The 122207-nt window shown below is 48.3% G+C and overlaps 1 protein-coding gene and 1 long non-coding RNA gene across 3 annotated transcripts; both read right to left on the bottom strand.

Moving 5' to 3' along the window:
* Window positions 1–23111: 23111 nt before the first annotated feature.
* LOC149369545 (uncharacterized) lies at window positions 23112–120759 on the bottom strand. The gene is made up of 9 exons (XM_089558875.1): window positions 120628–120759; window positions 119611–119812; window positions 116359–116462; window positions 106975–107177; window positions 75511–75679; window positions 71515–71796; window positions 59001–59145; window positions 43205–43474; window positions 23112–23345 (listed from the first exon to the last, which is right to left on the bottom strand). The coding sequence occupies exons 1-9, from the start codon at window positions 120748–120750 to the stop codon at window positions 23119–23121; spliced, it is 1725 nt and encodes a 574-aa protein (XP_089415001.1). The 5' UTR covers window positions 120751–120759; the 3' UTR covers window positions 23112–23118.
* On the bottom strand, window positions 96886–103179 carry LOC149369546 (uncharacterized). Of its 2 annotated transcripts, none has more exons than XR_016285401.1 (3): window positions 102922–103179; window positions 101938–102141; window positions 96886–97867 (listed from the first exon to the last, which is right to left on the bottom strand). It is a non-coding gene; the product is annotated as an uncharacterized LOC149369546 (long non-coding RNA). The 2 variants fall into 2 exon arrangements; XR_016285400.1 differs by having other exon boundaries at window positions 96887–97867; window positions 101938–102118; window positions 102922–103171.
* Window positions 120760–122207: the final 1448 nt, after the last annotated feature.

The raw sequence follows: 122207 nt of genomic DNA, 5'->3' as shown, positions 1-122207 counted from the left end.
TGCAATGAATCCCTAAATTTCTGTGTGCTAGCTTTAAATTTGTTTTATGACGTAATAGTATTTCGTTCATCCATCTAACCGTCTGTGCTATGCATACTTTTCCACAGGTCATTGGCAACTAATACACCAGGCTTTCTGTGCACCCTACAACGGGCTCTGATGCTTTATCATCCATGCCTTTTTCGCCTGATTTTTATGCACACGTCTGAAAAGGCTTTTTAGTTTGTTAATGGCAGTAAATGCCACATTCACGCAAGCTTTTTGACCAATTCTTTTTAGGCGGTGTGAAACCCTATGAATATACAGGGTTTCCACTACGTCCCTCCTTTCTTTCCTTTTCTTTGGCCTGTATTCTCCGTCAGGCCGAGCCTGCTGCAGCTGCTTTTTTGTCTGCTTGGCGGCAGATACCACCAAGTGCAAGGGGTGGCCCGAGCTGCAAAAGCAGTCTCTCTGGCTCAGAAAGCTCACTTCCATTTTGTGAACGCACCACTTCCTTAAAACATTTGTGAGGCGCAAGTTAACAATAGCTCCTTTTACAAGCTTTCTCACAGCCGATTGAAACGGCACGAACGCCTTCTCCCATCTATGTACATATGGCCAACAAGTATGCCCTCTCGCAAGCTCAAGTCTCAGGTCCAAAAATCTCAAACACCATACAAGAAGAAGATCATGAATGACTGTAAGTGGCTGCAAAGCTTGAGCAAAAACACCCACCCCTTCTATCACTGCTTTTTGGGAATTCGGACCTTGGCAGTCATGAAAAACACGGTAGCCGTCTGCATACCCATACCTGAACACTTCTTTAGCATTTGTACCGGCAAGGCTTATTTAAAGGACCTGTCTTTTGGGGCCAAGTATAAATGACTGTACAGTAAATAATGCATACACCTGTTTTTGTAAATATACTTTTTCCTCCCAAGGGACGTAAGTCGATTTCAGGTACACAGTTGGATGTTTTAAGAACCCATGAATAGACAATCGGCATGCATTTTGAAAAGCGACAGCATCGCATGCGTCTATGCATTCTTCAACATGCACAATTATTTCGTTCCGAGCAATAGGATAGTATAAACCTTTCACATCAACTGAGCACTCCAAAAAGTCACTGCTGGAGTTGTCTCTTAAAAGCCTGACTATGTCTTCCGTATATTTTAGCGCAAAAGGGTCGTCATTGGTACGTAGTTTTAGTTTTTCTTGCAAGAACTTAGCAGGCGTTTTTTATAATGCGCGCCACCGGCAAAAATTATTATCCTTAAGGGGAGCCCAGCGTTCTTACTGTGGAAAACACGTCAAATATTTACGCGTTTCAAGAAGCCGTCAAGCTCTTGTTTTTTGCAAAACTCTTCAGCATTTCACTTTGCCGTCCCAGCAACTGATGTTTGGGGCTCGTCAAAAACTAAACTGGTGGCTTTTAACGCCTTAGCCTTGTAGAGATCCTTAGGTATTACAGCAAAGCCTCCTCTTTTTCAGAGGTAAGAAACGCCCCATTGCGCCATTGCTTTTGTGTCGTATTCTTAAGATGGATGGCAAACTTCGGCCCAAGGCTTGACACCTCGCGGACCGGCTGAGCAGAACCATGACTCTACAAGTGTGAATCCTGTTTTCATGGTTGTGTCTGGTCATATCTTTCCTCTTCTCATTGAAGCCGGCGCGCAGCACTGAAAAAGCTGAGGTCAAGATGAACTCCTTCGTCCTGTCAATTAGGCGGGAGAAATCCCGCCCCTGGCGCCAATCAGTGAGTAGACGCAGGCGAAGGCAGTCCCAGTAAAGTGGGGCTTGATTATGCAACGCTAACTTCAGAATGCTCAAAAATCTTCGGCCATGGCTCTCAGAACAAACATGCCCTCCAAATAGAACTAAGACTTCTAGAACTAAAAGCTTCTTTCCGATGCAGAACGACATGGTCCGTGCTCAGCAGACAGCGTTGACGATGAGAGAAATAAGAGTTCGGAAGTCGAGATTTATGCATTGAAAAGAAGCCGCAGTACAAGGAATGAAATTTTTCAGGACAGCTGCTCCGGCATGTTGGTTGTTGTTTTTTGATGGAAGAGCGTAAAACGACGAGATAGGAAAGGAGACGGGTGCTGACTTACAACTCAGTTTATTTCGAAGAAACAAGGCTTCTTATGCCATTAGCACAAAAAGATGACTCACACCCATATCGCTCATCCACTCTAGAATGACGAAAAATGTTTTGTAATCTTGCGGGTCAATCACGGCATCGCATGTGAGGTCCCTTCTTTGTTAACGCTACCGGACAGGACGTGTCCTGTCCCGGCGCCTCGTTTTGCGGTTTTTCGTCAGAAATGAATAAGCAGCATGTAAAAAGGAAAAACTGAAATCTGTAAAACGGAAAGTTGTAAAACGCACCACTCAAGACCAAGTGGAGAACACATCTTTATGTTCAAGCAGCGGACAGCCGAACACAGTCCTACCAGTTAAGCGTTACAAATTAGGTGAAAGCATATCAAACTGTCTCGTAGTGGTGACTGAAGTCCGTGGAACAAGAAAACAGCGAGAATGGCTGCTAAACGAAACACTTTATTTGGGCTGACTTGCGCCCGCAGCGAACTGAATCACTCGGCGGCTGTGTAGCAACAAGCGTGGTCAGCGGTCGTCGAAAGAATACCCGCCGCTCTCGGCCGTGCTCTTTTTAAAGCCGATAGCGAACTTTCGAAATGGAGCTTGGAAAGTTACTAAAGCACTCTCTAACAACGCAGAGCAGGCTCCGCTTGGATGCGATCAATCGAGATAAATCTAGGCGCGTCCAGCATCCCAAAGAAAGCGATAAAGTGGCGTGCCTGCAGCTTTGAAGAATAAACACTTCAAACATTCGCGGCATTACTCCCCTCTCAAAGAAGCATCGGCCCGATGGTTTAGTACATAATGCGGCCACAAAGAACTAAAACGGATTCTGTAACAATAAACACCAACGTGTTTTAGCGCTCATAATAGGGCTTCAGACGGAGGACATGGACAACTTTTGTTCATACGCGAAGTCGCTGGGACGCAGTCATTTCGACAGGGACGACTTCATAGTCCAGTTCACCTAGCCGACGAAAAACCTTACTAGGGCCGAAATAGCGACGCAAAAGTTTTTTACTCAACCAGCGGCGGCGAAAGGGCGTCCAAACCCAGACTCGGTCTCCAGGCTTGTATTCCGCTTAGCGTCTTCGTAGGTTGTAGCATCTGGCGTAGGTCCGCTGCTGGTCTTTGATCTGTAATCTGGCAAGTCTTCGGGATACGTTTGCGCGTTCAAGGGAGGCGGCGGCGTCGTCATTATCTTCTTCGTTAACACTGGGCAGCATGGCATCTAGCGCGGTCGTGGCCTCTCTGATATGGACGAGTCTACAAGGCGTCATCCGGGTGGTCTCCTCGACTGCGGTGTTGCATGCGAAGACGATGTAAGGTAGGATAACGTCCCACGTCTTGTGTTCGGCATCGACATACATGACGAGTATACTGTCGATGGTTTTGTTCATGCGCTCGGTCAGTCCGTTGGTCTGCGGATGGTATGGAGTTGTCCTCCGGTGGCTGGTTTGGCTGGAACGCAGGATAGCTTGCGTCAGTTCCGCCGTGAATGCTCTTCCTCTGTCTGTGATGAGCCCATCGGGGCCCCGTGTCCCACAAGAATGCGCTCAACGAAAAATTTGGCGTCTTCTGCAGCTGCTCTGTTCGGTCGGGCTTTTGCTTCGGCGTAGCAGGTCAGGTAGTCAGTTGCTATAATGATGCACTTATTTCCAGATGTTTCTGAACGAACCAGCGCAAAAAACACAACGGACAAGAAAAAGGCGGAACACGACGGGACACGAAGTGTTGCTCAAATTTATTTCCAGATGTTGACTTTAAGAAAGGGCCAAGCAAGTCTAAGCCGATCTGCTGAAAGGGCTTTGAGGGGGGTTCAATGGGATTTAGATACCCTGCTGGTCCGCTTGAGGGGTCTTTCGTCGCGGAATATCTCGGCAGGATTTTACATAATGTGCGGCATCCGCAGACAGTCGTGGCCAGTAATACTTGTCTTGAATAAGGGGGAGGGTGCGAGAAAACCCGATATGTCCTGTGGTCGACTCGTCGTGTGAAGCCTGAAGAACTCCGCGCAGACATGTAGGGACAACAAGGAGGTGGGCTGTCTTGTTCACTGCAATGTTCTTCTTCACGAGGACATCATTCTGTAAATAGAACGAAGAACATCCTCTCTTGAACGAGGAGGGGGGCGAAGAAACCTTGCCTTCCAATTACTCGATGAGGCATTTTAGGTCGGGGTCCGAGCGTTGCTGTTGTGCCAAAGAGCTGGAGCTGATGGGTCCCGGAAATGTGTCCTCATCGTCGTCCGGCGGCGGAGCATCTACAGGGGCTTGTGAAAGGTAGTCGGCGTCAGAGGGCTTGCGTCCGGACTTGCAAACGACGGTGACGCCAAACTTCTGGAGGCGCAGGCTTCATCGAGCGAGGCGGCCGGGATGGTCCTTCAAACTGGCAAGCGAGCACAGCGCGTGGTGATCGCTGACCACCTTGAATGGTCGTCCGTACAGGTAGGGGCGGAATTTTGACACAGCCCAATAGCCCAGATGATGGCAAGGCACTCCTCGGTTGTCTAATAATTAGCCTCGGCTTTGAACAGGGAACGGCTGGCCTATGCGATGACCTTCTCCACTCCGTTAGTTTTCTGAACGAGGATAGCGCCTATGCCCACACTACTTTCGTCGGTATGAATTTCAGTCTCGTCGTATCATCGAAGTGTGCGAGCATCGGTGGGGACTGTAAACGACGGTGAAGTTCCTTGAAGGCTTCCACTTGCGGCGCCTCCTATTTGAATGGCACGTCTGACTGTCAGGTGGGTCAGTGGCATGGTGATGCGTGAATAGTTCTTGACGAAACGTCGGTAAGGCCGATTCACACGACGGACCGTTCGTCCGCGGCCCGCGCACTACGTGTTCATACGTCAGCACTTTGAGAGGCGCGCTGGATGCATGGATGGATGGCGGCCGACAGCGCGCCCCTCAAAGTGCTGACGTATGCACACGTAGTGCGCGGGCCGCGGGCGAACGGTCCGTCGTGTGAATCGGCCTTATACGCGCACAGTCCGAGGAATCAGCGCACAGCTCTCTTATCGGCCAGTGGCGGAAACATTGCGATAGCAGCTGTTTTCTGGATTTCTGGGCGTACTCGCTCGGTGCTAACGATGTGTCCTAGAAACAGCAGCACTTCATAGGCAAAGTGGTACTTCTCTGCTTTCACGGTTAGGCCGTACGATTAGGCCGAGGCCGATGTTAGGCCGAGGAGCCGATTAAGTTAGGCCAGAGGAGCCTATTTAGGTACTCCTCAATGTTCGAGGCGAAGACAATGGCGTCATCTAAATATCGTCCTGATGGAGTAATGAGGTGGCCCGTGCGGTGCGAATTGGCGTGCCGTCCTAAGCGGTCGGTACTTTCTTCAGCTGCGCAGCGAATGGTCCATTCATCACCGAATAATCGGCTCCTTTGTCAACTACAGCGGTGACTTTCCAGCCGTCAATAAACACTTCTAAGTCGGATGTACTGGCTCTGGAGCTGCACGTCGTCCTCGGCGTCGGGTGATGGCTTCGTCGGGTATGTCACTCGCGGATGGTGCATGTGGTCGAAGCTTTTCTTGATGGGGGCCTCGTTTTGAAGATGGTTCGCGCCGTGTTTGAGGTTGTCGTTGTATGCGGCGTCGGAGTAGTAGGTGCGGCGTCTTCATACGGCGTGGTCGCTGGAGAATCTTCGTAGTTTCCCCTACGGGGGCTGGGGGACCCTTTCTCGGACATTCGGGGTGTAGGTGCGTCCTAGAGATGCAAAATGTGCGGTGGACGGCGACGGGGAGCGGGAGAGACAGCTTGACGACGCGTACTCCCCTCTGCGCAGGTAGTCATCGATTTCCCATGGTCGCTGGCCGGGGAGCGATCGTGGGTCGTCGATGGTGAACCCTCGCAGGCCGATGCGTCTGTACGGGCAGTGGCGGAGTCGTGCCCGGCGTGGCCACATTGGAAACACAATGGGCGATTGTCGGGAGTCCTCCAATCGTCGCATTTCATAATGTTGATGCGTCACTCGTAATGTGGGCGTGCGAGAGTTAGGGGCCGTCGTTTTTGTAGAGCTTGTGCGCGTTGATGATTGAAAGGGGTGGTCTCGTCGTGCCGGACGACTGCGTAGTGCTGCGGCGTAGGGCATGGCTGTAGCTTCCGTTGGTGCAATTGGTGACAAGGAGCCAAGTGAATGATGTACTTCTTCACAGGTAATGTCCGTGAGCGATGTCACCTGAGTCTCCTGCGTCGATTGTGTTGGGGATGGGAGCAGTCGGCGGAGTGCTTCGCTAATAATTTCGCATATCAGGTCTGGAAGGTTATCCCCGCTTGCAGGGGTAACTTCTGGTGGGCTTGCCGACTGCACTTCAGGTGGTCGGTTGTAATGACGGGTCCGGGCGTCAAGGGCCTCTTATATGGTAGAAGTTTCAGCTACAAACTCAGCGACGGTTTTTGGAGGATCCCGGATCAGGACGGCGAAGAGTTGGTCCTTCCGCCACGCATCAGGAACGAGAGCTTTTCTTCCTTCATGTTGCAGCTGGCGCGCCTGAAAAGCCGTTTCAAGTCTTCTAAATAGGCCTTCACGGTCTCGTTTGGGCGTTGAATTCTTGATTGCAGCAGGACCTCCACTCTTTCCTTACGTACGACGCTACTAAACGTAACCAGGAGCTGCTTCTTGAAGGTCGCCCAGGTCGTGAGGGAAGATTCGTGGTTTTCAAAACACGTTCAAGAATTGGCAAGGTCCTCCTATGCAAAATAAACTTTTCGAAGCTTAGCGCTGTCCTCCCCGGCGTTCAACGGTGCCACACGGTCGTACATGTCCAGCCAGTCTTCTACATCTTCGTGTAGTTCTCCATGAAAAGTCGGTGGTTTACGGGACTGGCGAAGCACGACGGTTGTGGCTGTGCACCAGGTTCCATCGCCAGGGGCATAGCTGGGTAGCACCAGATGTCACGTAATGGTGACTGGAGTACGGTGAACAGGAGAACGGCGAGAATGGCTACTAAACGAGATTCTTCGTTAAGGCGGAAGCCTGTAATGCCTCATCGTTGTAAGCAGGAATTGTCGACAGATATGTCGCGCTTTTCAATTGGTCAAAGCGGTCGTGACGTCACAGTGCGCGAATTTTAATTGGGGCCAATTGTACTTTGGCTAGTAACCACGTAACCAGTTGAAAGAATCGGATAGTGATGCTCCAAGTAAGTGGGATGGAGTTTAGTTAATTGCTTAATTAACCGATTAGTATAATTAACATCTCTAGTCAGACAAGATGAATGAATAAAAAAGAGTAGGAAACTGGTCGAGTTAGGGAATCGAACCATGGTCTCCGAAGTGCGAGACGAGCACGCTAACCACTCCTCCATGCCAGCTTTTTTTTTTTCTTTATTGCCTGACTTTGGCTCATGACATTGCACATCAAAAATACACATAGCGCTATATACATACGACACTGTCGTGGTCAGCCAGCACGAGAGTGGCTTCGTCAGCTTAAAATTCCCGCAACATACACAACGGCTCTAGTCTGGAGAGCCACTCGGGAGGCTCCGCAGCTGCTTTTTGGATTGCAAGAAACCAGTCCATGCTTTCCCGAAAATAAATTCGGGCCGGTCGTGCGTCTTTGTCACAATGGTAGCCTGCCATTCTGGAGCGCCATATACAGTGGAGGCCCAAGAGCATTATGAGATCAAAAGGTGCCCCATCCTCATTATCAGTGCTTAAATAGCGAATTCCGTGCGCGTCAAGTGGTAGCTCTTTTTTATGGTCCTTTGTAAAACGTCCCAAAAATAAACCCCTTCCCAGCAGTGCAAAAAAACATGGTCTATTGTTTCAGGCTGTTTACAAATTAAGCAGTTCGATCCCCACGGTAAAAAGAAATCCTTTCCCTCTAGAAACTTTTTAACTGGTAACGTCCCGGTATGTAACTTAAAAAAGAAAGTCTTTACTCCTGGTGGCACCTGCATTTTCTTCACCCTTTTTAAAACATCCCCTCCCGGGCCTCCACTGTACAAGGCCCTGTACATGGGCTCTGGGAAAACAATATCACAAAGATCATTGTACAACTTTTTCCTTTTGCTTTTCCACAAATAATCGGTGGAAAAACGTGCCGAAAGAAACCGAACGCTTGCTACAATCTCTTTGTAGTAACCAAAAGTTCCACCAGAGAGCTCTTCTGTGGATACCACAAACTCCGGCAGCAATCGCCGCAGCTTCACTTGGCACACGGTGCGCAAGAACGGGTCTGTGACGTCGCGAAAAAACAAAAACCGGTTCACCAGCTGCCTTAAAAAGAGGTGCCCTAGCCCTAGCCCCCCATCTTTTACCCTCCGGAACAGGTTCGTTCTGCTACAACGTTCCCATTCGGACGCCCATATGAAAACTGCAAAAATTCTGTGTAGCTTCTGAACGTTCACACGCGAGCAATGCAAAACCTGCATCACATACCAGAGTTTGCTAATAAAAAAAAGATTGCAGACTGTAGCTCTGGCGAAAATTGAAAGGCTGGTGCCTTTCCATTTCCCAGCTCGGTCACGTGCGTCTTTAGTTTGCTCTTTCCAATAGTCCTCGCTATCGCGATAAGCATCGAGCGGAACGCCCAAATACTTGCCCGGGGTCGTCGCCCATGGTACGTTGGCGAAATGGTCCGGGTGGGATGGCCACCATCCATGCCAGAGGCCAAGGCACTTGGAGCAGTTAACCCCGCTGCCTGTGACTTCGCTGAACGCGCGTACACACCCGACAGCTTCACTTATGCTCCCCTGATCAACCGTAAATACTGCAACGTCATCTGCATAGGCCAGCAGCTTAACTTCAGCTGCTTGTAACCTAAAGCCATTAATACTATTGTTTTCTATGATTTTCATGCACAGAGTTTCGATGTAAATACAAAACAAGAGAGGGCTGAGGGGGCAGCCCTGACGCACCGAACGCTGCACGCTAATGGGGGCCCCCAAACTCTTGTTAACAATCAGTCTCGTCGTGCAGTTTCGATACGCCAGGGCTACACCCTTACTGATAACTGAACCGACGTTCACATGGTCTAAAACGGTAAACAAAATTTCATGAGAAACACAATCAAATGCCTTTTCAAGGTCAATCTGAAGCATCGCTACTCGCCCATTGATGTCGTCACAGCTTTCAAGCACACTGCGCGCTTTGTGAATGTTGGAAAAAATTGAGCGCCCTTTGATTCCACATGTCTGGTGGGGTCCAACAATATCCGATATCACTGTCTGCAGTCTACGCGCCAATACCTTCATAAACATTTTGTAGTCCACATTAGTGAGTGCTATGGGTCGGTACGCTGTAACCAATTGTAATTTCTCTATATCATCCGTTTTAGGTATGAGCACTGTATGGGAGATCCCAAAAGACGGAGGCAATAAGTTTATTTTATAGGCTTCATTGAAAATTGTACACAGCACTGGGGCAATTTCGTGCTTAAATTCTCTATAAAATGCCGCACTGAATCCATCTGGTCCTGGTGATTTTTGCCTACCTTGCCTACAGGACGTGTTGTTCTTAATACGGTGTTTCTTCACGGAGACGTGAGAGCGAGGCCCTACAGGGTGGAAGATTTTCGGGACGCCCTGGCCAACGCTGGTGCGCTCCCCGACGTCGTGGCGTTGGGGGCGTATCAGATTAACCACGTGTGGGCGGTGACGATGAGCACCTCAGAAAGCTGCGCCTGCATTGGATGCTGCATGGTGTGGCGGACGAAGACATCCGGACTGCTTTCGCGGCGTTCGGCAACGTGACGGAGGTGACGCGGGAGCGTTGGCGTGTCCAAGGCTTGAAGGAGAAAGGCTCGACCACCGGGACCGTGCTACTGAAGTTGAAGCCGGGAATTAAGGTGGATGATTTGCCACACCAGGTCCGAGTAGCCGGTGAGCTGGCCCTAGTTGTTGTCCCTGGGCGACCGATGCAGTGCCTACGTTGCCACGGCACGGGTCACGTTCGCCGAGACTGCAAGGTGCCCAGGTGTTCCCTGTGCAGGCGCTACGGACACGTGGACGCGGACTGCGTCCGTACCTACGCGTCAGCTACCGGGGTCGGAAAGGCGAACGACACTGCGGAACTCATGGACATCGCCGAGGCGGAGGAAGCAGCCACTGGTACGGACGAGGCGGGCAAGTCGGCTTCCACACTTGCGACGTCAGGGACTCCCAGTGTCGACACCAAAGCGGCCGACGAACCAGAGAGCCAACAGCCGACGGGAGGCTCCCTCGGCGTCTCTAACGAGACGCCAGAGAACGGAGCGTGCCCATCAGAGCCCGTAGTCGTCGAGGGAAAGGACCTGAACGAGGACCACCACGAGAATTCCGGCGCCCGCACAACAAGCGTCACGCCCCCCCTTAACACCCCGGCGAAGCGTTCCCATGACCAGGCCAGCCCTGAAGGGGACAAAGTGGTAGCACCCGGCGTCGAGGAGCCCCCTGCAAAGACGACTCAAGCCCGGCGTTCGTCGTTGCGGCCACGCCCAAACCATGCGGCTGACAAACGGTACTCCTCCGCAGGCAAGGTACTACTCGAGCAGACTGATGTTCTTGCGCCGGATGATACCGGCGGCCACAGGGGCGTCTAGCGGCGCGCTAGACGTGGAAGGTAAGCACCATGCTGTTGGTTCCTTCCTCTTGCGTAAAAATGGCTCCCGCCTCCGCCTTTAGAGTCGCTACATTGAATGTGAGGGGCCTGGCGGCAAGGAAAAAACAAGGTCAGGTGTACCGACTTATTACGGAGCGCGAGATAGATGTATTGGCCGTGCAGGAGACGAAAGTGGACGGCAACGAAGGAACCGACAGCATGGTGCGACGTTTCACGACTAGATTTTATGCTGTCGTCAGTCAAGCAGTGGGAACATCGGCTGGATGCGTGCTTTTGTAAAGAAGATGCCGGGGCTAGAGGTGCAGGCTTATTTTTCGTGTGTGTATGGCCGGTGTATTGTGCTTGATTTTTGTCTGAACGGCAATGAGTGGCGCATTGTTACTGTGTACGCGCCGAATTGGGCTGAGGAAAGGGTTGCCTTTTTCCAAAGCCTCCAAGAGCGCCTTTGTACGGAGAGGCGGCTCATTGTATTAGGTGACTTCAATTGTGTTCTTAATGCGCGCGATAGGTCAAGCATCCGGGGGTTTCGAGACAGGAGCACTGAAGTGTTGATGCGAGTGATCGAGAACGGAAACCTTGAGCATGTGGCTGAACTTATTGAGGGTGCGCGGACAGTGCAGTTCACTCATTTCCAGGGCTCAAGCCATGCACGGCTGGACCGCATTTACGCATCAGTCGACCTTGCCCCTGTTTGCAACCATTATGAAGTTGTGGGAGTCTCCTTCTCAGACCACTGTTTAGTTGAGTGCTGCCTGGGAAGTGTGAACCGAAGCAAGGCATTTTCGTGGGAAATGTGGAAGCTAAACAACACGCTTCTTCAAGACATTGAGGAAAGGGAGAGAGTGCCAGAACCCTGGAGACGCGCCCTCCGGGTCCGACCCCTTCCCCGCAACATGCCCAGAGAAGACCATAGCGGTCGTCGCCAGGCGCGCGCGGAAGCGTTGGCGCGATACTATGGTAACCAAGAACACGTGTATTACGTGGACGTTACCGGCCCACACCACGGGGGGTGGTACACGGCCGCAGTCGTACACAACACAAACACAGTTAACGGGCTGACTTTCAAAGCCTACAACGCAACACACGCGGAGGAGATTGCCATTGCTCTGGCTCTCACGAATCCCAAGTCAAAACACATCATCACCGACTCGCGAGGGGCCTGTCGGAACTACGAGTTGGGCTGGGCTCCCCCGCTTGCCTGGCGCATATTGGAATATAGCTGCCGATGCGAAGATCCAACTCCACGCAACCTGATTTGGGCCCCCGGTCACCAGGGCCTACAGGGAAACGAACAGGCCGATCAGGCCGCCCGCGCACTCTCTCCCCGGGCTATCTCCCTGTCCTTGGAAGCCTACTCCCAATCAGACAATCTGGCCCTTTCATTCAAACACATCACCGATTACTACAAGGAGGAGCACCGGCGCTACCCGGCCCCTTGTAAGGGACTGGATCGCGCTGACGAGCGCCTCCTCATCAAAATTCTTACTAACACTGTACTGTGCCCGGCGGTACTTAAACATTTCAACGAATCCTTTGATGGCACGTGCCAGTTCTGTGGGGAGGTGGCTGACACCTTCCACATGGTTTGGGCGTGTCAATCCAACCCATCTATCCCCCCCAACCCCAACCCCACCAGAGAGGACTGGGAGGCGGCCCTGCTCGGCTGTCAGGACCTAAAGACCCAAAAGGCCTTGGTTCACCGGACGCGGGCGGCGTTGCTTGCCAATGGGGCCCCGGAATAGGGGCTCCACCTAGTATTGTTAGGGGAAAGGGCCAATAGGGCCTACCCCAATCACCTCTCTGTAAATATTTATTGCACTATAAATGTTTTCCACCACCACCACCAAGACGAAATCTACTACAGAGCAGTAAAGGATGAAATAGGTAAAATAAACCCGCGCAAGAACCTGAAGATTTGGCAACAGTGGGAGCTAAGTAAAGAATCTTTAAAAATCAAAGCAATAGAAAGGGCGACATGTATCAGTTATAAGGAAAAACAAGACGAAGCTGGAATCCTCCATGCCAGCTCGATGGTTTGGAATGAACAAATGCGCGTCTAGTGAATACAGTTTCTTCGTTCACTCCCATCTTCCCCCCTTCCTTTACAGCGAGGTTCAGGTGTCCACCGAGATATGCGAGATAGATACATTTTCTTTCCTCCAAAACCAGTTTACGGACCAGCAAGGCGTAGAGCCGAACGGGCGATAGCGTTCTGTGGACTCGTGGCAGCGTTGCAGGACGCTGTCGCGTTCCACTCCTAGAGGCGAAGCTTAACATAACCACACACCAGTGAGGCAAGCACCAACACCGCGCTTAAGGCTTTCGCCTCACTGCACTATAGGTCAACAGAGTGACCCCCTGAATTTTCTGGGCTGACTTGCGCGCGCAAAGAACTGAATCACGGTGGCGTAGCAACAAGCGTGCTCGGCGGTCGTCGAACAGAATGCCCGCCGCTCTCAGCCGTGGTCTTTTAAAGCCGATAGCGAACTTTCGAGAGAATGCTTGGAAGGTTACTAGAACACCCTGGACCAACGGAGAGTCGGCTCCTCCTGGATGCGATCAATGGTGATAAATCTAGGCGCGTCCTGCATCACAAACAAAGCGATAAAGCGGCGTGCGGGCAGCTTTGAAGAAAGAACCCTACAAACATTCGCGGCAACATAACCTCTTCAATCGTTGCGGATTTCAATATACGGGGCGATTTGTTTTAAATTTTAGAAATTGTGTCGCACTGATATATCCCTCACAAATTTAAAATAAAAATGTCGAGATTTAAAGAATTAATTTAGTATTTTATGCCAGCCATCACTAGGTGCAGCCTTTTACCCGCCGCAGTGGCTCAGGGGTTTTCGTGTTTGGCTGCGGAGCCCGAAATTGCAGGATTAAGTCCTACCTGCGGCGGCTGCTGTTCAAATGAGGCAAAAGAGCAAATCTGAGAGCCCAAGTTAGGCTTTGAAATGCTTAACTCTAAATAGACACATACATACTGCAGCCATTGAGCCTACGGCCATGAAGTACGCCACGCAAATTATAAGATCGCGTCAGCGCGTCGCTGTAATTTTTGCTCGTGACTATTAGAGGAAAAGGTACGCCATTTCAAACAGCGCTGCTTTTTACTCGAACTCTGACTGCTCGAATTGGTTGTGCGATAGCTAGCTTCGCGGTAATAACCGCAAAAAAGTCAGCAAAGCGGTAGTTGTTTGACCGGGCTTGATTGCATGTGTTTCCTCACAGCCGACGCTAACCATACTGCCAGCCTCCCGTGTTTTAAGCGTGAAATGGTTTCAGCTCCCGTTGTCTGCGCGCTGCTGGTGAGATTGGCACTGGAGGCGGAGGAGGAGACGGAGGCGAACCTAACGAAATTTGCCAAAGCTTTCAGTCCTCCTTGTGCTACGAGAAGCGCTGCCGCCTAGGAAGCGAATGCGTCAACAACAGCGTCTTCATGGTCCCGTAGTGGTAAGAGCCAGCACTTGGCTCGAAGGATCCTGTGCCCTGCAGTTCGCCCTGCAGCTCGAGAGGCGCACGCTTCCTGGTGGAACTTCATAAGCGAGGCGACAGCGCAGCGTTTGCCGGATACCATTTCTGACACCATGTTCTGCGCTGCCGACCGGTGAGGCGTTGGCTACTGTTCCTCCAGCATGGGAAGCGTGAACAAGAAGGCTTATCGCTGCCCATAGACAGTATAGTACACATTCGGAGGAGCCACCGTCTTGCTTCCAGCGCCATCTAGTGAAAACGAAGCCAAACACATGGTGGCCACCATTACAGCATTTTCGTTATTGTCGGGAAAATCAGACTCGGGTCGAGAACTCTAGCTTGGACTAGGAGGAAAACGGCGCATAAAACGTGGACAAGAGTGAGACAAACACGACAGGACAAGCGCCACACAGCGCTGACAGGACAATCACTGGTCCTGTCGCGTTTGTCTCACTTTTGTCAACGTTTTTGCGCCGTTTTCCTCCTGAATCAGATTCTGGTTATAGGGCGTCTGCTCCTAGTCGTCCTGTCTTGTGGTTGGTGCTGGAGGCGAGGCGGTGGGAAAGCGGCTGGTCGGATCTGGTTAAGTCGAGCTGCGGTCGAGCAGGGCAGTGTAGTCTAGGTGCCTTCACCCGACGACCAAGGGGACTAGAAGGCGTCGATGCTGCAGACACCAGGATGATGATGTTAACCCGCACCTCCATCAAGTGATACGAGGTGGCCAGCCAAGGAACAGAGCGACATGATGAAAAATGAAATAGGCTTTCAATGGCTGCGGGCTTAGCGCGATGACTCCGTCCCCCGTCACTGCCCGCTTCTTCGTCGTCTTCTTTGTAGGAACATGAGGAAGTTTGCAGAGAGTAAGGAGGCCACAGCTGGCACAGAAGAGGGTTTATGGAATATTATGGGAGAGGCACTTGTCCTGCAGTGAACGTAGTTCAGCTCATCATGAAGACCACCTCGCTCGAATTTATTTCTTCCGCGCATTTTCGGCGTCGCGCTGTTCACTATTCAAGCGGGATAAACGTACTTCTGCAGCCTCCTCTTCTTCCAAGTCGAAAAGCAGAACGACTAAACTTTAGGTCGTTCAACCTCTGTGTGTAGTTACCGCCCCCTATACTGAGAAGGCTTGAGCAATTCCTCCTCCATACAGCTGACGCAACAACTGTGGTCGGTGTCGCCATAGGAGAGATCAGGCGCTTTTCGCGGCCGCGGCTTGAGTTGGAACCCAGCTTGGAAATGGTGGCTGTAGCGGATCATTATCGCGTGATCTGTGACGTCGTTTCATGGCGTCATTTTCATTTCATTTTAATACCTTAAAGACCCACTGGGGGTATTACATAAGGGGTGGGTACATACAGTCAAATGAACAAGTGTTATGTTGAAAAATAGTTGGTAACAGCTTCGGCGAATGTGGATGGGCATGAGATGGTAGCGATGTCATTGGAGAGGTCGTTCCAGTCTACAGAAACACGGTGAAATAAAGAAGCGGCACAGGTAACAGTACGGGCACGGGGGCGAAACACTTGGAAAGGATGACGAATGTGGTGGGATATGCCGGCTGGCGGGGCAATGTAGGGAGCGCAGCGCAGAGAACTATGAAAAAATTTATGGTATAGGCAGAGGCTAGAAATACGACAACAAGAAAGCAAGCCGTTGCTCTGAAGAAGCGGTTATCGCGGCTTACAGTTTTATCGTGTTATCGCGTGGGGCTGAATATGAACAGACACATTCGTTTTCTCAAAAGACCGTCGTTTTCTCAGTCAAACAAGTGTTCCTGAACCTCATTTCTTCGTGCAGGCTGAACGCGAGAGGACATTAGACCGATGCCCCTAGAAAGAAAATTATCGGACACTGACTGGACATTGATTGGACAGGGTGGACAGGGCAGCTCAACAAGTACGATAATGTCAGGCCACCGCTGTGTGCCTTTGTGCTAGGCAAATAGCCCTAGCGGCTCCAAACCCAGTGTTTCAGTTTTCCAAGAGAGTAAGCGTCGAAACAAGTGGATGCGGGCTATTCCTCGCGAAGCATACCTGCCAGCACAATCTTCAAAGGTGAATACACTGATGACCAGCTGGTATCTTAGAGACCTCGCGATTTACCCCTATCTGCTGTCGTTAATTGAACCCACGTAAGCCAACAAAACTTTTTTCTGTACCAAATGCATATGCGAAATGTAATGAGAATTTATAAGGTCATGAGCAATAAGGAAGAAGCTTGGACTTGTTGGTTCTGGCCTAAACCAATCTTGTGGCGGTACATACGACGAGGACACAGAGCAAATAAACGCCCAGGCAGCACAGAACAGAATAGGCTTAGGCAGGTTTGTTGCCTTTGACAATAACATTTACCTGCAAAAGTCGGGTGTTTGCATTGCATCGTGTATTGCACCTATTTCAGGCGATCTGTTTTTAGCTTACTGTGACAAGACTCTTTTTGAAAGGCTAGATGAACTCAGGATTTAAAAAAAATTTGGTGCGTTGATGATTTTGTAATTGTTTTAGGTAGACCCGTTTTACTGAGTCGAATGTATCACGCATTTTAGACTCTTTTAATGCGTGCTTTTGGCTCCTAAAGTTTACTCATGAATTGCCCGCGCAGGACAGCATTAGGTTTTTAGATCTGCGGCTGCGTTTCAACCATGATCATACCCGCTGGATGGATGAGCCTAGAGCCAACAAGCCTCCTTTGCTTTACAGCTCTGCTCAATCAAAGCCTGTAAAGAGGGGCATTGTTCTTTCCTTCTTGTCGAGCGTTATCTGCAAGTCATGCGAGCACGCTGTGGAAGAAAGTTTACAAAAGCAGGTAGAATGTTTGGATCCGGCGACTTATCCCAAGCATGTCATTGTCTCAGTCGCCGAAGGCTTGTATCGCAGAAGACAAGTTGTGTCACACTTGAGTGACGAACAGAGAGCGGAGGAGAGAAGGATAAGGGAAGAAGAAAGAGAGAAAGAAAAGGTAGCCGTGATTCCCTACCTGCATAAGGTCTCGCACAATCTAAGGAAGGTAGGGCAACGTTCTGCAGTAAATGTACGTAGTATTTACGGAACCTAAAAAGCTTTTGAGTGTGTGCAAAAAAAGCTGCCCTACCCGAACACGGAAACCACAGGGCAGAATTAAGTACAGACATGCGTAGGTGCCTTTCACGATGGGTTTACAAAATTCCCCTTTCATGTGGTCGGCTGTACAGCCGGCCAAATCTTTAGCTTTCGTGCGCGACGGCCGCTTTTTCTGCGCTCCTGCTTTTTACGACGAAGCAAACTTTCGGAAAGCTCCTTATGAAGCACGGGCTTAGTGAGCCTGTGCTTAGAGTTGATATTTTCGCAAGTCTGCTCCGTCACAAGGGGCAGGAGCACGGAAAACGCTGCCATCGCACACGCCAGCTAAAGATTTGGCCGGCTGTACATAGGGCAAACGGGTCGGTGTTTGAATGTGCGCCTCTTAGAGCACAACAATAATGCTGGAAACATCACCAAAAACGGGCATCTGGCGGCCCATTGCGAAAAATGTGACGCAGTACCACCTTGCCATCCGCTATTTCATAAGACAGTCATTTTGTATCGCCACCATAACGAATTGACTAGAGAAATAAAGGAAGCATGTGAGATAGCACGAGCAGGAGACCAATGCGTCAGCAGACGGTCTGTGGCATTATAGAAGAAACAGTTCGATTTCATGGCATGACGGCATGGGGCATTTTTGTTATGTTTATTCTTCTTTCTATCATCTCTATCAGTAGTGTATATATGCTCCTGATCTGCAATAAATCCGCTGTGTTGAAAGTTAGAGCTTCTCCCGTCTCGTCTTTGTCCTGCGTTCTTCCCGTGCTGTGATTACTGGGACACCCACCGCACTAACTTCTCAGAACTTTATTATGAAGAAAGACATCCATATATACCACGGCACTGCCATGATATCACCACACAAATGTGATATCATCGAGCCCGAAACAAAGCAAATTCTTTCTAGAGGCCCGTGTACTGTGCGATGTCAGTGCACGTTAAAGAACACAATAAACCAAACCTTTTTGGGAAAGATTAACAGAAAGGGGCCCTAAAGCGGTATTTCCTAATAGATCTATCGTTTCCGCTTGAATTATTTCACGCTTGCGCTTATCGTTGTTTTTTTTTTAACGCTTATCCTCGTTTTTGTTTTTTTAAAGCATAAATTGGCAATCGCCTTTTTGAACAGTTTAGAATCTGCAGAACTGAAGGGTAGCAAAGGATTGTTGCTACGCGGTTCTTATGTCCACTATGTTCAACCTGCAAGTTTTACCTCTGAGCTACCATCCAACATTCCTGGGTGTTACCTTGGTCTTTGAACAAGGTCATACACGCTGGCATTTGAAAACCGTAGCAAAAATGCTCTGCTGCTCTCAAATGCTTAGTAAAGTTTTTCGGATCCGTGCAATCAAGGCTCCGTGCAAGTAAATCAAAGGCCTAACAAATATCCATATACGCGGCCTCACAGACATTTTGCATTAAAAAAGACATTGCAAATATCTCTTGTGACAACGACAGTCCTGCGTCGGCTATAATAGTATGATCTAGGAATGCGAAGAACAGAAGGATTTTCAAAAGCCGATGTACAACATGCGCGAAAACATAAAATGTCCTATCAGGACTATGTATCAAAAAATATTGTTTAGAAATGTACAAAACAGTTTATATAAATCTGACTCTTTTTTTCTCGAACCACACCGTTACCCTTAAGGCCCAGCGGTTATCTTGCCTTCGCATTACATGCCATCCTCAAGCCCATTGCTGCCTCTTGACTTCGACTATGATTTCATTAACCCACGTTTGTTCCCTCACCCACTCCGCTGGCTTCCGATCTCTTAACGCTACACCTATCATTTTTGGAGGGATAGCTTCACTCTGCTAGGTAAAGCGGGGTATCGCCATGTGTTCAAAACGCACAGCCTGCCAACCAGATAATGAGCAAAGTACCCCACCTTGACAGCTGGTAGTTAAATTAATGTCTGGTAGGCTGGGAACAGTAACGCGGCCCTCTGTCACAAAATTTTGAGCATTTTTGTAAAAAGAAACCAAAAACAGAGCCGCGCAGATGCATCTCGCCAGCGCGGGTCGTAAAACGGGGAGACGGAAACCCTGGAGAGCGCCTAGCCTTCTGTGTGCTGCTCCCCTTTCCACCATCGCCCGCCTGCACGGCGCCAAGGACTTGCGCCAGCCCATGACGTCGAACCTCTAGGAATGTCGGAGACGTTTCTGCTCGATACTGACGGAGAGAGCGTAGCCTTGCGTGTGCTAAGAGATGCCCTCCCCCTCTTCACTCGCGCGCCGGCGGCGGCGCCCGACCAGAAAGATCTGGAAGCAACTCCAAGCCAGTCACAGAGCCTGACCGATGGGGACGGGCGCCCAGCGCGAGAAAGAGGAGGAGATTGTACGGCCAGTACTGTGTGTACGTGCGCGCCTCGGTTGGCGCAAAGAATAAACACACGTGGAGCAAGCCTATACAAGAAGGGCGGTGCCTGCTGTCTGTGAGCCCGAGCCGCCGTTTAAGCTTCCGGGAAGCGCGACCGCTCGACTTCCGGGACAACTCCACTCGCCCAGAAACGGACCGACGAGGCAGCGCGCGCCGGTCTGCGGTACGACACCGTCGGATAACCTACTGTCGTTGGACTGCCGCAGTGCCTGGTGAACAAAGTGTTCTTTGTTTGCTTGCTTCTCTCTTGTTTTACTGCACTTTAGTTGCAATAATTCACTTGTGTTGTAATCTGTAATCTTCCTCGAGTGTAACTTTGCACGAGTTGCATTGTTTGTTAATCACTTTGTATGTCCTGGTACGAGTGATCCTGAAATCCGATGTATTGTCTCTTTACTGTACGAAGTTTGCTTTGTTTGCGAACCTTTTGCTCCGACCCATTCTCTGGCTTGCGACCGGCGAAAGCTGGGCACCAAACGGCCAAAGCTCTTGCCACTTGGTGGCAGGTCTCCGCTGAGCTTGCCACGCTGAGTCAAGGGCATTCCTTTGAGTCAGAGACCGCTAACCCTACACGCTCTAAGGGTGTCTGGGAACGCACGCTGAAGTGCGCGAAGTAATGGTAGCCTCCCAAGTCCCACTGCTGGGAGCACCTGCAAGTGCAGGGCAGTGATGCATCGCTTAACTGCTGCACCACCACTATGCTTGGAACGGTATAACGATTCCCAAAGTTCAGTATGAATTCAAAATAGAGAATGTCTTTTTGCATATATGGGAATTAACTCATAACGATATTGCTTCATACCCTTAGGTAGGAACTTAACTCATTTTCTTTGCATAGCTCGCTGCGTTGCCTTAACTTAAGCTCAACCCTCTTCGTTAGCCTCTACATTTCTGCCCCGTAGGTGAGTTCCGTTAAGATACAGCTGTTATATACTTTTCTCTTGAGTAACCTGCCATTCATGATCTGAGAAAACCTGCCACATACGCTCCACCCCATTCTTATTCTTCTAGTTATTTCCCTCTCTTGATCTAGATCAGCGGTCACTACCTGCCCTAAGTAGAGATTCCCTCAGTAGTTCCAGCCCCTCGCTACAAACTGCGAACTGCTATTCTCTTGCTAGATTGTTGAACATTACTTTGGTTTTCTGCATGATAATTTTTACACTCCCCTTTCTGCTCTGCCTGCCTAACTCATTGACCATGATTTGCAATTCGCGTACTGAGTGAGTCGCAAGGCAATGCCATCAGGGAATTGCTGATCACTTCAGTATTCTTCATTAACTCTTATCCCCAACTGTTCGCAATTTAGGCCGCGTAAATGCCTCCTGTGAACAGGCGGTGAATGGTATTGGGGAGGTTGTGTCTCCCTGAATGACATTCTTCCTTACTGGCATTTTATTGCTGACTTTATGAAGGACAATGTTAGCCGTGCAGTCTTTATAGGTATTCCAATATTTTCGCATAACACCCTTCTACACCTGCATGGCAGCTGAGGTTTCCACTGAGTCAAATGCTTTCTTGTTATCAATGAAGGCTATATATAGGGGTTCTTTGTATTCTGCACATTTCTCCATTACCAGAATGACAAAGAATAGGTTGGGGCAACCGAAAAGGAAATAAAAATAATAAGCCCCTGCCTGCACCACGTACATACAACAGGCTTAACCCAATTGGAAAATAAAAGAACAGGCCCTATAGGCAAATTGTAATTTCACCACCCGTGGGTGGAAAAGAAAAATAAAAGGGAAAAGCTACTATAGCGACCCACAACCGGGGGAGCGGGCCCGGGGAGACTTTCCTGATCTCCCCTGGGAAGTAGCGGAGGGGATGGGCAAATGGACGGGAAGAGTGGTTGTAGGGAATAGGTTGGGACAAAGGGTGGGAATGGGGACAGCGAGGTTTTTGTTCATATCCTTCGATTCTCTCGACTCCATTGCTGGCCTGCCTGCCCAGGGCAGGGAGAGCATCGAGATTGCCCAATGGTGCGGCCCCACTCACAGGATGCCCGACCACCCACCATACGCAACGGGTTCCGACCGTCGGAGACAGGAAAACCTAACACGGGGTCCGTAGCTACCTGGGGCTCCTCCACGACACTAAGAGGCTTTTCCAACCTGCCGGCTACTCCCCGTCGAGTGCTTTTCGCGGTTTTTCAGACTCTGGAAGTATGTGTGATGGGTCCGGCCAGTAGAGGCCCAGTTCGTCACCGGCCCTCGGCCTCGGAACTGACACACTCCGTGGGGCCCCATCTGTGCTTCCTACCATCCATCCATGCACTTATTTCCTCCCCTAGCTTGTTCTTCTCCTACTGAGGAGAGAGTGTTCAAGGCCGGGCGACCGGGCCACTAACCAAGAACGTGGCTTAGGGTGATATGGCCCGGGCCTACTTCACCGGTACTCCACAACAACGACGGTTGTTGCCAGACTCTTACGAGGTCGTACTAGGCCCCCATCCCCCGGCGTCCCGCAAGGCCGTTAAGCCTGCGGCCGGCCATGAGGCCGCTTTCCCGAGGCGCCGTGTCCTCAGAGCCTGGCCACTATAATCCCCCGCGCGGACTTGGTTTCTCCGTAACCAGAAACCGACGCGTCGATAGCCAGACTTGCACGCCCCCGTGTGCAGTGTGAATGTAATCTGTAGTCGTTCCCTTCATTTCATAGCTTCGAAGCTCAAATGTGCCATCGAGCTGCAGTCGCCTCCCTCGCTGACGTACGCAGTTGCCTGCGATCTACACATTTGTGTCACGAATGGAAGCCCCCATGCAAAGCCTCGGAATTTATAGTTTTTAGGGCCGCTCATCTGCGAGGCAGTATTTACTTGCTAGCAGCAGTGAGTAAAATTGGAGGGGACACTTAAGCTCCGCCTTAAGGGCATGACGCGATGGCGTAATGTGTTAAGCCCCATATGTGCAGAAAGCCATTCTCTGCAGGTCCTCATATATCCTCCTGGTGCAGTGGTGCAGCGGTTAAATGATGCGCCATAGCACTGCGATGGCATGGGCTCACAGAGGTGGGCCTTGTGTAGCACAGGTTACTCTTCCCGAGTGTCAAATCACAACTAATTGAGCTGCCACCTGCCACAGTGGGCAGTTTACTCGCTATCCGGTGACCATGCCGTGATATGACACACCGAGGTCACGTGACCCACGTCGCCCACTGGCCTCCTCGGTTTCTCTCTGGGCACCGCTGGCCAGTGCCATGCCCGTGACTTTCCGCTCACCACACAACGTCGACAGGCCGGAGTACCGGGTCTTTAACACTACATATCGCGTTCAAGAAATTCATCGCAATCATTCATCGATCTTGCTTCGCTGCAATTACTGGTCGGCTGCACAAATTTCCGCTAACTTTTTGACACAAGTGAAGAAGTTTAGAAGAAATGAAATTATGTGTTTAGTTTTCTGTCATAATGTTTTAAATTCATAACTTTTATGAAGCGACAAAAATAATGTTGACAAATATAACATTAGCCAGTTTCTTCTCAGATAACGCATATGCAACGCAGTTTTATTTTTCTGTAGTCAGCTCCTGCGCTATTACTTTAAAGTGGTCACTGACTACTCTCGAGCAGCTCGTCTTCCTGTTTCGAGAAAAGGCGCACGCGGGCACCAGTCCTCTTCTCGAAGACCGGCTGGTCCGAGCTTCGTTGACTCCGTCACAGTCTGTTGGGCTCCAATGAGGGCGCGGGCCAGCGCTGCTCGGTTAATTTTACCGGTGTCGGTCTTTGGCAACGAGTCCATGAAGAAAACACCCCCGTAGAGATGCTTATGAATGGCGAGGTTTCCTGCAGGTACAGAAAGAAAAAACATAAATCTAGACTACGTGATGTCTCGATATGCTCATAACATCAAACTTACATGTCAGTGGACCATTAGTGATCATTACAGGACTCTTATTACTAGCGCAATAGCGTCAAGGGTCTTGAGGACCCTGTGTCCGCTTTGGCGTGTCGAGTAAAGCAGGTTGTCCATCTGCCACGGCGGGAAGGTTCCCACGGGGTTACGAGCAACCTGCTTCCTATGCAAAGTGGAAGAATAGAGGCAATGAAGCCGCCATCTGCCCACCTGCCCCTGCAGGTGGCTACTTCAAACACATCCAATGATGGGGCTTGTGAGACCCATGTCGCAGTTCCCAAGCTCATGCAAGCCTCAAGAGCGGCCGGACTTCCAGGATGACGATGAGGAAGGCACCAGCAGGCTAGGTCTCAAGAAGCAGAAGTACGTTCCTACCGAGAGAGGCATAAGGCGCATGCGCAGAGCCGGAGGGCGAAGCAGCGTTTTAATACGTTAGCATGAGAGGTTCCATTATCGTGGAAAACCGGCGTCTGTCCTTCCGTTCTTCCGTGCCACGTAAAAGCAGGCTACAAACCTGCCAGGGTGGGCAGGTGGCAATAAATAATTTATATAAATTCAAGGCAATTGCCACCCGCCAACCGTGGCATTGCGCATCAGCTCATTGGTCGAGATATTGCCTCCTGAAGAACCATCTGCGCAACAATGAGCCTTACGGCAGCTCGGGAAAAGCAATCTTGGACTCTCAAGCCCAACGGGTGGCTCTGTTTGAAATTGCCACCTGCCGGTGCAGTGGCGTATAGCTTAACCACTTCACCACAGCGCTTGGAGTGGTACGAATACTCCCCATGGTCAATGACTGCAAAGTAGAGAATGACCATCTCAGCATACGCTGAAGGGAGACTGATAACAAGTGCAGAAAAACTCCAGAAATTGAACTTTCACTTCTATTTTGTCGCATTTGAAGTAAAAAGAGTCTGAAATGGTCCAAAACATCTCTTGCAGCTCGGCGCGCTTCATTAAGGTCATCTCGATAGCGGGGCAGTGACGGCCACTTTAGTCTTATCACTCTACAAATTACAAGCGCCACAAAGAACTCCTTGAGATGCAATCTTGCTATCTATGTCAATTGCGCAGGCTGCAGACTCCGAATGCGCAGCGAAAGCACTCGTCTATTTTTAGGGTCCAGAGGTGACGGCACATGCTCGCACCACCAAAACTTCCAGCGCGCGTGAACAGCGGACCGCCGATACGCACCTGCCTGAGCCAAGGAGGCGATCTGTCACTACCACTTGATTCAAACAGCCAATCACCGTGCCACTTTTGCTGTGTGACATCAGCACTTACTTGCACTTTTTCACAGAGCAATGCGCCAATTTCCGTCATCGGAAGCTGCGATGAGTTCTCCTCTGATCGACGTTGCATCTGTTTGTCCTGTTCTGATCGTCGTTGCAGGTAGAAAACTAAGAAAATATGCGGAGTAACTTTCCGGTTAAACGGCGAAGGCGTTAATTAACGCGAAGCACAACATACATGTAACTGGAACACGCGTTCCACCTACAGACAGCTCGCGAGTTAGTCTAATCGATGCCTTCATTGCTTGGCGTCGCCTACTGCAAACTCAAATAAGCCCAAATAGGAGTATAAATAGCTTGTGTCCGCTTTTAAACTCCTTATTGAAAATTGCGCAATCGACTTTAAGTAGTAAAAATGAGGAAATCCTCCTTTTTTACCGCTGTCGCGAAATGGAGGAGTAAAATAAAGTATTCACATGATTTTACTTTTTTTCCAAGCAGAAGTATATCGGCTTCAATACTCCTTCAGACCCTTTATGCACTCCTTAGTGTCTGCCCGCCGCCTAGTGGCAGCTGCCGGTTCGCTGCACTTGCAGGTGACGACGCCTGCTCGCTCGTCGCTGCCTGCTCGCTTCTGCTTTTTCTGCTTCAAGCCCGTTTGTCATGTTACAAGACACCGGATCGTCGCAGCCTTGCGCAGCAGTGTGCTCTGCACAGACAGTTCCTGTGAAGTCTTCAGTGTGTTCGGAGAACGCTTGGTGTTGCATCGCCTACGACGGCAGTCCGCGAGAGGCTTAGCCAGCCTAGCTCAGTCAAACCAACATGGCGGTGTGTGACGCGTCGACCTGCCCGCAGCCGCCAGCTTGCCGCCCGCTCCTTTTCACGCGCTTGTCGGGACATAAGAGACTGGACATCATCGACCTTAGCAGCAAGATGCTGCAATGAACGTCTCACTCAAGCCAGCAATATGTGCAGAAGCAGCGGCTGGTCGTCCATTGTCTACGCAGCATACAAGTGTTGGCTGCTGCCGTTTCGCCGCGCCGACATGGCGGTGTGTGTGTGACGCATCAGTTTTCTCGACACCGACGGCCCCTCGTTCTTTCGCTGTATTACAGCAAGAATACAAAAGACCGGATTATCATCGTCGTGTATAGCGGTAAGCAGTATTAAACTCTCCTTTGATGCCACATACGCGCATGCACTTAACGCCGCTCCATTTTCAGTGTGCGAAGGCTTGCTGTGAACCCCGGGTGCACGGGGACGAAAGGCTTCATCGTCGTCCGGAGGAGCCAGCTGACACAGAGGTCATTACGTAAGCATCTAGAAATTTGTTGTTGCATGCGGCTGAAAAAGAGTGTGGCACTGCAGTCGTGGCTGTTTACGTTAATATGTACGACTGGAAGTAGGGTCGATTCTTCTAGGGACCAAATTTTCTCCATGCGTTCACGCCCCATGAATATGGAAAAGCTGTACAGGCAATGAGCAGGTGAAAATGCACAGCCTTGGGGTCCGGAAATTTTTGTCACGTTATTACGAACAGTGCTGAGAACAAAACATTGCCTGCCCTAATGTGTTGCTTCCTTTCCTGTGTTTTAAGAGGGCCTTGTTATGCAAAGAATGCAAGCGATTCTTTTCTTTTCAGTCATAGCACAGGACATGGCGAAGCCTTAGCGCTCAAGCAGATTGCCTAAATTGTTACATTTTCCGAGTTAGTGGCGTCTTACCGTAGCAGCGATTGTCGACAGCGCACATGAGGTGGCAACCATACTGAGCGTTGCCTTTCTGGATCGTTAGGCGTCTAGTTCCAAAATGTAGTATCTTGTAAGCTCTTCGCATTTGAAAAATGTGAAAAGAAGTTTCCTCTTCGTGTGCAGTTTCCGAACACATTCCATTATGTGAAACTCGTGGAGGCAAGCGTTCCGGTTCGGACTGCTGATTCCAGGAAGGTAGCGAAAGAAAAAAAAAATAAAGCATACGCTAGAATGCAAGATCCCTTGCTCGAGCTGGACGTAGTACATTGGCGAAACCAAGCACTTCCCCGAAAAATTGAAGCAGCACAAAGCGGATGTCAAACAAATGAATAAGGAACGAAGCGCGGGTTGACAAGACTGACTTCAAGGGAGCTCTTGTGCTGGACACTGAGCCGCACTCGCGCAGGACGCTCTTACTTGAGTCACGGCGCATTCAGCAGACGCAAGGAAATGTTATACTCTCCCTAGAAACCCTATCCTCCTCTTGCAATAACTGTCTACGAGCAGTGACCCGGCGGATGACTAATCCAGGACAGCAGCTTGGGCATGTTGGTTATTCATTTGTGATGGAACAGCGCAAAACACCGGGACAAGAGACAAGCGCTGACTTACAACTGGTTTTTATTTCGAAGAAACACTGCCTCTTATACCTTCTTCCCCCTCAAAAAAACACAACAAATGCGTCACAACCATATCGTTCAAGCGTCCAAAAAAACATAAGATAAATAATCACAGATTTATAATCACATTTTTAACATTTCAAATTCTTTCTTAGTCAAAGCAACAGACGGCGTGCTGACACAATCGTCGCGCAGACTCGCTATCGAAGCTGCCTCGATTATTTCCCTGACTAACTGGTCTTTGTGATTAGCCAAAGCTTTGCATTTCTGGAAAACAGGTGCACAACTTGTTGAAGGGCAATCTCTGCAATGAATTCCCAGGTTCCGGCAAGCTTGCTCGAAATTAGTTTTGTGTTCTAGTAGCCTTTCGTTCATGCACCTACCAGTCTGCCCTATGTATTGTTTACCACATGCCACTGGCAACGAATAAACAAGGCCTTCGGTGCACTCCACAAAGGGTGTTCGATGCTTTATCGTGCATCCCTGCTTCTTTTTGGTCGGGTCGGAATTGACTCGTCTGCACAGACTTTTGAGTTTGTTAGGAGCAGTCATCACTACATTCACGCCAGCTCTTCGACCTATGCTCTTCAGGCGATGAGAAACGTTGTGAATATACGGTATTGCTACTACCGGCCTCCTTTCTTTTTGTTTCTTTGCCTCATCTTGCTGCTCGGGCCTAGCCTGCATCAGGTGCTTTTTCATCTGCTTGGCAACAGAAACCAAAAGGTGCGAGGGGTAACCCGAGTTGCCAAGCCGTTCAGCCTGGCGAAGAAAGCTCACTTCCATTTTGTGAGCACATCATTTCCTCAAGGCATTTGTGAGGGACAAGTTCACAATAGCCCTCTTGGTCAACTTAGAGTGAGCTGATTGGAAGGGCATTGGCGCTTTCTCCCCTCTGGGCTCATAGGCCCAGCAGGCATGCCCTTTAGCGAACTCAAGTCTCAGGTCTAAAAACCTTAGTGACCCTTGAGCAGGAAGCTCGTGCGTGACAATAAGTGGCTGCAAACCCTGTGCAAAGCGACCCACCTCCTCCATTACTGTTTCTAACGTATTCGCGCGTTGGCCATCACAAAGAACCAGGTAGTCATCAACGTACCTAAATACCTTTTTTACGCTTGTAACAGCGAGGGTTTCGTTCAGGAACCTGTCTTTTCGCGCCAAGTACAAATCACTGAGTAGAGGCGCTATGCACGAGCCAATGCAAACACCGCGTTTCTGAAGATACACTTTTTCTTCCCAGACGACGTAAGTCGACCTGAGGTACACTGATAATAGTTCCAGGAACCCTCTAATAGACATTCCACCGGCGTTTTGGAATGCAACAGCACCATGCGTATCTATGCATTCTTCTACAGACACCATTAGCTCGTCATGCGGTATGGAATAGTACAGATCTTTTACATCAACTGAGCATGCGGCGAAGTCACTGCTAGAATTGTCATTTAAAAAACTGGCTATATCGTCCGAAGATTTCACCTGAAATCGTGCATAGCGCCTCTACTCAGTGATTTGTACTTGGCGCGAAAAGACAGGTTCCTGAACGAAACCCTCGCTGTTACAAGCGTAAAAAAGGTATTTAGGTACGTTGATGACTACCTGGTTCTTTGTGATGGCCAACGCGCGAATACGTTAGAAACAGTAATGGAGGAGGTGGGTCGCTTTGCACAGGGTTTGCAGCCACTTATTGTCACGCACGAGCTTCCTGCTCAAGGGTCGCTAAGGTTTTTAGACCTGAGACTTGAGTTCGCTAAAGGGCATGCCTGCTGGGCCTATGAGCCCAGAGGGGAGAAAGCGCCAATGCCCTTCCAATCAGCTCACTCTAAGTTGACCAAGAGGGCTATTGTGAACTTGTCCCTCACAAATGCCTTGAGGAAATCATGTGCTCACAAAATGGAAGTGAGCTTTCTTCGCCAGGCTGAACGGCTTGGCAACTCGGGTTACCCCTCGCACCTTTTGGTTTCTGTTGCCAAGCAGATGAAAAAGCACCTGATGCAGGCTAGGCCCGAGCAGCAAGATGAGGCAAAGAAACAAAAAGAAAGGAGGCCGGTAGTAGCAATACCGTATATTCACAACGTTTCTCATCGCCTGAAGAGCATAGGTCGAAGAGCTGGCGTGAATGTAGTGATGACTGCTCCTAACAAACTCAAAAGTCTGTGCAGACGAGTCAATTCCGACCCGACCAAAAAGAAGCAGGGATGCACGATAAAGCATCGAACACCCTTTGTGGAGTGCACCGAAGGCCTTGTTTATTCGTTGCCAGTGGCATGTGGTAAACAATACATAGGGCAGACTGGTAGGTGCATGAACGAAAGGCTACTAGAACACAAAACTAATTTCGAGCAAGCTTGCCGGAACCTGGGAATTCATTGCAGAGATTGCCCTTCAACAAGTTGTGCACCTGTTTTCCAGAAATGCAAAGCTTTGGCTAATCACAAAGGCCAGTTAGTCAGGGAAATAATCGAGGCAGCTTCGATAGCGAGTCTGCGCGACGATTGTGTCAGCACGCCGTCTGTTGCTTTGACTAAGAAAGAATTTGAAATGTTAAAAATGTGATTATAAATCTCTGTGATTATTTATCTTATGTTTTTTTGGACGCTTGAACGATATGGTTGTGACGCATTTGTTGTGTTTTTTTGAGGGGGAAGAAGGTATAAGAAGCAGTGTTTCTTCGAAATAAAAACCAGTTGTAAGTCAGCGCTTGTCTCTTGTCCCGGTGTTTTGCGCTGTTCCGTCACGGATGACTAATCGAAGGCTTAAAAAACGCGTTGTGACTCGCTCGCAGTCACACCTGGTAAGAACCAAGAAGGTTCCGTCGTGTTTTCTTTTCGCTTTTTTTTGGTTGGCGTTCTTTCCTGCTTAAATTCCTCTCCCAGCCAGATAGACCTGTGTAGAATGTTTTCTTTTGAATCCTGGCAACGAATGTGAGGGCAAAGCATAACAGAAGACAGGTGGCGGCGGAAGGGTGGGTCTGGTGGTAGCTTTCTATTCCTAACAGTGCCTGCTATGACAGAAGCCAACAGCCACAGAATCCAAGGAGCACGGTTTTTTTTTAAATTTATTTATTTATTTTGTGGTGTTGATCAATTTAGAATAGTACTGAATATGTTATCGCTTAAAGCTAATTGGTTAGAAAAGCAGAAGAAAAAGCAACCACACGCCGCCGGTGGGATCGGTTTCTTCTGCTTTTCTAACCAATTAGCTTTAAGCGATAACATATTCAGTACTATTCTAAATTGATCAACACCACAAAATAAATAAATAAATTAAAAAAAACCGTGCTCCTTGGTTTTTGTGGCTGTTGGCTTCTGTCATATTTATAACGAGCCCCTCATTCCCCTTCCCCTCTTTGCTTAATTGCTTAGCGAGGGCCTCGGTTCTGGCAGCCTTGACGCCATAGGAAGCATAAGAGGGTTCTCACGCAGCTTCCACCCTCTCCGTTCGATGACGTTCTACGTCACACCTGCGGTAACTCAGGACGTTCTACGTCCGCCGCTTATGAACGTGGGTGGCGCTGATGAACACTCTCAAAGGTTAGGTTACTTGCAAACATAAATACCCCCGAAGGCAGAAAATTTGACAGCCGTCGCCGTAGCTCAGAGGTAGAGCACCGGACGCGTAATTCGGAGGTCGTGGGTTCGGATCCCACCGGCGGCGTGTGGTTGTTTTTTCTTCTGCTTTCCTAACCAATTAGCTTTAAGCGATAACATATTCAGTACTATTCTAAATTGATCAACACCACAAAATAAATAAATAAATTAAAAAAAACCCCGTGCTCCTTGGTTTCTGTGGCTGTTGGCTTCTGTCATATTTATAACGAGCCCCTCATTCCCCTTCCCCTGTTTGCTTAAGTGCCTGCTATGTTAGTCACCCTTGCCCTGCCTTTGACCTGTACCACGCTTTGCGCTTTGTATCAAGCGGCCGTGCCTGTACACAGAATGACGACGCCCTCAAAATGCACGGCTGCGGGTTCTCCCATCAAGGAAATAGCGCTTTGCATACACGCAGTGGAAGCTCACATGCAGGCTTTTGTTTGCATGTTCTGATTTCAATAATTGGTCCTGATATGGTGCCTGGAACGTGTGGGGAACCTTCTGACAAGTGAAAAAGAAAATTATATCGCAATGCTTCTTGCAGTGCCGGAACGCAAAGGCTGCGCGAATGCGCAAGTGCCTCATTAAGACCATTTTATTTTTTTAGTTTTATTCTTTACGGGAAAAATGTTCCCCATCGACGCTGCTTCCCATTCGCCGTATTGCCTTAACGTTTACGAAAGCGGCTCTCTGGAATTTTTGATTCCCTGAAAAACGCGTTTAGCCGCTGTCATGCGACAGGGTACAGATATGTATTATAGCTAGTTGATTACCTACTATGTTCTACTAGCTAATCTTTTGTCACGAGAAACGTTTAAACTTCAACAACACCTACTTTATTGAAAAGTGCACTCTGAACTGCGTTGGGAACTTGACTTCTACACTTGAAGCACATCATACTTCAAGCTTAGAGGTGAAATTTCTCTGATGCACTTTTTTTTCTAATCTTTCTTTCAGAAGGAGCCTCCTTTGACGTCGTGCCTTTTAACCAGCGATAGCATGACATGCCCGTATGTTGACAGCAAAGCATTTCAAGGTTCCCTCCTTGCTTTCAAGTGTGGCATCTCTATTTTTATTCCTTGGGATATTTCAACTCTGCACCCAAAGACAGCGCGGGTTAAGGCACTCTTCTTCTTTTCTACAGGGGCCAAGACATTGGTTCTCTGTAACCATCGAAAGCAAGCTGCCGAACACTTGGTTCAAATGTTTTGTACACAATAAAATATTGTTTGAAATAAATCACTGCAATTTCTTCGACGCATTTATCCTGGGAAGGCTTTAAAATGAGCCTTCCATAGGAATACTTCATTTCAAATGGGCTTCCTCATCAAGTGAAATAATAAACTCGTCTGGGCATCATGAATGTTACCTTATAGTAAGGGAAATTGCTAAAAAAATTTCCTGTCAAAACTACTTAACAGGAACAGGCACGTACTCCTGAAATGTACTATAAAAGTAGCTGCAAAGGAGTATATAATACTTCTGTTAATTGCCATGCTAACTCCTTTGTGATCGCAAATTTACTCCTAAATAATCTCCCGTCTAGAGAGCGGTAACACTTCACTCCTTCCAGCACTCCGAAAGTATCCCTTCAAACAGAGGAGTAGACGATATACTCCTCTTCTGAGGAGTATCAAAACCCCTTTTCGGGAGTGCGCTACGCGATGAGCCATTTACTCCTTTTTGGGAGTTTTTCGGTTTGCAGTGCAGTTTGCGTGTTTTCGACACTGTGGCCTCTAATCAGCGGGCGCGTTAAAGCGTGAATGAACTGCCTCAAAAGCGCCCTTAGCAAAAAGTGTACATTTCAGTTAGTGACATTGATTGGCTATAGATACTCTGCAATTTCAGTGGTCAAATATGATTCTGTTCTACGACACGGAGTTGCAGTGTTTACATGACCTTACATCTGCTCGCATTTTCATGCAGTGTTATCTGTGATTTATGTTGGGAGCAAATAGTGTTGTGCTGAATTCACCCTCAGCTGCTGAAGGACTAACGATAACAACCATGGGGCTTGGATGATGCACCATATGGAATAAATTAGTGTTGATTGTTTCGCAGTGTTACCGAGAATTTATATCGCAAAATGTGCGGTCAGTGTACAGGCGCATAAAAATATGGTGTTTTCCGCAATAAACTCACTTGGTAGTAGGCGCTCTTTCTTCCCAACTTGCATTTTCTGTGCTCGTGTCTTTACGTCGTTCAGATATGTAATTTGTTCCTGACTCCTAGCAGAATTCCACCACTGAATCGCCGTTTATCAACACTGAGCTGTGCAAAATTTGAGGCAGTTTCTGGCGCAATACCTCGTGCGCATTCTACTACTCTTCTAATTTACAGCATGTGAGCAAAGCAAATTTTTGTTCGCTGCTGCATATGACTGATTCGTCACAAGGAGCAAAACAACACTCACTCATTACTTGTAAGCGCTGCTAGACGGACCCGATTTTATTTTATCAAGTTCCAAGACATGAGACTCATTGCATGTCAGTCTTGGTTAACGTGGACAGCCAGCTGAATGAAATTCGTAAAGTACAGCTGTATTTTAATTTTTTACTGCGCTGTTTAGACTACAGGCAGGAAACGTTGCAATACTTATAGAGCATTTTGGAATATATCAAGTGGTTCAAGGAAGGAGAATCAGTACTTTTAAAAATAAGCTTTTTGAGGTATGACGGCGGCTTCTGAAACACAATAGTACCTGTGTTGGTCAACTCTAGAAAAAAAGGTGAATAATGATAACTAGTTAGGGCTTAACAGGTTTCTGATAATCAACTTTTTAATTGTTGCAGTTACACACCTGGTTGTCATCAGAGATGTGTATCCGGTCGTTAGTGATAGTGGTTATCAATGTTTAGAATTTCGAAAGCACAACTACCATTAGCGTTGTGGCTCGAAAAAATTTGGTTATTTCGACTAGATACATGCACTGCAGTGGCTGTTTGCCTGCATGTTTTTCGAGAGCGCATGCATTTTGGTAATCGCTCCGAGGGTAATCGAGTTTTCTAAACTATAAAACTTACATGCATATGAACAACGAGCTGCTTCAAAGCTCTACTTGTTGTCAGGTGTCTACCTGTAACAGCTAAAAAAGTTATTTATCCGACTTCCTTATCAGTTAACTGGCTCACTAGTTAAAACAGGGCAGAAAGCTGAGCTACTTGGTATACATTCATGATCAAAAATCCAGGCGCTAACAAACAACGACACAGAGGGGACACAGCGCTTCCCCTAGTTGACACTATTAACTGTTTTGTGTTGTCCACCTAACAAGGTTTTATTGGGCCGCAAAAGCCATCTTCATATCTCAAAAAGCCTATTTGCAAAAATTCTGGTCGACCTACGGTAAACCCACGGTATATGGAGCTTGACCGAAGGTATTTGTTTTCCCTGCATGCCACTTCTTCTGGTCAAAAGTATTTACAGATTAAAGCAAAGAGCACAGCCATGATATGCGAACTGAATAATGCTAAGAAACCATATCATCGACAGTAGCACGTAATTATAGTGCTCCTAAAACAAAAACCGTTATTCAGGCAGTTTTACAATGAAAGGCAAGGTTATATTTAGACAAAGAGAAGGGGCAACACTCTTTCCACAAAGACAAGTAACACTATCGCAATGAAAAGACTGGTAATAAGTTTAAAATATTACGCGTTAAAAATGCTTCACTTTGAAATTCTGACAAACATACGTGTACAGAAAGAAAACAACCACCACTACGAGTTGCATCCCAAGAATGACAAGAACTTTACCATACAAATTTGGATCACCTTTACTATTGTCGGTTATCAACACTGTTTAAAAAAGGGCGCTCTCGAGAATTTTTTAATTCTTTGTTTTCATGAACCATTGCCTACGTAGTGGAGAGATTTAGACCAAGGTTGGAGCTGGAAGGAAATGTTTGTGTCAGAAAGGCGCCTCTCTGTTCAGAAACACATCGGCATATCCTGTTTTAACAACCAAACAAACCTTACAATATTTTTGATCAAACTAAAAAACAACATAAAACGAAACCATGGTACTAAAGCGTGTCGTTGCAATTTCAAGTCGACCAGTTTTCGTTGGAGTTCACTGCATTGTGCTTAAGTTTCATATACACGTCAGGAGAATAATACCCACCTTGTTTTCCTTAGTAAGCAGGTATAAAGAGGCTTCGGCGTAAACAAATGAAAAATAGCTGACGGTTTAGTATTTTAAGCATGATATATTGTGCGAGAGCATGGTGGGCAGCAGAAATTGTTGGCGGCCAGCGCAATTTTTGGGATGGGCCTAACCCAGGTCGGTTCGAAGCGTGGGTCAACTCAATACTGAAATTTTCTGGAGCTCGCCAAACCTCTCGTCGGGGTGTCCTAGGTCGACTGCGAGTGTAGGTCAACTCAACTTTCAAGTTTTTGGGGGCGGGCCACTCAAATTTCGGAGGTGGGTCGACTTCATTTTTAAGGTGGACCAATTCTATTTTGAGACTAGGTCAAGCCCGTTTTCCACCCGAGCACACCCTAAGTCAACGGCAGCCAAATGTTGTCAAGATCATTCCAAGAGCAAATTTTGGGTGGTCCTTGCCATATTTCGGCATGGGCCATGTTGGGGACGCAGCATGCATACTCTCAGAAACCCACCATTCTATTTTCGGCGGTTTCCGCTAAGGTCCCTTCGAAGTCACATTTCAGTATATGCCATAATCGCATCTCCAACACTGAGGGACATTGTCAAGTCTCTTCACAGCTGTTTTAGAATGCAGCTCTTAGGTGCCCGCTTCTGCGTTTCGCGGCGTCGCCGTCGCCGTTTTGTCTGTTGTAACCAGCAGTGGGCACCCTTTAAGCAGCGAAAGCAATGGTGCAGGAGCTTGGACAGGGGAAAGTAAAAGCGCAACCTCCTCCCCTCCTTAGCAACCGGCGCGGCAGTGGAGGGCGCAGCTGTGCATAGCGACCGTGACGTCACACAGCAGTGGAAGAACGAGCGCTCTCGCTTCGGCGGTGGCAGATACACCAAGGTGGATGTAGAATGGTGGCGAAGGCTGGGCCCATGGCTGGGCCCAAAAAAGGTTTAGCGCGACTGCAGCACAGCCAGTTTGGGCGGCCGAAACACTTATATAATGAAATTCAAAAGGACAAATAAAAATGCTTCAAAACAACAAAAAGAAATGAATATTTTAATGCCACGTTTTATAAAATAGGTAAACTATTTCTGCATAACATTACGCCGAATTTTGTAGTTTTTTACAACGCTCTTGTTGCGCCCTCGGTTGATGAGTGTGCGGTGCATTTGCAGCGCGACTTTGCAGGCCTTGTTTCGGTCCCCGGCCACAGTGGCTGCGGGAGCCATGGATGGCGTGAGCTTACGAAGCGATTTCTTATCTCCAGCTGCCTGCTATGGCGCGCCTTGGAAAGCGTGCAAATTAAGCTCGCCGGTCTCGAAATGGCCCCTTTAAGCAGTCTTTGTCGTTCTTCCACGTCGATTTTCTGTCACCGTTTGGCAAGGTCTGCACCCCGCTGCACTGCTCCAGCATTTCCTTCGGTGTACGGCCTGTGCGAAACCTTTTCCCGAGGCTTCGCGCTCATCGTTGCAAGCGCTTAGCTCTGCATTTCAAGATGAGGTTGCGGCATGTGAAGAAGCCTTGGTCCGTGGCACATTGTGACCTCGTGGGTTGTACCGTGGGTGTCTTACCAAGACTACACCGTTTCCCTCTGGACTTTCGCAGGTGAGCTCTTGCCGTTGTCGTCTGCTCTGGATAGCTTTTGTCGGGCTTTCCGCGCCTATCGTAGCTGTAACCGTTTCATACGCACTTGGCTTCATGTTATCGGGATATTTTAGTAAATTGCAGGGCACGCACTAGTGGTCATAAGATGTGCAAGAGACACAAATCATTTGTCTTATTTATCGCTAGTTTCGTGCAGCCAACTGTCACCAACGTGAAATTGATACCGGGCTCTCATGAGCAACCACGTGCCCTCTACTTGCCGCATGGTCAAGTTAAAACCAACTGCGCTGCCTAACAGCTCTGAGCATGACATTAATGAGTTTAGCAGCACCGTGAAGCCAATTTGAGGATCCCCTCGCAACTGACAGTATCGAAACTCAACCATGTGTATGTGCGCCGCATTGACTGTGCCTAACTGAATTCGGCCAGCAGTAGTTATTGCAGTTCTACATATACATGACCGCCAATGAAGTTTTAAACTCATTTCGCTGCATCGCTCTCGTCACTCTTTGAGCATAGAAATGCAGCTAGCCGCCTAGTGTCAGGCGAGCGTAACCGCACGCGGACGCGCTGAGGCTTGGCGCGAGCATTTTCTGCCATATTTATAACGTACCGCATTTAGGTGAAACGAATCATGGCGTATTGACGTTTGGAGTATATTGTATTCATTTGGGTGCAGTTGTATAACGTGGACGCTGCATCATGTCCAGGTGCAAAACGTGGGTGCAGTTCTACCGCAACCTGAGCCTGGAGAAGACGCCGTGCCAGCTGCGAGACCTGAGGGTTTCTTCCATGCACTTCGACCTGTTTCTGTATCTGCGGCCAGGATGGCTGCGTCTCGATACTGTGCCTACTCGAGGAAGGAGTGACTGTATTGAATGTCCTTGCACTTCACTTTAAACTGCACTTCATGTATATTTTAGTTCGATTAGAATTGCTTAAAATTACTTCGGTTAGCGACAAGAAGGACGTCTCGAGGTTGTTCGGTGTCAGAACGCCGGCTTCATGTCTCTGCAGATTTGTTATATTTTGTGTCATAATTAGGAAGGCGCCGCCCCCTTTGTGTCACGGCGATGGAATCGGAGGCCGCTGTGCCTTCTGTGGATCCCGCTGGGTCGCCAACAGCCGCCCAGAGGAAGCGCCTGTACGCCCCGAGTGACTCCAGCAGCCAGGACACCGTTGTGTATGGTGATGACTACTCGGCTCCTCGAAGTGATGACTCCTCGACCGACGATGGGTTCGTACCCGTCGTTAGTAAGACGGCCAAGCGCAGACTGCGCAGACAAAATGAGTCGACGTCAACGACGTCCTCAAGTAAGGATACGATCATCAGGGCGCGAAGTGCCGAGGTACTACATACAGCCTTGTTCGTGCCACTGGAGTCTACGGACAACTTGAATCTACTAAACAGGCAAGCCATCTCTGTGTTTCTTGAGAGTCTCGTACCAGGAGGGATTAAAAACGTTAGAATAAACCCCCACAAGAACATCATTGCCATTGATGTCATGAAGCGAAGCGAGCTAGACAGTTTGGCTGCCATCACCAAACTTGGCAATTTCAGTGTACGCCCTCTTATGCTACAAGACAGCGGAACCATGGCTGGCGTAATTTACAACGTCGACATCGCCATCCCTGACGCCGACTTGCCCATCTTAATCAAGCCGGCAACCAACAGCATTTCCATAATGCAAGTTCAGCGCCTTGGAAGGTCTACATGCGTCAAGCTTACGTTCAAGGGTGACTGCATTCCATCATACGTGAAGGTTGGACACTTTCGTCACCCAGTTCGTCCATTCATACCTAAGCCGCTACAGTGTAGGAAATGTATGAGGATTGGCCATGTGAGCGGCGTCTGTCACAACTCCATCGTGTGCCCAAGATGCTCTGAGCCCTACAGCGGCGACAGTTGCCGCGCGACTGCTTTGAAGTGCGTCAACTGTCGTGGCCCTCATTACTCTTCCTCGAAGGACTGCCCTCGCCTAAAGACCGAGAGGGCGGTACTGAAGCAAATGGTGCGTGACCATTCCACCCACAGAGAAGCCGCTGCTAAGGTGCGACGACGTCGTTCGCGCCGCCGCCGAAGGTTATTGAAGGAAACAAATACCTTCGAAGAGAAGACCCCAAGTGGCACTGCAGTTTGTCCGCCCCCACCGACAACAAATCAGAAAAGCCCGGCGACCGGTGACTCACGACCTGCTGTCTCTGATACCACGTGGCCACCACTACCAAAGCCTAGAGCGCGCACTGCGTCAAGTACGTTGCCGCACCGTATGTCTGCGTCACCTACGACGGATCTGGGCAAAAGGCATGATTCCGACCTTGGCCAAGATATGCAAGTGATTCCAATCCTCACGTCACTGATGAATGTCATGCGTGATCTGCTGTCCAGCTTACGCACGCCAGTAGCGCACGACGCACTGCAAGTACTGGACGCGCTACTGCCAGTTCTTGCAGCTCTACAATAGAAGACACCATGGCTCCCCCGGAACTATCTTTTCCGAAGAAAGTCAAACAAGCTTTTATTTCTCAGTGGAATGCCCGCGGGCTCCAGTCACGGATTTCAGACACCACCGCTTCCCATTCTGGGGATCTGTGATCCCAATCTGCCCAACATTTTACGATTATCCCCGCCCTTTCACAGAGCCCAAGATCCTCGGCCCGTGGCCACAACAGCCGACTACCATCAAGGCTCATAAGACTATGTTTTGTCTTTCCAAGAGACTGCCTTGCTTGCTAGATTGTGACTGTCTCTCGTTCCTTCTCTCTTCTCTTCCCTTTTTATCCCCTCATTCCCTTCCCCAGTGCAGGGTAGCCAACCGGAAACCTTTCTGGTTAACATCTCTGCCTTTCCCCCTCTCTATATATCTCTCTCTCTCTCTCTCTAGCGTTGAGCAGATTTGTTGATGCTAAAACTTGTTTTAATATTGTCATGGAGGTGTAAATATAGCTGCTATATTCTTTCAGTTGAAGAAATGAAATGTGAAGAGTAATCCCTGTGTGCTGCATGGTCTATGTGTTGATGCGCCTATTATGTCATGTTTGCCTCAATGGAAGCTTTCGTAGCATTGTTTTCTATACTTTTCAATTTCCTACCTGGCAACGTTCGTGGAACTTCAGGGCTTTTTCCTATCCGCACTATGACCATTGAGATAAATAGCCAGCTTAAAAAACTACTGCTTGAGCTGCCTGTGACGCTCATTTTTTGTTGGTGTGCTTTATCACTGTATTTTGTTTTGGTTGCTGTAATAAACCATAAATATGAAAACCATACTTGCTGTACACTGTATTGCAAACTGCGCACTTGAGCTTGTGCTTTGTGCATCCTACCTTGATATACTCAAAAATACTAGCACCAGTATTTCCACGAAGGTTTCCACTACGAATCATGCATGCTTAGCCATGGCGTGTGAAAGTGTTGCGGACTTTCTATGCTACCTTCTTTGCCAGTCACTTTCATTGGGTTCCCAATTGCACATTAACAAGGCAATAACTAGCAGGAACTCGAGCACATTTGACTGGCAAAGGTTGGTGCGCACTGAAAGGCAACCTTCAAGTGATACCGGCTCGAAAATGTGGGTTATATAAAAAGACCACTTTATAATTCGCGCCAAAAGCATACGTATGCGTGACGTCATTCAACGTCACTCATACGTAGTTGCCCCCCGAAATGGGGGCGCTGGGGTGCCCAATGAGCCGCCATTTTTTGGACCAATGGGCGTCTATGGAGCCTTCGCTATCATGGTATATCTACTTGGGTACACCACCGCTCCTTCGACAGACATCTCATAGCAGTCGATTGAGCGAGACGCATGGCTCCGAAGCGGCCCACTGATTCCGCGCCGATTAGTTCGGTGAAGCCGCAGTGGGGTGACCACAAGTCTTTCGCCAAGAACACTTTAGAATTTCCAAACTCTATTCGGTATTTTTTTAGGGAAGGAAATGCGCAGTATCTGTCTCCCACTGCTGCGAAGCCAATAGAGGGGGGGGGGGGGGGGTTTGGAAAGCAGAGGGTAAAATTTGTAAATTGATTTTTCAGGAAAGGAAATGCGCAGTATCTGCCTCACAGACCTCGGTGGACACCTTAACCAGAGGGAAGGCGCATAACTGCCCTCGTGTCACAGTGCACACCTCAATAGGGCTTTAAACAGCGTGGCGGTAGTGCCAGATGTGCGCTGCTTCCTTTGGCAATTGACAACGTTGTGGCAGAAACGCTGCCACCTGCCAGGGTGGCAGGGTGGGTGGGGACTTTAATGTAGATATGAAGAAAAGCGGGAATTTCTTACCGCTTATGCGGGAGAACAACCCATTCTTCTATCTCGTAACGGCTCCCACAGCTGTGACAACCTAGCGAAATACTTCCATAGACCTCGCCTTTGAGAACCAGGCATTGGTGCAGCAAGTCGAGCATATATCTATCTATTTCTCCATCCACAAAGCTTCCTGCATGACAAACAAGAACTATTAGGGGAGTGTTTCTCGAAGAAGGAATATGTGTGAAAATTAAAAAAATTGTCTGTAATTGTATATACATGTCTTGCTCGAATACTTTGCCTCAGTCTATCGAAAAGCTGTAACAGCGGATGAGGTGCGCTGAAATTTCGCATTAGGAAGTAACGCAATCGTCGGCAATTTTTTACAGCCGCTGCAAGAGGAGTCATGTGACCCGCGAGTAGGCTTCACTTATCCGAAGGCTTTCCACACAAACGATCAACAATTATAGGAAGCATCCATTCGTTGAAGATAAAGATGCGCCGTAAGCTCAGAGAAATGTCTGCCATGAAAAACAGGCACACTATTCCCACGCAAAGACACTCCATACGCTCCTGTCGGTGATCGAAGGCTCGCAATATGCAGCGCTGGTGGTCAACAGAGAAAGAAAGACAATCCAAGCTGCATGTACACACACTATTGTCGTCACTTCGAGCCACCAAGACACTCCTTTCAACCCAGTCTGCACTGGTGTTCACTGCGGCACAGTGAATAGGCCTAATGTCGGCGTCGCTCCGCCGGTAAATTCTCGGAAGCGAAAAGACGAAAAAAAGCGCAAAAAAATCAGGAATAAGGAATAGACCGTAGGTTCCCTAAAATGGGAAAAAAGGTGCCTAGAGAAAGTAATGAAAGATGGAAGGCGGAAGAAGTATTGCGCATCGAGATGAACACAATCGTCGGGGTAACTAGAGACGGCAACCCGCAGACAGCTCAAGCCGAGCAGCCAAAATAACGGCTAATCTTGCAGCAGCGGGCAGGTACGTTGACAGCCACAGGTAGAAAAAAATATTTCTTGCCTCCGAGGTTCTCCATTCCTCTGAGGCACGGGGAGAAGCTGCACCTTATCCTTCAACCGGGGCACTACGGCGGAGACACCATCACCATCATCGCGCAGAATGCCCGGCGGGAGCGAGCCGCCACCGAGGCAGCCTCGACGGAGGGAAGGGAACGCAGCTAACCTAGCCCAGATTTTCGTCTTGCTTGCTGTTATAGCCCTTCTATCCAGCTGTCTTCTTCATCGCGCCTTCCTTGTCAATGTAAGTGGAAAATAGACTCTTCTTGCCTACACAGGAACTAGCAGAGTGTCTCCGAGCTCTGCAGTGGGTCCACTTCTAGGATTTATAAGCAACAATTCCTTCGCTTTCAAGACCTCCTCATTCCCGAATAAGCCAGCAGTGTAACAAGCTTTTAGGTCATCCACATCATCATCAGCCTGACTACGCCCACTGCAAGACAAACGATTCTTCAATATCTCTGCAATTAACCCTGTCTTGTGCCAGCCGCGGCTGCCTTATCCACGCAGGCTTTTTAATCTCATCCACCCACCTAACACTCTGCTGCCCCTGCTACGCTTGCCTTTTTTTGTATCCAGTCTGGTATCCTTAACAACTATCGGCATCGAAAGGTATTCCTTTCTGTTCAGGAGGGCTATTTTCGCTGGCAGAATGATGTGATCTTAAAAGCATGAAGACTTGTTGCGAACAAGACAGAAGGAAAAAAATTGCCGACGATTACGTTACTTCCTAACGCGAAATTTTAGCGCAGCTCATCAGCTGTTTCAACTTTTCGGTACATTGAGGCAAAGATTTCGAGCAAGACGTATGTAGAACTACAGACAACTTGTTATTTTTCCCACATATTCCTTCTTCAGAAAAGACTCCACTAACAGTTCTTGATTGTCATGAAGGAAGCTTTGTGTTCGGACAAATAGACGGATATATGCTCAACTTGCTGCACCAATGTCTGGATCTCAAATACAAGGTCTTGCATCCTATATATAGAAAGGGCTGCTCGGTGGAATTAGTCGGCAGGTATGGAAAGTGAGCCGGAGAGACAGAAATAAGCCAAGCATCGTCGTCGGAACGAAACCAAGGGGAGGCAGCGAGCCGAGGAGACGTAGGAAGAACGAGCAATCAAACAAAAACAAGAACAAACAAGAACCAACACACAAAAAAGAAAGAAAACAATAAGAAAAAACTTCGGCCTCAAAGCACTCTGTCGGAGCCATTGAGACGGCTGCTTGCTACTTGACCGGCCATCGGGCCGTCTTTGTGGCAATTGAGAAACAAGATGAAGACTTTGAAAATAACTGCGTTACAGTTTAAAATGTCTACTCTTTAATGTAACCATAACATAATGATAGGTAACAACAGAACCTAAACACTGAGACGTACCAAGCTAAACGATACACATGTAACCGTAGAGATAAACAAGCTAAACAATAAGATTAACCGTATCTCTCGCTACGCACATCCATGCATAACCAAGGTTTTCGCTCAAGACCCCATGGCTGACAACGCCGAGGCCGGATTTTCTTGGTAACCGGGTTTTTAACAGTTCTGACCCCTCTGAACCGCCATATCACGTCCGTAGTACTGGCCACTACAAGGGCGCTCTGAACACTCACGTTGAACAGTTTCCTTGATGCTTTGGGCTACCCGATAGCGGTCGTGGCCGCTTCCTTCTTCTGTGAGGACGACGGCCGCAGCGGGAGCCTCGCCAAACTCGCTGTGTGGTAGGCCGACCACGCACACCTCGGCGATTACGGCCCCGTGTTCGCGCAGCAGCAACTCCTCCAGCTCGGCAGGAACCACTTGGTTGGCCATGCACTTTATCATCTGCTTCAGTCGGTCGACGATGTAGAACCGCCCGTCCTCGTCGTAGTATCCAGCATCGCCTGTAAAGAGTCATTCGGAGCAGGAGGAGAAAATTTTTGCTGTGGTTTAGCACTGGTTAAACCTGCAGTGTTGCGATAGCTACAGCTGGCCGAGTGGAACTCGCCGCGTCGAATCGCATATCAGACTTTCCCCGCCCTCTTTACAACGGGAGGATCCCTTGAACAGCCCAGGATATCGTGCAATCTGCCATAGACCACCACTCATTTAGCAAACACAGGCCAGCGTTGCTCTCCAATTAAATCGGAACTCCTGCAGCTGAAACCCCTCCCCAGTGACCCCCCGATTGAACTGCACATGTACAGGAATCCAGTGCCCATTGTGCCTCAGGTGAAGATTCTCGGCCTTCACATTAACAAAACACTCGATGCAACCGCCACCCTTCATCTCTTGCAGAGACAGACCAAACGGGTCGGTGCACTTATCAGGCGGGTGGCAGCGCGCAATCATGGGCTGTCTGAACGCGAGACCCTCAATATGACAAATGCACTAATCATTAGCCGCATTGCATACCACCTTCCATACACATACTCACTCAGCGGCAAAGACAACAGGCAGACATCCTAATACGCACGGTTGTCACCTCCGCCCTACGTCTTCCACGGACTGTTAGTACGAAATGTCTCCTGGCCACTGGTGCCCCCAATACAGTGATCGAATTAATAGAGGCTCAACGCACCAGCCAAGTAGTCCGCCTGAGTCGCACGAAAACAGGACAATGCCTACTGCGACAGCTACGTCTCAATCCACCAATTCCCACCCCAACAAGTCCTACACCTTACATGATATCTCTGCGCACGCAGGATCACATATATCAGAAGCCCCTACCGCGCAATATGAGTGGTAGTCTCCATCACGGTAGGCGCCAGGCACAAGCGAGCTATTACACCAAAACATACAGCAACCGCTTCGATATCCTTTATGTCGACGCGGCACTAAATTCTAAAGCAGGATATTTCACGGCAGTCGCAGCCTATGAACACGGCACAGTGAGGGCCGCCGCTACTATGCAAACTAATTCGCCTGCACAGGCGGAAGGAGCCGCCATTGCACTTGCTCTGGCCCACTCCACCATTGACAATAACATAACCGAAATTTGCACAGATTCCCAGGCCGCGTACCGCCACTACCTAAAGGGCGTGGCGACGCCGGCAACACACCGTATTTTTACCACGGCTACCTCTCTCGACGGACGCGCGCGTTCTCACGGGGAGTCAGACGTGCTGCTCGTCGGCTCCGGCGATTTTCAGCCGGAGCAGCGGAAGTTTTCGCCTGACCCTAGCAAGATCATCCCCAACGTGCACCGAAAGCTGTCGGGAACATCTGGACACCAGTTTTTTCCAAGGTGGGCCCGGTTAAACCCCTTTTTCCGGCAACACATGGCCCGATCGGGCCGGTGGCGCGGCTAGGCCTAACGGCCGAACCGGTACCCGGCACATCGGGGCCTCTGGCCACTGACGCCAGTATGGCTGCTACGCAAATCTCCTGCCGAGGCTACGACCCCGAAAACATGCACTGGACAACGGTTAACCCAGCGGCAACCGAAGGCCCAGTTTCGGCAACGGTTACCCCAGCGGCAACCGGAGGCCCAGATTCGGCAAGATTTCGCAGCGCCGCGTTGAACGCCGCAGTGCTGCGCCAAGCGCAAGACCCAGCCTTAAAGCCGGCGTCCGTAGACGCGGCCGGCGTTCACGCCGCAAACCAGCAGTCACCCGCCCCGCGCGCGGCGGGCCGCAGTCGGCGACTGCTCACGAAGTGGAAACCGCCTGTTATTCCCAAGCCTGCTCCAGACGACTACGTCGTCGTCATCAAGCCCCAAACCCGCGTCTCGTTGTACGAGACTTTCCAGGAGACCGGCTACGGCCGGGCGTTCACGGCTCTCCTGGGCACGCAACCCGCAACAGACCTTACCATAATACCGTTAAGAGAACAAAACCTCATTATTGTTCAGACTGCGAAACCTGAGCTAGCCGACCGTATCATCGGCGAATTTGAACTTAATGGACCCGACGGGAGGGTCCCCCTTGTGGGGCACCTGCGCCAAGATGGCAAGGACGTCTGCTACGGCGTCATTACCGTCCGTAACTCTGAAACTACGGACTCGCTCCGTACTAGGCTCCAATGGCGCTACGGCCCCATCGTGGAAGTGCGAAAATTTGGGACATCCAACAAAGCGAGACTGACTTTCGCCGGAACAGAGAAGCCACGTTTCGTGCACTACGACTCAGAGCTTGTACAAGTTAGGCCTTACCAGCGAACCATTCCAGCCTGCCGACATTGCGGTGTGCTCGGCCACCGCGTGGACGCCTGCCCCGGCCAGAGGCTGGACCGGTGTGGCCTGTGCGGACAGCAGGCTCTACTCGTTGAGGGGGTGCGGGCCCCTCACCATTGCAACCCAAAGTGTTCAGTGTGCGGCGGGGCCCATGCCACGGGGGGCCCTGCGTGTACGGCTAAATATCGCGCTATCCAGCCCCCGCATGCCGAGCGCGGGCGTAAATCGAAGCGGAACCGACGCAAGCGTGGCAAGCGTCGCCCGGACAAGCTGAAGGCCAAGGCTGCCGCCCAAGCCATGGACCAGCCTGTGAATTCCTCTACCGGGAGCCAGGGGAAACCTCCAGCTGCGCCACCGCCGCCTCAAGCCGGTGCAGCGAAGCCCCTCGGACCTCCCCAGAACGGCGGCTCCAAGACGTGGGCAAACGTTGTCAAGCAACACTCCCAGGTGAGCGGCGCGGGCAGGGCAGCTTCTCCCTTCCCTCCCCCTTCCCAATCCCAGCCACGGCCAGTCTCTGCCGAACAAAAAGAAATATCTGCTCTCCGCGAGCAGGTTGCAAATTTTCAAAAGCGCCTCGCAATAGCGGACGCCCGCCAAAATTCCCCCAACCCCACCTCTGCCTCACCCGCAGCAGAGGCAATGGAAAGCGACGCAACCCCTTCAGGACAGGCTGCGCATGCCCTCACAGCACTCGAGGCGAGAGTGAGCGCGCTCGAAACTTAAGTTAACAACAGAATATCCGCATTGGAAACGCAAATCAATGCCACACTTACGGCGGCACTCAACAAAATTAGCCACCTTGCGGCATCTATCCCAAACCTCATAACCGCTCAGTTCGCTCAACTCACCCGCGCTCCCAAGCGCGCTGGCCCGCTCAAAACCTTCGCAGGCCGGCAGCTCAAAGCGTCTAGGCGTCGAATCGCCGGAGAAGAAGAAGAGGTCCCCTGTGCCATCCCCAGTATAGAGAACGCTCCTCTCTTTGGAGCCACTGGCTCTCAAGCCTCCTCTCTCCAAACTCACAACTCTACCCTTGATCATGGCGGGCGCCCCTAGAAATAGGAAGAATCCGCGAAGCAATTCGATCCCTATTCAAATTGTACAGTGGAACTGTCGCGGATTCAAGGCACGCACAAAGCGAGCCGATCTACGCCTTTTCCTTACAACTTTCCCAGAATTACCTGCTGTGGTGGCCCTTCAGGAGCCAGGAAATGGCGCTACCCTTGCCAGTTACACGGTGTACCAGCAGGATGCGCAGAGCTGCCTCTGCGTACATAAAAATTACACGGCCTCCCAGGTTGACCTGGATCTTAGCGCTAATTTCTCCTATGTAATGGTGACGATCCTTCCGCTACGCAAACAGGACCCCCCATTGCACATACTTAACATTTACTGTCCCCCAAAGCTACCAAATGTTACATTCGCAGATATCTTCAGCCGGGCTTTCAAGGTCGCGAATCGGGATCCCCTCATAATCGTTGGGGACTTTAATGCTCCCAGCACCTTATGGGGGTACACACGTGAAGAGAAACGCGGACGCAAGTTGGCGGAGCTTGTTTCCACACTGGGCCTTACTCTTCACACGGATCCCGCGCAACCCACTCGTATAGGTAACTCCGTTACACGCGATACGTGTCCGGACCTCACCTTTACGAAAAATATTCGCTATGCAGATTGGAGGAACACCGAGGAATCCCTCGGTAGCGACCACTGCATGATTACCACTACAATCCATGCCAAGCCACTCACAAGACCACAGGCCAATGCAAAACTACCCGACTGGACCAAATGTAGGAGCAGCTACACCAATCGTCAATCGATAATGGACCAATGATACTCAACGTGGTCCCAACACCTAGTATCCCACTTGAAATCAGTCGAGCAAAATGTTCAACTCTCAGAGGCGAGCCCGGCGGTGGATAACCACCTCCTCCACCTCTGGGAGGCACGACACAGCCTAGTCCGCCGCTGGCGTCGTCAAAAACACAATCGGAAACTCAAAATTCGCATGGCGGATATCACCCAACAGGCGGCACAATACGCGGCCCAACCCGCCGACTCCAATTGGGTGTACCGATGCAACACTGAAGCTCGGCAAATGTCGAGTCGGAGTACGTGGCGCCTCTTCCGCACCCTTATTGATCCGGCACAAACCCGTACTGAGACACAAAAACAGCTTCAAAGGGCTATACATAACTTCACTGGAGACACGGCCAAACTGGCCGATGCGCTCCGCGACAAATATTTGAGTATACACCAGGATCCCCGTGGTCAGGCTTACTCGTATGCAGGTTCCGAGAACGCTGATTTGGATCAACCGTTCCAGCTCCATGACCTAAAAGCGGCCCTGGCTATAATGAAGCGAGGTACAGCACCAGGCCGGGACAAGGTGACGGTAAAGCTTATTGCCAACCTCCCAGATCCCGCCTACGAAACTCTCCTCGATTACTTCAACACTATCTGGATTGGAGGCACACCACTCCCCATAGATTGGAAAACGGCACTAGTAACTTTCATTCCCAAGCGAGGTAAAGCCATTAACACCGACAACCTCCGGCCCATCTCCCTCACTTCGTGTGTGGGGAAGCTGATGGAGAATATGGTCCGCGACAGATTGTCGGCTTTCCTGGAACAGCAAAACATTTTCGCAGACACCATGTACGGTTTCCGCCCGCACCGGTCCGCACAAGATGTCCTGTTGCAACTTCACAAGGAGATTCTCGACCCCGTCGAGCACCCCAGCAATGATAAAGTAGTCGTCGCACTTGACCTGCGGGGGGCTTTCGACAATGTGACCCACGAGATCATCCTATCCCACTTGTCGCAAACAGACTGTGGGCGCAATACTTTCAATTATATCAAACAATTCCTTACAGATCGCCAATCCTATATCCGGCTGCAAGACACAGAATATGGCCCATATCAACTTGGCACACGAGGGACCCCACAGGGAGCTGTCCTCTCGCCATTACTATTTAATCTCGCCATGATGAAGCTCCCTACCCAGTTGGCAGAGGTCGCTGGTGTGCAGCACGCTCTGTATGCGGACGACATCACCCTCTGGGCAACACAACAATCGGTTGAAGACATCGAGACCAACCTGCAACAAGCGACAGCTATTGTGGACGAATACGCTCGTCGCTGTGGTCTTGAATGCTCCCCGAGCAAATCTGAATTTGTGCACATACGCCCCAACTCAAAGTGCACAACCAAAATTGCCCTTTCCCTACTTAGCGGACCGATACCTGAACACGAGGAGATCCGGGTACTGGGGCTTTTCATTCATCATAGGCGCAAGATAGACACTACCCTAAACAAGCTACGTAAGGTGGGGGACCAGGTGGGTCGGATGCTCCGCCGGGTGTCCAATAAAAGGGGGGGACTACGATGCAAAGATGCCCTGCGGCTGGCCAATGCATTCGTGACCAGCCGGATTTTATATTCGGCTCCCTACCTCCACCTACGCAAATGCGATGAGAATGCCTTAGAAGTAGTTCTCCGCAAAATTTATAAGAGAGCGCTCGACCTCCCCATAACGACGTCCAACAAGCGTATCCTCGGTCTGGGGATGACCAACACCTTTGGGGAGTTACGAGAAGCTCATCTTAACAATCAATACTTGCGCCTAAGCAAAACACCTGCGGGGAGCCGCCTTCTGACCCGCTTACACATATCCTACGCAACACATACAGAAGAACGGGTCCGCATCCCTGAAGCCTGGCGCTTTGCACTCCAGGTGCGACCCCTTCCGAAGAACATGACTGCAGACACCCATGATGGTCGCCGTCTCGCGCGGGCGGAGGCTATTTCTCAACAATATGGCCATAAGCCAGGTGTCTTCTATGTGGATGCGGCCGGCCCACACCATGGGGGTTGGTACACGGCGGCCGTCATCCACCAAAACACTACAGTTCAGGGCCTTACTTTCCGTGCCCCAAACATTACATTTGCGGACAGAGATCGCCATTGCACTGGCCGCCGCAGATCCAGAGTCCCGAGACATTATTACGGACTCCAGGGGCGCCTGCCGCAATATTGAGCAAGGGTATATTCCAGACCGTGCTTTCAAATTCTCCACGCATGCGAATACACAGGGTTTCCGACCCATCGTACCATCGTGTGGGCACCGGCTTATGCGGGTCTTGAGGGGAACGAGGCAGCCGACGCTGCCGCCCGCGCGCTTACTCACCGGGCGTCGCCTCATCCGCAGCCTGATCCGGAATTCAATTTCAATCCGACCATCACCTTTAAAGAGATCACCTCTCTTTATCAAAATTTTCATGGTCTCTATCCCCCTCCCTGTAAAGGCCTCACCAGGGTGGAGGAGCGCTGGCTTCTCCGCCTCTATACCAATACTGTACTGTGCCCGGCAGTACTTAAGCACTTCAATTCTTCTTTCTCGGGCGCGTGCCCACACTGTGCTGAGGAGTTTTCGGACACCTACCACATGGTGTGGGCATGCCCTTCCAATCCTGCCTACCCACCCCACCTCCACCCCACTCGAGAGGACTGGGAAGCTGCCCTGCGCGGCTGCTCCGAACTCCATGCCCAACAGGCATTGGTAGCTAGAGCCCGGGCCGCTGCGGAAGCTATAGGGATCCCGGACTAGGGATCCCTCCTAGTGTTTGTAAGGGGCGGGCCCTTCCGGCTCGCCCCATCGACCTCTCACTGTAAATAGGAATAAAAGTTTTCCTCCTCCTCCTCCTCCTCCTCTCTCGACCGAACGGTTACCCTGTCGTGGGTCCCTGGGCATGCCTCGATCCCCGGTAATTAGCGCGTTCATGCGCTGGCCCGAAAACTCTCCTCCTGGAGCCCGGATGATCAGGCACACAACCCCGCAGAAGACTCGGTCCTCTTTACATATCACCAAATCACCACATTTTACAAATTCAGCCGCATGACACTTCCACCACCCCACAGTACCTTGTCGCCCTTACCCAGCGCCACATAGCGACAATTACAGACAGGCTGTTTTATTTCACCCCGCCGTCTCTCATGCTTTCACCCCGCCTTTACTCCTGATTGTAACACCTGTGGAGTGCCCAGATCTACACTTTTCCACTACCTTTGGGAATGTCCTTCCCTAAAGACAGTACCCCCCATCCCCAATCCCACTCATTCTTCCTGGGAGGCTTCTTTACGGACCGCTCAGCCCGCCGGCCAGAAATGGCTTGTGGATCGGGCTTTACATGAAGCACAAGCCCGTGGACTCCTGGACCAGTAGGGGACCACCCTGGAAGATTTTTTTTTTGTGTGTAATAAAGTTGTTTCCATCCATCCCCGCTGCGTTTCGCTGGGCGTTCCTTCGCTGTCCTCGTCCCTGTACGTGGATTGACAGCGTACTGTCCTTTCCTCAAATCATTTTCTGTATTACGGCCCCTCTTTCTATTTCTTCTTCCACTCCCACTTCCTCCCTTCCTCTAAAGACGAATGACGGGTTTCCACCGAGATATGCAAGAGAGTAACTACGTAATTTCCTTTCCTCAAATACGATTTTCATTTTCTTCATCACGGCCCTCCTTTGTCGTTTGTCTTTCACGCCCACTTCCTCTTTTTCTGCACAGTGCGCTTCAGGTGTCCACCGTGGCGGTTGCTAGGCAACGGTTCAAGGTCGGTACGACCATGCCGAGGTGCAACCACGCCGAAAGTGCTACCATGCTGAAGAGGCGAAGGAAGGAAGGGAAAACTTTATTTACACTAATGGTTTTTCCTGCGGTTTGCGGGCATCTTCAGAGACGTCTTGGTTCTACCCCCAGGAGCCTTCTCTCTCGAAGCGGCTGGAGTACTATCGCTACAAAACTTTACCAAAAAATTGCCGACGTTTACGTCACTTCCAAATGCGAAATTTGATCGCAGCTCACCACCTCTTTTTTTTTTAAATGATCCTTAAAATGATCGCAGTTTAAAACATTGTCAATGTAATGACAGTGAACACAATGAACGCCGAAGGCCCATGGCTTCAGCGCCGCGTTTCTGGCACAACGCTGTCAATACCTGCAGCCCACATCTCTCTCTCACCACTCCACGTACCTACAAGCGCGATTCAAGCGTCCATTTACCCAGGGAGCCAATTATGCGCACTTCCTTTCCTGAAAATGATCGGAGAGTAAAGCGTTCTCGACGCGAACGCCTATGAACACAACCAATGCCGACGGCCTATCGCTTGGTAAATTGGTAAATTGGTTTTTGAGGAAAGGAACTGACGCAGTATCTGTCTCACATATCTCGGCGGACCCCTGAACCGTGCCGTAAGGGAAGGGATAAAGGAGGGACTGAGAGAAGTAAGAGAGAAAGAGGTGCCGTAGTGGAGGTCTCCGGAATAATATCGTCCACCTGATAACGTGCACTGATATCGTAGAGCACGCTGGCGCCTCTTGCGTTTCGCCTCCATCAAAACGCGGCCCCCGCGGTTGGTTTCGCTTCAGCCAAGCGTTTCGGGCAAAACGTTTTCAGTGCCGACGCAGGCAGCGCACATCTGTGACTTCCGGCAGGCACGTAGCTTAAGGCACGATTGAGCTGTGCACTGTTACAAAAGGGCAGTTATGCTCCTTCCTTCCGGTCCAGGTGCCCACTGAGATGTGTGAGACAAGTTACCAATTTTACCTTTTGCTTTCCAAGCTCCCTCTTTATTGGCTTAGCAGCTTAAAGTTAACAACAAGGTCCACTGCTGGTTACAGGGGAGAACGTTGACAGCGACGCCACGAAACGCAGAAACGGGCGCCTAGGAGCTGCGCTCTAAAAAAAGTGGTGTTCATTGAGCTTATGGGTAGAGTCCTTATTCCAGGCCTGCTATAGCCAGAAGTGCCTTGCGGATCTGGTAAAAGGGAGCCCGTTATTCCTCCAGGATTTTGCTGCCCATCAGCGCCTCCCACCACTCAAAAGGCGTGTTTTCTGCCCGTAGCTTGTTAGGATTGGCACAATATCCCCACGAAATATGGAACACTGTGGGCTGCAGCCCTTACAAAAATTTACGATCAGCTTCTAATAAACAGTCAATGATCTAAGACATCACACTCATCAGGTATTTCTGGTGACTTCTGAGTTAGGCTGAGTTTCTCGTGCATTGATAATGAAAACGTGCCACATATTTTCTGATCAAGACATGCTGTGTGTTTTCCCGTTGAGAATCTCACTAATTTCTTTAGCATACATGTTGAATTCATGATGGATTTCTTAATGGTTTATGATGCATTGGCATCTGTGTGATGGCCAATAAAAGCAGGAAAGTTGTGAATTCCATTTTTTTACCAGCTCTTTGCCATCACACATCTAAACATGCACTAGACAAATCTATGCGCTACTTTTGTTGAAACATGAAACAGCCCTGGACCATAATCTGAAAATCATAGTGCCAAAAAGCTTCCATCGTCCGTCTAAAAGGAGCAAGTAACAAGATGTAAAGTAGGGCATTAAAATCTCGGGAAGTGGCACTGAATTGCGTTTACTTATGACCTGTATTGCCCTCCTGCTTGATCTTCAATGACTGCAGTATGTTTTAAATAAAAAACTAAATAAAAATAAATAAATAAGCCACACCGCTACACTCACCTGGTATGTACTTCACAGCAGGCTCATGCTTGTGTATATGTACAGCCAATGAGACGCCCCTAACAAGTTTTAGTGAGGAGCTGTTAATAAGTTAAGCTTTCTATGAAAGTCTTGGCGTCATATACGCAATATCCGGCAGGTACAAATGAAGAGACAACAGGAAAGTTCTGTTAGTTGATGTGCATCACTGCTGCACGAGAGATTTAAAAAAGCGTATGGAACGGTGCTTGAAAAACGTACTGTTCTGATGTCTATACGCATCAGAAAAACTATCTTTATTTTATCATGGAAGTTCATAGATAAACACACATTATACTGTCACACATGTCTCTGGGCGTGCCCGGCCCAGAGACATGTGTGACAGTATAATGTTGGCTGTATGAGATGTTGTTTTCGGACGGTGTCCATCCGCATCTGCTGCCAAGAGACGACGTCTGGTGTCTTATTTCCTATCAGGTCGGAGAAGGGCGTGCGCTCAAGACGCTGAAACCCGAGACGTTCGTTATACATGGAGGGTAGCGGCGTAAAAGCGGGCACGGTGGGTGGCCCCGCTCGGTTGATGATGTAGAGCACGTGGCGTCTCCTTTCCCTGCAGTCCTTCGTGGGCCAGATTCCAGGTGATTTGATGGAGGTTGTTGCATGTAGTGCCCATGAGTAGGGTGCAGGAAGTTGCTTCAAGCGTGTTCTGAGTGAGTGACCACATGTACACTACGGCCTTTTGTTTTGTAATGACTAATGGTGATGGCCATGGTGGTGGTCTCCGCGGCCGCTGCGGTTTCGGCTGTTACAGAGGCAGTGAAGAGAGTGGAGAAGCGGTGGTGTTCTGTCGCCACTGCGTATACTTATCACGATTCGGGTATCCTGCGGCGCCAACATAATCCACGTACGTGGAATTCGCTAGGCATCGATCGGCATAGGCAGGATACTCGTGCTGGTCGTCTCTCTGTGTAAATGTCTTTAAGCGTATGTTCCGGTATCGGAGCCACGCTGGTATTTTTTATGCGTAGCATATTTCAATCACTCAGTTCAGCCCTTGGGCGCTGCCGGGCAGCCACCAAACCACGTGCCGTGACGTCACGAAAGCCGGAGGAAAAACCGTCGGTAAAGATGATGGCGATTCTTGGTGAGAATTGCAAACACAGTAAACAGGAAGAAAAGGGAAACATAAAAAATAAAAAAATAAAATAAACAGAAAATATAACAAAAAATGAAAACAAAATAAAATAAAATAAAATAAAAGTAACTAATAAACAAAAATAATAAATATACCGCGCAATATGCAACGCATTCTTGGCTTAACCAAGCTAAGCCTGGGCATCATTTTTTTTCTATGGAGGATTAGCATACAGCACTCATGTCTGCCACTGTGCCCACTCAGCGTAGGAAAGCTTGTCCGGCTTGGGCAGCCGTGTTTGGGATGCAAGGATGGTTTCTGTTAGTTCTGAAACGATGTTTAAGCTTCCTGCAGGGAGCTCCGACGTGGTTTCCAAAATGGTTATTCAATTTCTGATATCATTACGACATGCACGTGGTGAGTGACAGAAAATTAATCACAAGGGCCACATAAGTTGTGCTTTTGCATCGGCCCGACATCGTGAATTTTTAATGCGTTTTTGCTTCAACTTTTCCAATAACTAGGTGCTTTTAGGAAGGTTCGGGGCCGTCTGTACATCGTCTTTTGCGGTGGTGAAACTCACTGCTCTTCTGCCATTTTTAGCGTGTGAAAGGGTAGAACTGAGAATGATACTCTGGGAAATAACTCCGTGGAGACCCATACAGTGTTCTGCAACTTTATTGCAGCAGCTTTAAACAACTGTACCGCCTGAACTGGATGCTCGTAGTCGGTGAAACCGCGAATAAGTTTGCGTACTGAGGTAACTTTAGACTCGTACCAGGTTTCACACCAGAACTTACGTGGTTCGGCCTCACATGATGTCAAACCATTCGAGACTGACAGAGCGAAGCCAGGGACAGGAGTGTTTCATAGAGATCATTGTGCAGCTAATCCAGACGTCAGCACCAAGTATTCCCCATAGCGGCCGGAGGAAAGCCGACTAGAGTGTCGTATGGTTGTCATGGCAAATTTATCGAGCAGAAACTATTTCCGAGTGGGATTCGAACCCCTGCCGAAGAAAACAGAGCAACTTAGGTTGTCGTTGCAACAGACCATTTTTCCACCTCTGCTGTCTCTGGCGCTGCTTGCATGCACAGGAATAATTCATTTTTAGCCGCTAGTTCCCCTTCAATCTTCAGACAGATCTTAAGTATTTAAAACCGAAATTAGTAGGAGTTTCGTCTCCTGGCTAAAGCCGCCAACGCCGAGTTTGAGCCAAAGGGCAATGGTGGCGTCATCAGTTGCCACTGAAGACCGTTTACAGAGCGCAGTTTCCCCGTTTAAGAGCAGCTGTCTCCATAGGCGCGCTCGGAACGCGGCGCTTTTACGGGTTTAGTAATTCCCTGCGTTCACGCCTCGACGCAGCAGTTGAAATATCGTGGGTGGCTGCTGAATGTGTTCCTTCTACGCAGAATGCGTGCTGTGTTGTGGATTGCAAAAATAGCGACAGAGAATTAAAGGTGCGGAATGCGATCGTTTGCGAGCTTCACGAAACTGAACATCACAAGGATGTACAGAGGGCAAAACGCTTGTTTATAACACATTCCTGGCGTTTTTCGGGCTGAACACGCGGTATCTGCAGATGACATTAGGCTACAAATGGGCTGGATGTAAGCATGTGCAGTTACACTTATAGGATTTCGTTGTCATATTTTTTTTACTTCCTGATTGCAGCGGCTTTGAGAGGCGCGGAACAGACAGTTCGCTCGTTCTAGTTATGCGTTTTGCCCTCTATATTGCGCCTGTTCGCGCCCGTTCGCCATGAACCCTCTCTGAGCGGGCGAACGCGCCAAACATGTAGGCCAGCGTTAGATAGCGAATATAGAAAAAAAAAAGATGCCCAGGCTTAGCTTGGTTAAGCCAAGAATGCGTTGCATAATGCGCGGTCTTTTTGCGCGAGGTATTGCTTGGCGGCACCTGCTGCGATTCAAGGAAATTATAACGCATTATAGCGACATCCACCGCCTTTTCCCGGCCCCTGCAAAGGGGCTGAGTAAGACGGAGGAGCGAACTTTAAGGCGCTTGCAGACAGGTACTCTACTCTGTCCTGCAATCTTAAAGCATTACGATCCTAACACGGATGGGCGATGCCCACACTGTGGGGAGACCTGTGATATCTTCCACATGGTGTGGGCATGTACTCAAAATCCCCACCTCCCCCCTTCCCCTACCCCTTCCAGAGAGGCATGGGAGACTGCCCTTCTCAACTGCTCCTCGCTTGAGCCCCAAAGGGCTCTGGTGAAACGGGCTAGAGACGGGGCATTGTCATGCGGTGTCCCGGACTAGGGACGCCGACCATGTAGCGTGGCCACTCTGTGGCTCCCAAACTCTATTTCAGAAATTAAAAGTTTTCACCACCACCACCACCACCGGCACCCGATTTTCTCTGCACCTTTTCCTCCGTGGCGTATGGATGGATGGATGGATGGATAGGAGCGCCCCCTTTGAAACGGGGCGGTGGCAACCGCCACCATGCTCAGCTGTCTTTTTTTCTTTTTTTTTTCTTTTTTACGGGGTTGGGTAACGTCACGTCATCACGTGACGTGACGTCACCAAACCACGTGACGTCCCGTCACGTGGTATGGTGGCTGCCCGGCCGCGCCCAAGGGCTAAACTGAGTGATTGCAATATGCTACGCATAAAAATGATCATGGAAAACCAGCGAGGGTAAGTTCACAGAATAGCCGCATGAACAAGTGTTCTGCAAATGTAACCGTTATTTCGTGCTTCCAGTTGCTGTGCAGTTGCGTCTGCGCCTGGCGCGGGCGGAAGCCCTGGCCCGCCACTATAGATCGAAACTTGGCGTATACCACAGGGATGCCTCCGGCCCCCACCATGGGGGATGGTACACGGCCGCAGTCGTCCACCAATCCAAAAGTAGTGAACTGCCTTACTTTCCGAGCCCGTGACATAACACACGCGGAGGAGGTAGCCATTGTGGTGCCTGCATCTGATCCCACTTCAAAAATAATTATTTACGACTCGCGAGGGGCCTTTCGGAACGTCGAGCAGGGCTGGGTGCCGTATCTAGCCTACCGCGCGTTCTCCAAAACAGCGTTTACACCGGGGACCCAGTTCACCGGCGAATTGTTTGGGCTCCTGCTCACATGGGCCTTGAGGGAAATGAGGCAGCTGACGCCGCTGCCTGCGCGCTCTCTCACCGGACATTCCCCTCCGACCCCGACGACCAGGAACTCGAATTCCCTCCAGCTTATTCCTTCATAAACACTGTTTTACTTTATCAATCCGGTCACGGCCTTTATCCCCGCCCGTGTAAGGTCTATCAAAGGCGGAGGAGCGGCTTCTGCTTCACCTGTATGCTAATACTTTGCTGTGCCCGGTAGCTCTCAAACACCTCTCGGGAAGTTGTCCGCACTGTGCGGAGAAGTCTTCGGACATCTACCACATGGTCTGGGCCTGCCCCTCCAACTCTGCTATCCCCCTTCACTCCAATCCAACCCGGGAGGACTGGGAAGCGACCCTGCTCGGCTGCTCTGACCTGCAGGCCCAACAGGCCCTGGTCGCGCGAGCCCGGGCGGAGGCCGACGCCACTGGGGTCCTGAACTAGGGACCTCCACCTAGTGCTTGTGAGGGCTAGCCCCGTCTGGGCCAGCTTATGCTTAACCTCCTGAAGTGAATCTGTATGTAAACGTTTTCCACCACCACCATCCCCTGTTGTGCTGTGCGCCGTTGGGAGCGTTGGTTTGGTTTCCAATAAACATGTGTATTTTATGCTGACTGTGGATGTGTCAGTCGTCGAGCGGGACTGTGGTTTGCTAACCACGTTCCCTAGAAGTCAAGGCCTTCAGCCATGCAAACGAAATAAAGATTTATATTAAGTGCAAGCTTAGCAGTTTCCGTCTCGCGGTCAGTGAACAATTAGTATTAAAAAATGCGATAGTTGGAAGTCAAAGCACGACGGCGCGAAAAACGTTCCTCGTATACGTCATAGTTAAAATGCTAGCAGATCTCTTACGATGCTACCAAAAACAGAAAACTATAAAAACGTATAAAAAATGCCTTGCCGCAACAGCACACCAGCAGTAGTGTGCAATGTGTAACAGCCTCAAAACGAAGATATAAATATATTCAACGTGTATAAAAAGTTGCTGTGTTGACTCACAATGGCATAATAGTTTAGTACATGATGAAAATTTGTGGGCGTAGACAAAGAAAAGTTAGAGAAGAAGCCACAGGACAAGGCGCTTGTCCTGTGGTTTCTTCTCTGTCTTTTGTTTGTTCGCGCCCACAAATTTTCATCATGAACAACCTACAACTAGCCCAGCTTTCCCTTCTGTTGATAGTTTAGTAGTTTTGCAACAATATTATGATCGCTAAAACCAGGTTTTCTTGTAGAGTAAACCATGTTGTCATGATTTTAGAAGAGCAAGTGAAGATCATTTGGGCTACTCGAACCAAGTCTAGTCGGTGTTACACTGGACTGAAACAGCGAGTCAGTATTAAAAGTTTAACTCAGGAATAATAGCTAAAAGGTAATTCAGTTTACTGTAGGGATGTTACGGCTACCCGGAATAATGACGTGTGTCTGATCTTTGCACAAAAACGAATTGTCAATTCGTTGCCATGTAGTGCATACCTGACATGGACCAGCCTTCTTTGTCGATGAGCTGAGCGGTTTCTTTGGGTCTCTTGTAGTAACTTGTCACCATGGATGCACTGCGGTAGCAGATTTCTCCGATTTCGTGTGGACCAAGCTTCTCGCGAGTGACGACATCCACCACCTAGAAATGCGCGAAAGAAACATCAAACTGTCTGGCGTTGAAAGGAGAGGTTTTTCCTGTTTTAAATTCTGTTTGCTAAAAACTGCTGAGGTTTGGAACTGGAAAGCTGTAGGGTTGTATTGTGATGCAGTATTCACACACTTACGGTACAATTTTTTGGCATATTTACATTGATGCTGCCTTTTAAATTTGATGATGCCTTTTAAATAAAACACTTTTAAATACAGTTTTTTTCCGCGTGCAATCGAATATTGGAATTGTTTAACCGGTTCTACTCCCTCTCTTCCTTTAGAGCTGTTTTTAGCGGCTATTGAATAGTTTTTCCGTTTTTCTTGTTTTCACTCGTACTGTTTCGGATGTTTGCCATTGTTGTGCTCCATGTTTTCCTACATTGTTGTTCACACCCACTCCTGCAATAGCTCAATAAGGCTGAAGTATGTATAAATAAATAAATAAATAAATAAATAAATAAATAAATAAATAAATAAATAAATCAGACACTATCGCTAAGCAAAGTTGCCGAATTGATTTTACGTACTGCTTAACGGTAAGGCAATAGGCCGCAGAGCGCTAGCTGAGGTAGGGAAGGGGGGGGAGCCTTCTGGGTTGTGCTGGCAGTAACTAGCGAGGAATACGCTAAATAGGTAAGAATAGGTGAAGCCTTTTTCCTGCATTGAAGATAACAAAGCTAACAATGATGTTGACCATTTATATTGGTTAGAATAAAGCTGTTCCACTGACTCCAGTACTGAATGTCAAGAGACGGATCGGGCCACCAAGTCCATCCCTAACAAAGAAAGCATTGGCTTCATTTTGTGCAACAGTAAGGAAAACGGAAAGTAACCGGAAGATACTAACAAATCATAGAAGAAATTAAAAGATCTTACCTTATATTGATCGAATCACGCAATGACACTGATTATGCAAGAAACACTCAGTTTAGTGCACATTATCTAGTAGCAATAAAGTAGAAAAAATTATATGATAGGAAGAAACTGACCTTTTTGGTGCATCCCCTACGTGACAGAATGTCAGTATATATTATGCGGATGCTGCTTAATGGAATGTATTTTTTAAAGCCCCTGCTATATTTCGCGACTTTTGCAATGCGTTGTTCGATTTAAAGAAACTATTTGTTTAAATCTAGCACTCTATGGTGTCGACCAATAGAACAGGGCAATAACAGCAACCTTCATAATGTGGACAGGCGTTTCAGTTCGCTTGTACGCTGTCGTGCTAAACAACATTATGGCCACGTATATTGTTACCACCACCACCTTCATTAAAGCTGGGGGTAGAACTAGGGCTCCAACATCAGCTAAGTGTCCAGATTGCCGACCTTCGCTGTCAAAACCCCCCAAAAAAGTTTTCTTTCCTAGTCGTTGGCTGAGCGAGAGTCTCATGAGTGTCGTTTTCTTCCTCGGAGGTACCGCGCTACTTCTTGTTCGTGACTGGTACATTGTTTTAATGAAGAAGCATTGCACGACTCGTGATAGATTAAAATCAGTACATTACACTTGCATTGCCCGACGCAACGCTTCGTACTTTCGGCAGTTACGAGATGTGCATCAGGTCGCCTGTGCCTGTGTCGTGTATTTTCTCCCGCTGTGTCCTCGTTTCTTCGCGCATTTTAAACCATGAATACCCACCAACTCGCCCAGTTCTCCGTCCTTATGTGCTTCAGCTTCATTGGATGTACCGTCGTGGCATCGCCTGAGCGGTAGTACATGCTCACTCATCTTGAATACCAACAACGGTGTGCATAAAAAAGGGCTATTTCACTAGTCATACTAGTAATGAAATTCTTAAGAATCTTTCGAAGGCACCCTTCAATTGAATCTAAATACTGCATTAAGTCATTTCGGCACTGGGAGCTGTCAAAACAGCACGCGGTTGTGAAACAAAAACGGTTTTCATAAAGTAAGTTGTCGGGTTTCCAAAGCCTCTCTCAAGCCCTGAATGTGCCTTTGTGAAGCTTACAGCCTATGTTTAATGATCAGATGGGAAAAATTTACCGAACGAGGTAAGGGGTATCATTATATGGTACTTACACTTTCTGCTGTAAAGTAGCACTTGTACTTAAGAACATGAGTTTCTATAGTTTCCGATGCAGTCTTCCTGCAAAACTGAAATACTTGAACAGCTATGTGCAGTATGGCCTACCCTAATTTCTAATAAGGTAGGTACTTGTGCAAAGAAGACAGGGCACATCGAAGAAACACGTAAGACCTGTACGCACAGCCTTTGTCAAAAGTTTGGAGCCCAGGCGGTTTGCTTCTGAAGCACACTGTCTGGTTCTTAATGCATCTCCAGCGCTCCAAATTTGCTGAAGGTAAAAAGATTTCTGATCCTGCCTCCTCCAATTGGTAGGACTACCATGAATGTTACAGGAGTCCCACTGCGAGGCTTCGAAGAAAACCCCCTGGGCTCTAAACTTTTGACAAAGACTACATGCGCTCATGCCGTGCGTGTCGTATGCCTATGTGTACACACGTATGTCTTTCTTCGTTGTTTCTTGTTTTCTCCGAGCGAGTATTTACCTTATTGGAAATTAATCACAAAATTATTGTTCTAATTGCGTGCAAGAAATTTGCAAACGTAACTATTTATAAAATTGACCACAGCGGCTCTTGAAGCCTTACAGGCAATGGGTAAGATTTTGGTTTAGTCAGTAATGAATCGCACTTGTGTTATCAGTAAAGTTATCGAAACATTTGCGCCAAACATGCAGCAGCATTCATAGAATAAAAGTTTCATTCCAGTCGGAGAAAACGATGGGAGCCAAGCAGGTAATCTGGAAAGAGGCGACCCAAGAAAGTAGTTGCGATCGACTAGTTAGAACTTCATCTCTTCGAGAGCTGTACTGGTAACGAAGACAAACAGGAAACGTTAGGAGCAATTGCGCTTAACTGTTCTTGTTTTGTCTTCGGCAACTTTGTTCATGCCATTGAAGCACGGCAGCTTTTCTAGAATTAGGCTTCAGGATTACCTGCAAATTAGTCAAAAAGTGTTTTTTCACGCACTCATCCGCGACGCTAGAGGTCCATAGGGGAAGCAAGAAATGTTTTGAGAGACAACAGCCAAGAACAATTCTTTGTTACGTGTACCTGGTATTTCACCAATATCATCTGGAGCGTCAGCTTGATATCCATAACACTTATATGTAACGACAAACAGCAAAGTATTTCATAAGTCTATGATTACTGATGATGCTCTCGTAGTTAGCTACTCAGGCGAATAACAGCGAATTAGCAGGATTTACATAAAATAAAAGCCTAAAGGCAGGCTTCGAAAATATAAATAAACCCGCAGTAACTGCTCAACTGCACGGCTAAGCAGAAACAATTCCCGAGAGTAAAAAGCTGTGGTGCACAGCTTTCTGGCCAAGAACTTAGCTTTGCCGATAGAGTTCAAGATGAAGATTGAGCGACTGCCTCAGAACGCTTGCGGGGGTAATGAGTACAGGTGCAGACTGAAGTAAACGGAGGGCGCTGCACAAGAAAGAACTGTTCGTGTCAGCGCCGCCTAGCCGAACCATAGGAAAGCTCAAAACCGCCATGCGCATGTGCACGCCCTCAACCAGCGCAACCCTCCCACTGCTCCACTTGCATCGCACTGGGCAGGCGTCAGTGTTGCACTAATTGGGATAATGGTCGGATGGTTGCGCTTTTAGTAGCGAGCGGGCGTTTCGGAATGGGCAAAGCGCTGCCATGATGCCGCAGAGCCGGCGGCGGCGGCGCTACCATTATACCGCTTCATCTGAAACAGCTGTAGGCGCGTTTCCAGCGCAAATAGCCCACGTGCTTCTCACTCTACACTCTTCTGCTGGGACGCATTTAAGTCTCGCTTTCGACGTGCTGAAAACTCTCGATATACCGCCGCAGTTTCGGGTTCGTTCAATACAGTTACAACTGATTTCGGTCTTGCTCCTACGAGTCAGTGATGCACCGGCAATGCTTACGCCCTGTGTGTCTGTCCGGCAACGCAAAGCTCCTGCGCTCGAACCTGGCCTAGTTGCTCAGCTTAAAATGAGAGGAAACCGCCGAACCTGGCCCTTTTTGTTGCGCGATCCATCGTCGCAAGGAAAGTGACTGCTCCGAAAGGTGCTGGGTGCTGCTGCTCGCTTGCTACGCGTATATTGTAAAACAGACCGATATATAAATGTAACCGGCAGCAGTAAAGTAAAATAGCTCGCACACAGGAGCTGTATCGCTGGCTTCTGCCTGTTGCGGCTCGTTTTCTCATTAGTGGGCGTATACGGGTGCGCATACTCCAAATATCGCATGTGGAACACGAAGCAGCGACAAATCGCTGCCGCAGCCTTCGCGTGACGAAGTGAGACAGCTGTTCCTTGTAGACACCCTAAGATCCGAAGGTACACGCTGGGTGACAACTTTTGCTCCGCACATGACAGCGCGATAGGCAGCGCGCTGTATTGATGGCGATAAGCTAAGGCGGTAAGAGCAAGTGCAGTACACAGTCAGTGAGCTTCACGAAGCACAGACAGGGTGTACGCCTTGGTGCTGCGTCGGCGCCTCGCAGGGGCGAGTCGAATCATCAGTGACAACTGTAGTAAATTAACAGGAAACTGCGGCATTACGTGAAGTGTTTCGAGCGCAGATGAGTCCCAGAGGCAAAAAAAGTTCGAAAAACGCGGGTTATTAACGCCGTAAAAGCGCTTCCAACTCTCTCGGACAAAGCGGCCTAATAGTAGAGCCGTCCACGCGGGCGCTACCGCTTTCAGGAAGCGGTGTGTGCATTCCAGAATGCCCGCTCGCTACAAGTGTGCGACCATCCGATCAAGATTATCATCAGCGCGACATAGATGCTGGTTGATTGCGAGGCAAGCAGAGCAATGAGAGGTTCGCGCCGCTAGGGTGCCTGCACATGCGTGTGGCGATTTTGAATTTTTGCCTGGCTCGGCTAGGCGGCGATGGCTCGCGCATTGAATCAAGGGGCTTTACCCCTGTCACACGGGCATTTCGAAGGCCCTCGAATCAATAGTGTATCGACTCGAAGGGGATCGAGCGCTGCTACACGGCCAGGTTGAATGGCCATCGAGTCGACGGAGCAGCCCGGAACTCTATCGAGATTTCGAGGGCCTTCGAGCGTTGCCCAAGGTTGCTAGCATTGCTTCGAACGACAACAAACATGGCGGCGCCCTTCAAAGCCGGACCCCTCGCTTCGGACTGAATTCTCGTTGTTGCTGCCTTTTTCTGTCCGTTCACTCGTCATAAATGGGGCACCAGTCTTTTGCTTCGTCTCATCTTGCCTACCAGAAAACGTATAAGGGATAAATTTGCTTTATTTTTTATTTAGATTGACGATTCTGCCGCTGCTAGGCCTAAGAGAGTAGGTTTGTTGACAGTAATGGTTCCCGTTTTGACAACCAGATGGCGCCACTAGAGGCTGAGTTTATTTTTGCGTCTCTGCTAGCATACGCTGAACTAAATGTGGGAATGCGCCTTCGTTTAGCGTACGTAAGCGTGCATACGCTCGTGGTACGCAGACAGCATAAATTTATGCTCTTTTCTCACTGTATCTGTGTACGCCGCGAGCGGCGACGTGGTGCGCACAGCGAGAAGCAGCAGCGGCGCGGCCGTTCCAACTCGCCCGTGCGTCAACAGATGAGAAAAGGTCCTAGTTTTTGCGGCGAACGAATCCGCTTCGCTTGCCGGATTTTCGAACAAGTGTGAACACTCCTTATGACTGCAAAAAAGTGTATTTCTACATTTAGTTAAGTTTCGTCAATATATTTTTGTTATTTGCGCGAAACCGAACGTAGCGATTGTGGCGCCACACGAGCTTGGCGTAAGACGCGAGAACGATTTCAATGGCCATTGAGATTTGCCGTGTAGCAGCTCCACAACTCCCTCGAGTTCGACGGCGATCGAAAATCTCGATGGCCCTCGACTCGATGGCCATTGAAACTGGCCGTGTGACAGGGCTATAAAAACTTTCCGGCTGTTCTCCTCTCCTAGCGCGCCGCCGCATAATGGGGCCTCCCTTTGGCCGAGACGCTGCACTCACGTGTTAGCGCGCGCTTTGGAGCAGACCGCGGCACCATTGTCGGGGGTAGAAATCGCGTTTCGTTTTCATTTAGTGCGACACAGTTTTTGCGGAAAACGCTTGTCCAACTTTGACGTCGTCTGCGGGCTGCGGCGACGCCGAGCTTCTGTTGCGCTTACGTGTGCAGCAACCGAGGAGTCAGCGGGAAAAGGGTTTTGTCATTCCGTCCGGTTAAAGAAATCAGGCTCGCAGATTGGTTTCGCTGCATAGGATCGGCCAGGAAAATATAGATGATGAGCTGGATCCGCGTCTCTTTACGATTTGAGTGGCCGTTCTTCAGTTGTCAATCGGCTTTTTTTTCGAAGGATTTGGTGTAAAGTGCGAGCGACTGCCGTCTTTCTTCGCAGTCAATGCCGTATGCCATGGTTGTAGATGAATTCATTTGTTCGCGGGTGACGAAAGCCGCGCTTCTCGCTGTCTAAGCCTCGCCGTTCACGCTGCTGTCTCTGCTATAGGATCTGCAGGTGTAGCTTTGGTGTCGCGAGCATTACGTGGGATATTGGTTTGGTTTAGTCGAACTCGTTCATGGGCTCGATGTTGTTTGAGCTCCGCCGTTTACGATGCTCGCGGTGCAGTCTAGCTGTCATGTTGCGCGAATCGCTGGACATAATTGTTTGGTTGCAGTTGGACTCCTTCGCTCACGAACTCGTTAACAAAGCGGTGGTTCTCGCTGTTGAAGACCCCCCGCTGTCCATGCTGCTCATGGTGTAGGTATAGCATTCATGTTGCACGCATTGGTGATTGTATTTTTTCTGGCAGGGCTCATACCAAAATCGGCCGTAACTGTGCCTAGCCGCAGTAGCCTATGAATTGAAGAAGAATTGAGGATTCTTAAGCGCTGGTTTTTTTACGATGTATCACTTGAATACTAGGTATCTGCGTGGCTAAGACTGGTGAATGCAAGCGAGGACCTCCGTCAAACATAGTTGCATACATTTGTTTGTTTTCAGCTCCTGCGTCAAGCAACTTCCTAAACGAACGTTTTGCTTCGAACCGGACTGAGTAAATTCGAGTTTTGCTTTTTCAGCGCTTGAATTTTTTTCTTCGGGCTGTTTTACGAGGGACGGCAGTGTCCTCTTGTAAGCCATTACTGCGTATACTGATCCAAGATGACTAACACTGAAACAAACAACATTCTAGTGAGTCATGCAGCAATCTATCTGCGCGCGAAGCAGCTGCTAAAAGCCTTTTTTGATTGCTGTTACACAACACAAGCAATTAACCCCACGTCAAAATTGTTCTGGTCACAATCGGGTTACAGTGTGCAACTAGAGCATCGTATTAACCTATCCACAAACAAACAGTAAGGGACTACTCTCAGTCGGGTCCTTTTAACGTTAGCCTGCGAGGTGTCCGAGGTGTATAGAGACTCCGAAATAATCGCTAAGCTTTCCTGCTCAAAAAAAAAATAAATCTGAGAAGAGTAGGCGCCTACGCGCAGCTGATTATACGAGCAAACGAGCCTTTGAGTGCAGAATATATTATGACAGCATTACATTGCCATCCGTCCATATAAAGGAGGAGGTAGGAGATATTACTTTTAGTTAATTGGGGGGTTTTAGTTTTTCTAAGTGTTTTCTTGTCGGCGTGCTCCATTCACTTCCATCCGCACCTGTACATTGCTAGCACTAGACCAAATATCCGAAGTTCTCTTGGAGAGTACCTCGTCCTGTTGTGAACGCACATTGGCTGTGATAATTCAGTTCTAGAGCCGTTTACGAACTGTATAATCAGCGGTAAAAAATGTAATTGGACCACCTGCGTTCTGCGACTGCCATTAGGAGAGAAAATCAATAAACTGTACAGCGACGCAGTTCATTTAGGGGTGAATATTGTCACGTAGTGGTGACTGCAGTCCGGAAAGCAGGAAGACGGGGAAAATGGCTACTAAGCATAAGTCTTTATTTGGGCTGACTTGCACCCGCAAAGTACTGACTGAGTTGGCGGCGGCGTAGCAACAGGTGAGCTTGGCGGTCGTCGAAAAGACTGGCCGTCGCTCTCTGGGGTGCTCAATTTCAAGCTGATAGTAAACTTTCGAGATAGAGCGTGTAGAGCTACTAAAATATTCTGGAATAAAGTGCGAACAATCGAGATAAATCTGGTCGTATCTCGCATCAAAAACCAAGCGGTAAACCGGCGTGCCGGCAGCTTTTGAAGAATGAGCAAACAATCATTACAAAGATTCGCGGCATTATTTCCCTCTCAAAGGAGCATCGACCCGATGCTCTAAAACACAAGGAGACTAGAAACAAATAAACCGGATTGTGCAAGAAGAAACACAGAGTGTGGAAACACAGCGTCCTTTAGCTTGCATAATAGGGCTTTAGACGGACGACATGGAAAACTTCTGGACGTACGCGGCTTCGCAGGGATGCAGTCATTTCGTTAAGGACGAATTCATATAGTCCAGTTCACCTAGCCGACGAAGAATCTAATATTGGCCGAAATCGAGGTGCAAAAGCTTTTCACTCAATCCGCTGCGGCGAAAGGGCGTCCAAACCAAGACTCAGTCTTCTGTGTTATATTCCTAGATGCGTATTCGTAGTTTGTAGCGTCTGGCGTTGATTCGCTTCTCGTGTTTGATCCTTAATCGGGCAAGCCTTCGGGCTGCTCCTGCGTGTAGAAGATAGGCGGCGACATCGGCGTTAACTTCGTTGGTAACGTTGGACAGCATGGCGTCTTGCATGGTCGTGGCCTCCCTGCCATGGACGAGACTAAGATACGTCATCTGGGTGGTCTCCTGCACTGCGGTATTGTAGGTGAAGACGACGTAATACAGGATGCTGTTCCAGGTCTTGTGCTCGGCATCGACATACATGGCGAGAATATTGGCGATGGCTTTGTTCAGGCGCTCGGTGAGTCCTTTGTTCTGCAGTTAGTATGTAGTTGTCCTCCGATGGCTGGTTTGGCTGCAACGCTGGATGGCTTCCGTCAGTTCGACAGTGAATGCTGTTCCTCGGTAATAAGTACATCGATGGCGCCGTGTCGCGGAAGAATGCACTCCCCGAAAACTTTGGTGACTTGTGCTGCAGTTCCTTTCGGTAGGGCTTTTACAATGGCATAGCGGGTCAGGTAGTCGGTGGCTATCATGATCCACTTATTTTCAGACCTTGACTTCGGGATAGGGTCAAGCACGTCCATGCCGATCTGCTGAAAGGGCCCTGAGGGGGGTTCAATAGCGTTCATATATCCTGCTGGTCGGGTAGGAGGGGCTTTTTGTCGTTAACAATCTCGGCAGGCTTTCACATAATGTGCAGCATTGGCAGACACTCGTGACCAGTAATACTTGTCCGGAATGGGGTGGATGGTGCGAGAACACCCGAGATGTACAGCTGTCGGCTCCTCGTGTGAAGCTTGAAGAACACCGCCAAGACTTGCAGGTACAAAAAGGAGGTAGACTGTTTGGTTCGCTGCGAAATGCTTCTTCACGAGGACAACATTCTGCAAAAAGAATGAAGACAATCCTAGCTTGAACGATGCGGTGGGTGAAAAAACCTTGCATTCCTAGTACTCGATGAGGCGTTCTAAGTCGGGGCCGAGCACTGCTGCTGTGAAAAAGAGGTGGAGCTGATTTGTCCAGGAAGGAGTCCTCATGGTCGCCCTGAGGCGGTTCATATACAGAGGCTCGTGACAGGCAGTCGGCGTCAGAGTGCTCGCGTCCAGACTTGTAAACGACGGTGGCGTCAAACTCCTGGAGGCGCAGGCTCCACCGAGCGAGGCGACCGGAGGTATCCTTCAAACTTGCAAGCCAGCATTGTGCGTGGTGATCGCTGTCCAGCCTGTACGAGGACAGCGCCTAGGCACACGGTGCTTCCGTCGGTGTTACTTTCAGTCTCGGCGTTTTCATCAAAGTGCGCGAAGAGCGGTGAGGACTGTAAACGACCCTAAAGTTCCATGAAGGTTTCTGCTTGCGGCGCTCCCAATTCAAATGACACATCTACCTTTCTCAGGTGGGTCAGAGCCTCGGCGATGCGCGAAAAGTTCTTGAAAAATCGTCGGTAATACGTACACAGTCCGCAGAATCTGCACACAGCTTTCTTATCGGCCGGCTGTGGAGATAATGCGATATCAGCTGTTTTCTGTGGATCTGCGTGTACTCCCGCCTTGCTAACGATCTAGCCTAGAAACAGCAGCTCTTCATAGAGCTGCTGTGTCGTTGTGTCGAACAAAGCGGCAACTCTCCGGCCATCAATAAAGTCGGATGTCCTGACTCAGGCGTTGCACGTCGTCCTCGGCGTCGGGTTACGGCTTCGTTGGGTATGTGAATCGTGGGTGGGGCGTGTGGTCGAAACTTTTCTTGATGACAGCGTCGTTTTGAAGGCGCTTCGCGTAGTGGACGAGGTTGTCATTGTATGCGGCGTCTTCAAACGGCATGGTCGCTTGAGATCTTCGTCGTTTCCTCGGCAAGCAACCTGACCTCCACAGGTTGCTTTGTTTAGTTGCCCCTACGGGGACTAGGGGACAGTCCTCGGACAGGCGTAGCTGCGGCCCGGTGATGCAAAACGTGTGATGGACGGCGACAGGGAGCCGGAAAGGCGGCTTGATGGCAGGTACTCCCCTCTGCGCAGGTAGTCGTCGTTTTTACGTGGTTGCTGGCCGAGGGGCGGTCGTGGGGTGTTGATGGCTAAATACCTCAGGTCGATACGTCTGTGCGGGCAGTGGCGTAGTATGTGCGCGGCATTGCCACAATGGAAATACAGTGGGTGGTTGTCGGGAGCGATCGACTCGTCCCATTTCTTAGAGCTGTTCCGTCGATCGTAAGGTGGGCGTGCGTGAGCTAGGGGCCGTTGTTATTTTAGAGCTGGTGCAGTAGAAAAGGGCTTGGGGGTCTTGACAGTGCGGAGGACTGCGTAGTGCGGCGGCGTGGGTCATGGCTTCAGCTTCTGTTCGTGTTATAGGTGACGGGGAGCCAAGTGCATGCTGTACTTCTCAACGGTTGACGTCCGTGAGCGACGCCGCCTGATTCTGCGGCATCTGCTGTGTTGGAGATGGCAGCAGCCGGCGAATTTCTTCGCGAAAAATTTCGCGTATCAGATATCGCAGGCATCTTTTGGGCGAACCCACGAAGTTGCCGATTGTAGTGACGGGTCCACGCATCAAGGGTCTTTTCGATCGTAGAAGCTTCAACAACGAACTCAGCGGCGGTTTTTGGATGATCGCGGGTCTGGTGGGCGAACAGTTGCTCCTTTACGGCATGTATCAGACAAGCGTTTTTTGTTCAGTCATGTTAAGGTTGGAGCGCCTGAAAAGTCGTTTCATTTCTTCCACATACGCAGTCATATTCTCGTTTTGGTGTTCAATTCGTGACTGCAGCACTACCTCCGCTCTTTCCGTACAACGCTATTGAACGCACCAATTAGCTGTTTACTGTAGGTCGCCCAGGTCATGAGGCAAGATTCGTGGTTTTACAACCACGTTCTGGCTGGGCCGTCCAATCCAAAATAAACGTTCCGAAGCTTGGCGCTGTCGTCCCCAGCGTTCAACGCTGCCACATGGTCCTACATGTCTAGCCAGTCTTCTACATATTCGTGTGGTTCTGCATAGAAAATCGGTGGCTCGCGGGGCTGGAGAAGCAAGATGGGCGTTGGCTATTCACTAGGTTCCTTGGTGGAAGGTCTAGCAGAATAGCAGGTCAGCACCTCCACCAGATGTCACGTAGTTCTGACTACAGTCCGGAGAGCAGGAAGAGAGCGAAAATGACTTCTAAACAAAACTCTTTACTTGGGATGACTTTCGCCCGCAAAGAACTCAATGAGTCGGCAGCAGTGTATCAGCAAACGTGCTCGGTGCTCGTCCAACATATTGCCCGCCGCGCTCGGGCATGCTGAATTTCAAGTTGATCGCGAACTTTCGAAATAAAGCTGCAGTTACCAGAACAATCTGGAACAACCTAGAAGCGGCTCAGCCTGAATGCGATCACTCGAGATTACTCTTGTCGATTCTTGCATCAGAAAGAAAGTGATAAAGTGGCGCGGCGGCAGCCTTGAAGAATGAACAAATAAACACTGCAAAGATTCAAGGCAATATCGCGAACCTCCACCTCACAATCAGTGAGCAACAGCTTCTCGTCTTGTCCTGTCTCCCGAAGTAACACACCAGGGCTTGAAGGAAACTGACCTCTGATTTCTTGTTAAGATTTCTGTACGAAAGACGGACCTTGAAGCGCTCTTTTTCACCGATTCCAAAGACAGTGTTCATGCTTTCAACGAGGGGTAAAATATATTGTTCGAATGCACAACTTGTTTCAACAAACACAACAAGAAACATTTTTCGTGTTTTCAGTATACCACAGTAACGAACCTTGACCTCAACCATCGTCCCTGGCACTCCGATATCGATGCTGTTCTGCGGCTTGGTTCCTATCGGCGGACTGGTAATGACGCCACAAGACTCAGTCATGGCGTACTCGTTCAGCAGGTTCTCGATTCCGACGAAGGCCTTGCGAGCCGCCTTTGCCAAGGACAAAGTGAGCACGGTTCCACCCACAGCAATACCGCGTATGCTGCGTAGACCTCGGCCTGTGCGCTGCATCTCACGCACCACAGCTTGCAGATGAGACGCGAAAAATATAGTTGCCGTCACCTGCGCGAAACATAGACACAGAGGACCACAAATTGATGAAGTTTCAGTCACTAATCGAACGTGGTGCCTCGTGACGACACTTTTTTTTCAGTATGGTATTTATTGGAGTGAAGTATTGTTCTACGCGCATGAAGAAAGCAACACCAAAGGAGGTGTGCGTCATTGCTTTTAAACAAGTACAAAGAGAGTTTCACCTAAGATTTTTCACGATTTTTAAATACAGCTATTTGAGCCAGTAGTCTCTTTTTTCGTCATTTCTTTGTCAGCGGTGTAGTACATCAAAATACACCTAAGACTTGCAACTAGCAGGCTGGTTATCTAATATTGAACAGTTAAATATAAAAGTGTTACTGTTAGGCTCTTTATTTCTTGAGAAACGTGTAGCCGTCTGTAAGTAATATTCATATCAGTTTTTAGAATTTGTGGTACACAGTTCTCGTGGTACAGATTGGTTTGGTTGAAGGAGTTTGACATCCCAAAGCGACTCAGGCTTTGAAGGACGCCTGAGTGGAGGGATCCGAAAATTTTTATCCCCTGGGGTTCCTTAATGTGCACTGACCTCGGACAGCATGCGTGCCACTAGAATTTCTCCTCGATTGAAATTCGACCGCCGCGGCCGAGATTGAAAGTGAGTCTTTCGGGTGAGCAGCCGACCACCATAACCAATGAGCCACCGCGGCTGCTGGTTGTGGTATAGAATCCCTTGCTTTGGAGACGGCGAGCGGATTATATAGGCCAACTCTTTCTGCGAAATAAAATTATAGAACCGTGCTGGTTTGACACAAAAATAGTCGCCTTGTGCACCTCTGCGCTCAGACACGTCGAGATCACAGCGTCAGGCGTACCACATTGTTCTCAAGATGAAATGCCGCTTCAGTGAGCAAGACGTGTTGGAAGCCAGCACACATACACTGTCGGCTTTTATTAAAGGTGCAGATCCCTTTGTGGGCACCTGTTGACTGCTAAAGGCAATTCACTTTGCGGTTTTCACAGAACTAACTCCTCATAATAAACTTTCACTTTCGACTTTTCTCATCTGCTTGATTGATGATGCGCTGCATCATTGTGCAGCCGGCTGCGGTTGCCTTATTAGAGCAGCATGGAACGATGGCATAAGAAATGGCGAGCTCACTGTGCTTTCTGTAAATCTGCACTATTGTAAGCCTTATATTCATACCAATAACTCCGGAACCACGTTTTTACGCCTACTATGGAGCCGATCTTAGTCGGCATTAAACCACATGGTATTCTGTACAACAAGCGCCCGTAGTAAAGTTATTTTTAGAGAAACTTGTGCAATGTGTGATATAGCAAAATGAGGAGAAAAAGTGTTTATCAAGGGGAGCGTGTGCAGAAATCGTTTCACGCTCGCATTGATTTACATGGAACAATCTGCCTCGGCAGACCGGTTTGCCGCCTGTGTCCAATGGCTGACACAGGCAACTTATGTGAGCGTTGTGAGCTCGAGAAAGGCAGGCAGTGTCGGATCATGATGTGTAGCAAGTTTGGAAATTTATTTCAGGTCCAAAACGAGAGCGGATTTAAATGGAAATAAGCAAGAGTGCTGGTGGAGCGGTTGGAGATTGAGAACAGTGTAAAAAGTACATCCTGGATCTGGATATATCCCTCAGTGATTCACTGTCCACATCTGTCCCTTTGCTCATCTGATCTCCTATTTGTCCTCCATTACGTTGTCCCATTTCTGCGTCCACCTTCGCTTTGTCGTACGGCCGTGCTGAGCGAAGGGCTGTTAACATCCTGGCTTACTCATCGAGGGCAAACATCTTTTACAGGAACGTAAAAAGAACAGTAGGTACTACCGACAGCTTCAAGACAAAGATCAGCTGTCAGTGACGGTTCGCCTACAAAACGAATCCAAGTTCACAACGTAATTATGTCACTAAATAAGTGATTACAACGAACATATCATAACATGTTATAAGAAACTCGGAGGTCGTGGGTTCGGATCACGCCGGCGGCTTGTGGTTGTTTTTCTTCTGCTTTTATCAATATCCCATTGATAAAAACAAAATTAAAAAAAGCCATCCCCTATCCTGATTGGTTTCGGTGACTATGGAATTCCGTCACTTATCTCGTAACGAGCATCTCTTTCCATTCTCTTCTTTTCCGATTAACAGGTAAGTTTATGAATAGCGAAAATGAAGAAGTCCATAGTGCAATGATTTGAACAAACGGCCATGTTGCGGTCGCTTGTTTTTCCAGTTCTGAGTAAGTCATTGAATAACGTTCTCCGGAGCGCACCCTCTGGCTTCCTCGCAAATTGACCAAATTACATTGCGCGCACTTTTCAAAGAGAATGCAGACAAAATGGGACGCAGCATAACTCTTTGGACGTTCGCATTTTTTTTTTGTCTTCACCCGACGGCATCGCGAGGAGTCGAGGTCAGAGGTGCAGTTTAACGGCGCACGAATAGTATAAAAGTTATGCTGACCTGAGCTTGCGGTTTCTCGGGAAGGCCGCTAGGTGGCGAGCGATGATCTTTGCTTGGGAATAGCTAACATGCTTCGCATCGAAGCCGCAGTGGAGGGTTTTTTGGAGGCAGCCAATTCCTATAATAAGGCGTTTATTGCTGTGGCTACTTCGGTATAAATCCTCTAATCGCTCATAAAACTTAACACACAGTTCGTTTCCGCAACGCCGTCGCAACGGCCTCTTAAGAGGTACAGTCAGGCCGGAATGAAACGCGAACACGCATATGTCATACATCTCTGCTTTGCAGCGAGATATTCCTTTACAACCTATTTTCGATTATGCATGTCAGTAGGCCCTTTACCCAGACACATGAATCAGGCTAGTTGTACACTTCAGCTGAAAGTAGGCAGGTAAAATATTTTGTTTTCTTGACATGCTCTGTTCGCGTTTCATTCCGGCCTGACTGTACATGCTAGCTTGCATAGTAAAGAGCTCACCCCTCATGTTAGAGAAGCCAATGGCTTCTTCTGCACCAGTGTCTCATTGCCAGGAAGACGGAACAGTTTCCAGCCAGTGCTGCTAATCCTAGAGCATTATCAAGTTCCGTTCATTACTAACTCGTTCATTGTCTTTGTTACGTCAGGGATGGTGCAAACGCATTACTTTTTATTGCTCAATGTCGTGCACAGCATGGTGGGTGCCAAGGGGACTAGCGGCACTTGTTTTGAATTCTGGTTGATGACTATAGTGTCGAAGCTCGTTCACTTGTGAGTGACACAAAACATTTAACTGGAGACGCTCAAATCGAATCCGATGCTGCAACAACTGATTGGCGCCTTGCGGCTGATTATTGCTGCTATGTAGAGGGCCGCTGCCAAGTCTCCTGTGTGAATTCTGCTCTGCCACATTCCAACAGCGAAGGTCGGCACTGCGGCAGCGTAGTCCGCCATCTTTCATTCTTATGTTCACTTTCGTCCGACTGCTGCTTTTCCCCTTCTGTTTTCATTCAGTGTTTAGTGCAGACCAGAGACTATCTCCGGTCGACCTCTGTACCCTTCCACACACTGAAGATTTCTCTCACTCGGTTCGTATACTCTAGGTACCCCACAAAAAAGGGAATATCACCTTTCGCTTCATATTTCAACATATTTTAAAAAGTGTAGTAAAAAACGGTACCGGTATCCATGGCTCGATTTGCAGCAGGAAGGTTGGAGCGTCAGCTTGACCAATTCAATTAAACAAACTGCGCATCCTGAAAGTGACATTTTCCGGTTAGGTACCTTGTACTTTTCGACAGCATCCATGATGTCCAGGGGTCCCATCATGGCAGGCATCAATGCGCACGTGGCGCCGTCCAGCAGAGCTAACACGGTGTACAGCATCCCGGACTGGTGCATGATTGGGATATGGCCTAGGAAGACGTCGTTTTCGCCCCAGGGGACATGCAACCTGCAGGGATGAACAGCAGGGCAGTGCGTAAACCTGGAGCAACGGCGGTGCATCAAATATAAAGGCAGGCCGTGTCGGCCACACTTGGCCCTCGCACAATTTTGTATTCTAAAGACAGAGGTTGTGAGGCGTAACAAAGTACTGAAGAGCGCTTTAATGCCAAATATTTCTCATTTACCGCGCCCAGTTCCACCCCTAGTTTGCGGTGTCCTAAAATGAGTTCATTTGAAAAGTTATGCTTCAACATCGCTTTTCGAGGTTTTTGAAGGCTCAAAGTAAGCACCTATACTGTGAAGATAAAGCAAGATGTGAAAGCATTAATGAGGCACTTGCAACATGAACATGTCTTTAATTGCAGAAAAGGTTTAGTTACGTAATCTGAACTAACTAAATGATCAATGGTTCCGAATCTGATTTACCATGCGTAACTTCCGGGGTTCCTCAAGGGTCAGTTTTAGGACCACTACTCTTTCTAATCTATATAAATTACTTAGATTCTAACGTCACCTCCCAACGTCATAGGCTGATCATTTCGTCACATACAGAAATATACCTACACAGGCCAATGCTGCTGGGCTCCAAACAGATATTAATCGTATCACGTCCTGGTGCTGCAAATGGATGATGAAACTTGATTTCAAAATGTAATTGTATCCGTGTCGGGGAAAAAACCTCGACTGCAAACAGGACGAAGACGAGAACCACACACGACCAGCATTCAGGAGGAGCTATAAGTCCTGTGCAGTTCTCATCTTCATCCTGTTTGAAGTCGCATTTTCTTCCCTAAAAGTATGTCGGAACAGGTGGCCCAAAACCACGTTTGTTTATTATATCTGGTGCAGCAGAAAGAACACAAATGTAGAAGCGATGTATTACTTGGATAAAGAAAATATTATTTTGGCTGATAGCGTTATATACCTTGACATAATATTTCCTTCAAACCTCACATGGAACAAAAACGCAGAATATGTAATTATGAAAGCTGACCGTGCACTTGATTTCATCAAGCGCAATTTCAGAGTCGCCCCTAGTGATCCTAAGAAAACCTATATTTTACTAATTTCCGCTCCATCATAGAATATGCAGCCGTAGTCTGAGATCATAATTACGCTACACTTATAAAGAAACAGTTCAAAATAGGGCCGCACGTTTCGTAACTAATTCCTACACATATGACACTAGCGTCACCACATTGAATGGCACCTTCTCCAAAACGCCGTTTCGTATCTACGCTTACACTGCTGAAGAAAATAGCACGAGGAAAGGCTTCATTTGATCGCGATCTTTACTTAAAACCACCCACTCTCACCCCTCCTACCTCCCTGCTGTTCGCATTCTACCTCCTCCTCCTCCTGCACCCACTTTTAACTCCGCGAGAAAAAGACCACAGTTGCAAAATACGGGAAATAGCCTGCCGCAGATTTGTATACCAATCGTCTTCCTTCCCACAAACAAAGTAAGCACCTATACTGTGAAGATACAGCAAGATGTGAAAGCATAGGCAAGCCTCGCCGGCGCGCCGCGTTCCTCACTCCCCAACAGCCATGGAGGAGCCCGTGGATGGAGAGACCTTGAACCCATTGGACTGCCACCCTGGTGAGTGGAAAACTGTGCTCCATGCATACCGTAATCGGACCACAGATTCGAATTCACCCCCAAAACACCCGGTATCGGCCACCGTTCAACCTAAACCAAGCGCCAGCAACGCCGGTGCGCCACCGGACGCTGCATCTGGGAACACCCGAAGCGCGTTCAAGGAGACGCCACAGCTCCTACGCATGACGCGCGCCGTCGTCCATAGAAGCAAGCAATTCGCCGCACTGCCGGCGGGTACCATCAGTGATTGCTCAGTGATTGGCGAGTTGCACATAAGAATCCACCCAACTAACAACACCTTCACAGTGGCGACGGTGGCGGAGGCAACAGCTCTGGCATTGGTGAAAATTCAGCAAATTACCATAGATGGACTACAATACCCGGTAGCCGCGTACATCGCGGCCCCTCCAGCGGCAGTCAAGGGCGTCATTTCCCGGGCCTACTGGAACGAGACACCAGAACAAATCCTAACTGACTTACAGTACAGAAACCCGGACGCTAACATTATAGCGGCCCGACGCATGGGTAAAACAACGTCCATCTTAATAACTTTTGCCTCAGGTCCCGTGCCTCACACAATTAAATATATGTGTGTGGTACACCGCTGCACCAAATACAAGGGAAGCCCCGATGCCTGCACAAACTGCAGGAAACCTGGACACAGGTACGACGTGTGCCCTCTCCCGAAGGCTGGACTCTTCCCGCGGTGTGGCGAGATGCACACCCCGCAAGAGACCCCATGCACGCCAAGCTGCATTCTTTGTGGTGGTTCCCACCTTACCGGTACCGGCTCGTGCAAAGCCAGGACCCCTCCACCTCGTAGACAGACCGCGCCAAACCCCAAGCAACCAGTGCCCACGCCAAAGGACTTTCCACCGCTAGTGACTCATCAAGATCACCAGCGAGCCTGGACCAAACCCACCAGCACACCCCAAACGTCACAGCGGGAGGAAGAGATAGCTCTCCTGCGGGAAGAGGTAAGGCATCTTAGGGCAGCCATTAATTCCATCCCTCCTACCGTTTCTCCACCCACTCCTTCACCAACACCCCAAACCTCTGCACCTACACCCGAACCCTCCACACCCCCTCCACAAAAGAAACGCAGACCAGAAGACATTCCAGACATGGATTCTAAATTACAAAACTTTGCCCAACAGCTCGAAGCCAGTATTCTGGCTCAGACTCAAAATTACATTGAAGCCGCCATCACTAAGCTTACAGAAACTATCATCAGTCAGGTAACCTCTGCTGTTCTACAACAAATTCCACAAATAATTGCTGGAATGTCTTCACATATCCCAGCTAGCAACGCCATAGCTGCTCCCATCCTCCGCCCCCCCCCCCCCCCCACCCTCCAGCATGGCCCAGTTGACGGGCAATAATCTCCAATTAAGCATCCTACAATGGAACTGCAGGGGGTTTCGTCGCAAACGACACCCCCTGCTGCAGCAGCTCCTCTCTGCTTCCTCCACACCCCCTGATATAGTAGCACTTCAGGATGCTGGCACAAATTTATCGCTGCTAGGATACGCTCTGGTACCCTCCGACACCACTCCAAACCCCAGGGTTACCACGTATCTCCAACATTTCCTACCATACACTTGTCATGTACTAACCTCGCCGGTAGCTCACACATTCCTAGAATTAATCCCCTCCACTCACAGATCTCAACCCCTCTTCATCCTCAACTGTTACCTCCTTCCGAGGCAACCGGCCTCAGATTTAATCTCTCTAATTAAAGCCGCCTCCAACGCTGCAAAACAGGACCCCCTCATTATATTAGGGGATTTCAACTGCGCACATGCAGACTGGGGGTACACACGCACTAACAAGAGAGGAGCGGAATTGCGCAACACCCTTCAGATGCACGGCCTGTCCATATATAATGATCTGAGCACACCTACAAGAATCGGTAATAGTGTCACTGCCGACACAAGCCCAGATCTTACTTTTGGTCGCAACCTTCCTACACCGGTGTGGACAAACTCAAATGAGGCCCTGGGCAGTGATCATTATATCATAACTATACAGCTTGATTTCGCCAAAAAAGCTAAAAACTACCGTGTCAGGATTACCAGCTGGGATAATCTTCGGAAGCACAGAGAGGCCAAAACATTAGAATCACCCTCTAACCTCCACACATGGATGACAGAGCTGAAACAGGATGTCCAGGCATTCACGCAAACATTAGACGCCACCCCCGAGACTCCCGTTGCAGACAGTCGCTTAGCGCACCTACTCCAAGCTCAAAACAGTATCCTCACACGCTGTAAAACCCAGAAGCAAAATCGGAAACTTAAGCTAAAATTAGCGCAACTACAGAAACAAATAGAAGAACACAGTGCCGCACTCAGTAAATCTAACTGGCACCAATTATGTGACGGATTACGAGGTAATCTCTCCTCCACCAGGGCCTGGCATCTTTTGCGACATATGATAGACCCCACTCAAGCTAAAAAGCAAACTCGGCTCACACTAAAAAGACTTACCCATAAAAATCGTCAAAATCATCAAGCACTGTTACGCCAACTCCAATCAACTTATACCACTGTGGGCCAAGCCGTATCATATCCCGACTATGTGGGCCCCGATCAACCCTCCCTCGACGCCCCCATTATGGAGGTTGAAGTCAGAGCAGCCCTTATCAAGCTCCGAAACTCAACCACTGGGGAGGAACAAATCACAAATGTCATGCTCAGAAACCTAGATGACCGTTCAATTTCCCTTCTCACCGACTACTTCAATGAGTGCTGGGAAATGGGGGCGCTACCTGCTGAATGGAAGCACGGGAAAATAATTTTCATTCCTAAAACGAACACGCCCATTAACGCCCAAAACCTCCGTCCCATTTCGCTGACTTCGTGCTTGGGCAAACTGTTTGAGCATGTCATCCTCACCCGTCTCACGCAACACATGGAATCCCATGGACTATATCCAGATACTATGGTAGGATTTCGATCCCACCTCTCGGCACAGGACGCCCTACTGCAGATTTCACACGCTATCCTCAATGACATGTTACATCACACCAGAGCAATCCTGGCAGTCGACCTCACCAAAGCATTCGACAAAGTTACGCACAGCGCCATCCTGCAGGGCATCCAAGAGCTGCAGTTGGGGCCTAAGACCTACAACTATATCCGGGCCTTCTTAAACGGTCGCACAGCCTCACTGCATATAGATGATATACAGACCCCCCCCCCCCCTTCACGCTTGGTAACATTGGTACCCCGCAAGGGGCGGTGTTATCTCCCTTCCTCTTCAACCTCACCCTCATCCCCCTGGCCAAGGCTCTCAGCCGCATCCCGCACTTAGGACACACACTTTACGCGGATGATATAACGGTTTGGACCACATACGGCTCGGATGGCGACATAGAATCGACCCTTCAGGAAGCCGCCACAACTATCGCTACTCACGCGGCAAACATTGGGCTTGAATGCTCCCCCACAAAGTCAGCACACCTCATAATCCGCCCGCGGCGCGTCCCTACCTCCCCCCTCACTATCTACCTGCATGACACTCCCATACCGCAAACACCTACCCTCCGCATTCTTGGCCTGCATTTACAGGACACGGGAAAAAACAACCTTACACTCACTAAAAGAGTCCACCTATTCCGTCATCCATCTTCTTAGAAGGGTTTCACATTCACGAGCCGGTCTAGACGAAGCAGATAATCTCAAGGTGCTGCATGCGTTCGTGCTTAGCCGCATTCTTTACGCCACTCCTTACCTAAACCTCTCCTGTTCGGATAAAGACAAGATCAATGCTCTTATCCGCATGGCTACCAAAGCAGCGCTAAACCTACCAAAGAGCACTAGCACGGACAGACTCTTAAAATTAGGAATGCACAACACTATACAACAACTTATAGATGCACATCGCTACACACAGTACCTTCGTCTGGCTGGCACGGAAACTGGACGATATATACTGGATTCTCTGGGAATTCGCATACCGGTACACACGACAGACTTCATCTCTTTCCCTCCGGCATACACTCCTCGCTTATCCTGAAACCCCTTCCTAAGAATGTCCACCCTGAATACCATCAATCCCGCCGAGTCGCGCGAGCCAAAGCTCTCCATAAAGAATATGGCACTTTAGAGGATGTGCGCTGGGTGGACGCCGCGTGTGGTCCAGACCGTTCAGTAGCTGTGGCTTACCATCCAGCAGCCCCCCCATTTACCCATTTCATAGACCCACCTTGTACCCCGGAAGAAGCAGAGGAAGCAGCTATAGCAATAGCCATTGCCCAAACCAATGCGGCTTATATACTAAGCGATTCCAAAACAGCCATTCTTAACTTCGCCCGCGGACGCGTTCATCCCCCCGCGTGGCAGATATTGAGAATGTGCACCCTAAATCCCGATAGGCGTATTGAGCTCGTGTGGGTGCCGGCTCACTCTGGCAATCCCGGAAATGAGGCCGCCGATAACATAGCCCGAGGACTTATTTGCCGGGCAAATGGCGACCCCAGCCGGGATTTCTCGAGGGAGCGGGCACACACGTCCTCAGAACTAACTCAACAAGCACGCCTTGCCCGTCGACTCTATCCCCCTCCCCACCCCCGCCTATCCCACTCCCAACAAATCCTCTGGAGGTGACTCCAGACCCGAACTCTTCCTACCCCTCAGCTTCTATCCCACTTCCGCCATGTTTCCCCAGAGTGCACTCTCGGCGGAGAACCGCACGCCACCCTAGACCACATCCTCTTCGGCTGCCCTGCCTATCTTCCCCCGCAAGGACAGCCCGCCATCGGTACATGGGAGGAATGGGAGGCCCTCCTTGCGTCGCAGGACCCGGACGCGCAACTTCGCTGTGTGAACCGGGGTGCCAGTGCCATGGCCCTACGTGGCCTGGACACATGCGCGTAATGTGAGGGCTGTGCGGTGGCCCTGAGATCTTGTACGGTCCAAACTCACTTGCTTAATAAAGTTTTCCATCCATCCCACAAACAATAAATCAATGGAGAAGACTTCGAGAATAGGTTTTCTCAGCGACTGACGACACTTTTCCAGTTCTGATGCAGCATGTACGGGCTTCAGTATAAAGATTATACTCCTGCGTTTCTGTTTTGTTTCTTAGCTCAGCATACTACTGGCGAGTTGTCTGTGTCGGGGCTGCTTACCTGCTTACCGTCTTCTCACTTGACTCTTCCGCTGTTAGCTTGACGACTTGCTGTTTGTGACGATTGTTTTGACGAATGTGCCTTGTTTTGCATGTAACTTTTTGCAACACGCCCCCTTACTCTGCTCTCTGGCCCAATATAGGACCATGAATAAACGATGAATAAATAAATAAATGATCGGAAATTGCACTTACTAACGTCAAGAAGTAGCGATGCTCGAGTATTAATATTATTGCCTCTTACACACTTATAACCAAAACTTTTCTTATTTTAAACGCAAAGTGCAGGTCTGGCGTCTTTGAGTATGCATGCAAGAGGAGGAAGGGGAAGAAAGCAGGAATGCGATTATCATCATCGCACAGCCGGAAAACATGGCTCGCAGCCTTAACCCTCAGTGTAAGCGACCTCTTCCCGGCGCATGCCCCGCACACTGCCGCATTCCTTCTTTATTTATTTATTGTTAAAAACGCCAGCCATAGCCTGCCATCCCATAAAGAGCCGAGCCGGCTTCGAAACAATGGGTTTCAAGTTAAAAATGTTTGGTTGGAAATGAGTCTCAGCTTATAAGTTATCCAACCCAACCAGACAGGCAATTCGTTCGAAATGCTTAGTTTTCGTCTGTTACCAATCAGTGCAAATTCTCTTTACCTACAGAAAGCAGCGTGCCGTCGCGGGTTTATTGGTTTTTTTTAAAAACTATTCACATGATCGCACAGAAAGCATATATTGAGGATATGATGTTCTCCTTCATGCGTGCGATGAATGAACACTTATTTTTTCACAGGTGATACCCGTTAAACGCAAAAATTTTCTCTTCTTTTTGTGTTAGTCAAACATGTGACCAACGGCTCGCATTGTGACGAATTAAATGCACTCAATTGCATATCAGAGTATAGATATATTTTGTTGTCTCCGAAATAAGAATCGTCATCAGTGACTGCTTGTATTGTGATTCTCGGCTCTTGTGTCTCTTGCATTCACTGCGCACGCTACACTGTGCCTTCCCCACTTAGCACAGGCTGCTAAGCTTATGCGCGGGATTGGATGTATAGTCTTGGAGGAAAGGCAGCACCATATTTCTGGCAAAGGCTTTTATCGATTGTCTTAAGGACAGCGGGAAGCGAATATTTAGTTCTCTCTCAACAACTTCGTTACCTCTCTCACGAACTCGGTTCCTTGGTCTATTTTGAATGTTCATGCGACACTACCACGGCCGCTCAATGGAGGCGCACTTGGTGCGGCCCGCCGCGTCGGGCCGCAATGGCTGGGGAAGCGCGTATTGGGAGAAGTTCAAGTTTCCGCCGCTATTCTCCGCGGGGGCGCCACCGCTCCGTGACAAGCCGCCGACGCGGAAGGAGTGCGCTGGCTATGTTGGCGTCTGTGTTTTCGCTCTAACTGCTCTGCATGACCGCGTGGTTCAGCTAGTTCTGCGTGCTTTTCATCGGTGCCTGTGTGAACAGCGTCGCTAAGCGCATGCGAAACCATGCCACGCAACTGCTGCGTGCCGCTGTGCACCACAAACGCAAGAAAAGATCCGAAGATCGGCTACCATGAGTTCCCGCAGAAGCAGCAAGCTATGCAACATGGTGGTTTCAGCCCTTCATCCCTATTTTGAGCAATGTCCGGAGTTGATTTGCGAGAGAGAAGACCGCAGTCACACCGAGGACCTCTGCAAAGCCTTTCTAGCCAAACTAATGCGACCACTGCTGACCGATTGGGCAGGATACATCAATCTTACGATGAAAAAAAATCATACTTGCTCATAAACCTCTTCCGAGGAAAGTTCTTCGCTTGTAAAATAGGCTTGAATTCCCTCGGTGCATCACGTGGCTTCAAAATAAAACGAAAAATATAGGCTGGGCCTGCTGGCGTCTAGTTCAACTGGCTGTCTAGAGTTGTTTCTTTTGCAACAGTTCGTGTCAGCAGTATATTTACGAGGGCAATCCCATAAGTGAGGTCTTCAAAGGGCTGCGGCCGCAGAAAAACTATATGCGTGGCTGCTCGCTGTACTGCTGTGCTCGTTGTTCCCCGTCTTCCAAACAAGCCATGACTCAGCGCGAAAGGGACTGTCAGTCTTGGTCCGGCAACCATTTGAAATGGAGCTTCCTTTTGTCTCTACCGCCAGGAGCGAAGTTCACGCAAATGGCATGCAACCAATCGAAAATTATCGCCTGTTGAAGGTAGAGTACGGAGAGTCTTGCATGGATGTTAAAAACTCCGCAATTGGTGTAGGAGGTTCGCAGCGGGTCGCACTTAAATTTACGACGAAGAAATAAGCGGGAGGCCGTCAATTTCTGATCAAACAGTCGCGAAGGTCGAAGAAATGATGCGGCAATATCGGAGGATCACACTCGACGAACTCTGCATTTTGGTTCCTAGCGTTTCTAGAAGCACTATTCATAGGAATTTAACAGCAGAGTTGAAATATCAGAAGGTGTGCGCAAGACAGGTTGCGCGAATGCTCACAGACGACCATCAGCAACAATGCGTTGACTCCTCCCGCGAATTTCTTCCGCGTTCTGGAGATGAAACGGAGATATTTGTATTCTATTGTTACGGGTGATGAAACCTAGACATTCCACTTCACGCCTGAGACTAAACAAGAATCACGTGAGTGGCGGCACTCATCTTCACCCAAGCCGCGAAAATTCAAGCGAACACAGTCTGCCGGCAAAGTCATGGCAACTGTGTTTTGGGATCGATTGCACTTCTTGGCTCCTGGCTGGCACCACAGTAAACGCGGACAGATATTGTGAGACCCTTAAAAAAACTCAGACGGGCGATTCAAAATCGCCCGTCTCGCTCGCCCCCACGTTGCCTGTCAAACTATCGCCCTCCTAGAACAGTTTGTATAGGACGTCATCAGCCACTCACCCTACAGTCCAGACTTGGCACCAATTGACTACCACTTCTTTCCAAAGCTAAAAGGACACCACGCTGGAAGGCACTTTACTGATGATGACGAAGTGAAAGATGTGGTCAAACGCTTCCTCAACGGCATAGCGGCGAGCTGGTATGACATGGGCATACAAAAACTGCCCCAGCGTCTGTAAAAATGCATAGACCCCAACGGCGATTACGTGGAAAAGTAGAATAATGGTGTCCCTTTTAAGTGATTTGTAATTTGCTTAAAATAAACATATCTTTCGATTTATAAAAAACTGCAGTCCTTAATTTTGGGATGACCCTCGTACGGGGTGGTACCCACTTGAAACTATTTCCAGCAAAAACGGAGCAGCAGGCTGAACTATAATGCTGAACGCTACGACCGCAAACGTAAGTTTACAAAAAGCGCACGTTGACTAAGTGGCCCGAAACCTTGTCCCGAGTTCAAGATTGTAATATGTAATAAGTTATTATTACAGTGGTTGAAACGCCCGTCACTGAATGGGTGACCGCTCGGCGAAGCGCACTTCTGCCTCAATTCTCGGTGTAAACGCACGTGCGATTTGGAAAAGCGCAGTGATGGTGACATGCCGCTATCACGCTATCAATAGCAAACTTGCACGTGGCATCACCATAATGTGTGAAACGCAGCTCAGAAAGGCTAAAATCATAAAGCGCCTACCGTGCAGACGCCTAAACGAAAGCACTGCCTCGGCCGCTGCGCGTAGCTCTCCGCCCGGACTCGTCCCGGAGCGGTGGCGCCGCAGCGGTGGCGATGAGAACTAGGCGTAATACGGCTCTTTCGGGCGACGCGACGGGCCGCACCTAGTGCGCTCTCCATTGAGAGGCCGTGACACTACTATGTGAAGCTGTCTGGTTGTCATTACAGACAGAATTACGCCTTGCTGGCCGCGCAACTCCGAGCCTCAGATTATGTTGCCACGAAGAAACGCATACAATTCCAGAGAACAGAGCCAATAAAATAACCAGTAGGTGGGTGAGAAAGAAAAAAAGAAACAAATTGAACAGGCTAAATAATACCAGGTGTTTCAGGGAGATTTTAAGTAATTTTCAAAAATAGGCTTTTTGGAGTAAAATTGGGCTTTTGCAGAATAGTAGTGCCAGTCTTGGCGGACACCGGAAAGCCGGTGAATTGTTTTCAAGTAGTAATCTCGTTACAATTAAGTTTTTCCCCACCGCGGTGGCTCAGTGGTTACGGCGCACGGCTGCTGGCCCGAAAGACACGGGTTCCATACCGGCCACGGAGGCCGAATTTCGACGGAGGCGAAATTCTAGAGGCCCGTGTCCTGTGCGATGTCAGTGCAGGTTAAAGAACCCCAGGTGGTCGAAATTTCCGGAGCCCTCCACTACGGTGTCTCTCATAACCTGAGCCGCTTTGGGAAATTAAACCTCAATAAACCAATAAACCAAACGAATTAAGTTTTTAACTTCCACAGCTAGGCAACCAGCTGCAATCAGATCTTGTAGCCGGTCGTTAGAAATAGCGATATCACTAGAAGAACTCTAGTTTGGGCTAGTTGGTTCATGATTCAACAGGAAAATGGCGCAAAAGACGTGGACAAAAGAGACAAACACGACAGGACCATCGCCAACTTACAACTGAATTTTATTTCGCACCAAACCCGCCTTTATGTAGGCCAACACGCCCTAACACCCGTGTAATCACGCACAGGCAGTAGAAAAGATCACAGTAAGATATCTAGCACATGAAGCGCAATAGCAACCACGTAACATACTATCATGGCTAAAAAAACCCCCCCAAAAAAACCAACAAAAGTATAGCAAACAACACTAAAACGGTCATGGCCAAGCAACTCTTCAACACCAAAAACGATACACACTCATGAGTGATACCAGATGACCAACAATAAACGTGGAAAAAGGTGAAGAATGAAGCGTTAAGACCAAAGCAGTGTCAAAGGTAAAAAAAAAAATTGAAATGGATGAAGAGTGCAAACCTTAAAAATTGGAAACCTAAAACCAGCAGCCACATGAATGATAACCGATGACCAACCAGAAAAAAGATGGACACGAAGCTGAGACCAAAGTCGGCGTCAAAGGTATAAAAACGAGAAAAAAAAATTGGAAACGAACAACCAGCAGCCATAGGAATGATAACCGATGACCAACAAGAAACATGAAAAAGGATGAATGCGGAGCTCAGACCAAGGTCAGCGTCAAAGGTGTAAAAAACGAGAACAAAAACCGCGCAAGAACCGCACATCGTCAAAAAAATCGTCAATAATTGCAACCAATGCCAAAGGAAAGAGCGTGCACAACAAAACAAAACGAAGAGCCTACAGAAAACTTTCTAGAAAAGTGTACTCCTCGTTGCTAAGCGTAATGGACGGCTTGCTGACGCATCTGCTCCCTTCTTTCCTGATGTAAAAGGCTTCGACCACCTCTCTCTCAAATCTGTCCTTCCCACTCCTCAAAAAAATAGTTTTCTCGAACTCCGGACGGCAACCCCTGCAGGCTTTGCAATGATCCACTAGAAAGCTTCCTTCGTTATTCCGCAGATTCCGGCAGTGCTCGCTGGCTCGCTCATTAAAACATCGACCAGTTTGGCCAATTTAGCTGAGCCCGCAACTTAAGGGTGATCTTTTCTACTGCCTGTGCGTGATTACACGGATGTTAGGGCGTGTTGGCCTACATAAAGGCGGGTTTGGTGCGAAATAAAATTCAGTTGTAAGTTGGCGATGGTCCTGTCGTGTTTGCCTCTTTTGTCCACGTCTTTTGCGCCATTTTCCTGTTGAATCATGAACCAACTAGCCCAAACTAGAGTTCTTCTTGAGCATATTTCTTCTACACTGGGCCCTTTACTGTCTCGAAGCTCTCGCACCGAACCAGCCATTGTGTGTGTCAACCTCATCGCCGTGTCTACATGCCAGGCCCGAGTCGTTTCCTACTGCTTGAAAAGGAAACTGGTTCCCTTGGAAGTCCACTCTCTCTTTGGTGTTTTGGAGCCATCCTGGGGCCACGTCAGGCGTGTTTGCAGAATACTCAAGTCTGAGTATTGGCGGCAAGTCCGAACGTATCAAGACTGGCTTCGACTCCTTGTTGTACTTGGTAAAGAACCTGTGAAAGAAAACAGGCGCTTTCAGGAGCTCAAGCGGCTGGCAGTGAATTCTACTGAGTTTCTTTGGCAACGCGCGCTTTCGAACCTGCTTCATCGTTCAAAGGAGCCCTGTGTTGAAAGCCCTCAACGGGTGACGGTGCTAGGAGGAGCAGAGCTGCCAGAAGAGGTCGAGCGGGTTTTAGAAAAAGGACCAAAGTTCAGCCTCGCACCTTCTGCACAGCGTCAGGAACTTTTAGGCCTCGTTAGACGGGTGGCTAGCCATGCCGCGGACCAATAAAAAGACAGGATCATAAGCGACGGTGTTGCCTTTTTGAAGACGAGCGTTAATCGCAGTCTTCCAAAAGAAAAACTGCATCTACAGAAGATATCAAGCATTCTCAAAGACAAGGACCTCGTTGTGCTGCAGGCTGACAAGGAGGGTGGCTTTGCAGTTATGCCGTCCGGTTTATTTCGTGACAAGGCTTTAGCTGCAATACATAAGAACTTCAAGCAGGTACCGTTCAAAGTGCGGAAACAAAAAACTAAGGCTCTTCAGATCCTAGAAGACATGCACCTAGAGGGCATAAAAAAGCTGGCCCAGGAAGAAAAAGGAAGGTCTCTGGAAGTTTTCTTCACCGTGAAGACCCACAAGCCTGGTTTACCGCTACGCACCATCGTTTCGGAAAGGGGGACGTGGCAACGTCTTGTCAGTAGCTACCTTCAAACCCACCTTGGACGCCTGGTAGGCAAGGACCCGTTTCTTGTGCGCAGTTCGTGCGAGGTGCAAAACCACCTGGAGTCTTTGCCCCCCAAGCACTACACAGGGTTTTCCATCCGCATTGAAGAGCTGTTTTATTCCGTTCCCCATCAAGGACTTTTGAAGGCTGTCAGGGAAACCATCCAGTCCACCGGCGAAGTCCCTTTTCAAAATGCAGCAGGAGTAAGCGTTGGCAATTTCATTTCTTTGTTAGAATTTTACCTAAGTTCGACTGCTGTTTTGTTTGATGGAAAATTCTTTGTTCAGAAGAAGGGAATCTGCATTGGCTCGTCTGTAGCTCCCGCCCTTTGTGATATTTTTCTCTCCATTGTAGGAGCTGACATCAGATGCCACCTTGTTGATCCGCACGTAGTCTCTGTACATAGGTATGTTGACGATTTCTTAGTTATCCTTAAAGACACTTCTGAGCATGAGCTAGACGCTGCGGTCGCAAGGATTATGTCCGTGTTTTCAGAACACAGCCAAGGCCTCAGTTTTACTAAGCAGGTCCCGACAAATGGCGAACTCCAGTTCTTGGACCTTAGGGTACGGTTTTGCAAAGATGGCTTGTGTTGGATGTACAATCCGCGTTCAAAGAAAGCCCTTTGACAGTGCTCATTCGAAGCTTGTGGAGCGGGCAATTGTTTCGAACTCCTTACAAGCGTCTTTGAACAAATCATGCCCCCATATGGTCTCGTCCAGTTTCAGTGCTCAAGTTCAGCGGTTAAAAGTAGCAGGATACCCCTCTTGTATGGTTACTTCCGTGTGTGAAGCCATACTGCAGAAGCTGAAGCAAGGTCCTAAAAGCAAAGATCCGGTTTCACGCAACCGTGTGGCAGTAATACCGTATATCCACAAGGTTTCACACAACCTTAAAAAAGTAGCAGGCAGACATAATGTTCAGGTCGCATTCTCAGCCCCCTGCAAACTTTCTAAGCTTTGCGCAATGACTAACGGGAAAAAACAACCGGCTTGTACTGTGAAACATCAAAACAAGTTCACACGGTGCAGGACGCGGGTTGTTTACCAGATTCCCTTAAGTTGCGGGCTCAGCTACATTGGCCAAACTGGTCGATGTTTTAATGAGCGAGCCAGCGAGCACTGCCGGAATCTGCGGAATAACGAAGGAAGCTTTCTAGTGGATCATTGCAAAGCCTGCAGGGGTTGCCGTCCGGAGTTCGAGAAAACTATTTTTTTGAGGAGTGGGAAGGACAGATTTGAGAGAGAGGTGGTCGAAGCCTTTTACATCAGGAAAGAAGGGAGCAGATGCGTCAGCAAGCCGTCCATTACGCTTAGCAACGAGGAGTACACTTTTCTAGAAAGTTTTCTGTAGGCTCTTCGTTTTGTTTTGTTGTGCACGCTCTTTCCTTTGGCATTGGTTGCAATTATTGACGATTTTTTTGACGATGTGCGGTTTTTGCGCGGTTTTTGTTCTCGTTTTTTACACCTTTGACGCTGACCTTGGTCTGAGCTCCGCATTCATCCTTTTTCATGTTTCTTGTTGGTCATCGGTTATCATTCCTATGGCTGCTGGTTGTTCGTTTCCAATTTTTTTTTCTCGTTTTTATACTTTTGACGCCGACTTTGGTCTCAGCTTCGTGTCCATCTTTTTTCTGGTTGGTCATCGGTTATCATTCATGTGGCTGCTGGTTTTAGGTTTCCAATTTTTAAGGTTTGCACTCTTCATCCATTTCAATTTTTTTTTTACCTTTGACACTGCTTTGGTCTTAACGCTTCATTCTTCACCTTTTTCCACGTTTATTGTTGGTCATCTGGTATCACTCATGAGTGTGTATCGTTTTTGGTGTTGAAGAGTTGCTTGGCCATGACCGTTTTAGTGTTGTTTGCTATACTTTTGTTTGTTTTTTTGGGGGGGTTTTTTTAGCCATGATAGTATGTTACGTGGTTGCTATTGCGCTTCATGTGCTAGATATCTTACTGTGATCTTTTCTACTGCCTGTGCGTGATTACACGGATGTTAGGGCGTGTTGGCCTACATAAAGGCGGGTTTGGTGCGAAATAAAATTCAGTTGTAAGTTGGCGATGGTCCTGTCGTGTTTGTCTCTTTTGTCCACGTCTTTTGCGCCATTTTCTTGTTGGAGCGATATCACTCTTTAGAATTTAGAAAACGCTTTTACCCTCGGCGCTGTGGCTTGACAAAATTCGGCTACATCTTGCCAAAAACGTGCGCTTACGAAAACCATGGAGGCAAAGCAACTTTTTCAGTGCACGTAACTAGTAAAAAGGCCAAAATATGTCGAGCCACAGCGCCAAAGGGAATAGCATTTCAAAATTTTAAAAACTGATACGGCTATTACTAACGACTGGCTACAAATTTATAATTGTAACTAGGTGTCTAGGTAGAAAGTTAGTTATTAAAAATTAATTAATCAGCTTACTACTTAAAACTATTCACCAGTCTTCTAGTGTCTGCCAACACTGGCAATGCGATGCGGAAAAATCTATATTTTTACGTTACAAAGTCTACGTTTTAAGAACGTCTGGTATAAACATGCTACGGGGTAGAAAAAGTACGAAATCAGTTTATATAGAACAACATCTGAAAGATGAAATAAATAAAAATGGGAATCATTTCAAGAAAAGAACCTGGAAGTTAAGGTCCTCATACAGGATAAACTAAAACAGTCCTGCGATCTTTGGATGGCCGAAGTTTGCAATACAACGGCGAGCGGGCCAAGAACATTCTAAAACAGCATGAGCTTTCTGAGTTCAAAGAATGGAAGAAAGCAAATGAGATTTAAGGTCCGACGAAAACTGTTGAGAAAAGGAGAACGCTTATGAATTACTCTACTGTAGTTATTACTCACTCATTTAGAAATCAGAGTAAGCCATTCTCCTTGAATAAAGAAGGAGGCCAGGGGCGCACAAACACAGGGAATTTAACTTTGAACCATCTCAACAAGAAAATGGCGTAGACGAATCTATTACTAAGTGAATAGCAGCAATAAGAGACCAAATTCCTCCAAAGCTTATAAATCACGTTGTTCCAAGCAACAAGGAAGCGTTCTTAGAAGCATTGGAGACAGTCATATTCCGTAAGCGATATCCGGACGTGGGGCGACATAGATTGAATTAAATCTAAAAGGAGAAAGGAGATCATACCAACAAAAAATCCTTCAGACCAATAAATATAACGTCAGTTACTCATAGGCTGGCACCACATGCAGTAAATTTGAAAGCAAAGACACGGCTTGGAAGTATTGAAATACTGGGAGAACTTCAGAATGCGTTCGGACCTGTTAGGCACTTAGCAGATAGCTGATTAGATGTGCGCTAAGTGGAGACCCCTGTATTTAGGTTTCTCGGACAAAATCGGCTAGTGATTGTCAGCATAATAATCAACCTATTTACGCCCCCTGCAGCACAACGACATTCCTATTTCCCTGCAATTAACCATTTCCTGTGCCAGCTGTGGCCGTCTTATGCCTGCAGTCTTTCGAATCTCATCCGCCCTCTGTCGTCCTCCATTGTGCTTGCCTTCTTTTGAAATCCGTAATTAAGTGCGTTACCCTCAGCGAGAGCCGGATAATTTCCTTCACGTTACACACCCTATTCGTGCCCATTTTTTTCTTCTTCATTTCGAGTAAGACATCTTTACCTCGCGTTTGTTCCCTGACCAACGCTGCCCTCTTGCAGTGTTTTAACGCTACAGCTATCATATTTAATTCCACAGCTGAATGCTGTGTCGTAAATTTAGGTTCAACACTAATGAGATAAACTGGGATAATTTTATCTATATTGAAATAGTAGAATTGCTAAAGAGAATCTACAGATGTAATAGATTTCGAACTCTATATATCAAGCAATAAGGACTGAGACGAAAGTTGAGGTTGACAAAGAATGAGCACTTTTTGGCGCTGCTCGTCATTTATCATTGGCAATTTCGTTTCTACACATTTTATGCACGCATCAAGAAAGGCCATTAGTCTGCTTTACAACAAAAAACTCTAATGGTATTTGTTATACACCATGGGAAAGAATTGACACGAAGTGTCACAAAGGTTTACAATCAAATATCCAAACATCAGGACTTCTCTCATGACTACAGGAGTGTTCAGGCAATTCAAACAGATACATGCACGTATAGACGACGAAGCAAGCCTGCGTTACTAGAGGAAGAAGCTGGATGCCTCTCACTCGAGCACCCTGGCCAATCCTCCGCCGTGAGTATGTGCCATTAAGTCTGAGGACATCATCATGATCATCACTCAGACCATTTTAGGACCACGGCAGTTCTTTTGGCTCCACTTCCGAGGTGTACATTACAATACTACTGATTTCAAAAACGCACAAGGCGCTAGAAAGACCGAAAAAATAATTGCATTACTACGGGAGGAAAAAATTGTCCGCTGGCAAAAACTGCGGAAGAGGTTCTACCAGGAGCACGGTTTTAATAAAAATTCTATACTGTGTTAGCTATTCAATGTAAAAACCACGCTGATGATATCAAGGGTGCTACTTTCGTCTGAAGCAGATAAGCTGCAACATGATAGGGGGTGCGCTGTTGCATACTGCACTAATGACCTTGACGGGACAAGCCAAGGAGGTCCGTTATCCCCGTTGCTGTTATGATGTGTTATCGGTAAAGAGAGAAGGCTTAAATGAAATGTCATGCATGTAATCTCGTCAAAAAATTAACCGCGATGATCGTAGATCGGCGGCTGTATCCTGATGATATTTGTTATTAGCTGATAGCGAAGGAAAGTTAAAACTCTCAATGACATTTGTGCAGACGAGGAAGAATCTTTAGGATTTACTTTTAGCGCATATAGGTCAAGCTTGAGGAAAACTAATCTGCTGAGTAGTCTGCTGCTTAGAGAGCAAGGCCAACAGATGCCAACAGTGACGGAGCACAATTGCATCGAAGCGCGGCTACCCGAAAAGTAAGCGTAAATTGCAACGCACCTAACGGAGTGACAATGAAGATACAAAATGAGAATAGCTCACAGAGAAGATAACTACAACATTTGATATTGATTTCGATGGTGCGAAGGCCGTTGGGTGGAGGTGATATTTTAACAAGCGTATATTTCTTCTGCAGCGCCTGACAATTTCGTGTTCTGATGCTTACGTTTGCGGATCCTGTCCGCTTTCATTTAACGCTGATGGTCCACAGAAAAGCGTGAAGAGACTACTTGGGCGGAAGGGCGAAGAGATTCCACGCTAAGAAAGCATTGATTATTATAGAGGCACAAGTATGAATTACAGAGCTCGTATTTGGAAAGGAATAACGGTCACAGCGCTTACATTTGGGAATGCAGTTCCTAGACGCACCCTATTTCTTAGTAGTGTAGGCCTTGTGCCTAAGGGCTCAGGTCAATTCGGGGCTGGAAATAAATCAAGAGCTTTTGGTAGATTAGTAATACGCCCCCCGGCAAAACCACAAATGTAGAAGGAGAGGGATACATGCCCTAGGCATTGTTTTAAGCAAGGGAAGATTAGAGTAAATTATTCTACGAAGAATGACTTAGTATAACGGACGATAACAGTTAGGCAGCTGACGTCTTTAAATAGTTATACAGCAAGAGAGTTGACTCACAGTGGCGAAAGAAGAGTAGGAAACTATCCAGTAAGTGTGCAGGACACGGGGGTGGTAAGAACTCTAGAAAACTTCATTAAACGTTCTCGTAGGCGAGTTGGTAGCTAGTTCATCTCGATGTAGAAGTGATCTCTCAATTATATGAAATAAATACTGCTTGAAATATTTTTGTGGCATCAAAATCGTATTATTATATATAATAAAACAAATTCAGTGCTAGTGTATTGCTGGGGTTATCTACAGTAGCAGTACAGTGGCCCCATAAAGAGGAGACCACCCTACCACCTTACCGCCGCCCCCTCCCCCCCGCTCTCGGCTGCTTCACCCACCAGAAGTGGCACCAACCCAACCAACTTTACTCTCAAGAATTGCCGCAACCATCTCAACCTTCTATACCCTCCACAAGCCCTTACAAAAATTTTTAGTAACATTCTTTAGAAAGTCTTTCGACAATTGTTAATAGAACCTATCAACATTGAATAGAAAGTCTTTTAAACGCCTTTGTACATTGTAGTAACAACCTATCAACCGTCTTCCGACAATTGGCCACCGATATCCAAAAGACTCAAGTACATAGAAAGTCTTTATACTTCCTATCATCCCCTTATCGAGTTTGTATACACTTCCTACTGACCCCTTACCGACAATGTCTACCAACACCCTATTAACGGTCTTCCGACAATTGGCCACCGTTATCCAAAAGACTCAAGTACATAGAAAGTCTTTATACTTCCTATCATCCCCTTATCGAGTTTGTATACACTTCCTACTGACCCCTTACGGACAATGTCTACCAACACCCTATTAACGGTCTTCCGACAATTGGCCACCGTTATCCAAAAGACTCAAGTACATAGAAAGTCTTTACACTTCTTATCAACCACATACCGACAATGTCTACCAACACCCTATCAACGGTCTTCCGACAATTGGCCACTGTTATTCAAAAGACTCAAGTACGAAGAAAGTATAATTCCTACATCAACTTTTGGAAAAGTGTATGTTAACTAAACAGTACAACACTTTTACCAACATAGTTTTATCACTTCAAAATCATTTTGTGAACACTATCCTGGAGTGCTTAAAGAATAATAGAAGCAAAATGCAAATTATTACATTTATTGTGCACAAGTGTACATACGCGCTACAACACATGCATGATGCATCAAAATATTTTATGGAGAACAACAGAGGAACAGAATATTGCCTTCGGCACGCTTCCCCTCAGTTCCCTCTGAGTAACAATGACTGACACACAGCAATTGAAAAACATACCAGGTTTTAATTCACGATGTTTCGGCTGGAGGACCAGCCTTTTTCGAGTATAGTATAGCATTCGAAACAAAAGCTGTGCGCTTCAAATGCTGTAGTACACTTGAAAACGACTGGCCCTCCAACCAAAACATCGTCAATTAAATCCCGTTAGGTTTTTCTTACATATATACGAGGTGTTTCAGGGAAGACTAAGTAATTTTCAAAAAACAGGTATTTTGAGATGAATGTATGGCTTTTTCCGCATAGTATTACCAGTGTTGGCAGGCACCAGAAAACTTGTGAAGTGTCTTACGTAATAAGCTGGTTAGCTAATTTTTATTAATGAACCTTTTCACTATCAGAAACTTTGTTAAAACATTAAGTTGGGCTAGTTGGTAACGGCTTGAAGGAATCATACTCTTAGCGGTAAGAACACACACAACACCAAGACACACACACACAGGACACCCGCTAGACTTCAACTATCTTTACTGGACACTTGTACGACATAAATATGTATCACTGAGCACACGCAGGTGCCTTGTCATCGGCATCAGGTCTAACTACGCCCTCCCCTCTCCTTCAAGGCATACGGTTGCGCCGATAAACAATCCCTTTTTCTGCCAATGCCAGGGAGGGAGTGCTTACACACGTCACCCGCCTCTTGAATACGAAAGGCCTGGGAGCCGAGAAAAAAGAAAGAAAAATTATTGAAGTCTTTCGTATTCAAGAGGCGGGTGACGTGTGTAAGCACTCCCTCCCTGGTGTTGGGAGAAAAAGAGATTGTTTATCGGCGCAACCGTATGCCTTGGAGGAGAGGGGAGGGCGTAGTTAGACCTGTTGCAGATGACGAGGCACCTCTGCGTGTGCTCAGTGATACATATTTATGTCGTACAAGTGACCAGTAAAGATAGTTAAGTCTAGCGGGTGTCCTGTGTGTGTGTATCTTGGTGTTGTGTCTGTTTCTTACCGCTAAGAATATGATTGCTTCACTATCAGAGTTAGGCGTCTAGTTGCCATTAGAGATTTGTAGCAGTTACATGCACTGGAGGGGTTTCTTTCCCTGTGTGCTTTCAAAAGCGCATGTATTTTCGCACGATGCAGCCAAATTTTGTCGAGCCACAGCGGCGAAAGTAATCATGTTTTGTACATTCCAGAAACTGATATGGCTACTACGAACAACTGGCTAAAAGTCTTTAACTGCAACCAGTTGCAAACCTGTGTTAGTTAAAAAGTTAATTATCAGAAATTAGTTAACCAGCTTACTAAATACACCTCACCGGCTTTCTGGTGTCTGCTAACACTGGTAATATTATGCAGAAAAAGCCATATTTTTGAAAACTACTTATTCTTCCCTGAAACACCTGGTGCATATAAATACTGCTCACTTTCCTGTACAACACAGAAACGGAAATAATTTCTTCTGTAACATGAAAGTTCCATGAGCCACATAACAAACCCGTGGAAAAAAACTGCATGCATACACACACATCTCTCCAAAACAGCTAAAAAATCCCACACAGTGAAACAATGCTTAAACTGTCTTAAGACCAACATTAAAGGCTGCAAACACTAGCGAATTAAAAGTCAAACAAATGCCAAACATATGCTAAATGTCCCCATGGATGTAGATATTAAGCTATGAGCTGATTTTAATAAAAATGCATCAGCACAGAAATGCTTAAGCGACTTTGTTGGTGCACTATCCTGACACTTGTCCTCAATATCAGGCAGCCTGCTTGTTGTTCATCATCATCATCAGCCTGACTATGCCCACTGCAGGGCAAAGGCCTCTCCCATGCCTCTCCAATTAACCCTGTCGTTACTTGTCTGCATCACCAGTGGAAGAGGTAGCGTCCTAGTGATGAGACGTGTGCACGAACAGGTAGCCTTCTCCATGGCAGAATGCAGCAGCAAGAGAACTGCACAAGAAAACATTCAAAGTATACAGTTATAGTAACTTCTAATAGAATCAAACACGGAGCAGCAACAATCAGTTAAATGTGCACTAAAATGCAGCACTCCGAGCGAGTTTGATAAGGCTGCTAAGTAATAGCATAAGCAGCAGTCACAAGACTAGAACTAAATGTAATGCGTCCTTGAACAAGAAAAAGCTATAACATGCTGTTGTGTTCAATTCTGCCCCCACATTCGAAGACTGAATGATATTCACAGGAACTGACATTAACGTGTTACACCTAATTAGGCAGGCTCGAGACAAGGCGGTAGGTGACTATGGCATAGGTTCTAGAAACAGTAGGGGAGAGTTATTAGTAGAGTTCGCAGATAGAAATAGTTTACGGATTATGAATACCTTCTTCCGCAAACGAGCACACAGGAAGTGGACGTGGAAGACCCCCATTGGTGAGACTAAACATTAAATAGACTTCATACTGTGTGCACACCCTGGCATCGTAGAGGATGTGGAGGTCCTCGGTAAGGTCCGTTGTAGCGACCACAGAATGGTAAGGTCTCGTGTTAGCTTAGATTTGAAGAGGGAACGGAGGAAACTGGTGAAGCGAAAGGCTATTAACGAGTTAGCATTAAGAGGGAAGGTAGAGGAATTCAGACTGTCGCTGCAAAACAGATTTTCCGCTTTAACTGAAGAAGACAACCGCAGTGTTGAAACAATGAATGATAATCTTACAGCTATCGTTACAGAGTGCGCCGCAGAAGTAGGTGGTAGGATGGTTCGACAGGATACCAGCAAGCTATCTCAGGAGACTAAAGATCTGATTAAGAAACGCCAAAGCATGAGGAGTTCTAACTCCACAGACAGGATAGAACTAGCAGATCTATCGAAGTTAATAAATAAGCGCAAGGTAGCCGACATAAGAAAGTTTAACGTGGAGAAAATCGAGCATGCTCTAAGGAACGGAGGTAGCCTAAAATCAGTGAGGAGAAAACTGGGCATAGGTAAAAACCAGATGTATGCGCTAAAAGACAAACAGGGCAATGTCATCAGCAATATGGATAAGATAGTTGAATTAGCCGAAGAATTCTACACAAATCTATACAGTAGCGAATGTAATCATCAAGTTACTGAGGGAGGCAGTCGAGCACAGCAATGGGACATCCTGCCAGTAACGAAGGAGGAAGTAAAGAAAGCCTTAGGAGCAATGCAAAGAGGGAAAGCAGCTGGTGAGGATCAGGTAACAGCAGATTTGTTGAAGTACGGAGGAGAGATTGTGCTACAAAAACTAGCCACCCTGTATACGCAGTGCCTTGTGACCTCGAGAGTACCAGAAGCTTGGAAGAACGCTAACATTATCTTAATTCATAAGAAAGGAGACGTCAAGGACTTGAAGAATTACAGACCAATCAGCTTATCGTCCGTTGCCTACAAGGTATTTACTAAGGTAATCGCTAATAGAGTCAGGACAACCTTGGACTTTAGTCAACCAAATGATCAGGCAGGCTTTCGTAAAGGATACTCGACAATAGACCACATTCACACTATCAATCAGGTGATAGAGAAATGCGCAGAATATAACCAACCCCTATATATAACCCTCATTGATTACGAGAAAGCATTTGACTCAGTGGAAACCTCAGCTGTCATGCAGGCATTGCGGAATCAGGGTGTGGAAGAGTGTTATGTGAAAATATTGGAAGATATTTATAACGATTGCACAGCTACTATAGTTCTCCATAAAGTCAGCAATAAAATTCCAATACGGAAAGGTGTCAGGCAGGGAGACATGATCTCGCCAATGCTCTTCAATGCCTGCTTACAGGAGGTATTCCGGGGACTGGAATGGGAACAGTTAGGGATAAGAGTTAATGGAGAATACCTGAGTAATTTGCGATTCGCTGATGACATTGCCTTGCTAAGCCACTCAGGACAAGAACTGCAAAGCATGATCAACCAGTTAGACAGGCAGAGCAGAACGGTGGGGCTAAGAATTAACATGCAGAAAACCAAAGTAATGTTCAACAGCCTAGCAAGGGAACAGCAGTTCGCAATTGGTAGCGATGTGCTGGAAGTAGTAAGAGAATATGTCTATTTAGGGCAGGTAGTGACCGCAGATCCGGATCATGAGAGGGAAATAACTAAAAGAATAAGAATGGGGTGGAGCGCATATAGCAGATTCTCTCAGATCATGATTGGTAGCTTACCAATATCCCTGAAGAGAAAAGTATACAACAGCTGTATCCTACCGGTACTCACCTATGGGGCAGAAACGTGGAGGCTAACAAAGAGGCTTCAGCTTAAGTTAAGAACAACGCAGCGAGCTATGGAAAGGAAAATGATAGGTGTAACGTTAAGAGATCGGAAGAGGGCGGAGTGGGTGAGGGAACAAACGCGGGTTAATGACATCTTAGTTGAAATCAAGAAGAAGAAATGGGCTTGGGCAGGGCATGTAATGCGAAGGCAAGATAACCGCTGGTCCTTAAGGGTAACGGAGTGGATTCCAAGAGAAAGCAAACGCAGCAGGGGACGGCAGAAAGTTAGGTGTTCGGATGAGATTAAAAAGTTTGCGGGGATACAGTGGCGGCAAGTGACAAAGGACAGGGTTAATTGTTGGAGAGACATGGGAGAGGCCTTTGCCCTGCAGTGGGTGTAGTCAGGCTGATGATGATGATGACCAAATTAGGCTACCACGAAGAGATATTTAGCCATTCCAGTCATATGAAGATAACATGCAGGCCATAAAATATAAAAATTATGTTGTGTTTCTGATTTGTCTGCACAAAAATTCAGGCAGCTTTTGTTTTCAAAAGTGATGGCACAAAGACATTGCAATATAATGCACATGTTGCTGTAGATAATGTACCATTTGGAGCTATACCAGGTGTTAGGGGAAAATGTATGAACAAAGAGTACAAAGGTGAGCAAGTTCGTCAGGGCAAGAGTGGCACACTCTAAAGCAAATGAATCAAAATATTAAGGCACACACTGCGTCAGATACAATACTTGTAAGTAAAGCTGCATAGAACTACAAGCGATAAAAGCCTCAGAAACGTGCCCCTAAGGGAGCAGATGGACTGGTAGTTTTTTATTTGTCCCGCAGCACATCCCTCTAGTGCTGAGGCCTGCTCATATCTGTTTAAGTTAAGAATACAAGGGAAACAAGCAAACAAGTGTTCCAAAGAAGATAAAAATGTGCACTTAGGTTGTTCTTTAGGAAATTACCTGTCACTAATTGCAGCAATAAATACCTCGAGAAAGAAAATAAGTTATTTACACAGCTTATTACAAACCTTGATGGCACGGGAGAAAGGCAACATCAAATGCATCGGTTCAAGTAAAGCCAGGGGTCTTGTTAAGGTCACAGCAATATTTGTTGACTTAGGCTCAGCTAGTGTAATGCAATCAGTAACTGAAAGTTGGCATGAATAAAAAAAACAATGCACCAATACTCAATTCCAAATGCATTTCAACTGTACAGTGCAGTCAGTTGTGACAAAGGGAGTGTGAAAGAAAACCTCAGCAATGCTCATGACATCGAATAAGCACCTTTCTTCTGTACAGCTAAAATATAAGCTTTGCAGGGTTTCATGTAATGCAAGGATAACCTGGTAAGGTATCAATTATTGATGCTAGCAACAAATATGCTTCTAAAGCAGAGTGCTCCACTTGAACGCCAATATTCAATTATGCATTGCCCGTTAGGTCATGCCTATCACATCACTGGTTCACTTCAAACATGCCATACCTTGTAAGAGGTAGGTACTGCTGAAGTAAACCTATAAAATTTATTTGCTGCTTTTAGACTGCTGTATAAAGGTCATGAAGCAGATAATTGTTTTAATTTGGTCTATACAGTGGTCAAGATTTCCAAGCACGAGAGGCATGAGGGAAAAAACTATAGAAAGCATTTCACACTATAACACAATGCACTTGACTAGGGGAGTGCTTTCATGACGCCCGCAATATCTTTTCCCTTTCTCTTGGTCCTCTTTTAAAAGAAAAAAAAAACGAAAGAGAGAGGGAGCCTGGACCAGAAGATTTTTGGCAGGCTAAAAAAGACAAGGAAAATATACCCACTTGTCTACCTATCCTTTTACAAGTGGCACATGCTTGATATCCAGTGTCAATGGCTGATAGGCTGAACCAGCAGGTCTTGATGTCATTTGCCTCTGGTTGAGGTAGCATTGGCTCGATGACAGATGAAAGCTGGTGCAAAAGTAGCGTGATGATACCGGTGGAGCAGCTGTACAGGGCTTGACTGCGGGTGCATTTGAAGAAAGGCTGCATTAGAGCCATGCTTTCATAAACATCACAGAAGCCACATCCCATTAAAACCTCTAGCTGTTCAGTCCAATGTGTTCATGAGTGGAGGCTAATTATTAATTACCTATGCCTCCAATAGTTAGCAAAAAAATGGTTTACAAAGCTTGTCATACTTTTCTTAAAGCTATTATTCGCGAATCACGTTATACTTTTATCGCTTCAGAATGAAAATGGGGGAATGACATAAATGTAGTGAACGTAAAAAAATAAAATGACAACAAACCTTCCATTGTGCGATTACCTCAGCTGTACTGCAATGGAATGGTTCTGCTATTTTTAATCGTCGTTTCGTTGACGAGAACTATCAAGAAACACAGCACTTGATGTGACTGCGACGTAGAACGGGCAATGCTCCTTATCCAGTAAACACTCAGGCAGCAGAATCAAAAGACGCACGCCGCTACAAGCACTTTTCGTTCTTATGGTCTCCTTTTCACGCGCTGCTCCTGTTCAGTCGGAATAACGAATCAAGCAGCACCCCATAGTTCTCGGCGTGCAACCAAATTCTATCACATAACTCCTGCGCCGAGGAGCTGACGCAAACAGCGTGAGGCGGCGGGTTAAAAGTTGCATAGTTGGCAAGCGAGCGTGTCAGAACACCTCTCTGCAAACGATCGCGTGGTGCCCGCATTTTGCACCTCACTGCGAACAAGACGTGAAGACCAACCCAAATGCATTCGCAGCCCTCAATCATACCCCCGACACATCGCAGAAGTCATTTTCCAGTTCTGTACTTACATTTGTCAACGTTCACGGCAAGCCGTTTCTTCTATCGGGCATCGGGCGCCGGCCGCTCTCGGCGTGGTTGCGTGCAGTACGTCAGAGCAGTTTTTGAGCACTGCGTGCGCGTAAGAACGTCTTCCGCAGCACTGGAGCCATCTGTCACCTTCCGAGTTCAGTCACACTACCACAACACTAACGAGGCCGCACATTTAACACAAACAAACTGAAAAAAACGCACCCACATCACAACCGTCGCACCCCGCCAACAAAGAGTCGTTTCAGCGTCCTAAAAAAGATAGTGTAGCGCGCGGCCAACATGAGACTCGCAATCCGCCGCCAGCGAACGGAAAGGTGGCGCTAATGTCGCCTAACTTTGCACGCGTTAAAAAAAGAATTGATAAAGCCCTTTTTGCCACAAATTTGTTGCATTAAACGACAAAATATTTTGTTTCAATTACAAAGTCAGCAAATTGGAATGATTGCGGTGAAAAAATGCGACTCCTCACAACCATCTGTTTCTGGCGGCGCTGCGAACGAAAGCTTGGAAAACCGGGCAGTATGCCGGGCAGCTACAGGCGACGCATCTGGGGCCAGGAAAGCCGCAGCCGCTGCACGGCTGCACTGTCTGCCTAGTTCTAAGGCTATAACTCAGCTCCCCGTAACTGCGTTAACTGCGTCGCAGAATAAGGAATGATGATGATGTTGCCAAACGCTACTGGTTTCGGTTTTTATTTTCGCATATTGTGTGGCTTAGCGTACTCTACACAGCTTGGCTCATGCGATTTAGTGTACGTGTGTGTACCTAGGGAACACGAGCGTTCGCACGCCGCTCTAGCGTGACGCGCGAAACTTTCAATGCTGCGCTGCAGCATCGCCTCTGTTTAGTGTGTGTTTATATCACGTCATTGGACACCTTGCACGCTCTTTGCTCGAGCGAGCCCCGCCGACAGTCGCGCTACCGTAGTCTTTTTGTGTGCTTCCTTGATTGCTTTTTGCCTCTGCCTTATGCGGTCCTCGGCTCGGCCTCACGTCCGCTGATGGCAGTAAGAAAAGGCGAAGAATGAACACATGCTTTCGCGCGTCTACTCCGTATGACTACGTTAAAACCCAACACTTTATTCCAGGATTCCTTAGTCATTGCATTACGGGAAGATAGAAAATACAGCTCTCACCACGTTTTCCCTCGCCACAGCTTCGTACCGTGTTTGCGTTGAAGGAGATGCAAGTGAAGATGCGGAAGAGGCACTGCGCCTGTGCTTTAGCGGTGCTCAAAGTGGGGGCTGCTCTCACCCTAGCTTTTTCCATACTGGAAGCTCCTCTGTGGCTCAGTACTGCCTAAAAATGTAACAAGTCAAGAATGAGGGCTTATAGTGCTCCAATTGCCGTGCACCTTCCTCATGCAAAGCCCTTGTTACCGCAGTTGAGTACAGCGGGCCGCTGTTACCTGTTTTGTTTCTCTATACTTCTCTTTATAGTATCGGCCGCCGAACATGAATAAAATTAATATTGCCTTGCCTGAAATTTCGCATGTACAGTCGGTGAGGAACGAAGCAACTTGAGTTCTCGAAGCTGTAAGCCTGCACACGTTACACAGAATTTACTCAGAGCGCGAAGCGGTGCGGCCCTTTTCGCGCGGGGTTTTTCAGTCCCGTGCGATCAGCCGTTGCTGGTCGCTCGAGGAGGAGGGTAGTGCGAGGGTTTAAATTGGGCGCTCCCACGTGGAGTGGCATAGTGTGCCGGGCACTTTTGCATGGCGGGCAGTGTGTAGGGAAAGTGTGCTTGCGGTGCAGGTTCAGGAAGCTGGTGATATAATTTGGGCGCCATTTGGGCTAGCGAGAACGTGTCATTCAATGAGTGTGGAAACACATCGGTGCAATGCTAAACTTGATTTTTTTTGTAGCTCGCAACAATAATCCCTCTGAAACCTCAGAGCGAAACGCTCTTAATGCTAGTGTGTTTTAGCACCGTCGTACGGTACATCACTGTTCAACTGCACGTTAAAATATGACCTATCAAGAATTACAACAATAGCAACACCAACGTGTTTCGAATTGGCAGAGTTGTTGTACAGCTCTGCTGAAATTCTTTGTTAGTTCTGAAATGTTAAATCTGTTTAATGACTACCTGAGTACAGAATTTAAGGACGAATACGCAGCAGAAAGCATTGTTTTCGTGTAGAATGAGCCATCAGCGAAACTGATTCGCTGTAACGAAGTCATCATTGCGCTTATGTAACACAATATGTCACTAGCTCCTATTTTTTCTTAAAATTCTTTTAATTTCCTTGAAGTGCGAGGCAATAATACTTGAGTATTCTATGAATTCATTCACTTTGTACCAAAATTATTTCGTTTGCTGGTAACTTTTTTCGTAGACTTTATACAATCAAAAATTGTCACTAAATGTCTTCAATTCAAGGCACGTTTCTGAATTTCGGGACAAATGTTCTGTTATGAACTTTGCCCTTTTCCCCGCACTCGAAAATGCGAAAGCAGTAAATCTAGTATTGAGAAAATTGAACTGAAATTTCTAAAAATCCACAGCGTGCTCGGCTATGGGAATGTGATTGCAAATTTTTGTTTCGTCTTCAAGGTTAGTTAAGTTGCCGGTTTGAAGTTGTCGGCTACAGTACTTGATTATTTTAGGCTTTTATTTGTTTATTCGCATCACCAAAATGCTTTCTCGGTTCGTAGTATATTTCTATTGACAGCAGTATATAAGCAGTAAGAAAATTGTATGAACTTTCTATCAACAAATGTTAATAAAATATGCCCTAAGAAAATGTGACTGCAAATGTTTGTTTCGTGTTCAAGGTTGCTTTAGTTGCATTGACATGTTAGGCTAGAGTACTTAATTAATTTAGGCATTTATTCTCATTATAAAACGTTCTGTCGGTGTCTATAGTATGTTTCTACTGACAGCAGTACATAGAAAGCAGTAAGGAAATTGTATGAACTTCCTATCAACGAATGTTAATAGAATATGCTTGGCTAAGGGAATGTGAGTGTAATGTTGGTTTCGTGTTCAAGGTTGTTTTCATAGCTTTGAAGTGTTCGCCTACAGTACATGATTTGAGGCATCTATTCGCATGACCAAAAATGTTTTGTCACTTTCTAGAGTATTTCTGCTCACAGCAGTCCATAAAGAACATAAAGTATTAAAATGGAATATATCTTCTGTTTTAAAACGTTTTCCCATATCCTGATTACATTCCAAACGCATTTGCTGCGAATAATGTTGGTCGCTTTTCGATATAGTGAAATTGTTGACTAGCTGCAACAGATTCCACCATGCAATCAGGTAAGATGTCGTCACGATTATGCGAACAAGATAGTGTTAATCACCTCGAACACCATGCAGTTTGTTCATTTACTTCTCTCAACGTGTCAAACTGCACCCAGCTTTTCTAGTAACTTTCTATTGACAGGAATAAATACAAAGAAGTAACAGTCTACCAACTTTGTATTGACAAAGGTACATAGAATGTAAAAATTATTTTCTAGTAACTTTCTATTGACAGGAGTACATACAAAGAAGTAACTTCTATCAACGTTGTATGAACAATTGCTGATAGAATGTAAAAGTTACTACAAGGTTAATAGAGTCAATAGAATGTTAATACAAATTCTAAAGAAAGTTGATATCCATTTTTGTAAGGGAGGCCTGCACCCAACTAGAAGCCCACAGACCAGTGGAACAAGAAAGGCACGGTCAAATCGAATCAAAGACTCAGCGGGAAAGTCAGATGTCCTTCAGAAGCCCAAGCCACCAGCCACCTCCGTAGGTAGGCGCTACCCACTTCCCCTACTGCACCCTCATCCCACCTGCACCCACATTCAGTCTCCAGATAGAGATAAATTATGTCACGTGTGCTAAGCCTCTGCTAAGAGCAAAAGAAGAAAGCTATCGAGGATAAATGCAACGGCGGCTTTCCCAGAATTCCCACATCGGATGTGTGACTGTCATGCACTTTCTTTCTATTTTCCTTTCAGCGACCCGGAAAGGGTCTGTTTGCTCTATTATTCGCAAAAAAAAAAAAAACTTTCCAAGTCTACCGCTCTTCTCTACCTGGTAGTGTAGAAGCTGCACACGTAGTTGTAGTGGGTGACCTCCGCGCCTTTAGGCAAACCCGTGGTCCCCGACGTGTAGCACACAGCGAGGACAGTGTTCCGGGGATCGGCGACCGGGCTCTCCTCGAACTCTCGTTCGTCCAGGGCTGAAAAATCTGAGGCGGAGACGAAGCCCGCACCGTGTCCCATGCAGAAGAGGCCCTGTACAGAAAAAGCCGGCAAGACCAGAGTTTCGTTAAAATGCACAGCGATGTAAAGTGGGCAGCGAAACAGAAACCACCTAGAAGTAGGCGCCAACAAAGTCAAGTTTCACGCATTACACACAAAGACAAAAAAAGAACAGAACTTCAGCTTTGGGCTTATTGCGCAGGATCATTCTGGCGGTAGCGCTCGCCTCTGCGCCTCAAGCAATATGTACCACTGGCACCACGATCGTCATTATCATCATCATCAGCCTAATTGAGCCCACTGCAGGATAAATAGCTCTTCCATATTTCTCTAATTAACCCTGGCCTTCGCAGCTGCTACCACCGTACACTGAAATGGCACCACACACCCTCGAAACACGCGGCCAGTCGGATGTGGCGTGGTTCACAATCACCTTCACCCGCTAGGTGCATGGGCATCCCGAGTTTGCTTAGCCTGACGTTGTTCCTCCGCTCTATGTAGCGTTGCGCGGGCGCCGCTCATTGCGCTCTGCCTCGCCCTTCACATCGGTGAATGCGGCTCTCCACGCACCCTTCACCTCGCTCCGCACCCGTTTCTCAAACCAGCTGTCAGTTCACTGTGGCTTCACTTGGTGGCACTGCACGCGTCCTTTCAGTCACACCTCACTACGCACTCACCCTCCGTTCTCGTGATGAGCGTAGCACGCACGTAAAAAAGCACATTACACCATATTATCATGCGCTACGCATGCGCCCTGAAGAACAACGAAGAAGTGCGCACGCCGGAAGGAAAGGAGGAAGTTCGGTATCTTGCCGGTGACGCGCCAGGCTCGGGTCGACCAGCCTATGTAAATGACCTTTGTAAATAGAACCTGTAACCGTGTGCCGTAGGTGCTGTTTCGATCACAACGGACCCCTCTCGAAACCGCTGCAGCCGAAGAATTGCCTGTTGCCCGTGCAAATGACCAAGGAAGCCGCCGCACGTCCGACCGGAGCAGCAGCGCCCGCTTGGCAGCACTACCGTGACCCGCGGACATTTTCTGGGAAGGGTGACGAAGATGTGGGTGATTGGCTTATCAATTGCCAGCGGGTGAGCAAATACAACCGTAGGGATGCCACCCTGCAGCTGGCCAATGTTGTTTTCTTTCTGGATGGCACGGCGTTAACTTGGTTCGAAAACCATGAAGACTCTTTAACGAGTTAGTACCGCTTCGTGGAAGAGCTCGGCAGCTGCTTTAGGGATGCTGTTCCGAAATGAAAGTGCGCTGAGCAGTCTTTGCTTCAGAGTGCGCAAGTGCCTGGAGACACCTGCACGACATACATAGAAGAGGTATTGAAGCTGTGCAAAGTCGTTAATCCGAGTATGTCCGATAAAGATCGCGTTTGACATCTCCTTAAGGTCATCGCAGAGGACGTCTACAGTTTTCTTATTAGTAAAGAAAATTTAGACTCTCCCACGGATATCAACAAGCACTGCCGAACCGTTGAAGCTCCTAAGCTGCGGCGAATTACTCCCAAGTTCAGCTGCCTACCTAACGTCACCACCGTCGCTAGCGTGGATTTCCACGAGCCTGTGAGTGATGTGACTCTTCCTGACGTCATTCGTAAAATCGTCCGTGACGAACTCTCCCGACATCAAGATCTTGTGCGCCGCAGTGACGTTTTCGTCACTGCACGCAGCTCCGGCCTACCGTTCCTCCCCTTGGAGCTTGTCCAGTGAGGCCCCTATCAGTGCCACTCGCTTCGATTATAGCGACGCTCCCCGTATCACCCGCACCAACCCCAGTGCTCCAGTTCGTCCGCAACGCCACCTGCGGCAGCCGGAGTACGATGACCACTTCGACACTGGCTACGAGGAGTGTTATTTCGAGTGTCCCCGTGACCCACCAGTTTGTTCCCGATGTGGTTTAATTGGTCACATCTCCAGATTCTACCGTCGCCGGGCCCAGTTTTCCCGTTAGCAGCGCCAACGGTCGCACCCTCATTCCAGTTCCCATGCGCCTGTTCATGACCGTGTCTTTACGTCATCTCAGCGCCCATCCAGTTGCGCTGCACTACGGAACGACACCCCTGTCTCTGACCGAAGCCTCACTCCACCTCCGCACCGCTCTCAACGCTCGCCTTCTCCCCAATGTCGTTCCCCACCGTCACCGGGAAACTAACGTGTGCGGCCGATGGAGGTGCAGTTTACCGGTCATAGATATTGCCAATTCCTCTGCCAATTGTTATGTTAACGAACCGCATTGAAGTTTTAGTGGACGGTATTTGTGTCATTGCCTCAGTGGGCACTGGTGCCACAGTGTCGGTGATGAGTTCAGCTTTCAAGAACCGTCCGGGTCTTAAAATAACGTTCGCTTGGGATACTACTGTCATATTCTGTGGTGTAGGGAGATAATCTTTGGTTCCGATTGGTATATCTTTTGGGAATGTAGTGGTCGCTGCCCAGGTGTTCCGAAACGAATTCCTGGTGTTCCCTCATTCTACGCACGACATCATCCTAGGTATTGGCTGTTTGCGGCAGTGCGGCGCTACCCTCGACTTCCGCAGTGGCGGCATATCATTAGGCCCTGGCCTTCGGTCAGCTCTTATAGAAAACTCACCGGTGGTTGCGAAAGTGTTTTCTGTCTGCGCAGATACCGTCATTACAGCGATGTCTGTCATATTCGTTCCCGTTTTGTCGTCGGGCGCTGTTTATGATGCTGCGGTGGAACCTGGTTTCCTTAACTGCGCAAATAAAAGTGTGCTGGTACCCCAAAGCCTCGTCCGTGTGACCAAGGGCCGTGCCACTCTTTGGATTGTCGATCATTCCAACGAACCTGCCGTGTTGCCACGTGGTTTAAAACTTGCCGGCTTTGAAGAACGTTTTTCTGTGCCAGTTGCCGTGATCACTGACAACGTTTCCCGTACAGCTGGACGCTTTGACCTGAGCGACTCTCAATTCCTAGCCATGGTCAACAAATGCCTACCCAACAGCGACCGCCAGGTACTAGTGGCCATTCTTTATGAAGCATGCGGACGTGTTTTACTTCGGTCGCGACCAACCAGCGAAGATTCCAGCTTCTCGTATCCATCATATGATCAATACTGGATCTGCACAACCGATGCAACAGAAGCCATACCACCTCTCGCCTTCCGAACGTCAGATAATCGACGAACAAGGCCGTGACACGTTGCGCCGCGGCATTATTCAGGAATCTTGAAGCCCGTGGGCTGCTCCAGTGATCTTCGTCGGAAGAAAGATGGCACATGGCGATTTTGTGTCGGCTATCGCCATCTTAACACTGTCACAAAAAAGGATGTTTACCAGCTCCCACGCGTTGATGGTGCTATTGAGTGCCTCCACTCAGCCTCCTACTTTTCCTCGGTGGATCTACGGTCCGGACACTGGCAGATTCCGATGCACCCGAAATACAAAGAGAAGATGGCATTCGTGGCACCTGGCGGGTTGTATGAAGAACACATCACGAGCTAGTTGGTTTTCTATCACACGAAAACAGCGCAAACTACACAAAGGACGCAGAAAGGGGAGACGAAACACAGGCGCTGACCAACTACTGAAATTTTATTCCTCTGACACATCGGTAAATATACACAAGGTATCAAAAACAACAAGAAGGATAAGACAGGAAACAGACAATCGCAGCAGGAAACGAGCAGGGAATCATAAATGCCGAGCTGACGCAAGGAAACGAAAGTCCTTATCCAGAAGGGCTATGGATGGGGTGCGGACCCAGCGGTCTTTTAGGCTTGCGATTTTTTGGCTTCAATTATCTCTCGCGTGATTTGGTCACTGCACCTGCTCAGCACGCTCGTGTCACTCCAGTGAGGAGTGCATTTAGAGTCACGGCAATGAACGTCCAGAGGGCCCGATATTCGTGTGCTTACATTGTATTTGTGTTCTGACAGTCTTTTGTTAAGGCAAATTCCGGTTTGTCCTATGTAAGCATGACCACAAGACAAGAGAATTGAAAAGATTACGCCTTGACCGTAGGCAACAAACCTGGCAGTTTTTGTGGCAGACCGCTCACATGCCCGCCGTGTAAGGCGGCAGCTCAATTAATCCTGAGAGGCTCCTCGCGAAGAGCAACCTGGTTTGCAACCCAATTCAAGCCACCTAATTCCCACTGATGGCAGCACGTGCCACAGAAGGCAGTGGCGCATTGCTTGATCGCTGCACCACTGTCACAAAATTCGGCGCATTTTAGAAACAAACAAAGAAAAACCGCCGCGCGCACCGCGTCTCTCCGACGCGAGCCGAACGGGGGAGGAAGAAACCCCCGCTCGGCGCCCAGCCTGTGTGCGTGTGCTCTCTCTCCCCTCCACCACCACTCACCGACACGGCGTGCGCTGAGGGATTGAGTCATCCACGCCGGTTTCTCTAGAACATTCGAGTCGGTTCTACTGCTGACCGGGGGAAAAGGGCGTAGCCTTGCGTGCACTAAGACACGTCCCCCTCCTCTGCAGACGCTCGAAACTTCGAGATGCGACCCCCGACCTCTGACCAATGGGGACGCGCGGCCAGTGAGAAGAGGGAAGGGAGACAGCACTGCCAACGCTGAGTGTATGTGCGCGCTCATTCTGGCGCGTAGAACAAACAGACGTGGAAGCGAGCCTATAAAAGAAGGCATTGACCGCTATCAGTCAGTCCGGCCCGCCGTTTAAGCTTCATCGAAGCGCGCCCGTTCGACTCCCGGGGAAAGCACCACTCGGCGAGCCACGGACCAACGAGGCAACGTTCGCCGGTCTGCAGGACGGCATCGTCGTGGACCTCAGGTCGTCGGACTGTCGCAGTGCCCGGTGAACAAATTGTGTTTTGTTTGTTTACCTCTCTTCTTGTGTTAGTGCACTTTAGGTGCAATATTGCCTGTGTATTGTATTCTCTCTCGAATTTAACTTTGCACGAGTTGCATTGTTCTATTAATCACTTTGTATGTGTCAGTACTAGTGATTGTGAAACCCGCTGTATCGTCTCAATTGCTGTATAAACTTTGTTTTGTTTGTGAACCTTTGGCTCCGACCCATTCTCCGGCTTGCGACCAGCGAAAGCTGGGCACCCAACGCCCAAAGACCTCTTGTCACTTGGTGGCTGGTCTCCGCTGAGTTTGCCACGCTGAGTCGAGGGCATCTCCTTTGAGTCCGAGACCGCTACCCCCACGCGCTCTAAGGGTGTCTGGGAACTTCCCACGTAAAAGTGCGCGAAGTGTGGGTGGCAACCACTTTGCCCAAGAGTACCAGGAAGACTAACAGGGATCTATTTGTGTAGAATGTGACCAGTTAACTCATTATCGCTATCCTAACAACTGTCATCCGTGAGCACCCGATGTGAACACCGGAACCGAAGTGAGAACCGAAATGCCGGTGCAGCTATTTCGTATTTGGCCTACCTATAGTGCCCAGAATATACTGGCACTATAGCCTAACTACGCAAATCCACCCTCATTTTTTCTTCTTTCAAAGCGGTAACTTTAAAGACCCCGTTGTCCGGAAAATTCGGCATCGGCGTTGTCGGAGTTTCGAGAGAAAAATCACGAACATGAACCTGGCAAGTTGTGCCCACAGAGCAACCTAGGAGGCAGGTGATCCGTCCATGTCACGTGACATTGCGCTGTCAACACAAGCTGTCCGCAGGACTGTGAGAAAACTGGTCACCGTGGCAGGTGGAAGTAAAATGAATGTTGATCGCTTAGAATAGCAACTTGGGTCGTACAAGGCCCACCGCTGGCAGCACCTGCCACAGCAGGGTAGTGCGCATCGCTTAACCTCTGCACCAGGAGAGGCAAGAGAACACTATGGTATCTTTGAATGTAAAGTAGAGAATGATCGTCGGCATATATGGGAATAACCCATTACGCTATCGCGTCATTTAAAGCGGAGCTAGAGGGTCCCCTCCAACTTTTTTGTATTTATACATGGGCTTTGGAGTAGAATTTAAGAAGGGTTTACTACCCTCGGGGCTATGTTGAAGCAAGCTGGAAATTAGGATCAGGCCTAGGCGAGAATGCATGTCCCTAATTTTCAGTGCAGCTACTGCTACAGAGAAGTCTAATAATGGCGGCAATGCTGTTCCTCTGTGTGGAAGAAGTCACGGTTCCCAGTGGGGAGATTTCCGTGATCACGAGTTGTGCGTGGGCAGTTGGCGTGGATGCGTACCTCTACGTAGCGTCAGGCCTCTTTGCGCAGAGGCTGAGCGATTCCTGTAGGAACATTTAACTGACAGCATGCTGACATGTAGCGCTGAGTTTGACATGGCACGTCAGGTTAGTGGAAAAAAGAACGCACCTACAATTTGCGCTTTTGGGACGATCTTGTGCTTGGAACTGAGGACGAGGTTCCACCATAGAGGCACAATGGCGAGTAAAAAAGGTAAAACAAAGCATGAAGGTTTTGAGAGAGGATAGCGAACTTTGTCACAAGTTAGTGGAGACAAGATACGATACAGAGAAGGATGAGCAAGCATGCTGTGTATAGCGTGCGTACTGTGTGCCTGTGTTGCGAGAGTGGAAACAGATGATATCCAGCTGGTATCATGTGCGCATTCGCTATAAAATAAGCTGCAGCATGAAAAAGACAGCAGGCCCCACCGCGGTTGCTCAGTGGGTACGGCGCTCGGTTGCCGGCCCGAAAGACGCGGGTTCGATCCCTGCCGCCGCTGCCGAATTTCGATGGAGGCCAAATTCTAGAGGACCGTGCACTGTGCGATGTCATTGCACGTTAAAGAAACCCAGGTGATCGAAATTTCCGGAGCCCTTCACTACGGTGTCCCTCAGAGCCTAAGTCGCTTTGGGACGTTAAACCTCCATGAACCATGAATCCAAGCCAAAGCGATCAACTTCAAAACGACGCATACGGCGTCTGGATGAGTAGGTGTGTGCCGATTGGGGGTGGAACCGCGCGCCCTTTTTTAATGACGCAGCGGAGATGCCACAGGCGAAATCCTAATTCACCCGCCGCGGAAGGCTCAGTGGTTGTGGTGCTCGGCTGCTGACCCGAAAGACGCGGGTTCGAACCCGGCCGCGGCGGTTGAAATTCGATTGAGGCAAAATTCTAGAGGCCCGCGTAGTGTGCGATGTCAGTGCACGTTAAAGAACCCCAGGTGGTCGAAATTTCCGGAGCCCTCCACTACGGCGTCTCTCATAGCCTTAGTCGCTTTGGGACGTTAAACCCCAATACACCAACCAACCAACCGAAATTCCTATTCGCTGCCCCTTCCTCCGGCCTTTAAGTGCCTGTGTAAAGCTAGTTCACATAAATTATTTTGAGGTGCGCATGACTTCACTGCGAGTAAACTGCCCCAAGGCAAAATGCGAGAGACGCACAGATATTATAGCGGCTGGATTGCAACGGTTTGCAATATTTCACTTGCTCAACTCGGCCTTGAAAAGTGCAGTATCTGTACCCTGAGCGCAGCTGACCAGAAGGGTTTACCCTGAGTACAAATTGGCATTCCATTAAGGCACTGGTTTCCACATAGTTTTCTTCTGGAAATGTATGCACCATCACGTAGCCCACCGGCATCTATTTTAAAGCCATGCAAGCTGAGTTCATTTGCATCACGGACAGGAATCTAGCGAATAGTAAGCGATTGATCGATAGAATGTGAGCCTATATTTAGAAAAAAGATACTATATGTGAAGGAAATGAATAAATCAGAAAAGAAACCTATTCCACGGACATAGGATCAGAATTAACCACTTACAGTGTGTGAAATAACGGTTTCCATGCATTCAAACACGCGTCTCAGCGACACGATCCTTCGCGCACGCTTTAATCACGCACTATTCTCACTTTTTGTCCCAGGGAGCTGGGCCTTCACCATGAATAAAATGAAGGTTTGCGACAGATTGAAGATTAGTGACACGGTATGCGAGCCGGTTGTGGTCGGATACGTCAGATCGGCGACGCTACGCCTGGCTCAGTTCAAGAGCTCTACAGTCCAGCCGCTCCGACGCGAGGCAGCGCATGCGCAGAACGTTCTTCGTTCGAAAACCGGCTGGGAGAGGAGGCGAGTGGCGAAGGGGGTGGAGGGGAGGAGTGGCGTGGGAGGCGCGCGCGGTGCATTCTGGGTGGGCGGCTCGGCGTGCTCTCGGCGCGGCCCGCGCGAAATGCAGCCGGTTGCATTCCGCGCCGGGCGCCGTCAGACCGCGCCGGAAGCCGCCGAACACGCTGGCGATCGGGCGCCGCTGGAGTATAGAGGGTCGCGTTTCGCCGACGTGACGTCGCCGTGCCGCGCGCGCACGCGCGCGCGCGCTACGTCGGAGTATAACCGCGGCGCGCTTAGCGTTCGGTTGGGGTGTCCACCGAGATGACAGAGAATGACTGCGCCAATTTCTTTCCTCAAAAATTTGTGCGTTCAAAGGGCAAGGCATGGCGCAGTAATTCTCTGTCATCTCGGTGGACACCCGATCCATAGGAAGGGAGGAACGCCACCACCCGTTCGGCATGATTCCTTGCTCTTTGAACGCAACGCTTTTTGAGGAAAGGAAATTCTTTGTCATCTCGGTGGACCCCCGAATCGCACCGTACAGGAAGGGAGAAAGTGGGAGTGAAAGAAGAGGGAAGCTTCTAGACGATCATCCGTTAGCGTCAGCCGCTCGTTTTGGCGACCCAGCTCGCGGAGGCCCTCGTGTGGTGAGTATAATGCCATGCAAAACAAATCGGCAAAACTTTCATAAATAAGCTTTACTAAGAGCACTACCAAGACACACTACCAGGCAAACCAGGCACAGCCAAGGCTATTGCTTTCGCAACTTACCGGGCTTAACCAAGCTAAGTCTCTGCCAAATTTTCTTTTCTCGCCCATGGCTTGTGCACTTTTCACCATAAACAATTTTTTTTGTGGTGCTGTCGCAGAAGCACTGCTCATCAGCGTAATACTATGTTTCGCCCGAAGTATCCCCGAGCTGCATTGGTTTTTTTTACGTCTGCTGGACACCACCATCGTCGGGAGAGTTCAGGCTTGCGACCTGGATGGTGAAGTCTTGAAATGACGGTCCAAGAATCCACTGAAAGGTACCCAATCATCACTTACAGATTGGAAACATCTGGTCACGTTGATTTCCTCAGTACTATCGAGAGAGGAATGGAATACGCCATCAGTGAGATTATCCTTACCCCCCCCCCCCCCCCCCCCTCTTAAGCCTGTTCTGTCAAACGCTTGCCCGATTTCTTCACCCTATCATATGACACCCTAGAGACGTCGCAACGCTCCCACTTACCTTCATGGCCAGTTTGGCGACAGCTTTGCGGGCCTTCTCTGTATACTTCTCGTCGGTTAAAATGTGCGTGCTATCGCTGTCTTGTGCTTGGTAGCGAAGTTCACCTGCACACGAGAATGTTGCCGCTTTTATAAGTGTTGTTGGACGACGACAAAAGGATTAAACAAATTTTTAGAAAATCTCTTTCGCAAAACAAATGTTCGCCTAAACCAACCTACGTACTAAACTGTGCGGCAGCGGTGACTGGGGGCCAGAAGATGCGCTACTACGTCACACTGTGGGTCACGACGTCAGCGATCATGCAGCGCATCGGTGGCAATGACTATACGGCTCCTAGTTCCCTTTCCCGCGCCCGTCACTTATAAAAAATTGTTGGTAGGTTGGCTTTGCTAAGCACAAAATATTGTGTGAAAGTTTGCAGATGAACACCAACTCTACGCACCTGCAAGCGAGTTTCCTTGCCTTTCATGACTTCTCACAGATGGAAGGTGAAGACGGCGACGTGCAATGCACAGTGCAAAAATGTGCTGGAGTTTAACACGAGCCGTGGTCGACTGCGGCGATAGCGTAGTACTTTCGTGCAATGGCCAGCGAAGCTGATCTGTTCGTACCGTAGCGGGTACGAAACCAAGTCGCGGCAGTAGTGTACACGTATTTCTCCAGATAGGCCGAGGCCAACCTCATTCAAAGTCTGTGTTGTATATCGGCATTTTCTGCATCACGTGATTAACTTCAGATACTTCGCCGTACACCGGGGTTTTCCAGTTTAGTAGACCAATAGTGCTTTCGCACTAAAACCATTAGTAGACGGGTTAGCATGGCAAAGCGTGGAATATAGTGCAGTAGCACTGGTCACGATGGGCACTTCAGGTCATTACGGGCTAAAGGCAGTTGAGCTAGAGGCCTTTGCCACAAAAGTATTCAACCCGAATACATTTACCATGAACGCCTTCATCATAAAGGCGTTTACCATAAAGACTGTGCTCTCAAGTTCTTTCCCTGAAGGCATTTCACCTAAAAGTCTTTACCTTGAAGGCCTTCACTCAGGTGTACCCTTCAGCCAGGCCAGGCAGGTGCGCTGCCTGCCACAAAGCAGGCTTCAGGGACGTACGCAAGCATGCCGGAAACTGGAAAGTGAGCCTATAAGTGCTACCACACTAATAATAAAACGCTAAGCGGGTGAGTGGATTACAATATGTCACACATTGGCAATGAGCTGCGCTGAAGACAGAACCAGGGTCCGTTTTCGCGACTACGGACTTTAAAAAGCTGGACCGAGACAAGTCAGCCCCGCTCTAGTGATTCGCGTTTTCAAGACAATGTAGGAATTATTTCAATCCCGTTGGTGCGAATGTGGAGGATTCAAGGCTAGCTGTTGCAGAATTAAGAAGGAGAAAAACAACTTCGTGCTCTAAACGTATCCGCGTTGTCGTGAATGTTCTCCATTATACATGTATGTGTATCACTGGCGGTGAGTTAGCGCCTGCTCCTGTAAAAGGAGGAATTAAAGATTGTGTGCAACTGCTGTATTAGACATTCCGCGGAAAGAGATTGTTTCTTACCTGTGGATGCTGATACTGGCCATGCATGACAGTGGCAGTAAAGCGGAATGACATGTTGATACGTCAGCAACACACATCAATGGAAGATATTTTTGTTACAGAAGAAAAACAATCACCGTTTGTTTTTTCTCACCCCTGAAATGGTCGCGGCAATGCATGAAAGCTCTGCGAGTTCCTCTACCAGCTTAACATTGCTTAAAATCGTCCGGGGGTGAGGAAGGGATATGCAGCGCTCAGAACATTTCACGGTGTGTTCTGACACACAAACACCTCCCCTGGCTACATCCCGGGTGATTATGTAGAAAAGCGCATTAGGTTCTTGGGAAACTAACACATGACTAAAAGTTTTTGCTAAGGAATATATTTTTTTACGATCAAACGGCTCTTACTTTCCTATTATGTCTGGTATATTATAATCGCGGAATTCGTTTCAGTGGTAGATTTTCCCTCCTCTCGCGTACTTTCATTATTTCACACATTGTTTCACGCTGCGGAAGCTCAGAGCTGCTTTTGTTAAAGTATGTTTTGTTAAAGTGTTGCACCCTTTAGTTCCCATTGGCGGAACTCTATTTAAAGGAGAGAAATCATCCGAGAATACTTGCTGAGAGCAATGACTCTGAGTTAATGGAAACATCAGCCTTCCAAATTAGAAAACGCCAAGTGGGGAGTATTTTCCTAAACGCCATGTTTGATATATGGGAGTCACCTAGAACATGTAATGGAGGTTTCCACGACAAAAACGCATTTCGAAGAGTACGAGTTTGGTGCAATGTTCGAGCGACATTGTGTGACCTGTCTACGAACGCACCATTATTTTTATTTATGAACTCCTGTGCAGCAAATAAGCGTGCCCTCCACACTAAAGGTGATGGCGAACGGCTGGGTTTATTTAAGCAGCTGGTTTTTTTTTTGCGTTTTATGAACAAAAACTCTTTGCCATGAGGTAAGACGTAGTGTAGGTCTCTGCAATCATATCGGCCTGGTGGGATTATTTATCACGCCCAGAAATCAAGTTTCACGAATGTTTCAGAGCATCGGCTTCATCGAAGTGGAGCCGGCGTGGCACGCATATGCAGCCCCAAAATACACGCGTATCAAACCAAAGCGATCTCTTCAGACGTGTTGTCACAAGTAGGCAAAGTAGCGCATCTGAAAGTTTCGTTTCATGTCGCATGAACTAGATTAAGTGCGGATGTTCTTGCCCGTATATGAGGATTTCTCGTCCCTTTCGTGTTGGGACGGCCAGAAATACGCAACCTGCGTAGCTGCTAAAATGATGTTGCAAAGTAATTATGTGGGTTAGTGCAATTTTCTAATTAATGTAATTATGCCACGCCGGCCTGGAGTATAGAGGATTCAATGTTGCAATGTTTCAGCAGGCTGCGCACATGATTTACCTTATTGGTAACGCCTCCTAATGCTGCACCTTCGCTAAGGTCATATAACCGAGCGCAATGAAAGGTATTACTTACGGAAATGGCTGGCAATGCCACCGTTTATTGCGCGCCACCAACGACTTTATTTCTTAGGGCTACCTCCAAATCCCCTGGACTTTTTCGCGGTCCTATGTACCGCCTTTACGCATTGTTGAATAAGTTGGGTACGAGGCATGCGCGGTTGTTCAGCGATAAACCACTTCCCCTCGCCTTGGCTGTAGCAAGAACGATTTGCTGCACCGTCATCATCTTACCTTCGGTGAGCGATGTCTTTGCCAGGACGATGGTCGCTCCTGCCAGAATGCAGCCGTACATCGCGATCAGATTTTCCACGCTGTTGTCCAGGTGCACGCACACGCGCTCACCAGCGACCACGCCATGTTGCCGGAAACCTACGGAGTAGCGCTCCATGTGGGCCAGCACCTCCGTACGAGTGAGGCTAGCGACGTCATCCACCTGGAACCGGAGGCACAACGTTTTATATATGCGTAAAATTATCTACATTGGAGAATAAATGAATAACCTGCTCGACTCGCCCTCTCTTCACTCCTCCAAGCAGTGGGTCTGCTCTACGTTAATTCGCTGACGCAGATATGGTCACTCTGTTCATAAATTAGTTGCGCTACAGTTAAAGAAGAAAAAACAGATCGGGAGCACCCATATTTGCCATTAAGCCTGAGGACATCATCATCATCATCATCATCACCCATACTACGACTGAAAAACGTTTCGGCTTTCACACTCTATCGTGTAAGACGCGAGCGTCTGGCTTTCATATATTCAACATCTACCCGAGCTAATATAAATTGTGAGAAAAGAGCACCTTAGGCTGTTATGCCCGTCTGGGGACTCTACAACTGCTTTCCGGAATTTGGAACAAGAAAGGTGGTCGGATTTGAGACCGCAGTGAATTGCGGCTTCTATGATGAGATGGGCTGAACAGATGGAAAGACAGAGAGAAAATACCCGGCATGACGCTCAGAAAAGTAATATATGGCTGCTTCAGAAACTAATACAGATGATGGTTGAGCAAATAGCTTGAAGAATAACAGCACTACGGATTTCGGCACCGAAAAGGCATCTGCATAGAGCATGAAATTCACAAAGGTATCTCTGATTATGCATATTTTCCCCAGTGAAAGCATCGATGGGGAGGGGGCACGTAACCTGCTGTTATCAGGTATCGCAAGCGTCAATCAGCCCACTTATAACTACCCGTACAATCAAGGCAGATCTGATCGCGTGAAAGCGAAAGAAAAAAGCTTCTTCACCAGCGCTGTCTTCCCTGGGTTTGTGAGCAGCTTCTCTCTGGCCAGGTGGTAGAAGGAGCACAAGGGGATATCGATGCTCGGGTAAGGAGACAGGACGACGCGGTCTTCGATGCGGGCCTTCATCTTTCCAGAACGTGGCTCAGCTTTGGTGCTCTGCAGCGCAAAGGCGGCATGCGTCAGCTCATCGCCACCGAGAAGCGACCAACACTGCCGGCTGTGTTAGTCAGATGATGCCTTCTAGCAGTGATGCTTTCGCATGGCTGGCGAATAAAGCGGGTAAGCGGATGCCTGTGTGCCTATTACCTTGTCAAGGAATTACCCTAATCATTTTTCAGTGAATCTCAAGAAAAAAGCGAAATAAGAGGAATATGGTTTTTCGGTTGTCGTTAGCCCCATTTATCATCTGAAAGTATAAAGCAAATTAATTGCATGTACAAATAGATGTGTGACATTGAAAGAGTTGCCAGGAATATTTTTCTTAGCACGACAATCGAGAGACGTACGTACCGCGTTGGTTCGGTTGCCATAGTCATTACCGTGTCGGTTAGCCGAATTTGAGAAGTATGAAGAAGCAGCGTAGATTAAAAAGATGGGCCACAGCATAGTTACACTAGAGACCACCGGTAGGTTACCAAGCGCCTTATTTAGATTTATGCAGCCAAATGAATCTCTTTTTCCAGACGTGTCAAAAGCTGCCCGTGATCAGTTCCGGTGCAAGTGTGATTACTGACGAAAATTATGCAACGTGACCATGTGGAAAACCTTCTTTTCTCTCTGTCTCGGCGTGACCGACCATCATCATCATCAGGCGTCGGGAAAGCGCTGGCTTGGCAAGGGGCGCAGGCTCCCTCATGAGGGAAGTGGAAGTAGCGACAAGAGTGCCACTCGACGGTTACACGGAATTCCGCGCAGCCACTGCGATTCTCTTCTGAGTACGGCAGCGAGGCGAGCGGTTGTGCCCTAATGCTCTCGTCGCCTTCTGCGGCAGGCACGCGGAAGATCCGCCGCACCGTGCCGCCGGACTTTTGGTTGCAGTCAGCGAATCAAGCTCAGAGAACGCGCACCTTCGGCGCCTCTGACGTTAAATGCCCGGGGCTGGCTTTGATCCATGAATTGGGGACGCATGAGTAAACGCGGCCACCATTCTCGGCACGTACAGACGTTCGCCGCAAAATACGCTTCTCTAGCTGCCATAGCCGGTAAGTAGGAAGCCCTTCTTGTGTAGCCTCCTAGTTCCAAGGAATGACTCGTTGATGTTTTGTAGCTAGATGACCCGCTGTGTGTATTATTTGCTAGTATATTAACTATCATCAGAGTGAAAACCACTTGTCGTCTCTCCCTTTGTTTCGATCTAGCACGAACTCGGCGGCTGTTTGTTAGCGAAAGATCAGCATAGTAGGAATGCGAGGGGTAGGACTCCGCTCATATCGCCACAATGGCGTCCAACGTGGAGCAAGCTCTTGGGAAGGGGATTACAGTCAGTTCGGTGAGTGGAATGGCCACCTGGACCTTTACAGCGTCAGGCCTGACCCGAACTCGGAGTTGGTGGGAAGGTTAATATTCTTCATTGGCAACGAGGT

The sequence above is a fragment of the Amblyomma mixtum genome, chromosome 1 (assembly GCF_055824585.1).
Source record: "Amblyomma mixtum isolate Tamu chromosome 1, ASM5582458v1, whole genome shotgun sequence".
Lineage (NCBI taxonomy): Eukaryota > Metazoa > Arthropoda > Arachnida > Ixodida > Ixodidae > Amblyomma > Amblyomma mixtum.
This window is presented reverse-complemented; position numbering and strand designations above follow the sequence as displayed.

Bases quoted from the DNA above. Each gene is read 5' to 3' on its own strand.
- LOC149369545 (XM_089558875.1), bottom strand. From the start codon at position 120,750: ATGAAGGCCCGCATCGAAGACCGCGTCGTCCTGTCTCCTTACCCGAGC. The intron at 119,813-120,627 runs GTGAAGAAGCTT...CTCCGGTTCCAG, and splicing joins ACCCAGGGAAGACAGCGCTG to GTGGATGACGTCGCTAGCCT. The intron at 75,680-106,974 runs GTAGAGAAGAGC...TCATCCCTGCAG, and splicing joins TGCAGCTTCTACACTACCAG to GTTGCATGTCCCCTGGGGCG.